The 109,270-nt window shown below is 41.2% G+C and overlaps 2 protein-coding genes and 1 long non-coding RNA gene across 5 annotated transcripts; all 3 read left to right on the top strand.

The window, feature by feature from the left end:
• The first annotated feature begins 3,897 nt into the window (after positions 1 to 3,897).
• LOC147106326 (uncharacterized) lies at positions 3,898 to 14,499 on the top strand. Its single transcript, XR_015081429.1, has 4 exons — positions 3,898 to 3,922; positions 11,660 to 11,759; positions 11,861 to 11,944; positions 14,093 to 14,499. It is a non-coding gene; the product is annotated as an uncharacterized LOC147106326 (long non-coding RNA).
• Positions 14,500 to 21,772: 7,273 nt separating this feature from the next.
• On the top strand, positions 21,773 to 35,985 carry rab21 (RAB21, member RAS oncogene family). The gene is made up of 7 exons (XM_086009325.1): positions 21,773 to 22,097; positions 24,823 to 24,882; positions 26,687 to 26,794; positions 27,714 to 27,777; positions 32,347 to 32,401; positions 32,529 to 32,617; positions 34,270 to 35,985. Exons 1-7 carry the CDS (start codon positions 21,963 to 21,965, stop codon positions 34,398 to 34,400), a joined length of 642 nt encoding a protein of 213 aa, XP_085865451.1. The 5' UTR covers positions 21,773 to 21,962; the 3' UTR covers positions 34,401 to 35,985.
• Positions 35,986 to 41,563: 5,578 nt separating this feature from the next.
• On the top strand, positions 41,564 to 107,323 carry tbc1d15 (TBC1 domain family, member 15). Of its 3 annotated transcripts, XM_086009323.1 has the most exons (18): positions 41,564 to 41,671; positions 53,568 to 53,663; positions 61,663 to 61,816; positions 61,925 to 61,999; positions 63,628 to 63,769; positions 65,871 to 66,084; positions 85,338 to 85,440; positions 89,938 to 90,129; positions 90,300 to 90,428; positions 93,782 to 93,885; positions 94,296 to 94,390; positions 96,944 to 97,060; positions 97,406 to 97,506; positions 98,810 to 98,909; positions 100,435 to 100,532; positions 102,276 to 102,392; positions 102,576 to 102,662; positions 103,655 to 107,323. In XM_086009323.1, the coding sequence occupies exons 5-18, from the start codon at positions 63,688 to 63,690 to the stop codon at positions 103,871 to 103,873; spliced, it is 1,758 nt and encodes a 585-aa protein (XP_085865449.1). In that variant the 5' UTR covers positions 41,564 to 41,671; positions 53,568 to 53,663; positions 61,663 to 61,816; positions 61,925 to 61,999; positions 63,628 to 63,687; the 3' UTR covers positions 103,874 to 107,323. The 3 variants fall into 3 exon arrangements, with proteins under 3 accessions (XP_085865449.1, XP_085865447.1, XP_085865450.1); XM_086009321.1 differs by lacking the exon at positions 61,663 to 61,816; XM_086009324.1 differs by lacking the exons at positions 41,564 to 41,671; positions 61,663 to 61,816 and adding an exon at positions 46,618 to 46,677.
• Positions 107,324 to 109,270: the final 1,947 nt, after the last annotated feature.

The following is a 109,270-nucleotide window of genomic DNA, read 5'->3' as shown; positions in this document are numbered from 1 at the left end:
TCCTCAATCAATCACTCAAACTGTTGAATGCTAATTAAAAGATACCTTGGAATGTAACCTAGGTAATAAAGTTCTTACGGGCAGTTGAAATGCTGGACATCCTGTCTCCATTTAATTGTTTATATCTCTCCAAAGGTCAGCTATCTTTGACCGCATCTTTATGGATGTGGTCTTTCATGGTAGTCCCTGTCTTCCTTACACTATTCAGTGCAACTGCCAGCGATGTCAGTTTAACTCTTTCCCCACTGCAATATTCAATGGGAGCGCCCCAAGAGGGAGGGGGAGTGCTTCTAGTGGTGCCCTGCCTCCTGCTTGGGACGCTACCATTCAATTTTGGGCCGGGAGGGCGCTAACTTTTTCGGGGCGCTAAAAGTAGCAGCCTGGTGAAGTTAGCGCCCCAAAGGGGGCGCAAGCTAATTTTTCCCCCTTCATGTTTTAATCTTTTGTGTAAAAAAAATTTGATTAACTTTATTTTTCTAGTGATAATCCTGAGTCTATGTGCCCCTGGTACTAATTTGCCAACCATTGGGAACAGTCTTGCACTATTACCCCCTCGAAACCTGTCAACTTTGAAATCGTCTGTTCAATTCCCCACATAAGCTTTGGTGCTTCAGTGAAAAAAGTTCCAATATTTCAAGTCAATTTTAAAGTCTTCATAACATTATCATCTTATTCCTAGTTTTAAATTCTTGCTGTACCCTTTCTACAGATCTAATATATTTCCTACAATGGAATACCCAGAACTGCACACAATACTCCAACTATGACCTAACCAATTTCTTTCATAAATGCAACATGACTTCCTTGCTTTTATATTCAATGCCCCATGTGTAAAACCCAGAATCCCAATTCTCTTTTCAGTGGCCCTTTCTACCTCACTTCCTCCACCTTTTTGAAGGTTTATGTATCTGCAACTACTCGATCTCTTTTGGCACACTGTTCAGAATCTTATCATTTAGGGAAATACTTTTTACTGATCTTTTTCCCAAAATGCACTACATATTGAACTGCATTTGCCACTAATCTACCCATTCCACTAACAGGTCTGTCTTTTTACAGTCTCCTGCATGCTTCCAGTTTACCATATCCCTGATTTGGAATCCTCAAAAAACTTCAACAACAGCTTCCATTTATATAATGCCTTTAATGGAGTAAAATGGCCCAAGATGCTGCACGGGAGCATAATCAGACAAAAACTGACACTGAGCCAAAGAAGGAAATATTAGGATAGTTGACTAAAAGCTTGGTCTTAAGGAGCGTCTTAAAGGAGGGGAGAGGTTTAGGGAGGGACTTCCAGAGCTTGGGGTGTGGACCGTGTAGAGCGAAGGAAGTGGGGTGTGCACAAAAAGTCAGAGTTGGAGGAATGTAGAGTTCTTTGAGAGTTGTAGGGCTGAAAGAAGTTTCGGACATGGGGAGGGGTGAGGCCATGGAGGGATTTGAACGCAAGAATGGGAATTTTAAAATTGAGCCTGGTTGGTGGACTGGGGCCAATTTAGGTCAGCGAGCACAGGGTTGATGGGTGAACGGGATTTGGTTAGGATAAGGGCAGCAGAGTTTTGTATGTGCTCAAGTTTATGGACAGTTAAAGATAGGCCGGTCAAGAGATTATTGGAATAGTTGAGTCTGGAAGTAACAAAAGCATGGATGAGGGTTTCAGCAGCAGTTGGGCTGAGGCAAGGGTTTGTGTCTATGTCTAAATTATTTATATATAAATTTAAACAAAAGAGGTTGCAGCATAGCTCCCTGGTGCATACTACTACCAGCATCTATTAACCCTTGCTGTTTCCTTTCTATCCCACAGCCTACTCTCTTATCTATTCAGTTACATCCCCTTCAATACCATTTTTTACAACAAATCTCTTACATAGAAGAATAGGAGTAGGCCATTTGGCCCCTTGAGCCTTTTCCGCCATTTAATGAGATCATGGCTGATCATCCAAATTCAATACCCTGTCCCTGCTTTCTCCCCAGATCCCTTTAGCCTTAAATATATCTAACTCCTTGAATATATTTAATGAATTGCCCTCAACTGCCTTCTGTGGTAGAGAATTCCACAGGTTCACCACTCTCTGGGCGAAGAAATTCCTCCTCATCTCAGTCCTAAATGGCTTACCCCTTATCCTTAGACTGTGACCTTTGGTTCTGCACTCCCCCGCCATCGGGAACATCCTTCCTGCATCTAGTCTGTCTACTATTAGAATTTTATAAGTTTCACTGAGGTCCCCGCTCATTCTTCTAAACTCTAGCGAATATAATCGACCCAATCTCTCCTCATACGTCATTCCTGCCATCCCAGGTATCAGTCTGGTGAATCTTTGCTGCACTCCCTCCATGGCAAGAACATTCTTCCTCAGATAAGGCGACCAAAACTGCACACAATACTCAAGGTGCGGTCTCACCAAGGCCCTGTACAACTGCAGCAAGGCATCCTTGCTCCTGTACTCGAAACCACTCGCTATGAAGGCCAACATACCATTTGCCGCCTTAACCGCCTGCTGCACCTGCATGCTTACCTTCAGCGACTGGTGTACAAGGACACCCAGGTCTCGTTGCACTTCCCCTTTTCCCAATCTATTGCCGTTCAGATAATAATCTGTCTTCCTGTTTTTGCCACCAAAGTGCATAACCTCGCATTTATCCACATTACAATGCATCTGCCCAATCACCCAACCTGTCCAAATCATACTGGAGTTTCTCTGCATCCTCCTCACAGCACACATGCCCACGCAGCTTTGTGTCATCTGCAAACTTGGAGATATCTAGTTCCCTCGTCTAGATCATTTATATATATTGTGAATAGCTGGGGTCCTAGCACCGATCCCTGTGGTACCCCACTAGTCACTGCCTGCCACTTGGGGAAAAAGACCCATTTATTCCAACTCTTTGCTTCCTGTCTGCCAACCAGTTCTCTATCCAAGTCAGTACCTTACCCCCAATCCCATGTGCTTTAACTTTGCACGCTAATCTCTTATTTGGGACCTTATCGAAAGCCTTCTGAAAGTCCAAATGCACCACATCCACTGGTTCTCCATTATCTATTCTACCAGTTACATCCTCAAAAAATTCCAGTAGATTAGTCAAGCATGATTTACCTTTTGTAAATCCATGTTGACTTTGTCTGATCCTGTCACTGTTTTCCAAGTGCCCTGCTATTACATCTTTTATAATGGACTCTAGCATTTTCCCCACTACCGAAGTCAGGCTTACTGCTCTTGTTGGCTATCTTTTGTTGCCTGTGCAATGAGATCACAACTGACAGATCTTTCAATTACTAAAGATTGACTCACCAAATAAAGTAATTTAATACCTGAGACCAGGCCCATATCTGATGCTCCCTCATGTGAATGCATTGGAGGGTCCTTAAGGAAGTATGTTTATTGCCACTGGAGAGATAGTGACATCTGCATTCACTCCTTGCAGTTCAGTGCTGCTACTAGTCAGTGTCATCAGAGAATGAATAGTCCTAACGAGGGCCTGGAAGTCTTTTGCAAGTGTGGAGTTCAGGTTGATCCTCAAGGCATCTATTGAAGCATTAGTAACTACCACCCTAGAAGCCACCAATGTTTTTAGAAGCTCTTCTCAGTGTCTTGATGCTGCAGACATTTCTTGGGCTGTCACTGTCTCCGGGATGTTCTGTAGGTCATGAGAAATTTCCTGCAATATATTGCAGATGTGGGTTGTGCCGTATCATGGCACATGCATGGAAACCATTTCCAGTGGCTCAACGGGAGATTGATGCTCCTAAATCATTGTTTGTTTCAAGCTTGATACACGTTTCCCTAGGCTCAGAAATTATAATATTTAAGTGAGGCTGCATGCCTCATTTTAGCAGCCATGTGGATTTAACGGTTGCACGGCGGGTTTCCCAGGCCTCGGGGAAATCCAGATACTGAATGGAGACGGGAATTGGCGGATCCAGCAGGTAAGTGCTTTTCCAGCACTGCTTGTGGGCCAGGAGCAAGAGTGTTTCCCCCTGGCCTCCCAAGCTTACATTCTGTAATCTACCTCCCTGCGATCGTCCGACCACGCCCCCCTGCAATCCAATCTTCAGCCCCCGCAATCTGTTCTTCAGCCGCTCCACCATCCGCATTTCAGCTGCCACCTCCCCCCCCCCCCCCCCAGTTAAATTCAGCAGGCCCTCCGCATTTCCAGGCTTCCCAGCCATTAAAAGTCCCCCCTGCTCCTGCTCCCTCCCCGTAAATATCAGGGCCAATGACCTGATCCAACATCATTTTATCTAGGGCAGGCCTAAACCCCAGTATATTTGAATTCTTTTGTAATGTAACCAATGTGGTCTATAATAGTAGTGCAGATTATTTAACACAATCAGTGTATGATAGTATTGTTGGACAAATTGGTTTTGGTACGGTAGCTTAGTAGTTGTGTTACTGGACTAGTAATCCAGAGGCCTGGACTAATGAGTTGGAGACCTGAGATCAAATCCCACCAGCGGGGGAATTTAAATTCAATTAAATAAATCTGGAATAAAAAGCCAGTATCAGTAATGGTGACCATGAAACTGCCGGATTATCGTAAAAACCCATCTGGTTCATTAATGTTCTTTAGAGAAGGAAATCTGCCATCCTTACCCGGTCTGGCCTATATGTGACTGCAGACCCACAGAAATGTGGTTGACTCTTAACTGCCCTCTGAAATGGTCTAGCAAGCCACTCAGTTGTATTCAAGTAGGTGGCTCACCACTACCTTCTCGAGGGCAATTAGGGATGGGCAATAAATGCTGGCCTTGCTGGTGATGTCACATCCCATGAATGAATTTTTAAAAATTGACTGTGATGCAGGTTTATGTCTAGGACTGTGCTTGGGGTCCCAATTCGGCTCTGAAATCATCTTACGTGAACCAACTCATTTATAAAGACACAGCCACAGCATAAGCAAGGTCCAGCACTGGCAAGGATACCAAACACTTAGCTCACCTCAAAAATAGTGAGGACTGGATGGGGCAAAGTTCAATGTACTATTAACACCTTAATTTTACTACTTCAAACAAGGTTAATACAATTGTCAACACAATTACCTTGGTTTCTGAATTACCATAGCATCAACTTAGTTGCATTCAATAATCAACCATAACAACTCAATATAGCATATTAGTAAAATTGAATTTGCATGATTAGAGTACATGCTTGGCAAAGTTAGCTTTAGCAGTCCATGTAGTAATGTAACGCTTATATGTTTCCTGCATTAATTCTATAATTTGGATGATATAATTAAGCTTTTTGTGTCATCTTACAGCAGTTGGGAACACTCTTGGCTCTGAATTAGAAGTCCTACTATGGATCTTAGCACATAATCTAGGCTGGCATGTCAGTGCAGTACTGAAAGAGTGCTGCATAATCATAGGTGCTGTCTTTTGGAGGAGATTTTTTTATTTGTTCCTGGGATGTGGGCATCATGGGCAAGGCCAGCATTTATTGCCCATCCCTAATTGCCCTTGAGAAGGTGATGGTGAGCCACCTTCTTGAACTGCTGCAGTCTGTGTGGTGAAGGTACTCCCACAGTGGTGTTAGGGAGGGAGTTCCAGGATTTTGACCCAGCGACGATGGTGCGTAACTTGGAGGGGAACTTGGAGTTGATGGTGTTCCCATGCGCCTGCTGCCCTTGTACTTCTAGGTGGTAGAGGGTGCGGGTTTGGGAGGTGCTGCCGAAGAAGCTTGCTGTGTGCAAATTGGCTGCCATGTTTCCTACATTACAACAGTGACTACGCTCCAAAAAGTACTTCATTGGCTGTAAAGCACTTTGGGACATCCGGTGGTCGTGCAAAGCGCTATATAAATGCAAGTCTTTCTTGAAGTGCCCTAACCTGCAAGGCTAGGGACCAAGAGCTGGAAAGTGGGATTAGGCTGGTTAGCTCGGCAGACACGATGGGCCGAATTATTCTGCGACCTTTCGTCAGAACTGATGTCCAAATTATTCTAAAATAACAGAAAAATGCTGGAAAAACTCAGCAGGCCAGGCAACATCCGTGGAGAGAAATTAGAGTCAACGTTTTGGGTCAAACCCTAAATTATTCGTTTTGTTTTGAATACCTCTTAATGTCTCTTCACTTCTTTTGTTCTGTCCCAGCCCTGCCTTTCGATCTATTTCATTTCCTTTCCAGTTTTGAAAAAGGGTTAGACCCGAAACGTCGACTCTAATTTCTCTCCACGGATGTTGCTGAGTTTTTCCAGCATTTTCTGTTGTTATTTCCTAAATTATTCTAGTAGTTGTGCCTCTTTGAACATAAGATGGGGAGGGGACACTTGTAGAAAAAATGTCCCACCCCCTGATGACACGGGGGGGGGGGGGGGGTGGCAAGTCAGCATCAGTCTTTCTGTTGATCAAACAAAACGGGGGAGGCCTGTGCACTGCGCTTTGAGCTGGGAGTTACCTGGCGGCTGCAGCGGTCGCTATGGAATCGGTTGGCCGGAGGTGGGGGGAGATTTTTTTGCCGCGCGCGGCGCCAACCGTTCGGATTCTTGTGATGATTTGAACGGCCCACGGCGGCGGCGGCCAATGGGGTGCGGCAGAGCCGATGACGCGAGGAGCGTGACGCGAAGGGGCATAAAATTGGCGGCTGCGAGAAGCGCCCGAAGTAAACCGTGACTGAGTGGCGCCGTTGTGGTACAGAGAGAAGCGGTGAGATGGTTTCCTTTATGTAAAACTCTGTGAGACGCGGAAAAACTCCATAAATAGATGCAAATCGTTTAAATAAATCGAAGTTCGATTTAAATAAAATGTTGATGTTTTTTGGCGAGTTATTACCGGCTTGTAAGGGGTTTATTTGTTAACTACTGGCAAGGACACCGAGTTTTACGAGGAAATAAAATTTGATCTCCAGGAGCATTGGTTTAATTTGTATGAAGATGATGCTCTCTATTTGCTCGAAGTTACTGATGGAGAGGCTCCTTAATGCATAATCTATTATTCGCTTGCACATAATACTTAAAATCATTTTTTTTTACTGTTATACTGCATGTTTTATGTATTTTTAATAGTTGTTTTCGCAATAGTTAAGCATGTTAACTTTTAAAATGTATAAATGAGACATTTTGGGGGCTTTGATGACTAAATGGCTTGTGCTGTATTTTTGAAGTTTGTCACCTCAGTCACTTTATTTGTTTTGGTGGTGACTACTGGGAGGGGGGAAGTGGTGGAGTTTGTCTTTCTGCTTAAATTGTTCTCCTTGAGCTAACCCTTTAAACCCTGGTATCATTCTGGTGAATCTGTGCTGTATCTCATCCAAGGCCAATATAATCCTGGGGTGCCTGAAATTCAATGCATTCCTGCAGATGGGGTCTGACCAAAACTTTCTACAACTGAAGCATCAGGTCCTCCCCTTTTTGTATTTCAAACCCCCTGGTGAAACATTCCATTAGCCTTTGAGTTATTTTTGTATGTGTACACTAGCTTTAGTGATTTGTGTACATGCAAAGGGATTTGAGAGGTCGAGAGCAGGGGTTCTCAACCTTTTTGCTTCTGAGGCCCCCCCCCCCTCCCGTGTTATAAAAATTCTGTGGACTCCTGTAACACAAGTATTTTTCTGTATAAGAACTTGTTATACAATTAGCCATATAATCTTGCTTACTTAATGTGAAACTTGTTGCTGGTAAGCACTAAAAATTGTGTTAATGCTTTCAGCTACTTTATTAACTCAGACTGAAGACATTGAACATAAGAAATAAGAGCAGGAGTAGGCCATATGGCCCCTTGAGCCTGCTCCGCCATTCAATAAGATTATGGCTGATCATCGACCTCCACTCCACTTTCTATCTATCTATCTCAGCCTTGAATATACTCAAAGACTCAGCATTCACAGTCCTCTGGGGCAGAGAATTCCAAAGATTCACAACCCTCTGAAATTCCTCCTCATTTCAGTCTTAAATGGCCTACCCCTTCTCCTGAGACTATGCCCCCTAGTTCTAGACACACTCTAGCCAGGGGAAACAAGTTCTCGAGAGTCACACTGTATCCTGATTATTACGGCCTTGCCCCAGGCCCAGAGATGGGGCAGTTTCTCTCCCCCACCACCCCCCCCCCAACTTCCAAGGCCACGTGGCACGTGCACTCTCCCCATTGCCTGCGACCCCCCCCCCTTTCCTGTCTCAAACACTGGGGGGGTAAAGAAAAGAAGGTCTCGTATCAAACCCACGAGCGGCTTCCAACTAACACAGGGTGGCTCCGGACAAGGGGAAAAGAAAAGGTTTGAAAAGAAGGTGCGTGCTACATCGGCCCACGCAATGCTGGACTAACTTGTGGATTTTCCTGCCCTAACTCTGGTTTTAATCCCCTGTAAGAGAAATTATAACTCGCACTATTTTTTTATTTAACAGTTAAAAGTGGTGAGTGGTTTATGAACGTAGACGTGAAAAGGGCTGGATCAAAAAAGACTTGCTGAGATAAATACTGATGTAAAAGCCAGTGACGTGCGAAGGGACTCGTCTAACCTAACAAATTGTGTCCAACAGTAAGAAGCTGAATTGCCTACACATGCACAGTCTTTGTATTGCTGAGACTGCTCCACTCATCTCAATATATAGGGGAGAGTACTGATTACATTAACATTAGTAGTCTCCCCTGTATATTGATGATGGGACAAACCCACTAGCGGACCCCCTGAAATCTTCGCGCATACATACCCCTGGTTGAGAACCCATAGTCTAGAACATGGATCTAGGACAGAACAGGAAACCTTTTTTAATGGCGGGCTGTGGAACGCACTGCCAGAGTTAGTGATTGAAACAGAGAGCATGTCATCATTTAAGAATAAATTGGATAGGTAGTTGAAAGGAAAGAAGAAGATTTGGAAACTGAGCAGCCACAAGGGATTATGACGACTGATTGCATGAAGGATAAACACCAACACAGACTGGTTGGGCTGAACAATTTTTTTCATTTGGGAGATTTCCAAGGATCTCCCAGGGTTTTATTGCCCCTTTCGTGTCTTTTTTTTAATGAGTTTGTATGGTTGCCTGCCCTTTTGCCACTATTGTTGCTGCTGGTCTCAATTTTCAGAAGATACTTCAGAGAGCAGCAGTGACTGTGGGCAGGAAACCTTGCAAATTGAACAATGCTTTTTTTGCATGGAGTGAATGTTTCAAACATGTGCCTCAGTGAGCAGCTGCTAGAATTGTTGAGGTTGGCTATTGCCTAACTGATTTTTGGGTATAAGGGAGATCACTTCTCTCCTATGCTGAAGGCACTGACTCTTGTATTAGAGTAAAGTTTAGGGGAGCTGCTGGACCTCCTTGCCCAAGTGCCTATTCTTGAGTCTAGGTTGTGGGAAGATGATGCTACTCCAGGAGAGTAGATCTTGCAGATTGACACGAATCTTGTCATTCATGTGAAAATGACTTGTGTAATAATACTGGGTGGCCTGCTGGTGGCGCTGTCCAGGGAGAGTATAAATACTCGTGCACGGGCCCAGCTTGTGCAGGACATTCTTTAACGGGAACTAGTGAAGGACACAACTAGACCTCCATGTTGTGAAACAGTTGATTAAAACCTTGTTTAATACTCAGACCAAGTGCCTAGTAGTTTTCTTGCGTCACAGATCTTATCTATGCATGAACATCAGTCAAGGATAGGTATCTGGAGTGGGGAACCTTGGCTTTCCCCCTAGCTTGGGACACTTGAGGCCAAATGTGCTGTTCAACTGATCAGTTAACTCCGTATAGGCTGAAGAACCTTCCAAGGTCTGTACAGCTGCATTTCCCGACAGTCCTTGGGAATGCAATGCTTGTGTCTTTTGCAAAGTTTACAGATTTCAGAGTGTCCCTGCAGGTAATATAAAAGATGTGATTTGCTGTAGTACTGTAATATTTTAGGTTGATGAAGATCATTGGTTTGTCTAGCCTATCTTTCCAAACCATCCATCAGTTTCCTTGGTATGATTGTGGAACTTCAAGCTATGCATCCCCTTTCTTAATAAGAATTCATCCAATCCTTTTTCAAAACCTGTCATGGCTCTCTGTTCCAGCCTCCCTCCCCTGCTGGCAATTTGTTCCAACGTTCTGGTACCTTAAGGCCTAAAGTTCCTATTTTCTTTTTGTATCCTTTTAACTTTAAACTGTGAATGAATGCTACTCCTTGAATTCTGTGCCTGACATAACTATCCTGAATCCAAATTCTCCATATATCAAAATCTGAAGATTGCTATCAAATATCCTACCTGGCATCCTTTTTTTTTTGAGCCCCAAGGGTAGTTGGTCTTTTCCCCTCTGCTTGTCTCTTGAGCTTAGGATCAGCCTCTGAGCCCTCCTGGCTATTACAAAACCACAGTGCTCCTAGATGCAGCCTTGCCAAGGCCAGATACAAAGTTCACTGATTACAAACACTGAATAGTTTTAACAACTTTATCTTTCCTAATCTGTTGCCTCAAGCACATTGCTATGTAATATGTAATCTACATTTGTGGTTCTTCTACCGAATCATATGACCAGAGTTTGAAGACTGCCTGCTTGTTTTACATTGATTAGATGAATCAGAAATTAAACTTTTAAAAACTAAAACTGCCTAGATTTTCATTAAAACCTCTGAGGACCCATTACATTTTTGTGCAAGGGACAGGTCCTGACAGCTTAAGTTGGGAAGCAGTGTTGGACTGCAGGAACACCAGGCCATCATGAGCACTATACCAAGTATGGTACAACTGTGTTAACTGTTCCTCAACCTCTTTGAGAACTTTGCAATAACTTGATCTAATACAGCTTTGGAAACTTGATGCTTCGAAAGATTGTGACTTGGGTGCAGCAAGTTGTCTCTCAAACTGTAATTAAATACACTTTCACATCCCAGTATATGTAGCTTTTATTTACATACAAAATGTGAAATTCTGAAATGCCACTATCCAAATGATGTATCAAAACTGATGTGTTCACTGTCTATTCAAGTTTCTGTTCTAGCTTTAACATGAGGGGTTTTACTCACATGTTTAGAATTCGCCACCTTCATTCTTGTCACTAGCCTAGACTGCTGCTGAGTGACCTGTGATTGCTAAGACTGTCACATGCTATACAATCCATAAACTAGGTCATCTTTGGCATGCACCATGTCAAATATAGGACCATTGTGTATTCAACTTTGTGGAATGTGTTCAGCCCTTTATTTTGCGACCTTTTGGATTCCTAGACCAAAATTATTGCGGTGATCGCTTGGCCTTGCAGCACTTGTGATCCACTGACAATAGTGCAAACAGTACTTTGTTGAATTGATAAAGCAGGCTGAAGGGCCAAGATTGCCATACAGGGCACCACCAAGATTGAGTACAAAGATTGGGTAAATCAGGAAACATTCATTGGGTAATGCCAAGCTTGGCTTATAAAAGCCTGGAAATTGTAGCAGGACAGAAAAACTGAAGGAGGTAAGGAGTTGCTCAGTATTGAGCCTTGTTAAACTTTTGGTTGCTTCTCTCTTCCCCTCTACCAGTTTTTTTTAGATGGTTCAGGTGAAGATGTTTCAAGTTTCAGCATTTACTGGTGACTGCAAAGCCACTCCATAGGTGCTGTTTCCTTTATATATTTTTACTCTCTTTTCCCCCCCACCCTTGTCAATGGAATATGGCATTGTAGCTCCCAATACTTTTTGTATTCTCTATAGATGCATATATTGAATAGTATCAACCCGTAACCTCTTCTTGCTTTCTCTTCTCCACTCCCACTAGATTTTGAAATGAATACAAGCAAAGCTTTGACTAGGCACAGTGACCCAAACCAGCAGCCCCCAACTCCAAGTCTAACAAAAAGAAAACAGGCACAGGAAAAGTAAGTTGTTTTATTTTGGCTTTTTAAAAAAAAAAAAAAAAAATTAAATCTGAATAACTGCTTGTTAGTTTCAATGTACTAACACTATTTTTCATGTCTAGGAAACTTTTCAGAAGTCCGACAGACAGCATGCTATCTCCATGCTCACAAAGGCTGATGAAACCGAAGCATGTGAACCCGACCGAGTAAGTTCTCCATGTAATGTGCAGTTTTTAGCATTAATCAGACACTCCATTTGTGGAAAGACACTCCTATATTTGGCTTGTATGGCATGTTAAGTTTTCAATAACTGCACTGTTTTCTTAAATAAACTAGTTTCCATTGGGCCCTGTAAAATGGCTCCATGAATGCAAAGACTGAATCCAGATACCTGAAGTACCCAGTTGGGATGGCTTTTTTGAACGAAAAAATTCCTTTAATTATTAATTATATTCCAAAAGCCATGTCATCATAGTACATAAAGTAGAATATATTTAAGGCAGAGATACAGATTTTTGAATGATAAGGGAGTCGAGGGTTATGGGGAGCGGGTAGGGAAGTGGAGTTGAGGCCAAGATCAGATCAGCCATGATCTCATTGAATGGCGGAGCAGGCTCGAGGGGCCAAATGACCTACTCCTGCTCCTATGTCTTATGTGCAGTTCTAGATAATTGCATGACCTCTGATCACAGTGCTCCTAATATTTGATGTACACCACTAGGGAGAGGTGACTTAGTGTTGGATCTTGGAAGTTAATTACATGGGCATGGCAGCTTTTGCAGACAAGATGGAAGACTTTTCAATGTATTTGTACTCTGGGCCACCCTAGAATTTAATGTCGGCTCCAGAGGCCACTGTGCTGAAGATTGAGCTGTTGCTTGTGATCTCCCAAAGGTCTCTTTTGTGATCCATGGGGAAATTTATTCTGCCTGTACCCAAGGAATGTGGAGGGAGGAGAATGATTCTGACAAGGGGCTACAAGTAGAAAAGGCTCACTGGATCCACTGCAGCCTTGCTGCACACTCCATTGGCTGCTGATCCAGCAGTTGTTTTCAGTGTTAATTTGATGTAATAAAGTCTCTGCTCTGGAAATGAATTGTTTCATCTGATCTTGAGCCCAGCTGGAGGAGCAACCCTTATGCAAGGTGCACATTTATCAGTATTGTGTACCATTAGATGCTCCGGGCTTAGTTTTCTCAGAAGATGTCCAGCTTCAGAAATTGATCTCTGAACAATTCTTGCCCTTGGTTGAGAACTTTCCCCAGACAGTTTGTTATTCAATGCCCTTGATTTTAAATGTGTTTGATTTCCCAAGGAATCTTCTAACCAGTTTGTAAGTCCCTGTTGGGGCTCTCTTGGGTATTTAATATCTTTTTTCAATCTTCAGTAATCTGGCAGGAAAGTTGAGGAGCTGTTGAGAGGACAAGTGGGATCAGTCAAACTTCTCAGATGATTTCTGATTTTGGTTCAGGTCTCAGTGCAGACCAGCCATCCCATCTACAGGCCTAGACAGTAGCCTTTTCATGACATTGCCTGGAATTCAAGACTGGGCACCAAAATGGGCCTGTTTGCTCTCCCCCCCCCCCCCCCCCCCCCCCCCCAAAGGTAGTGATGGTGAACTTTAATTTGAAGTTGACTTTTTTTCATCGAGACTATATATGCTATAGGAATGGCTGCTTTAACATTGTGACTTTCCTTGGCTTGGCTTTTAGTTTTAACACAAAAAAAACTTTGAACTATTGAATTACAGGAAACTTTCTGGTATCCGGCACTGACGGGACCGAGCTGGTGCCGTTAGATCAAAACTGCCGTAGAAACCAGCGCTAATGTTACAACATACGGAGCTCTGTGTGAAGCAACAAACCCTGTTGCTTAGCAACAGCTTCACAACAGTCGGCGCAGCTTGCAAGCGTCTAGCTGAAGCTGTTGCTTAGCTACAGAGACGCTTGCAGAGCCAGGACTGGAGAAAAGAAGCAACGAAAAGAAAAAAAATGATCTGAACCGACTCCTGAATTTTGCTGGTAGATAGAGCTTTCATTTAACCTCCAGATAAACGAAAGTTTCCTGTAACTATTAAACTGCCAGCTGACTGATCCATTTTTGGAGCAATTGAAGCAGCATTGGTGCGGAAATTAATACACTTTGAGTCATATATTCCCACTGTTGATACTAATGCTAGATTTGCCGTATTCGCACACATTCGAATGTGCTGTGTCATAAGAATAACATCCCAAATACTTGAATAATGGGTAGACATTTTAATGTCTAATTAGAATATCAAATGAGAAATGATTGCTCGAGAATGTAAATCTAGGCACATCTGTGATTACCTGTTTGCTTAAATGTGTCCTCAGGCTTCAAAGCGGCAAGATTACTGCCCAACAAGTTCATGAATTGACTCTTGGAGACAAAGAGAACGACTTTACTAATTTGGAACAAAGACTTTCTTTTGGCAGAACTACCAGTTAACTTAATGATTCTTGGATTTTCCTTTTTGGGAGAAGGGGGAGGGGGTAACTTGTACACTACTCTTGGTGTTATGTATAGAGAAACATGCATAGTTTTCTCTATTTCCTTCATAAATATATATATCTTCAGGACTATTTATACTTTAAACTCGATGCTTTTACTCGGTAAAATCCTCAAGACTTCAATGGGATAGTTGCACTTTTCCAATATTTATGCTGTCACTTTATTTTGCCAATTAATTGTACAGTTATATTTTGATCACTCAAAAATAAAAATGTAGATTCTAATCTGATGGTTGTCTCATCTTATCTAATGGTGTGATTGTCTTCAACACAGGTGCCAACAGCCTGAATCAAATCTTTCAGCTTTGTGCATTGGCAGCCAAACCTTCAGTATTGCTAACGCATCATTGTTCAATAAATTCAATTAACATAGAAGCTCTTAGAAAATATGCAGCAGTACTTGGAAACGTAATTCTTTCTGATAGTTTTCTACAACAACAAATTGCATTTATATAGCTCATTTAACCTCTTCAACCATCCCAAGGTGCTTCAGAAGCAAAATCAGACAAAAATTGACAGAGCCAAAAAAGGAGTCATTAGGACAAGTGACTTAAAATCCACCCTTTTGACAAAACTTTGAGGTTTAGGGAGGGAATTCCAGGGGTTGGGGCCTGGACAGCTGAAGGCACAGCTGCCAAGGATATGCAAGAGCCTTGAATTGGAGGAATGCAGAGAACTCTGAGGATTGTAGGGCTGGATGAGGTTACTGAGATGGGGAGGGGCGAGACCATGAAAGGATTGGTACATGAGGCTGAGCATTTTAAATTTGAAGTGTTGGTTGACTGTGTAGGTCAGCGAGTAGAGAGTTGATGGGTGAACGGGAGTTTGAGATAGGAGACGGGCAGCAGAGTTTTGGATGAGCAAGTTTATGGAAGGTAGGAAGGTGGCCAGGAGAGCATTGGAACGGTCAAGTCTGGACGGCCAGGAGAGCATTGAAAGGTCAAGTCTGGACGTAACTAAAGACATGGATGAGAGTTTCAACACCAGATGAGATGAGGCAGGCGCGGAGGCGGGAAATATTGCAGAGGTTGTCTTGGTGGCAAGTATATGGGGTCAGAAGCTGCGCTCGGGTCCAATAGCACGCCAAGGTTGCGAACAGCCCGGTTCAGCCTCGATGGCCTGGGAGGGGGATGGATTCGGTGGCCAAGGAACGGAGTTTGTGGCAGGAACTGAAGACAATGGCTTCGGTCTTCAATATTTAATTGGAGGAAATTTCTGCTCATCCAATACTGAATGTCATACAAGCAGCATGACAAATCAGACAGTGGAGGGGGCAAGAGAGGTAATGAGCTAGAGCTGGCTGTCATCAGCATACATGTGGAATATGTTGTGTTTGTATGATGCTGCCAAGGGACAGCATGTAGATGAGAAATAAAAGGGGGCCAAGGATGGCGCTTTCAAAATTATCCCCACAGAATCTACAAGTAGTAATGCACTGGTAGATTTATATAAAACTTTAAAACCACAGTTGATGTTTTGTGCTCCACACTATAGGAAGGATGTTGAGGTAGTAGAGAGGATAAAGCACAGATTCACTAGGATGCTGCCTGGCATGAGGAAAGACTCTCAAAGACTGGGGCTAATTTTGCTAGAGCAGAGGAGATTGGGGGGTAATTGCTAGTGATGTTTAATATTATGATTGGATGGGACAGAATAGATAGAAACAGATGGTTACCAGTGATTGAGGAATCTAGAACAAGGTGATGTAAAGATAAGATTGAGAGATTTAGGGCAAAGCGGGAGAAAGTTTTTTACACAGGGCTGTGGCATGCACAACCAGTTACCATAGGCATGCAAGAACAGGAGTAAGCCATTCAACACCGGAGTTTTGCCATTTAGTCAGATCATGGCTGATCTGTACCTAGATTCCATTTACCTGCCTTTTTTTAGTATCCCTTGCCTAACAAATCTAGCAATCTCGGTCTTGAAAATTTCAATTGTCTCTGCAACGCCGCCTTTTGGAGGAGAGTTTCATATTTCCATTATCATTTGTGGAAAAAGTGCTGCTTTTATTTCATTCCCAAATGAATTTTATTATGCCCCCTTGTAATGGATTCCCCCACCAGAGGAAATAATTACTCTGTATCTACCCTAACTAATTCCTTATTATTTTAAAACCCTCCATTAGATTACCCCAAGCTTTCTAAACTCCAGGGAATGCAAGCGATTTAAGCAAGACCACGTCAACTTTAAGAACAGGTTAGGTGGTTGAAGGAAAGGGGAATAAAGGGATATGGACATGTAGAATTAAGACCATCTTGCGTGGGGGTAAACGCCAATATAGATTGGGTGAGACAGCCTGTTGTAATTCTATGCATGGGCTACACTATTTCTGGGTGTTTTATGCATGTAGTCCTAGCGCTACCACTTATTTTGCCACTGACTTGAGATTCTTGTCAGCAGCAAAGCAAATGAGGCCTAAATTTATACATATAATGTCTTCAACTGCCCAAGTTCAACTGCCACTGACCTAGTGTACATACTCCTAATATGGGTTCAGTTGTTACTCGGCTTGTTAATTTGAACTTCATGACTTTAAATAAAAGATCCCAAGTTAGTGAATTTGACCTGGAATTACTGATCCCTATTATTTTATTGGGAGTTAATTTTAGGGTTTGTGTGAATTAGGATGTGTTGTGCTATGATTCTCAGCTGACTGGACTTGATCAGTATGACAGTTATGGTGGTTTGGTCATGTCATCAAGCTACCCGGAGCAGAAGCACAAGGTACGTCTTAGAGTGGATTCCACCTATCGCAGGATGATCAAAAAGGATGCCACCATCATGGAGACAATTAAAATGGAGTCAAACATCTTGCTATAGATAGCATTGCAAGAAATGGATTGTCTCGTATGCCAGCAGGCACCAGTGAATTGAAACTAACTAAATTGTTTTGTTGGAGATTCCAAATAATTTCCTAGTGGGAAAGAAACAATGGAGGTTGAATTTCTTGGGGCTGGTGTTCAGCACAAGTTGGTAGCAGCATTAGTAGAGGCCGTGAGCCTGGTCATTTGCATGCTTGCTGTCTTATTAACAATTTCATCACATTTCAAAATTGAAGGGAAATCAATTTGGTCTTTGTTAATTTTGTTCCGGTAATAGTGAAGAGCCGAAGCATAGCTTGTTTAAAGTTCAATAGCCCATGAATAAATTTTATAAGGACTACAACTAACTGCTGATTGTTTTGTCCCTTTTTCTTCCCCTGCCCCACCAATCCTCATTCTTCCCTTATTTTGAGGGAAGAAAATCAACAATAAATTATGGCCAGCAAGCTACTAAACTGCACTTGCCCCAGGTACAGTAGAAATTGTGTAGTAGAGTACACATGATAACATAAAGCATAGAACACAAAAAAGCCATTTGCTGTCAAATTGGCTTCTTCTGATGTACAGATTTTGGCTTATAAATTTGGCCACATAGCAGCTGTTTTTTGGGCGCCAACCGGCCTACTAAGCCCCCAATTTCGTGGGTAGGAAACGTGCGCACATTTCCCGCTGGAAATGTGCTGCCTGCCATGTTGGAAAAGGAAACTAAAACCAGGTGCTGCAAATACTCAACAAGTTGGTCAAAATGGCAAAGATAACAGACCTGCTCTGATGAAGGGTCTACACCTGAAACATGAACTTGTCTGTTCTCTGTAGATGCTGACTGACCTGCTGAGTGTTTCCAGCATTTTATGCATTTGTTCCTAATGGGGAAAAAGTGATACTTTCTCTTGTATTTCCCCCTTCCTAATCCTATGTGCCCTCAGATGACAGTAACATGGAAGGAGGGGAAGAGACAAAGCACACTTTATTTTTCTGTCTTCCACCCCCATAACTATCCTGGCCAGATGATTGTGGCTCCGTGTTGACCTTCATTATTGCATGGAATGATCCAGCACAGAAGGGGGCCATCGTGCCTGTGCCGGCTCTTTGGAAGAGCTATATAATTCTCCCACAATGCTGCTCTTTCCCTATATTTCCCCCTCAAGTATTTATCCAATTCCCTTTTGAAAGTTGCTATTAAATCTACTTCCACCACCATTTCAGGCAGTTCATTCCAGATCACAACAACTTGTGTAAACAAATGTTTCCTCATGTCGTCTTTTGTTAATTACTTTAAATCTGAACAACCCCAGCTTCTCCAGTCTCTCCACATAGCTGAAGTCCCTCATCCCTGGTACCATTCTAGTAAGTCTATTCTGTACCTTCTCTAAGGCTTTGATATCTTTCCTAAAGTGTGGTGCCCAGAATTGGACACAATAATCCAGCTGGGGCTTAACTAGTGTTTTATAAAGGTTTTATTTGGCACCACCTGTTTTGTGTACAAACTATTATGTCCTTGCTCGTCTCTAAGGCTGCAGTTATATTGCACTGGTAGCTGCACAGTGCAAAGGGTAGCCATCAACATCCAAATTGTACTGGGAGATATGAAATGCATGATCGCTGACAGCAAAGAGCTCTGCATCTTTGTTTGCATATATGTAATTCTACTCCCTGGCTTCTTTTGATTTGAATGTGATTAGCATCACCATACTAAATCTGTAAGAGTGTCAAAGTAGTCCTCAATACTTTTCGGGGTGAGATTCACAGTTTCCTGCAGTTATACGCCACACAATGATAAACCAAGCAATGAGATGACTTTCTTGTGGAAGCCTTGCACTGCATTTTAGTGTATTCCAGAATTTGATCAAGATCTGACTGGTATACTGGCAAATTTGTGTTGATGTGCACCCAAAATTGCTTTATATTAGAAAATGTGGTAGTATAACTGCACCCTTAACATCTTTATTGTGGTGTCTATCTAACACATCTCTTATAAATATCGTCTCTCTTCAATTCTCTACGCCAGAGGGCTGTGGATGCTCAGTCATTGAGTATATTCAAGACTGAGATCGATAGATTTTTGAATTTATGAGAATCAAGGAATATGGGGATAGTGTAGGAAGATGGAGTTAAGGTAGAAGATCAGCCATGATCTTATTGAATGGCAGATTAGGCTCGAAGGGCCATATGGTCTACTGCTCCTATTTCTTATGTAACTTCCCTTCTTGCTATCTTTGTCCCCCCAAATAGCAAGCTGTACCCTGCTCGGCCTCTGCACACTTGGATTCTAGGGTAGGAGAGGGGTTAGATATATTTCTTAAGGCTAAAGGGATAGGGGGAGAAGGCAGGGACAGGGTACTGAATTTGGATGATCAGCCATGATTTCATTGAATGGCGGAGCAGGCTCGAGGGGCCGAATGGCCTACTCCTGCTCCTATCTTCTATGTTTCTATGAATCATGAATATATACTAAGGGGACAATTCAGGCTGTTACAGAATTATTCTGTGTATATAGAAACCTAATTTTCAGATGAGATGAATGGGATTAGATAGGGTTCTTGTACTTAATTTCAAAACAGTTTTGCAGTGAACAGTTTCAAGAGGGTCCCAAAAACAGAGTGTAAAATTCTGAATCCATGCACTAAAGGAGGATAATTTCTATTTTTAGAAGTGAACAAAAATGCCATATGTAATAAAACAACTTTATAAGCACAAGGGGAGTTTTTTTTTAATGTTTTCCCAAAAAATGGAAAGAATTATGGAATTTGCTCAACAAAACATTGACAAAAATCTAGGGAAGCTGTGTCATAAAAATGGAATTTGACTTAATTGGTCAACATAATGAATGGAAATGCAGATAACCCAAAACATTGATAAAAATCCTGGAATCCTATGTTGAAAAAAATGTTGATTCAATCATCCTGAACCAATAACATCAACTTGCATTTATATAGCGCCTTTAACATAATAAAATATCCCAAGGCACTTACCAGGAGTGTTATCAAACAAAATTTGACACCGTCCCATATAAGGAGACATTAGGACAGAGGACCAAATGCTTGGTCAAAGAGGTAGGTTTTAAGGAGTGCCTTAAAGGAGAGAGGTTTAGGGAGGAAATTCCAGCGCTTAGGGTCTAGGCAGCTGAAGATGGGACCACCAATGGTGGAGCGATTAAAATCAGGGAAGTGCAAGAGGCCAGAATTTGAAGAGCACAAAGATCTCGGAATGACTTGGATGAAGGGACCGAGTAATGTAGCCAAATTTGCTGATGATACAAAGATAGGTGGGAAAGCAAGTTGTGAAGAGGACACAATCTATCTATATCCCATTGCAGATTCTTTAAGTGAGTGGGCAAAAAATTGGCAGATGGAGTATAATGTGGGAAAATGTGAGGTTATCCACTTTAGTAGGAAAAATAAAAAAGCAAATTATTATTTTAAATGGAGGGATCCTGGGGGTCCTTGTACATGAAACACAAAGTTAACATACAGGTACAGCAAGTAATTAGGGCAAATGGAATGTTGGCCTTTATTGCAAGGGGGATGGAGTATAAAAGTAGGGAAGTCTTGCTACAACTGTACAGGGTGTTGGTGAGGCCACACCTGGAGTACTGTGTACAGTTTTGGTCTCCTTCTTTAAGGAGGGATATACTTGCATTGGAGGCAGTTCAGAGAAGGTTCACTAGGTTAATTCCTGAGATGAAGGGGTTGTCTTATGAAGAAAGGTTGAGCAGGTTGGGCCTATATTCATTGGAGTTTAGAAGAATGAGAGGTGATCTTACTGAAACATGTAAGATTCTGAGGGGGCTTGACAGGGTAGATGCAGAGAGGATGTTTCCCCTCCTGGGGGAATCTAGAACTAGGGGGCATAGTTTCAGGATAAGAACATGAGACATAAGAGCAGGAGTAGGTCATTTGGCCCCTCGAGCCTTCTCCGCCATTCATTAAAATCGTGGCTGATCTGATCTTGGCCTCAACTCCACTTCCCTGCCCGCTCCCCATAAACCTTAACTCCCTTATCGTTCAAAAATCTGTCTATCAGGGGCCGCCCATTTAAAATGGAGAAGAGGAGGAATTTCTTCTCTGAGGGTCATGAATCTTTGGAATTCTCTCCCCCAGAGAGCTGTGGAGGCTGGGTCATCGAATGTATTTAAGGTGGAGATAGACAGATTTTTGAACGATAAGGGAATTGAGGGTTATGGGGAGAGGGCAGGAAAGTGGAGTTGAGGCCAAGACTCGATCAGCCATGATCTTATCAAATGGCGGAGCAGGCTTGAGGGGCCAAATGGCCTGCTCCTGTTCTTATGGAAGGTTGTAGGGCTGGAGGAGGTTACAGAGATAGGGAGGGGCGAGGCCATGGAAGGATTTGAACACAAGGATGAGAATTTTAAAAAGTGAGGCGTGGCGGGACCGGGAGCCAATGTAGGTCAGCGAGCACAGGGGTTATGGGTGAATGGGACTCGGTGCGAGTTAGGACACGGGCAGCGGAGTTTGGTTGGGTATTTGCCAACTTGGGGCATATCATTTACCTTTTTTTTAGGTTGGAAATGAAAGCTCACATGTGAAATCGTTGTTTTGCTCGGTGCTTAAACATAACTGCATTCTTGGGTGGAATATCTTATGACCAATGTGCACTGCGACTGCACATTTTCCCTTGTTTCTGCACTTGCGCTGGCTTGCGCCCCTCCCCGGCCTGTCAATCATCCGGTGTTCCCTGGAGGGGTGACGCAGGAGGAAGGAGACGCCATTAGACAAGAGGGCAGCTTGTTTACTGTTCGCGGTGCCCGCTCGCTTTCCACTCCGCCGGCCCTTGTCCCCCCCCACCCCACCCCCTCGGTCTCATGTGATTCCGTCTGAAATTTGCTGAGGTTGAATTTCTCGGTGGCAATGGCGAGCGCTGGAGGCGGTAAAACCTACTCGTTTAAAGTTGTCCTGCTGGGGGAAGGCTGTGTGGGAAAGACATCGCTGGTGCTGAGATACTGTGAGAACAAATTCAACGACAAGCACATCACCACGCTTCAGGTTCGTCATCTCGCATTTTCTTCATATTTAGTTTCCATTTTCCCCTCCCTCTTGGCTTGGGTCTTTGCCTCGCTAAAGGGGAACCGACTCTTCCTGGTCAGGGAAGGCCTGCTGCCAAATGTCGACCTGAGAAAATTAGCTTTAGTTTCCTATTGCAACACACACACACACATATATTGTAATGCTGACGAATTGTACATTCGTTGTGTGCCCGCCCGTGCTCCATTAAAGACTTAGAAATATTTGTCTTTGCTTTACCAGAATATCTTTGTAAGAGAACAGTGACTTGGGGTGGGAGGGAGAAATATTTAGTTCCTCATTGTAAGAATGGGGTCCTTATCATTTCCACAAGCACACACGCATCTCAAATAATCTGTTAGCACACTCGAATTTGGGGCACGGGTATTAATTTTGGTCATTGAGGGATGCCGAGTTTTGCTTCAGAGCTGTTCGCTCAATATCAAAATATCGCAAATAATATACAAATGATGCGTTTTATTGTATATTTGAATGTATAGATCGGTGTAACTTTTTGCGTACACGACCATCTTTCATATATAAAATTCAGCATCAGTAAATCATTCAAACCGGGACTTCCACATCTAATGCTCTTTTTGAAGGAGGGGGGAAGAAAGAGTTTGATCTTAATTTCACTAAAAAATATTTATTTATACAACTTGGTATCGTCGTAGTAATCTGTTAGAAGAAGTTACGCGTCCGTCCTTGCATCATTTTTGGTAATGTGATCAAGTATATTTCACATGACAGTTGGGTTTGGTATGGGGATTTCGTAATCATCCAGTTTTTCTTTAACTGCTCATGTTCTATGGAGTATGCATTACAGTTATAACTTGAAATGACTTAAAATCTTTGAGTAATATTCAAGGATGAAAGTGAAAATAAGACTGGGCTGTACAACTAAACACACGATTGTATTTTTGGAATACTGATTATTTTCAATAAATATATCAACATCTGTTCACACCATTATCACACAACAAATTTGATTCTGCAAATGGTTGTTTCAGAACTAATGCAGTCTGGAAAGACAGCTAGTGCATACAGAATGGCAGGCAGAAGTTGGTAAATAATTTCTCTTGTAGTTTTGAATCTATTAGCATAAATCTAGTTTATTTTAGGCACTTTCTTTGAATGTTGCTGTTATCTTAGCTATAATGTAAATTGGAAGATGCAACCTGTTCTAGCAATCTGTTTTCTGTTCAGTCAAATTTGATGCTAAAAATAAAACTTCCTGTTTTCTGTTGGTAATGACTTGTACAATGATCTACTTTAGCCAATGCCTTTGTCAGTTGTGCAGTTTAGGATTAAAACTCTTTTTTAAATTAATGTTTTAATAGTCTTGTGCAGAAGAAATAAATGTACAGAAATTCCTGCTCTTACTGGTTGACTTAATCACACTGATTAATTGATTAGAAATTTGTTGCACTTTTAGTGCAACTGTGCTAATTGTTGCCAATTTATATTTTCTTGTGTTTAGAGAAATTGGAGTTAATTTATTTGCCGTTATACCACTTTCACAAGGATGCAGAAGAGTTTTGAATATGCATTGACAGTAGTCTAAAGTCATATCAACAACCTTACCAAGTGTTCTGAAGCCAAGAAGTTTAAAGTCACCTCCAGGCCGCATGTGCATAACTCTGTTTTCATGAACCAGAGTACAATCAACAACAACAACCTGCGTTAATATAGCACCTTTTATTAACATAAAGCATCCCAAGATGCTTCACCGGAGCGTTATCGGACAACCTTTGATACTGAGCCGCATGGGCAATAAATGCTGGCCTTGCCAGCGATGCCCACATCCCACGAACAAATTGTGACCAAAAGCTTAGTCAAAGAGGTAGGTTTAGTATTTTAAAGGAGACTAGAGCAGTGGAGAGGTTTAGGGAAGGAATTCCAGAGCTTGGGGCCTAGCCAGGTGAAGGCACGGCTGCCAATGGTGGAGCGATGAAAATCGGGGATGTACAAGCGGTCAGAATGGGAGAAGTGCAGCGCTGTTGGAGGGTTGTAGGGCTGGACGATGTTACAGAGATAGGGAGGAGCGAGGCCATGGAGGGCTTTGAAAACCAGGATGAGAATTTTAAAATCGAGGCTTTGCCGGACTGAACCAGTGTAGGTCAGCAAGCACAGCTAATAATATAACTGATCTGTCTATTGCAAATCATAAATTCTGGTCTCTGACTTAGTGTATTTTATGGGATCCCAATATTAGAAATAAACAGATTGTAGTACCTATTGGCCTAGACTAGAAGATGCTAAATCCTGTTCTGCACTCCACATATAACAGTAAATAACCTTTTTGGGTGCGGCAGCTGCTCCATTCTGTACTTGAGGACAAAATGGTTCTGCCAGTGGAGATCTAACTTGCATTTTATGAGTGAAGTTCATGGTTGATTCTTGGAGACATCCTTCAACACCTCAAGTGGGCCCACTCTAAAGCCAGTTTTCTTTCTCTGCAGTGATTTATTTTTCTCTGGGCTGAGCTGTTTTGCTGTCTGTGAATTGGGGGAAGTTTTCAATTCCGTTCAGTTCATTTTTCAAGACTGCACATCCTGGAACATCAAATGTGCCCCACTTTGTTTTAGTTAAACATTGTTCTGTTGTTTTGTTTCAGTTTTGTTTTCCTTGGCTCCCTTTGTGTAATGGTTTGTGCAGCAAAAAGCTTTAATTTGTAATTTCACAAGCTGTCTTTGTCCATTTTTAGGCATCATTCTTGACCAAAAAACTGAATATTGGAGGCAAAAGAGTAAATATTGCAATTTGGGTAAGTGCTCAAATTTGTTAAAAAAAAATGTTTGTGACCAAGTTAATTTAAGGTACATTGACACCACAAGTTTAGTGTTGGTGCGAAATAATTTCTGCTTTGCACCAACGCTAAACTTGTATAATGTAAATCAGGTGTTAAACATGAACTAATCCCAGTGAAGAGGAGTGAGATGCCCTCCTAGTTCAAAATTCAGACTGAATCTATACTATAACTACAGCATCAGCGCAAAGCAGAACTGCTTCTCAGTAATGCTGGCATAAATGAACCCATAGAAATATTGCATTATTTATTTAAGTACATTTATAATTTTCGAAGAGTTGAACGTAATGTGTAAGTTAATTTCTTCTACCTTCATCTAAAACTTTTTTTATGTCAGAATGTAATGGTTTTGGTTGTGATTGCATACCCACTTTTTTGCTGCAAGCTATTTGAGAAGGAATTAATTAATATTTATTTCAGGAATATAGATTAAATTGAGCCCTTGTATAGTTCCATTCCCACCTCTCTGAACACAACCAGTGCATCTCCAGCAATGGCTTCTCTTTCTTTCCCCAAACATTCACCTCCAGGGTTCCCCAAGGATGTGTCCTTGGCCTCCTCTTCCTTATCTGTAGGCTGTCCCTTAGCAATATTATCTGTAGTCCCAGCAGCTTTAACATGCAAGCTGATGCTGCCCAGCTGTACTTCTCCACCGCTTCTCTTGACCCTGTGGCTGCCACTGCACTATTGGACTGTTTTCCAAAATCAAGGCCTGGTGTGTCTCTGCTTCTGCCAACTCAACATCATGAAGACCAAAGCCATCATCTTTGGCTTTCCTTTTCCATTAACTCCACCCCTCCTCCCCCAGGCTACTCTCTCTGGTTGAACTAGACAGTTCAGAATCTTGGTTATCATGTTCAACCTGAGTTGAGCTTTAAACTTCACCAAGATGGCATTCTTTTTTCAGAACATTGTGTGTCTTTCCTCTACCTCAGCTCAAACCCTTACACATGCCTTTGTCATCTCCAACCTTGGTGCCTATAATGTTTTCCGTGCTGACCTCCCATCCTCCACCATCCATAAACTCCAACCAGTCTAAAATTCTGCTGTATCTGTCCTTTCTCATACTGACCTACACTGGCTCCCCATACTCCCAACATACTCAAAATTCCACCCACTCTGCTGCCATTAGCCTACCGTTGGTGGCAGTGCCTTCAGTTGCCTTTGTCATACTAATTGGAACTCTGCCTCTGCATCTCTCCACTTTTTTTATAAGCCTCCTCAAAACCCATTACAGGAAACTTTTGTTTATCCGGAGGTTAAATGTCCAGAAAGCTCTATCCACCGGCAAAATTCAGGAGTCGGTTCAGAAGTTTTTTTTTTCTTTTCGTTGCTTTTTTTCTGCAGTCGTGGCTCTGCAAGGTCTAGCTGAAGCTGTTGCTTAGCTACAGAGACGCTTGCAAGCTATGCCGACTGTTTTGAAGCTGTTGCTAAGCAACAGGGTTTGTTGCTTCACACGGAGCTCAGCAGCTCCGTATGTTTTAACATTAGCGCTGGTTTCTACGGCAGTTTTGATGGGACGGCACCAGCTCGGTCCCGTCAGTGCTGGATACCAGAAAGTTTCCTGTACTTTGATCTAGCCTTCCGTTACTGCTCCTAACCTCTTGACTTCCTGGCTCAGCATCCATTTTTATTATGCCCATCTGTGAAGCACCTTGGGATTTTTTATATTAAAGGCACCACATAAATACACATTGTTGTAAGTTGTACTAGTTTGGAATTAATACTGATTCTGAAAACAAACCTTTGTGTTCTAAACAAGGATACAGCCGGTCAGGAGAGGTTCCATGCTTTGGGTCCGATTTATTACAGAGATTCCAACGGAGCCATATTAGTGTATGACATCACAGATGAAGACTCATTTCAGAAGGTGAGATCTTGAAGCATTCATGCACAAAGATACAGTTCAGACTTTGCATGGTTCCACAATTTTCCATATTTATACAAATATAATTATCACCAAATCGCGATTATTGTGAAATGCAATGATTTCCTTTTAGTTTTTAAGTTTTGAAAATCTGTAGGCCTTGTCGGCTCTAACTTGTGAAGTATGCAAATCGGCTAATGTGGTCTTGGCAGACCCAGAGTGCAAAGAAAGCGAGGACAGGCCCCAAGCATTCAGTACATATAACACATTTCTTGCACAATTAAAATAGCTTCTTTGGGTCCTTTCACAGCTTGCTACCAAAGGATGGCTGACGTGTCTCTACTCGTTGATTTATATAGTGTCTGTTAAGTGGCCACAACAGTGTCCCTAGAAGCTATTGTATGAACAGCATGTAGCATAACTGAACTGCCAATAAAAAAGAACAAAGAGCTGGGTAAATAATATTGCAAAAACTATGTTTGATTTTTAAAAGTTAGTGAATCTGCTCATTTTTGATCTCTGAAGGTTGAAACAGTTTTCTTCTTCTCCCTTTGTCCCATGGTTGTAGCCAACCTAGAAGTAGGCAAAAAAATCCAGAGATTGAATTTTTCTATATTGCATTTTAAAGATTCAGATTCTTAAGTTCTCTTCCCCATCCCCCTTTCAAGGATCTGTATAGACTTTTGTGAGAGACCTGATGGGATGATTGCTTTGCATACAAATTAAAAGCTCCGCAAAGGGAACTGCAAACTTCAAAACAGAAAGTCTCTACCTCACACCAAGATTGTCCTGAAACAGCCTATAATTTCCTTTAAGAAAGCCTGGATGCAAGTGTATTTTTAAAAAGAAAAATCCTTGCTGAAATATGGAATGGATGCTAAAACTATACTGATATTTACAAAATCTGATGCTTTGTTCTTAGGTGAAAAGTTGGGTGAAAGAATTACGGAAAATGTTAGGAAATGATATTTCTTTATGTATAGTAGGTAAGTGTCCATTTTCTCTCAGAAAATAAATGATTGACATTTATTGTTTCTAGATAATATGCTTTTGTTCTTGGGTTGAATAATATTGACGCAGAGTTTGATGCCACTCTGAAATAATGGCCTGGATTTTAGCTCGGAGGCACGTTCCGTGCAGGGGACGTGCTGGTTTGAGGTCGGGAAACCCGGAAGTACAGGTTTCCCAAACGACTGCAGGACGTGTTTACATTTTTTTCCTGTAGGTTTCCTGCCCACAGCCAGCCTGATTGACAGGATGGAGGCCTGTCGGGTGGGAACTCCTACAGCACACAAGGCCGCAGCTGAGCTGGCCTGAGAGCAGATGGGTCTAGTGGGGGTGGGAGAGATCGCGGGGGGATTCCGATTGCCGGGGGTGGGGGAAGCGGTTTAATGGTTAGCTTGTTGGGTCTGGAGGAAACACTCCTGTTCCTCCTGGCCCACAAGCAGTGCTGTAAAGGCACTTACCTCGTGGATTCAACCATTCTCGCCTCCTTTCATCTGCCAGGTTTCTCGAGATCTGAGAAGCCTGGCTGCCTGTGGTTAAAAATACAATGACTGCTGAAATGAAGGCACGGAGCCACATTAAAATATTTAAATAACCAACCTGCCTCCTGCGAGCGGATTGGTGGTCGCCCGCCCCTCCATTAAAATCGGAAGTGGGTGGGTTCGAGGCGGGTTGGGTTCCTGTTTCAGATTTTTTGGATTTTAACCTCTGACCCGATCAAATCCACCCGTTTTTAGGAGTTAAGATTCAGCCCAATGTGTTTGAATTAGGCTCTTCGATCAACAAATACATTGAAATGCTGTGGGCTCCCCACAGCTTCTAGCAGATGATTTTAAAGTTTAACTTGACACTGCATGGACCTTTTTACATGGTTCATAATAGAAATTTCAGCAGACTTCTCAGATTAAGGTAACATGAGCTGCACCCTCACAGGATTAAGCTTTTTGATTTTAAACCATTCTTCCCTCCAAATCACCCCACCCCCAGAGAAAAAGTACTTCTAATTGCACGAATGATCATACCCAAATGTTCGTGTATATTTTTCACTTTTGAATGTTTCACTTCATTTTTTTTTTTAAAGACGCTTACTGGTCATGCTGTTAATGGAGTAATCAGGTTGCTAGATGCCCTAAAATGATGCATCTCGTTGTCCAAACTTGGAAATGATGTGAAGCTGCAAGCTCTGATCAGAAGGCTGGCCATAGAGTTATATGCTTTGTCTTTTAGGAATACATGAGGATGAGAGTATCCTGGTGTATTTAAGCTAAGAAAAAGATAAAAGATTCTATCAGTTTTATTTTAAAGAAATATCTTTGTGAACTTTTTAAATGCATCTTTTATTTTAGCCACTGACTCCATCCCTCTCCCTAACATCTGTGAGCTGAACCACACTGTTTGCGACCTTGGTGTCATATTTGACCCTGAAATGAGCTTCCGCCCACATCCGTGGCATAACTAAGACCGTAACATTGCCCGTCTCCGCCCTTGCCTCCGCTCATATGCTGCTGAAACCCTCATCCATGCCTTTGTTACCTCCGAGACTTGACTATTCCAACGCACTCCTGACTGGCCTCCCACGTTCTACCCTACGTAAACTTGAGGTCATCCAAAACTCAGCCGTCCATGCCCTAACTCGCACCAAGTCCCGTTCACCCAGCACCCCGTGCTCACTGACCTACATTGGCTCCTGGTTAAGCAACGCCTAGACTTCAAAATTCTCATCCTTGTTTTCAAATCCCTCTCCCTATCTCTATAATCTCTTCCAGCCCCCTCAAGATATCTGCGCTCCTCTAATTCTGCCCTCTTGAGCATCCCTGATTATAATCGCTCAACCCTTGGTGGCCGTGCCTTCTGTTGCCTAGGCCCTAAGCTCTGGAATTCCCTCCCTAAATCTCTCCGCCTCTCCTTCCTCCTTTTAAGAATCTCCTTAAAACCTACTTCTTTGACCAAGCATTTGGTCATCTGCCCTAATTTCTCCTTATGAAGCTCGGTGTCAAATTCTTTCTTATAATACTCCTGTGAAGTGCCTTAAAGGTGCTATATAAATACAAGTTCATGTTAAAACACAGGAGACAATTTCTTCTGTGTGCTAATTTGTAGTGAAATTGAAAATACATTTTTATATATGCATTTATGATGTTGCTCCAGATACTGTACAGAAGAAATCTTTCCTCTCTGTCAAATGCCTTTTTCACTTTATTAACATACCAAAAGGGTGAGAAAGACATATCGAGTACACTGTCCAGACAACAGTGCAACCTTCTATACCATTCCCCCACCCTGTTATAAGTCTTAAGTTGCTTATAATGTTAGTCACAAGGTAGAGAGTTTTTTTAAATGATCTTCATTAGTTTAATCTGCTTTTCAAAAAAAAATCCCACAAAGGAGTCAGAAAAATGAGCTGACTTTGAGATTCATGCTACATAAAATTGAAAATCGTTATGGTTACCACTCGAACATCTCCAGCACTGCTAGTATTTCACACACAATACTTTCAAGTGGAAGAAAAAGCTTTGTTTTCCCAATTTAGTTTAATTTCCAACTGAAAATTATTATCCAGGCAAGTTTTATAGATATGCCTGAAACTTGGTTGGATAATGGTGATGGATCTGAAGTGGCGTTGAAAGGAATTTAATATCATCATGGTTGGGTCATCTTTCTGTGACTCCTTTTGGGTATTTTTTTTTAAAGACCATTAAACTAATGAAGCTGTTCTCTTAACCGTCTTAATCCTTGGGATTAACATTTTAAGTAACTTATTGAGAGTTGCAATCTTCTAACTGCAATGCATGATTGCAAAAATAAGTCAAATTTGAAAAATGGCACGATCAGGAGCTAGTTTTTTTACTTTGGATTGGAGATGTGGTTACTTGTTAATGCTATAGTAATTCACTGTTCTATTTATCCAAGAGAAGAGACCGTTCTGGCCTTATTTTTCCAGTAATTTGTCGCAGTTAATATAATTTAGCATTGTAAAACAATGGTATAACCGTCATGAGTTCCAAATTATCAATGCATGTGACTAATGTCCAAGTGTTGGAATTCTAACATGATCATGGGATTTGGATTTTGAAAACTATAGAAACAAAGTTCAGTTTATGAACTTCATCTAAATCACAAGATGGCGATCAGCCCTCCAAAAATATCTCCTCAGTGTGTCTGTTTTGTACAACCAAATTCAGCTAAAACTTGTTTGAAACTGTAGCATTCTGTGGAGTGATTTAAGGTGACTATCGGGCACATTAGCACAATAAGGTAATATTCTGTGCCTTACGAAGGAGAGCTGTAAATGGACTACAGTGGTTTCCAGTTGTGCTCTTTGTAGCGTTCACTCATACCTGAGCTCAAATGCCAAATAATTTTACTATTTAAATTCCTGTTGACTTATAAATTACTCTGTCAAAATGTCCAGTTTGGAAAATGATACCGTGGGATAACTGCCATCGTCCAAATGCATTGAGCATTCCTACGCAATTTTTAAATGAAAGTAGCAGGCTTGTGCGGTGGCACAACTTGTTGGGTGTGCCATGGTGCAGTAAGATGCAATTTAATATCTAGACACGCTGCCGATGTAAACCAAAAGCTTATTGCTTTCCCCGTAAGGGACAGTACACTGGACTGGAAGTTTCCCCTACTGCTTTCGTGTATTTTACCTTGGCGAGATTAACAATACTAATTGGATGTTGCTAAGAGAAGATTTAATAGATATTTTAAAAGTGATGAAGGGTTTTGATGGGATCAATAGGGAAAGATTATTTCCTCTGGTCGGGGAGGTGTCGAGGAGTCATCTGTTTAAAATTGTCACTGAATGAGTGAGGAGAGATGTTTTCAGAAATCTCTTCATAGAGGATTGTTGGAACCTGAAATGCCTTGCACAGGTAACATTTGAGGTGGAGACCATTGCATCTTTTAATGGAAAAGTGGATAAATATTTGAAGCAGTAGAAAATATTGAGCTCTGGGGAGAGAGCAAGGCAGTGGGATTAGTTTTAAATTGTTCCTGCAAATAGCTGGCACAGACACGATGGCCCGAATGTAAACATCTATTGTCTCATCTGGGAAATGCTGTATTGGTACAAATAACCTAGTCTGCCATATTGCATCTGTTAATCACTGTTTTCAATGATGAAAGTTTGAATTCTCATGCAGCTGATTTAAGAATGAACCAAGATTGTTGGAAGCTTCAAAAAGCTTCATGGTTGTTAAACTTCCTAAACATCTGTAGTGTCCATTTCATTTCCAGAACTTACTTATGCAAGTATCTGGGCTTTTAATTATATAAATATACATGGGTGCTATACTCTAGATATTGGATTAATAAGTAAGGCCACTGGTTTTTGGTTTCCACTGAGAAACCAATGGGATCATGGAATGGTAGAAATCCCAGAATACTATGTATTAAACCGAATTAGATCCTTGATTAAAAATCATTGGCCATGATTATAGAGAATAGTGGGCCCTTTGTGTATTATAACCACTTAGAAAGCATTGCATCTGTGATACTGATATGCTTTTGTGATTTTTTTTTTTTTTTTTTTTTTTAAACAACAGGTAATAAATTAGACCTTGAAAAGGATCGGCATGTATCGGTTGAAGAGGCAGAGGTGTAAGTGCACAATAAATTCTATTCCCTTAATTCCACTGATCGTATTACATAATCTCCCTTTTTTGGGGACTTTCATTAAAGAAAATATTGTAAATATTTTGCCCTCAACTGACTTGTATTTGTACAGGTACGCGGAGTCAGTTGGAGCAAAACACTTTCATACATCAGCCAAGCTGAACAAGGGAATTGAAGAACTATTTCTTGATCTTTGTAAAAGTGGGTGAAATTTTGCTACTTCCTTACTTGACATGATGTAGTGGATGTCAAAAGTTTGGTTAAAAATGTAAAAAATTCGATTAACTGTTGAGTAATAAAGGACTCTTTAACATTCCAAATGAACTATTTTCCATTTATCATCTCCAAGAATTCAAATATGAAGTGGAAACACTTCTTGATATAAATTTAATTGGATTGTTAATTTTGGTGCAGAAATGTTACTAGAGTCCTTTAATTTTAGATGATTTTTAAAACGTGATTTTATTAGCCATATAGAAATTTTGAATGGTTGCAGCCCCTTTCAAACATGGTAGCAAATTTCTGACACCTCCTCTTAGACATTTTGACAGCTTGTTTCCATTAAATGTTTTCAGCCTGTGAACTTAACTGTTCAGTCCACTTAGCCCCATTCCCCTGCTGCCATTTTAGATTTTTCTTTTTCATGTATTCATCAACTTTCCTCTTAGAAGCTAATATGGATTCTGCTTCCGCCACTATTTCTAGTAGGACATTCCATATCATCATTGTGCATAAAAAATTTAAATATTCTCCTAACCCCTCTTTGTTTTTTTGGTGGTGGTAAATCTATGCCCCCTAGTTATAGAAACATTGGCCCGGATTTTGCGGTGGGTAATGATGGTGAACTGTCAGCGTTCGCCGTCATTACCCCTCTGAAACTGACCACAACTTCAGGATTTAGCACATGCGCATCTAAACGTGGAAATCCTGAAGTTGCGGTCAGTCATTCACTCCTCCAACACAGGCTACACTGTGGACCGACCCCCACCCCCTCGGTGGAAATGACAAACCTGGGCTTTTCCGTGCTAATATTGCTGTCAACTACCCCATTAAATGTTGGAATAGGTGTAACTGGGGTTTTAACAACGTATTGACTGCTAAACAACTGTTCTGGCCCTGCAAAACTCTCTTTATAATTGTGGTGTCACATTGCTCCGTTATGATCATTATAATTTTAAAAACTTATAAAAATATATATATATTTTTTTTTTTTTTTTTAAGTTTGTTCATGATATTTCAGCTTCTACCTTATCCCCATGTGAAATTCCCAATCTTTATTTTGTGCTCTCTAACATTTTTTAAAAGTATTGATAAAAGCTGCTTTTCATTTCCTGGTTTGCTGTCTGAGAATTCTTCAATGTGATTGGCTGCTTAGAAGGCTTGTTGACGTCACTGCAGCTCTTCACTGGGGATTCTCATTACACTAAGCTACAATCCGTTGCATGTATTGAAAGGCAAACTTCTCACCACAGAGATGGCGAGATCCTTGTGGGCAGCTTTCTTTGAGTTCTGCGGCGAGTTCCTTAGCTTCACTGCTGACCGCACATTATGGACCATTGTTTTTCCTAATTTATCTGATCAAAACCTCTCATCATTTTGAACACCCTGTATCTGATATCCTTTTAACTTGTACTAATGAAAGAGCCCCATTTTCTCTAGTTTCTCCTCATAACTAAGGTCTTTATATGCTTGATATCATCTTAGTGAATCTCTTCTGCACCTTCTCCATGGCTTTCACACATTTTCTAAAGCAAGGTGCCAAAACTGTATACCATATTCTAACCAGTGATTTTTATAGGTTTAATATTGCCTCTTCACTTTTGTACTGAGTTTTATTTCTGTCCCATATTTAGGAATGATAGAAACAGCTCAAGCAGAAGAAAGGGCAAAAGGCAATGGCAACGGCCAATCTACAAGCACACGGCGGGGTGTACAGATAGTTGACGATGAACCCCAACAACACAGTAGTGGAGGATGCTGTTAACTGACCAAAACTGTTGAGCTTTGTTTTTGAATTGAAGACTGCCATGTACCACATCACATTTCTTATATCAGCAGAATGTTAAGTGTTTTAAAATAAAACTCATCTTTAAAGGACTAAAAGTGCTAAACAAAGTGGAATATGTGACCAGAAGGTTTTGTTTTTCCTCTTTTACACTTGCCTGGACAGAAATGATCAATGGCCTTTGTCATGAACCTTATTTAGAATTGTCTTTTTTAATTGAAAAGCTGTATAATTTGCATGTAGCATCTTGGTATGTAGAAGCTCCAGTTGCATTGTCCTTTTAAAATCAGATCTCTATTATTTAATAACTTATGTACATGTGTTGAATCGTACGCATTTGACTATTTTTGAACATAACTACTAAATGTGCAAATTCAGTCAGATTATGTTATAGTTTGAGCAGGGTTTTGCACAAGGCTCTCCCTATTAAGCATTTATTCCATTCTGTTCCTTAATACTGTATGGTGAAAATATGCATAGCAAATTTCATATTAAATATTTTATCCACTTTACAAATCTTGTACATGTTATAAATGTTTTTCAAAGAGCCTGTGAATGGGGATTGAAAGCATTTAAATAATGGCCCAGATTTTGCTGTAGCAGGGATCTAACGGCGAGGGAATCGGCATCTGGGACCTGAGTGAACAGGGCAAGCAACTGTGAATCCTTCAATCTGATTGGTTAAGGAGATAGAGAAATAAATAGCGGAACAACTGAGAAGGAAGTGTAAAATAGAGTGGGTGAGGTCAAATCAGGAACAGAAAGAGAAATGAAGAAGGAAAGGATTGAGAGAGAGAAAAAGACAAAGGAAAAATACATAAATTTAAACTTTTAAAATCTTCAAATAGCTGAAGGAATGTGACTCTGCACTTTTTTAATACTTAATTACTGCCAATCAACCTCTCTGGCATTGAATATTAACAGTTATCACAGTGTTAAAACAGTAACTGCGTTTGTAATGACGAGAATTAACTTTCTGTGATGAGTGTAGTTTGTATCGACCGTGCAAATAGAGCAACTTCATGTCATTCATTGCATTTCAATGATGAGGCAGACAGCAAAATGCTGTTCCCACAAAGCTTAACGGCAGAGCACCACAACTTGGACAGCAACTTTTGGGTATTGGCATTAACCGCGCATCTGCTTCGCGCCTGAAGTTGCTGTACCATTTATACTTGGATAACTATGAGCGCCATTAGTCTGTTACTTTGACAGCAAAATCTGGGCCATTGTTTCTGTCCAAGTACACTTATCATCTCAACTAAATTTGAACTAAAGGGGGTGAAATTGGTCTTTGGCGGTGCACAAAACGCGATAACAAATCGTCAAGCCTATTTTCCATACCACCCGAAGACCAATTTCACCCCCAAACATTTTTGGAGGTGAAGTTATGCTTTGCAGATGGACCACAAAGGTCTGAAGAAATGTACAATTTGTTAAGTGTTTTGTATGTGCAGTGTCCGTGGGGAGAAACTTAATGTTTTATTTGATTATAGTTTAAAAGTGCAAATGCAACATTTCTTATTTGTAAATCTAAATCAATGTAATAAATGCACTAAGGAGTCATCTGTGTTCTAAACACTGCTGGGTGTTTCCTTAACTGGGTTTCCTTGCATAGTTTATCATGTCAAGGGAATTGTGATGTATCTTGACCCATTTTGGGAAAATAGATGTTGAATGTAACATGATACTTGCAATGGTTATAAGGTAGGTATTGATTGGTCTGAACTGATCTACTACCAAATGATCTCCAGTGAACATGCATGTTTTTATTGTAGTGCAATACATTTTTGGGCAGATATGTCCAAGAACTGTGAAACCATCTATTTGTCTCAAGCTGACCATAGAATGATCAAGTTTAACAAGAACTGGGACTCCTATAAACCTAAGATAATGAGCAAGGTTTATAACTTTAAAGGACTAAATTCAAAGAGATGAGGGAAGATTTAAAACAAATGGATTGGAGAAGATAGACTTCCATTTTAGCAACACTTAAGTGGAAAACCAGTGGAACATGCAAGACCAGTGCATACTGAAGATCAGCATGCTCAGACTAAACCAGCACAATTCTGAATGGATTAGCAAACAAAAGGGAAATAAATAAGGAAAATGACCTCTACAAACTAGCAAGGAGAAGGGGGTTCACTGAAATTAATACAAGGTCATGCAAAAACAAGTTAAAAGGGTGATCAGGGCCAAGGGAGACCTAGGAGAAAAAGCATATCTGTATTGACAAATCATAACAGTAAACAATTATATTTTAATAGAGTGGCAGAGAATAGGTGAAGACATTAAATGATGCACTAGACTTGAAACTCGATAGTAAATACAATTGCATCATCGATGGGAAGATATAAGCAATATTTCTCCAGGAAAAAAAAATATCAAGACAAAATTCAGCACTTCGATATAAATGTGACCGAAGACCTAGACGAGCTGAAAGGTGTTAAAACAAATAAATCCCATGGGATAGGTGGTATTTCTCGCTGAGTGAGACTTGCAAGGCAATGCCAATTGATTGGAAAATGGCTAATGTATGGGTACCCATATTCAAAAAGGGTGACAAACAGACAGTCAACTACAGATCCATTGGTCTTATTTCAATTCAGTGTAACAATGATGCTGATTATCAGGACTCAACTTGAGAATTACCAGTACAATAATAACCTAGTAAACCGCATGCAACACGGCTTTAGACAACCCAAGTTGACTGTTGTAACCCCTATGCCGTCGTGTACTTAGACTTAGTAAAGCCATTTGATAAAGTTCCACCTGTAAAGCTACGAATTATAGCTTAATAAGTTGTAGGAATTCAGGGCTAAAATTTGTTATGGATAAGAAATTTTCTGAAGAGTAAAAAACACACTGGTGTGAGATAATATCAAGGTTGGTGGGAAGTACACGAGTAGGGTGCCTCAAGGCTCAGTATTGAAACCACCCTTCTGTTTCTAATTTACATTATGACTTGGATACTGAAACTTGATGCAAAGTGGTCAAGTTTGCAGATGAAACGAAACACGAAGGGTCAGTCCAGAAATTACATAATGAGCTAAACAAAATATATGAGTAGGCAGAACAAAGGCAGATGAAATTTAATGCAGACAAGTGTAAAATATTGCACAAAGGAAACAAAAATGTGTATTCCATGAATGGTGTTGAAATAGCTAAGGATGAGTTTGAAAAAGACCTAGGAGTCCAATGCTGAGCAGCAACCAACAAAGCCACATTGTCAGAGGAAGTTGTGTACAGTGCTTTGGTCAGACCACATCTTGATTCTGGAGGCCAAAAAAACAAGGGAGACATTCAAACATTGGAGGCTGATCCCTAGGGGCTGCATTTTCCGCCTAGGGGTGGGATGGTGGCGGATCCACTGTTCGGCAGGTTCCAGACCCACACCCGCTTCCCGCTGCCCTGCAGTTGAAAATTTCCGTTGATTGGCCTCGTTAAGGCCAACGTGCAGGTTCTCCAAGGCAATTGCTGGGTGCGGGTCAGTTGTGTCTGATGAAGCAATGTTGGACTGATTATTTAAAGGGACCACGTCCCCTCTGCAGATTCATTTCAGTTTTGTTCCCTGAAGTGCTGGCTGCTGCAGGTATGGCAGCGCAAAAACCTAAGGCTGCTCCCCGCTTCGACGAGGACTCCCTCCATGCTCTTGTGGAGGGAGTAAGTGGACGTAAGGAGGTCCTCTTCCCTAGAGATGGAAGGATGAGGCCTCCTCAGCATACCAAGGCAGCTTGGCTGCAAATTGCTGAGGAGGTCAGTTCGAGGTCGGTCTGCACACGCACCTGGGTGCAGTGTCGCAAGAGGTTTAATGATCTGTTGCGATCAGCAAAAGTGAGTATAACATTACACTTGCCTTCAATCTGCCTCCCATCTCTTCTCATCCCCATCACTGCATTGGCAACCTTCCCCTGCACATCGCAATTCACTCTAACATCCCTTGCACCCTGACCCATCCTTCTCTTTGTACAGAATCATGTCACCATCTTACTATGCACCACTCACACTCTTATGCAATGCTAACAACTAACAATGCACAGGGAGGGAACTTGATTTGTACACCTCACTCCTTCATAGTCTCCCTCTAAACATCTATGTCATCCATTCTTTACACTCCATCAATCTCTCTCAAACTCACTTGTGTCCCTCATTACAGAAGAGAGCCCACAATAAAAGGGAGAGGGGGAGGACAGGAGGAGGCCCACCATCCCTGGTGCACCTAACGAGCGCTGAGGAGGCAGCCCTGGAGATCATCGGAGGTGCAGAGGAGCTGGAAGTGGGGGATGGAGAGACGGGCATAGAAGAGCAAGCTGGTGACAGAATTGATTTCCAACCCTCTGATTTAGCATTCATGAGTGACTAATATGGGAGATGATGTTCATAGAGATTGAGTGCTAAGCATCTGCATAATGGGATGTGTCTGCCTTTACTCCCCCACAGGACAATCGAGAGCCCCGCTCCCCACTGTCGAGGAGGAAGAGCAGGAGCACTCTTCAGAGGAAGCACCAGCCTCTGAGGGAGCAGCGTCACCAGCATTCAATGCACCCAGCACCAGCGCAGAGATGCACAACTCGGTGGGTTTTTTGCGAGATAGAGTAGTGTTGTCACTTGGTGTATCACAGCTCACAAGTGAGCAGGAGCAGATGTTGGAGACAGGTACAGCAGTGGAGAGTCCTCATCGGAGGATGCAGGGCTCTCCCAGCTCTGCTCAGCTGCATATAAACGCTGACCCTCTGGGGCCATCCAGAAAGAGAGCGGTGCTGGAGCTTCAGGAACAACTGCAGGAGGCTCTGAGTGGGTTTGCTTCCACGGTAACTGCGACTGTGCAGAGAATGGAGGAGTCCATCTTAAACATTAGCAATGCCGTGATGAGCGCTATGGGCAATCTAGGTGCCACCATGGAATGGATGGCAACCTCCATGGAGGACCTAACTCGCCAGACTAACACCTGCTAACGTCCTGAGACTGTGATGATTGGCCTCCAAAAACTATGACCAGCTTCCTTTGTCTGAGGTATGATTCCAACCACTGAAGGATTTTCTCTTGACCCCCAATGACTTTAGTTTAGTTTTGCTAGGGCTCCTTGGTGACATAATTGGTCTATTGTTGCCTTGACGTCAACAGTTACTCTCACGTCTCTGGCATTCAATTCTTGTTTGCATGCTTGGGTCAAGCCTGTGATGGGGTCTGGAGCAGAGTAGGCTTTGATTATTGACGAGGACCTACTTGCAATGGAAGTCAGGGTGTTCAAGTTTGATGGAAAACTTTTGTACTATGGACTGTCTTGCCAAGATGCTGGTCATGTGATGAAGGGTTACTGCCAATTTGGAGTGACTGATCATTTCAGTGGTGTGAGTGATCAGGCCAAGGTGCTCTGCCACAAGAAGGTATAACTGGGGGATATGGGGGTGGTGTCTCCAAATCCAGCATTATGTTTTACATGGCTCAAAAGGGGATCTTGAAGGTATTAGCCCTGAATTTGCGGTTGTCATTCCGCCTTTAGCGCATTACGAACTTGCGATCTGTCAAATTCCAAATAGTAAGATGATCCACTGCAACTGTCAAATCCTCATTGCTGGCAAAAATGTGGGCTAATTGCCCACCAACTGCCCATCGATTACGCTGGAAAATGTTACGGCTGGTGCAAACAGGCGCAGGAGCCCGTTTGCACAGTGTAAGGGGAGGGGGAATGAGAAAATTGCAATTTCATAATATAATTTGTGTTATTTATATATATATTAAATAATGTTATCAAGTTTATGGTGTCAAAATAGATTTCAACTGTTTGTCAGGTCATTTACAGAAAAATGGAAATATATTGATATAAGCTTGCAAGAAAACATGTGTTGAAAGAAAAATAAATCTGAGAGTGAAGGCCAGCCAGTATTTATAGTGAGGCTGTCAGGTTGCTATGCTTAACTCTCAAATGGGGCTTTCTATGTTTCCTGGTTGGCTAGTGAAAGGAGCACTGCCCCACGTGATCCCAGGTACGCTTACACACAACGGTGCACCCCGGGATCTGTGGGCCACTACGCTGTGCACAACTCTGCAGCATTTAAAGCAAATTTTTGTTTGGGGCTTCGCACCAGGTAAGTGCGGATTTTGTTCAGAGGTCGGCGGCGTACTCCTTAGTTACGCCGCCAGCCACAATTTCAGGACCATAGATTGGAGGATACAAGTGGCATTTGTTTCAATTGTTGGTTCATGTTAGTACCTGGTGTCCTGGTAGCTGTCAATCTCAGCCTGGATAGTAGAGGTTACTGCACGTTAGTTTTTCTTCACGGATAGCAAATGAAGTACCTTTTGAAGTGTAGTCACTGTTGTAATGTAGGAAACGCGGCAGCCATGGGATCTTTTAAAGATAAGGGGTAAGCCATTTAGGACTGAGATGAGGAGGAATTTCTTCACCCAGAGAGTGGTGAACCTGTGGAGTTCTCTACCACAGAAGGCAGCTGAGGCCAATTCATTAAATATATTCAAGAAGGAGTTAGATATACTTCTTAAGGCTAAAGGGATCAAGGGATATGGGGAGAAGGCAGGGACAGGGTACTGAGTTTGGATGATCAGCCATGATCGCATTGAATGGCAGAGCAAGCTCAAGGGGCCGAATAGCCTACTCCTGCTCCTATCTTCTATGTTCCACATCCACCTGAGAGAGCAGACGGGATCTCAGCTAAATGTCTCATCTGAAAGACGGCACCTCCAACAGTGCAGTACTCCCTCGGCACTGAACTGGAGTGTCAGCCAAGCTTTTTTGTGTTCAAGTCTCTGGAGTGTGACTTGAACCCACAACCTTCTGACTCAGAGGCGAAGGTGCTACCCACTGAGCCACAGCTGACACAAATAGCTTGGTTGAGAGACTCTTAAATGTGACTATGGGTTTAAAAAAATAAAATAAAAGGGCAGAAGAGAAATAACAACAGAAAATGCTGGAAAAACTCAGCAGGAGAGGGCAGAAGAGGTTGGGTAGAAGAGCGGAAACGCCAAGTGCCACTCCTCTGCTTCTTATTGCAGATTCCACGGTCACACTTGGACTGTCATTGCTGGTCATGGCCGTGGAGGAAGTGTCGCTGTGGCCGCGGCACAATCGCTCCGCGGCAGGGCGGGGCTCCCATCTTGTCTCTTTCCTGTGGTGAGACTGTTGTCGGCAAACCGGAGGAATGCGGTGCGCGCGCAGCTCAACTGTTTTCCTTCCTGAAACACGTGAATGGGCCTACGTCATCACCAGCAGCATCATGGCGACGGTGAAGGTAGAGTGTTTGTGTTTCCATGTCGCGTCCCAGCCTTTCCAGCAAACCTGCTTCCTCGCGTTGTAACCGACGGTTTTCCGTTCCCATCGTTTTGCTTTTTTTTTAAATGTTGCGGAAGTATCTGCGCTGCCTCGTTCAGTGAGTGAGGAGGGAGGCTTTTATTATTATTTGTTTTTAAAAAAAACTTTAAAAAGACCCCGAAGAGAGAATGAGATATAATAGAAAGCTGGGCTGTCTTGATAACTTGTCAGTGGGCTCTGCCACGAGTGCAGCACTTGCTGGCTAACACTGGCACTCAATTGTGCCAGTCATTCACTTCACTCGTTCTCTGTGCTTCCCCTGCAACCACAGATTTGCCACATTGATGGACGAATGGAGCTTGGAGGGTTTCCTCCCAGTGAGCTAGTCCCTTCAGTGTAATTTGCAAACTATAACCACTCTCTTGACCGTGATCATTCATTTGGTCCAAAAAATTGTAGCTATGCTTCATTGTAAACTCTGATCGTGCAGTATTGAGGATGCAATCTTCACATTATTAGATAAGTACATGAGGGAGAAAGGAATAGAAGGATATGTTGATAAGGTGAGATGAAGTAGAGTGGGAGGAAGCTGGTGTGGGGCATGAACGCCAGCATAGACCAGTTGGGCCGAATGGCCTGTTTCTGTGCTGTAATTTCTATGTAATACATTATTATTAATAGTTTATATATTTAGAATTCAAACACTTTTCATGAAATTATAAGTCTGCATGGATTGGTAAAAAATTAATGTTAGAGCTTCATTTTTTGCCATGTTCACTGTGTGTGGCCTCAATTTTAAAATTCTCATCCTTGTCTTCAAATCCCTCCATGGCCTTACCCCTCTCTCTTTCTGTAACCTCCTCCAGCCCTACAACTCTTTGCACTCCTCCAATTCTGGTATCTTGTGCATCCCTGATTTTAATCACGCCACAATTGGCGGGTGTGCCCTTAGTTGTCTAGGCTGAAAGCTCTGAAATTCCCTCCCTAATCCAAAGATGTGCGGGTTAGGTTGATTGGCTATGATAAATTGACCCTTAGTGTTAGGGGGGTTACAGGGATAGGGTGGGATATGTGTTGGTGTAGGGGTTACGGTGATCGGGTGGGATATGTGTCGGTGCAGGCTCGATGGGCTGAAATGGCCTCTATCTGCACTGTGGGGATTCTGTGTGATTCTGTGATAAACCTTTCTACCTCAATTCTTTTAAGATGCTCCTTAAAACCTACCTCTTTGACCAAGCTATTGGCCATCTCTGAACCCACGATCGGGAGTTCCGAAGACTGTGTTGCCTGCCTGGTACCAGGGTTAAGGATATCTCCTCGTGGCTGGAGAAGAACTTGGAGTGGGAGGGGAAGGATCCAGTTGTTGTGGTCCTTGTAGGAACCAATGACGTAGGTAGAACTAGGAATGAAGTTTTGCTGAGAGAGTTTGAGGAGCTAGGGTTGAAATTAAAACAGAACCTCATAGGTAATAATCTCTGGATTGTTACTTGAGCCACGTGCAAATTGGCATGGGGACAAGCAGATTAGAAGTTTAAATGCATGGCTCAAAGAGTGGTGTGGGAGGCAGGGGTTTTGCTTCATGAGGCACTGGCACCAGTACTGGGGAAAGAGGGAGCTATTCTGTTGGGATGGGCTCCACTTAAACCAGGCTGGGATCAGTGTCCTGGCAAATCGAATAACTAGGGCAGTAGGTAGGGCTTTAAACTAATGAAGGGGGTTGGGAGGATTCAGAAAAGTGTAAATTCAAAAGAGAAATGTCAAGGCTGTAGAGCAGAGTAGTGATTTGGGTAAAAATAAGCAGTGTGTGTCAGGAAGGGACAGGGCGTTTCACAGAAGTAATAGTCCACTAGTGACTAAGGTGACATCAGGGAAAAATAGAAAAAAGTTAAAGCTAAAACTATGTTGGAATGTGTGATGCATTCGCAACAAAATAGATAGATTAATAGCACAGATAGAAATAAATCGGTTTGATCTAAATGCCATAACGTAGACGTGATTGCACAATGACCAAGGTTGGGAACTATATATTCCAGGATACTTGACTTTTAGAAGAGATAGGTGAAATGGAAAATGGGGGGTTGGAGCCCTGATAAAGGATGGGATACGGACAGCAGAGAGGACGGATTTTAGCTCGGAAAATCAAGATGTAGAATTACTTTGGGTGGAGCTAAGAAACAACAAGGGGCAGAAAAACACTGGTGGGAGTAGTTTTGTGTCGGACACATTATAAATTAGGAAATTAGAGGTGCAGATAACAAGGATAATACAGTAATCATGGGGGACTTTAATTTTCATATAGATTGCGCGGACCAAATTTGCAGTAATAGTGCGGAGGACGAGTACATGGCATGCACTCAAGATAGTTTTCTAGATCAGTATGTTGAGGAACCAATTAGGGAACAGGCTACTTTAGATCTAATATTATGCAGAGAGACAGGGTTAATTAATAACCTTGTAGTAAAGGAGCCTCTGGGGAAGAATTATCGTAACATGATAGAATTTTATATTGAGTTTGAGAGTGATTTAGTTAAGTCTGAAACTTGGGTCTTAAATCTGTACAAAGCAAACTACGAGGGGTGGGTTGGCTAAGGTAGATTGGGTAACTGGATTAAAAGATATGACGGTACATAAGCAACAGCAAACATTTAAAGAAACAATTCATAATTTGCAACCAATATATTTCTCTTAAGGAATAAAAACTCCACTGGAAAATTGGTCCAACCGTGGCTAAAGGGAGAAGTTAAAGATAGTATTAAATTAAAGGAAGAGGCTTATAATGTTGCTAAAAAGACTGTCTTTGTGCTTTATAAATGTCAAACTCTCTGAGACGAACTATGGAACATGAGATTGTTCACTGCAAAACACTGAGCTGAAATAAATCATGGTGTTTTATTACTATATCATTCTTCTAAACTCCAGCGAATATAAGTCTAATCGACCCAATCTCTCCTCATACGTCATTCCTCTCGTTATGAAGGCCAACATACCATTTGCCTTCTTGACCGCCTGCTGCACCTGCATGCTTACCTTCAGCGACTGGTACACAAGGACACCCAGGTCTCGTTGCACTTCCCCCTTTCCTAATCTATTGCCGTTCAGATAATCTGTCTTTCTGTTTTTGCCACCAAAGTGGATAACCTCGCAACTATCCACATTATACTGCACCTGCCATGCATCTGCCCAATCACCCAACCTATCCAAATCATACTGGAGTTTCTCTGCATCCTCCACAAAGGTGGATGGGCGTGTGTGCTGCGAAGAGGATGCCGATAAACTCCAGGATGATTTGGACAGGTTGGGTGATTGGGCAATAGCATAGCAGATGCAATATAACGTGGATAAATGCGAGGTTATCCACTTTGGTGGCAAAAGCAGGAAGGCAGATTATTATCTGAATGGCAATAGATTGGGAGAAGGGGAAGTGCAATGAGACCTGGGTGTCCTTGTGCACCAGTCGCTGAAGGTAAACATGCAGGTGCAGCAGGCAGTTAAGAAGGCAAATGGCACGTTGGCCTTCGTAGCGAGAGGGTTTGAGTACAGGAACAAGGATGTCTTGCTGCAGTTGTACAGGGCCTTGGTGAGACCACATCTTGAGTATTGTGTGCAGTTTTGGTCGCCTTATCTGAGGAAGGATGTTCTTGCCATGGAAGGAGTTCAGCGAAGATTCACCAGGCTGATACCTGGGATGGCAGGAATGACGTATGAGGAGAGATTGGGTTGATTGGGCTTGTACTCGCTGAAGTTTAGAAGAATGAGAGGGGATCTCATTGAAACTTATAAAATTCTGACAGGACTGGACAGACTAGATGCAGGAAGGATGTTCCCGATGGTCGGGGAGTCCAGAACCAGGGGTCACAGTCTAAGGATAAGGGGTAGGCCATTTAGGACAGAAATGAGGAGGAATTTCTTCACCCAGAGAGTGGTGAACCTGTGGAATTCTCTACCACAGAAGACAGTAGAGGCCAATACATTAAATATATTCAAGAAGGAGTTGGATATATTTCTTAAGGCTAAAGGGATCAAGGGGTATGGGGAGAAAGCAGGGACCGGGTACTGCATTTGGATGATCAGCCATGATCGCATTGAATGGCGGAGCAGGCTCGAGGGGCCGAATGGCCTACTCCTGCTCCTATCTTCTATGTTTCTATGTTTCCTCACAGCACACACACCCACCCAACTTTGTGTCGTCTGCAAACTTGGAGATATTACATCTAGTTCCCTCGTCTGGATCATTAATATATATTGTGAATAGCTGGGGTCCTAGCACCGATCCCTGTGGTACCCCACTAGTCACTGCCTGCCACTCGGGGGGAAAAAAACCAGTTTATTCCAACTCTTTGCTTCCTGTCTGCCAACCAGTTCTCTATCCAAGTCAGTACCTTACCCCCAATCCCATGTGCTTTAACTTTGCACTCCAATCTCTTATGCAGGACCTTATCGAAAGCCTTCTGAAAGTCCAAATACACCACATCCACTGGTTCTCCCTTATCTATTCTACCAGTTACATCCTCAAAAAATTCCAGTAGATTAGTCAAGCATGATTTACCTTTTGTAAATCCATGTTGACTTTGTCCGATCCTGTCACTGTTTTCCAAGTGCTCTGCTATTATATCTTTTATAATGGACTCTAGCATTTTCCCCACTACCGATGTCAGGCTTACCGGTCCCTGTTTTCTCTCTACCACCTTTTTTAAATAGTGGGGTTACATTAGTTACCCTCCAATCCATGGGAACTATTCCAGAGTCTATAGAATTTTGGAAGATGACCAGCAATGCATCATCTATTTCTAGGGCCACTTCCTTAAGTACCCTAGGATGTAGATTATCAGGCCCTGGGGATTTATCGGCCTTCAATCCCATCAATTTCCCTAACACCATTTCCCTACAAATACTGATTTCATTCAATTCCTCTCTCTCATTAGACCCTATGTTCCCCGACATCTCTGGAAGGTTATTTGTGTCCTCCTTTGTGAAGACGGAACCAAAGTATGTATTTAATTGGTCTGCCATTTCTTTGTTCCCCATTATAAATTCCCCTGTTTCTGACTGCAAGGGACCTATGCTTGACTTCACCAATCTTTTTCTCTTCGCATATCTATAAAAGCTTTTACAGTCAGTTTTTATGTTCCCTGCAAGCTTACTCTTATTATATTTCCCCCCTCTTAATTAATCCCTTTGTCCTCCTCTGCTGAATCCTAAACTGCTCCCAGTCCTCAGGTTTTCTGATTTTTCTGGCCAATTTATATGTCCTCTCCTTGGATCTTATGCTATCCCTAATTTCCCTTGTTAGCCACGGTTGAGTCACCTTTTTTGTTTTTTTATGCCAAACAGGGATGAACAAATTCTGTAGTTCATCCATGCGATCTTTAAATGTTTGCCATTGCCTATCCCCCGTCAACCGTTTAAGTAACGTTCCCCAATCCATCCTAGCCAACTCGCGCCTTTATTCCTTTATTTAAATTCAGGACCCTAGCCTCTGAGTCAACTACTTCACTCTCCATCTTAATGAAGAATTCTATCATATTATGATCACTCCTCCTCAAGGGGCCTCGTACAACAACATTGCTAATTAATCTGATTGGATAAAGCAAATATGGGAATGACTTGAACATTGTGAAATTGGAAACACTTTTTTTTTCAATGAAGTGAACTGCAGTCATGGAACTATGGTGCAGTTGTACCAGTCTATTTTTAACTATCTAAATTCTACAGTTAGATCTGGAGGATCCAAACTGTGACTCGTAGGCCACAAGCAACCCTGAGCTCTGAAAATCTGGTCCATGAAGACCACTTTAATTTACGCTTACTGAGCTAGTTTTTTCTGCCCATTGACTGTGGATGGGTAGAAAATTTTGCATATATTTTGTGTGAGCTGGTTTTTGACCTGTCTACATTTTGTGGGCCTGGAAGTTTGTAAATGACTGCTTTTGCACTGTTGCCTAATTGGTGGATAAATCCTAAATGCGAACGCCAAGATCTGTTAAATTAGCAACTTGAGATATATGCATATTATTGAGATCTGTCTGTGCGTTGCCTGAGGTTCCATGGTATGCACCTATGCAAGCTGCAAAGACAATAAGCTTGAACACCCCTGAATGACACCAATCTTTTTGTGTGTTTAGTGGAGAAGGGCATACTTCGGTGGCTTTTGATGGTCGAAATTGGAGATCTCTGTATCACTGGTAGTTCAAATTGGGATGAAGAGGAACATTTATTGCTGGGTTTCCTCCAATTTGGAAAAAGTAGTGATCTGGTTGAGTTTGTACAAAGAAGGACCAAGCACTTGGGGACTGCAGAACTGTCGCTAGACATGCAGGATGTCAGTGAAAAATATAATGCCAATTTCAGCTTTGCTTACAGGAATTATGAGTGTTGGAGGTGTAACGTAATTGCAAGTAATATTTTGAAATGTTGTGAAATTGGTTGGTGTGTTTTTTTGTTTTGCTGATGAACTGAATAGCAGTGTGCCTAATGTACATGGAATTAACTTTTCTTAGTTGAGGTTTAGTTACTGATCGTGCTGCGTTGGAAAGGTTCAGTATTTTGCTATTTTAATCCAGCTGTTTAATCATGTTACATTAGTCAAACAATACATTGGCCCGGAATTTGTGGTCAGCGGCGAAGCTAAGGTGCTCGCCGCTGGCCCCGAAGAAAGCTGCCCACAAAGATCTCGCGACCTCTGTGGCGAGAAGTTTGCCTTTTTCAATGCACAAGTTAGATCAGTGTAGAACAGTGGGGAATTCCTAGTGTGAGCTGCTGTGAGGTCAACAAGCTGTCTAAGCAGCCAATCCCAATGCAGAATTCTCACAGACAGGGAACCAGGAAGTGAAGAAGTTGCTTTTAATCAGACTTTAAGAAAATATCATAGAGAGCAAAACAAAGATTGGGGCTTTCACATTGGGAAAAGATAAACCTGAAATAAATATGAACAAACTTTTAAAAAATATAACATTTTTTAAAGTTTCTTAAAAATTGTAATTTTCATCGTTATGGAGAAATTTGCCATGCCACAAAGTTAAAATTAGTTTTTCAGGGACATAACATTTGTTTAGCAGTTAATACGCTGTTAAAACTCCAGTTACATCTAATCCAACAAGGCCTAACATTGAATGGGGTATTTAACAGTGATATTACTGCGGAAAAGCCCAAGTTTTTGTCAGTTTCACTAATTTCCCTGATTACGATGATTGCTTGGGGTGGGGTGCACAACGCTGCCAGTGATGGAACAGTGAATGACTGACCACAACTTCAGGATTTCCGTGTTAGGCTGCGCATGTGCTACGTCCTGAAGTTGTGGTCAGTTTCAAAGGAGTAACAACAGCGAACGCTGTTCGTTCGCTGTTATTACCCACCGCGAATTCCGGGCCATTGTGACTGTTGTGGTTACGGTTTGTGTATTGGGGTAAAACATGCTAGTCATTTGTAATGTGGAGCTATCAGCATGTGTAGTAAGTTTCACATGAACCAAATAAGTCAGCATTCACAATAACAAAACGCTGGAAAAACTCAGCAGGCCAGGCAACATCCGTGGAGAGAGAGAAATAGAGTCAACGTTTCAGGTCGAAACCCTTCGTCAAGTCAGCATTCACAGCTTGCGTATATGCAATGTCTGACCTGTCCTTGGGATGTCCCAAAGTGCTTCAAAGCCAATTAATTACTTTGAAGTGTTGTCACTGTTGTTATGTAGGCAAACTCAACAGACAATTTGCATATAGCAAGGTCCCACAAACCGCACTGAGATCAATAACCAGTTAATCTGTTTTGCTGGTGTTGGTTAGCTCGTTTCAGGAGGTGGTCACCCCGCAGCTAAGGAGTGTGCAGGCAGAGGGGGAATGGGTGACTGCCAGACAGAAGAGGAGGACCAGGCAGGTAGTGCAGGAGTCCTCTGAGTGCATCTCACTCGCCAACTAGTATTCTGTTCTGAGTACTGGTGAGGGTGAAGGTTCCTCTGGGGAGTACAGCCAGAGCCAAGTCCATGGCAGCACGGGTAGCTCAGCTGTACGGGGGGGGCGGGGGGGGGGGGGTGGGGGAGGAAGATAGGGAAAGCAATAGTGGTGGGGGATTCAATAGTTAGGGTAGCAGACAGGTGTTTCTGCGGCTGCAGACGTGACTCCAGGATGGTATGTTGCCTCCCTGGTTCCAGGGTTAAGGATGTCTCCGAACGGCTGCCAAACATTCTGAGGGGGGAGGGTGAACAGCCAGAGGTTGTGGTCCATATCGGTACCAACAACATTGGTAGAAAGAGGGATGAGGTCCTGCAGGCAGATTTCAGGGAGCTAGGAAAGAGATTAAAAAGCAGGACCTAAAAGGTAGTAATCTCTGGATTACTCCCGGTGCCACACGTGAGTGAGTATAGCAATAGGAGGATAGAACAGATAAATGTGTGGCTGGAGAGATGGTGCAGGAGGGAGGGTTTCAGATTCCTGGGGCATTGGGGCCAGTTCTGGGGGAGGTGCGACCTGTACAGGCCGGATGGGTTGCACCTCAACAGAGGCGGTACCAATATCCTCTCGGGGTGGTTTGCTAGTGCTGTTGGGTAGGGTTTAAACTAAGTTGGCAGAGGAATGGGCACCAGGATGTAGCATTAGAAAGGGGAAACAAAGGGCACAAAGGATTGGGAGAGACAGATAGCACTAAAGTAAGAAATAGTAAGGTATTATGTGGGGTCAGACTAAGAGAGAACACAGGATGGTCTAAGATAGGTTTACAGTGTATGTATGTATGTGAACGCACAAAGCATAGTAAACAAGGTTAGTGAGCTGCAGGCGCAAATAGCCACATGGGAATATGATGTCATGGCGATAACGGCGACCTGGCTCAAAAAAGGGCAGGATTGGGTATTAAATATTCCTGGATGTAAGGTGTTCAGGAAAGATAGGGAAGGAAAGATAGAAGGTGGTGTGGCGGTATTGGTTAAGGAGAATGTTACAGTGCTGGAGAGGGAGGATGTCCTGGAGGGGTCAAGGACAGAATCTATATGGCTAGAGTTAAGAAATAATAGAGGTGCCATTACACTATTAGGTGTATTCTATAGGCCACCAACTAGTGGGAAAAATATGGAGGAGCAAATTTGCAGAGAAATTACAGAGAGATGCAAGAACTATAGAGTAATGATAATGGGGGACTTCAACTATCCTAATATAGACTGGGATAGTAATAGTGTAATGGGCAGAGGGGGTAAGAATTTCTGAAGTGTGTTCAGGAGAACTTTCTTGCTCAGTATGTTTCCGGCCCAACGAGGGAGGAGGCATTGCTGGATCTGGTTCTGGGGAATGAGGTGGGTCAAGCGGAGCAAGTGTCAGGTGAACGTTTAGGGAACAGTGATCATAGTATCATAAGGTTTAGATTAGCTATGGAAAAGGACAGGGAGCAATCTAAAGTAAAAAAATACTTAATTGGAGGAAGGCCAATTTCAGTGGGATGAGAACAGATCTGGCCTGGGTAAATTGGAATCAAAGATTGGTGGGTGAAACTGTAATGGAACGATGGGCTGCCTTTAAAGAGGAAATAGTTCGGGTACATCTGAGGTACATTCCCACTAGGGGGAATGGTAGGGCAACTAAAGTCAGAGCTCCCTGGATGACGAAAGAGATAGAAAGTAAGATGAAGCAGAAAAAGAGCGTGTATGACAGATGTCAGGTCAAGAATACATCTGAGAATCAGGCTAAATATAGAAAGTTCTGAGGAGAAGTGAAAAAGAAAATCAGAGGGGCAAAGAGAGGGTATGAGAATAGAATGGCAGCTAACATAAAAGGTAATCCAAAAGTCTTCTATAGGCATATAAATAGTAAACAGGTAGTAAGAGGAGGGGTGGGGCTGATTAGGGACCAAAAAGGAGACCTACGCATGGAGGCAGAGGGTATGGCTGAGGTGCTAAGTGAGTACTTTGCATCTGTCTTCACCAAGGATGAAGATGCTGTCATAGACATAGTAAAGGAGGAGGTAGAGGAGATACTGGATGGGATAAAAATTGATAAAGAGGAGGTACTAGAAAGGCTGGCTGTACTTAAAGTAGATAAGTCACCAGGACCGGATGGGATGCGTCCTAGGACGCTGAGGGAAGTGAAGGAAGAAATCGCGGAGGTACTGTCCATAATCTTCCAAACCTCCTTAGAAACGGGGCTGGTGCCAGAGGACAGGAGAATTGCAAATGTTACACCCTTGTCCAAAAAAGGGTATAAAGATAAACCCAGCAACTGCAGGCCGGTCAGTTTAACCTCGGTAGTGGGGAAGCTTTTAGAAACAATAATCAGGGACAAAATTAACAGTCACTTGGACAAGTGTGGATTAATTAAGGAAAGCCAGCACAGATTTGTTAAAGGCAAATCATGTTTAACCAACTTGATTGAGTTTTTTGATGAGGTAACAAGAGTGTACATGGATTTCCAAAAGGCGTTTGACAAAGTGCCACATAATAGGCTTGCCAGCAAAGTTGAAGCCCATGGAATAAAGGGAACAGTGGCAGCACGGATACAAAATTGGCTAAGTGACAGGAAACAGAGAGTAGTGGTGAACAGTTGTTTTTCAGACTGGAGGAAGGTATACAGTGGTGTTCCCCAGGGGTCGGTACTAGGACCACTGTTTTTCTTGATATACATTAATGACTTGGATGTGGGTGCGCAGGGCACAATTTCAAAATTTGCAGATGACACAAAACTTAGAAGTATAGTGAAGAGTGAGGAGGAGAGTGATAGACTTCAAGAGGACATAGACAGGCTGGTGGAAAGGATGGACACGTGGCAGATGAAATTTAACGCAGAAAAGTGCGAAGTGATACATTTTGGTAGAAAGAATGAAGAGAGGAAATATAAACTAAAGGGTACAATCCTAAAGGGGGTGCATGAACAGAGAGACCCAGAGATATATGTGCACAAATCGTTGAAGGTGACAGGGCAGGTTGGGAAAGCAGTTAAAAAACTTACGGGATCTTGGGCTTCATGAATAGAGGTACAGAGTACAAAAGCATGGAAATTACGATGAACCTGTATAAAACACTGGTTCGGCCTCAACTGGAGTATTGTGTCCAATTCTGGGCACCGCACTTTAGGAATGATGTGAAGGCCTTCGAGAGGGTACAGAAAAGATTTGAATGATTCCATGGATAAGGGACTTTAGTTACGTGGATAGACTGGAGAAGCTGGGGTTGTTCTCCTTAGAGCAGAGAAGGTTGAGAGGAGATTTGATAGAGGTGTTCAAAATCATGAGGGGTCTGGACAGAGTAGATAGAGAGAAAATGTTCCCATTGGCAGAGGGGTCGAGAACCAGAGGAGACAGAGATTCAAGGTGATTGGCAGAAGAACCAAAGGTGACATGAGGAAAAAAAATGTTTACTCAGCGAGTGGTTAGAATCTGGAATGCAATGCCTGAAAAGGTGGTGGAGGCAGACTCAATCACGGCTTTCAAAAGGGAGTTGGATAAGTACCTGAAGGAAAACAAATTGCAGGGCTACGGGGAAAGGGCAGGGGAGTGGGACTAGCTGAAGTGCTCTTGCAGCAAGCTGGCACAGGCTAGACAGGCCGAATGGCCTCCTGTGCTATAACCATTCTATGGTTGAGGGATAAATGTTGGCCAGTATGCTGGGAGAATTGTCGTGCTCTTCTTCGAATAGTACCATGGAATCTGAACAGGCAGACAGAACATTGGTTTAATGTCTCATCTGAGATGCCAATGATCCCATCAAACTCAGTTGTGAGTGCTACCACTGAGCCAAGCAGCCACTCAATATGGTTTAACTCCATTTTGCTATAGTTGAAAATTTGGCTTAATTCTGGACATTTGTAAAGCTGCTGAGTTGAAGGACAGCCTTTTATTTATATGCTGTGCTTTCAACCAAATACATTTTTCCTTAAAGTTCTCTTCCACCTTTATTTTTCCAGGTTGTATATGAACAAGATGGAGTGTTCGTTCATTCATGCTCTGAAAGAATTGGTGAACAAGATACACTTCCGGGAATACTGAGGTTAATTGATAAGGTACTTTTCTAGTTACACCTTTACAACAAAAACAATTATACTAATTGGTCTAGATTGTGCTACTTTATAAAGTGCTGTCTAAATGTGATTAGTAAAGGGCAAAGGCATCCAAATTTTAGATTGTATGTAATTCTGGGAAAAAGCGCAGGAGTTTTTGATTTGTGTTTTCGAGTCGCTAACCTGTTGATGTTTTTTCTCGATCTGGTACACTATTTCCTTGGAACATTCTGTGAAATAAAAATTGATATTGTGCAGTATGACTCACAAAGATGGTGTCACATTTAAAGGCCATAGTTGCTTAGGATGAAAACATGAAGCTTCTTTGTGACTTTCAGTGATGACAAATCCAATAGTGCTGGTCATAGCAATTTAGAGATTTTGCATTCCAACTTTTTTTTCCAATTTTAACTTTGTGATTGAAGGTTGCATGAAAACTGAGTCATCAAGAACCAGGTCTGCATTTTCACTGTACAAGTTGCACACTGTAAAGAAAACTGTTGAAATCTGAGCTCATATTAGGTGTCATTGTATTTCAGAGCATTTTGTTGCCACCCCTGCCCATAGACTGTCACTGACTGTTACCCTCTGTTAAGCATCAATACCCTTGGAAGTGATTGTGGTTCCTGTGTGTCCAGATTGATTGACATAACAATTCCTCCATTTGGCCAGTGTTGCTTATTCCAACTGCACATGATTCCTGGCCAAGTCAGTCTGGGTAGACAGCTGATGCAGAAAATTCACCCAATGCTCCTAGTAAGAAGGTCACATGCATTTGAAGCATGCTCTGCAAATAAAACATATTTCCCATGCATTCAGTTGCTTAATTCATTCTCTGGAAGGGAATGGAGCTTTTGTTTGAACATGTTTTGTCTACTATGAAAGCTTATAATGCTAAATGAACACATTAATCTGTGTTCACTTTTAATCAAATGGAGGCAACATGCTCTCCAAGATTTAATGCATCTTTGTGATGTTATCCAAACAATTCAAGGACAATATTCAGTGACGGTTGAGTATCAAACTCAATTTGTTTCCTTTCCCCATCCTTGTCAAAAGAACAGCTGTTAATTCTACTTAAGTGGCAGGCAGACTTGAAACCTGGGCAATGTATTTTTCTTGAAATGAAGCTGAGAAACTCCCTTGGTTTGTGGTCGGACTGGTTATTACTGCCTTGAGCCTTAGTGCTGTGGAAATCGGCATACCCGGAACTGAACATAGGAACAGGAGTCTCCAATTTAGCCCCTCGAGCCTGTTCCGCCATTTAGTGAGATCATGGCTGATCTGTGATCTAACTCCATGTGACCGCCTTTGCCTCATATCCCTTAATGTCCTTTGGTTAACAGAAATCTATCACAAGCTTTCTCTAGCACCTTGTTGGCATTACACTGAAGTTTGAAATTTTCGGGGTTGTTTCTCACCTTCCGCCTTCACATTCTATTTTGTATTTAAAAACAGGATGTTCTGTACCAATGTATATTACAGCCTCCAATTCAATGCCACCTGTCATTGTTTGCTAGTCTGCATAATATATCTAGATTCCTTTAAATGTTGCCAGTGTTCTTTTGAATAGCTTGAAGTAATCTGAAAACCAGATGCTGGATTTTATCAGGGGTGGGCCTTCAGTGGGGTAGAAGGCACGGGTGCATGATATGGGGGATGGAAGTGGATGGGAGTGGTCTGAGGGGACACAGTAGCTGTGTCAGAGGGAGTGGTAGTGGGGAAATTTCATACAAGAATATCCTGAGGATTGACTTTGGGAACCTGTGTTGTTAAAAAGATAGCAAAATACTGCAGATGCTGGAAATCCAAAATAACAACAGAGAATGCTGGAAAAACTCAGCAGGTCAGGCAACATCCGTGGAGAGAAATTTGAGTTGACATTTCGGGTTGAAACCCTTCTTCAAAACTGGAAAGAAAATAAAAAGATCGAAGGCAAAGCTGCGATCGATTTAAGTATGATATAAGTTTCCCCAGGTCACTGCTGGGGAAACCCCTTTAAGTAAAGTCAGGTCAGGGTTGCTGTGGGTGGGAGATAGCAGCAATAGGGAGGATGCAGGCAGCAGTGAGGAAAGTGTTGCAGAAAGTAAGTGGTGTACATGCAGACATTTAATATTTACAATTCCTATAATACTTTATATTTCAACATTTAAAATGGAAACTTCCTATGTAGTCATTATAATGGAATTTTGAATGTAATCAATTATATAAACCTTTTTGTAATGGAAAACCATTCACTGTCACAATTTGTAAATGACCATTTGAACCACTCAAAAGGAATTTTGTCTGCCAATTTTCACGGTGACTTAAATTTCTAATATTTAAGCTTTTAAACAAAATAAAATATATATTTCACAATTTACATAATTAATTTATCCATTGAATTTGTTGTACCGTTTAAAACTTTTGTTAAAACCTTCACTTGAAAGCTTTAGCCTTTCCCAAAAGCCTGGACTTGGACTTGATATTTTTACCCAGAGCAGTGGCTCTGTTAGCTGAAAGCACATACTGCAGTCTGAGCATGTGCAGAGTGCTCAATTTCCCAAGGTGCATCAGTAGCATTTACGCTAGCCAAATGGTAGAATGCCTGTCTCTAACAAAATCTACTCGGTTGATTTTATAAAATTAGAGGACAAATTTCAAAAGCTTTATTCAAGTAAAATTTATAATTAATTTTTAAAATGTAGAGGTTGTAAGAAAAACATACTGTACTGTACTGATTACATACCTGTTTTAGCTTTAGTTAGTGTTTGAGTTATAAATATTCTATAACCTTCCGAAAGCATATTGATTTTAGAGAGAGACTGAAGTGTCATTCCTCATCTTAATTTGGAAAGCAAAGTCTCCAATTGTCACCTGCTGTGGTGTTTTAGCTCGAAAATGTAAACATCTTGAATCGTGATCGCACACATACACCTGCTAACATATGCCAGTTGCTAGTAGCCCACCAGTGAACCAAGCCACACATTTCACCCCCCACCCCCATCCCCAGTTCTACCAAACTCAAGGTACAAAGGATTTCTCAACATGCTGCCGAACACTAGCAACCTTGCAATAGTTCTGGCAAGTCCAAGACCCCATCACAATGCTGCCAAGCCCAAGACTGTCTCCCAACAACAACTTGCATTTATATAGCATCTCTAACATAGTAAAACATCCTAAGGCGCTTCACAGGAGTGTTCTGAAACAAAATTAAAAAGTAATATAAGGGTTAAGTCATGGCAGTAGAGCTCGGACCTGTGTCATGCTCCTCCTGTAACATGTGGGAAATCAGGGACGCTTCCTGTGTCCCTGACGACTATGTGTGCGGGAAGTGTGTCCAGCTGCAGCTCATGTGGGACCGCATGACGGCCCTTGAGCTGCAGATGGACTCACTTTGGAGCATCCACGATTCTGAGAGGGGTGTGGATAGCACATTTAGTGAGTTGGTCACACCGCAGGTTAAGGCCAGCGTAGACAGTACATGGGTGACCAAAAGGCAGAGCAAGGGCAGGAAGGTAGTGCAGAAATCCCCTGGGGTTGTCTCCCTTAGCAACAGGTTCACCGTCTTAGGTACTGTTGTCGGGGGGGGTGACGCATCGGGGGAAGGCACCAGCAGCCAGGCTCATGGCACCATGACTGGCTCTGTTGCAAAGAAGGGAGGGAAAAAGAGTGGCAGGGCTATAGTAATAGGGGATTCGATTGTAAGGGGAATAGATAGGGGTTTCTGTGGTCGCGACCGAGACTCCAGGATGGTATGTTGCCTCCCTGGTGCAAGGGTCAAGGATGTCTCGGCGCGGGTGCAGAACATTCTGGAGGGGGAGGGGGAACAGCCAGTTGTCGTGATACATGTTGGTACCAACGACGTAGCTAAAAAAAGGGAAGAGGTCCTACAAGTAGAATTTAGGGAGTTAGGAGCCAAGCTAAAAAGTAGGACCTCGAAGGTAGTAATCTCTGGATTACTACCAGTGCCACGTGCTAGTAAGAGTACAGAGAACAGGATAGTTAGGCTAAATACGTGGCTTGAGCAGTGGTGTAAGAGGGAGGGTTTTAAATTTTTGAGGCATTGGAACCAGTTTTGTGGTAGGTGTGACCTATACAAAAGGGACGGTCTACACCTGTGCAGAGATGGAACTGATGTTCTCGGGGTAATTTTTGATAAAGCAGTTCGGGAGCATTTAAACTAGTATGGCAGGGGGCTAGAAACCTATGTAGTGAAATAGAGGAAAGTGAAAGGCAGACAGAAATAAATGGTAAAAGGGTGAGGAACAAAAAACAAAGGGCCAAACTAATTCATAAAAAATGTGAGCATAAAAAAAGCCTGAGGGTTTTATACCTTAATGCGAGAAGCATCAGGAACAAGGTAGATGAATTAGCTGTGGAAATAGAGGTTAATAATTATGATCTAATTGGGATTACGGAAACATGGTTGCAGGGTGAGCAGGGCTGGGAGCTTAACATACAGGGGTATTCAGTATTTAGGAAGGATCGACAAAAAAGAAAGGGAGGAGGGGTAGCATTGCTAGTAAAAGAGGGGATAAATGCAATTGAAAAGAAGGATATTAACTCAGTTAATACAGAATCTATATGGGTGGAGCTAAGAAATAGCGAGGGGCGAAAAACATTAATAGGAGTGGTATATAGGCCTCCAAATAGTAAAATAGAGGTTAGGGAGGGCATCACGAGGGAAATTAGAGAAGCGTGCAATAAGAGCACAGCTGTCATCATAGGTGACTTTAACTTACATATAGATTGGACTAGCCTAATCAGTAAAAATAATGAGGAGGAGGAATTCCTTGAGTGTTTAAGGGATGGTTATCTGGATCAATATGTCGAGGAACCAACTCGGGAACAGGCTATATTGGACTGGGTACTGTGCAATGAGAAGGGACTAATCAGTAATCTTGTTGTACGGGGACCCTTGGGTCAGAGCGATCATAACATGATCGATTTCTCACTCGAAATGGAGAGCGAAGAAATTGACTCAGAGACTAAGGTCCTGAATTTAAACAAGGGGAATTATGATGCCATGAGACGGGAACTGAGTAGGTCTGATTGGACAACGTTCCTGGGAGGACTGGAGGTAGATAAACAATGGCAAACATTTAAAGATAGAATGACAAAATTGCAAAAATTGTTTATACCAATCTGGCATAAAAGGAAATCTAAAAAGGTGACTCAACCGTGGATAACAGGGGAAATTAGAGACAGCATAAAATCCAAAGATAGGGCGTATAAAATAGCCAAAAAAAGCGCCAGAGCGGAAGATTGGGAACAGTTTAAGATAGAGCAAAGGAGGGCAAAGGGCATGATCAAGAGGGGCAAAATAGCTTACGAAAACAAGCTGGCGGAAAATATAAAAACTAACTCCAAAAGCTTTTATAAATATATCAAAAGGAAAAGACTGGTGAAAACCAAAGTTGGTCCATTGCAGTCAGATACGGGGGAATATATAATGGGAAATAAGGAAATGGCAGATCAACTAAATGCATACTTTGGGTCAGTCTTTACGAAGGAAGACACAAAAAACCTCCCTGGGATATCGGGAAAAATAGGGACATTGGCAAAGGAGGAACTGACGCAAATCAATATCTCTAAGGATATGGTGTTAAGGAAGCTAAAGGGATTGAAGGTGGACAAATCCCCAGGGCCTGATAACATGCATCCTAGGGTACTGAAGGAGGTGGCCCTAGAGATAGCGGATGCACTAAGGATGATTTTTCAGAATTCATTAGACTCGGGAACAGTGCCGATGGATTGGAGGGTAGCTAACGTTACCCCACTATTCAAAAAGGGGGGTAGGGAAAAAGCAGGTAATTACAGACCTGTAAGCCTTACATCAGTTGTGGGCAAAATGCTGGAGTCCATCATTAAGGATGAAATAGCGGAGCACTTAGCAAATGGGGACAGGATAGGACAGAGTCAACATGGATTTACAAAGGGTAAATCGTGCTTGACTAATCTATTGGAATTTTTTGAGGGAGTAACTGGTAGAATAGATGGGGGAGAGCCAGTAGATGTGGTGTACCTGGACTTCCAAAAGGCCTTCGATAAGGTCCCACATAAAAGATTAGCATGGAAAATTGAGGCTCATGGGATAAAGGGGAAAGTTTTGGCGTGGATAGGGAACTGGCTGTCAGATAGAAAACAGAGAGTTGGAATAAACGGCTCATTTTCTGAATGGCAGGCAGTAACAAGTGGGGTACCACAGGGATCTGTCCTGGGCCCCCAGCTGTTCACAATTTACATTAATGACCTGGATCAGGGAGTCGGATGCAGCATTTCCAAATTTGCAGACGACACTAAACTAGGAGGGGGGGTGGGCTCAGAGGAAGAGACCAGGAAGCTCCAGAGCGATTTGGACAGACTGGGCGATTGGGCGGATAAATGGCAGATGCACTATAATGTGGACAAGTGCGAAGTTATCCACCTTGGGTGCAGGAACGGGAGGGCAAATTATTATTTAAATGGCAATAGATTGGGAGAGGGGGAAGTACAGAGAGACCTGGGTGTTCTTGTACACCAGTCACTGAAGGCGAGCATGCAGGTGCAACAGGCGGTCAAGAAGGCAAACGGTATGCTGGCCTTCATAGCAAAAGGGTTAGAATACAGGAACAGGGATACCTTGCTGCAGCTGTACAGGGCACTGGTGAGACCACACCTCGAGTACTGTGTACAGTTTTGGTCGCCTCATCTGAGGAAGGATGTTCTTGCCATGGAGGGGGTGCAGCGGCGATTCACCAGGCTGATACCAGGAATGGCGGGAATGACCTATGAGGAGAGACTATGTAGTTTAGGGATGTACACACTGGAGTTTAGAAGATTGAGAGGGGACCTCATAGAAGTGTATAAAATTCTGACAGGTCTAGACAGACTGGATGCAGAAGGAATGTTTCCCTTGGCGGGTGAGAACAGAACTAGAGGACATAATTTAAGGATAAGGGCTAAACCATTTAGGACAGAGATGAGGGGGAATTTCTTCACTCAGAGAGTGGTGAACCTGTGGAACTCATTGCCACAGAGGGCAGTGTACGCCAGCTCATTAAATATATTTAAGAGGGAATTAGATATATTTCTACGGGCAAAAGGGGTTAAGGGTTACGGAGAGAAGGCGGGGACGGGATACTGAATTAAAGGATCAGCCATGATCTCATCGAATGGCGGAGCAGGCACGAAGGGCCGAATGGCCTACTCCTGCTCCTATCTTCTATGTATCTATGTATCTATGTAAAATAAGGAGCTTTTAGCACAGGTGACCAAAATCTTGGTCAAAGAGGTAGGTTTTAAGGAGCGTCTTAAAGGAGGAGAGAGGTGAAGAGGTTTAGGGAGAGAATGCCAGAGCTTAGGGCCAAGACAGCTGAAGGCATGGCCGCCAGTGGTGGAGCGATGAAAATTGGGGATGCGCAAGAGGTCATAATTGGAGGAGCACAGAGATCTGAGAGTTGTGGGGCTGGCGGAAGTTACAGAGATAGGGAGAGGTAAGGCCATGGAGGGATTTGCAAACAAGGATGAGAATGTTAAAATCGAGGCATTGCCAGACCAGGAGCTAAGCTAATGTAGATCAGCGAGCACGGGTGATGGGCGAATGGGACTTCGAGAGCTAAACCTGCTCTCCCTACCCAGCACTGACAGATACCAGATATTTAACTTTAACTTGTACATCTTGCTTACCATCTTGCTGTATACTCTCAGCTTTAAAACTGGTAAGATATACATTTTATTTATCATAATATATGCCACTCATTTACAGTTGTCACAAAGAAATGAATTGTGGAATTCAATCCCCAAAACACCAGTTTAAAAAAAAATCCCAGGATACTATTTAATAAAAATGGAATTTGATATATTCAATCTCTGTAAATCAGTGTCCCTGATGTTGTTCCCTACGTGGCATAAATACTCCTATTGTTATAATATAGTGCGTCCTCTGATTCCCTGTGAACAATGTGACGCGCGATCTGCTTGTGCAAGTTATAGAAACTACTTGTAATATTTCTTACAACTTGATTTCTTTATTTAATAGGCATTTAAATTGCAGAAGATTTCCTGCACGATTGAGTTGCTTTACTGTGGTATAAACTGCAAGCATGTGCCAGAGTGAATCCACAATATAAACAACTACTGAATGAATTACCAATCATTTCAGACTCAACACATCCATAACACTTTGTGCATAGGTGTTCTACCTTGCTTCATTATTCAAATTTAAATTGCAGTTTTGTTGCCTGAAACATTTGCATCAGTTAGTTGATGGTGTCTGTTGCCTTGTATTCTTGTTCTTCCAGGGTTCAGGAGCTGTCGTGGACTGGTCACCAGTAGATGACTCTCTGGATTCTTCAAATATTTTTTGTGCAGGAAAGGTAATTTATAACATAACCAAATTAAATAGTTAGATTTCAGTTCTGTTTCTGGTGAAGTGAGCAGTTTTGACAAAAGCTGTAACTGCATAGTGTTACTCCGATATGTCTAATGTCCAGTTACAGTATATTTTGTGTAGTATACATTTGTGCCATATGATTAATTCAGCTAATGCTCATCTGTGTACCTGCATGAATTCAAATGTTTGACTGCAGTGGTTAAAAAAAATGATTAGTGTCTTAATTACAAGAAACTCTCTTTTTTAACCGGCACCTAAATATCCGGAAATCTCTCTTAACCGGCAAAATTCGGGAGTAGGTTCAGGTAAGTTTTACTTTTTATTAGTGGCTGTGTAACCGGGGTCCCTGGATCTGTGGCTGTGTAACCGGGGTTCCTGCACCTGTGGCCGTGCAACAGGGACGCTTGCACCTGTGGCCGTGTAACCGGGGCTCCTGGATCTGTGGCCGTGTAATCGGGGACTCCTGGATCTGTGGCCGGGTAACCGGGGCTCCTGCACCTGTGGCTGTGTAACCGGGGTTCCTGCACCTGTGGCTGTGCAACAGGGACTCCTGGATCTGTGGCCGGGTAACCGGGGTTCCTGCACCTGTGGCTGTGCAACAGGGACTCCTGGATCTGTGGCCGGGTAGCCGGGGCTCCTGCACCTGTGGCTGTGCAACAGGGACTCCTGGATCTGTGGCCGTGTAACCGGGACTCCTGCACAAGTGCCGTGTAACCGGGCCTCCTGTACCTGTGGCCGTGTACGGGGCTCTCGTACCTTGGTAAGTATACCTCTCTGTAATCAGGACTTTTTGATCAACCGGCACCACGCCGGTCCCGTCGGTGCCGGATAAAAAAGAGTTTCCTGTATGGGATCTTTCTCCAACGAAGGCGAGGATGAGGGTTTCAGCGTGTAACTGCTGAAATAATCCTGAGAAAATGTGTTGTATAATTCCCATTATCTCTGTAAATATGTTTGCATTGATGATCCAAAACATTGCGAGCGTAGTTTATTGAAGTACTGTTTGGCTGGCTCCTGTGTCGCAAATTAAAAGTCTGCTAGTTTCCTGTTGTTTAATGCTAAAAGTGAGTTCCAAATTGAAAATACATAACCTTTTATTTTTTCAAAAATCCTTTAAAAGCAGACTACTAGGTACTCCCTCCCCTAATATCACTGCTTTCTGCCTTTTTATGGAAAAAAGAAACAAATATGGAAAGTATTTTTCTTATACAGGAAACTTTTGTTTAACCGGAGGTTAAATGTCTGGAAAGCTCGATCTACCGGCAAAATTCAGGAGCCGTTTCCTATAAGTTTTTTTACTTCTCGTTGATTTTTTTTTCCAGTCAGGCTCTGCAAGGTCTAGCTGAAGCTGTTGCTTAGCTACAGAGACGCTTTTAAGCTGCGGCCGACTGTTTTGAAGCTGTTAGGGTTTGTTGATTCACACGGAGCTCAAAAGCTCCGTATGTTTTAACATTAGCGCTGGTTTCTACGGCAGTTTTGATGGTACGGCACCAGCTCGGTCCCGTCAGTGCCGGATACCAGAAAGTTTCCTGTATATAGCTTTCAATGTGAAACAATTAAAAGGAAGAAAAATTGATGTTGTTCATTTTTATTAAAATTCTTTTCTCTTAGGATTCCAGTTCAGTGGTTGAATGGACTCAATCTCCGAAAGAAAAATCTTCCAGAAGTACAATGCAGCAAAACAGTTGTGAAGCTGAATGGGACATGGTTAATACAGTTTCCTTCAAAAAGAAACCCTTTCTGAATGGTGATGGTATGTAAAATACTGTTGGATGGTATGTAAAATACTGCTGAATGATCTGTTTATACTGTAATAGTGCATTCAAGGATACACGTTTTGAGATTAGTAATTTCATTGGTGCAAGTAAGTCATTAGGAGCATCTTGCAGCACTAAAACACAAATTCAAAGGGCAAAATCTGACATGGGCTTTACAAAACTACTGCATCATAAATTTAAAATATAGCTGAAGTTTTCTTACAGTACTTGATTAGTATCTTCAACACTATTAAAAAGGAAAATGAATATTCTTTAAGTCTATGTTGGATGATGCTACTTTGATTCAATTGGAATAAGTTCCTTTTAAGGTTATATCATAAGCCACAGCACTAGCCAAATGCAACATACTAAGTGAAATTTTAAAAAGCCCGTCTGGTGATGCAGCATTTTAGTACTTAAGTACCATGGAGATTTAAGATTTATTAAGTAAGGTCATGCGTTGAAAGGCCCATTTTGAGTGGAGGCCAGGCACTTCTGCAATAATGAAGGCAAAATCACTCCTTCCACTTTTTGGCAGGAAGTCCAGTCGTGGCTTTGGCAGGGGCATGGGGACTCGGTCAGTTGGGAAATGGCACTTGGTGCAGTGAGATTTTTTTTTACATGTGGAAGGCATGAAGAGAAAAAGTAGGTGATTGCTAGAAGAAGTGAAGTAATGACGCTATGGAAATGCTGGCTGGAAAGGATTAGTGAGCTAATTGAGGCCTTTTAATGTGGTTTCAATGACCATTATCCAATCATACCAGGCCTAAGTTAGGAACATAATTACAAAGCATTTAAATTTTAGCATAACTGAGTAGCTGAAATGCTTTTGGAAAAAGATACAACTTTAAATGGGCTCCTATGAAATATTAGGATAAATGGTAAATAAATGAACAAGAGCTTGTTTGGAATAACACCAGCAAATGCTGGAAACACTCAGCAGGACAGGCAGCATCGAGGAGAGAGAAACAGAGTTAATGTTTCGGGTCGAGGACCTCGACCCGAAGCGTTAACTCTGTTTCTCTCTCCACAGATGCTGCCTGACCGGTTGAGTGTTTCCAGCATTTTCTGTTATTTCAGATTTCCAGCATCCGCAGTATTTTGCTATTGCAAGAGCTGGTTTGGGTTTTTGAAGCCTTACAATAGGATTACAATACAGGAAACTTTCGATTTACCGGCACCTAAATAACCGGAAATCTCGGTTAACCGGCAAAATTCAGGAGTAGGTTCAGCTAAGTTTTACTTCATATTGTACTTGCCTTCCTCGATCTGTTGCTGTGCAAGGGTGTGGCTGCAGCTGTTGCTAAGCTACAGAGACGCTTGGAACTTGTGGCCATTGTTCTGCACCTGTTGCTAAGCAACAGGGTTTGTTGCTTTACACGGAGCTCTCAGCTCTCCGTATCTTTTACTATAGCTTTCGGTTATCCGGAATTTTTGATGAACCGGCACCACGTCAGTCCCATTGGTGCCAGATAAAAAAAAGTTTCCTGTATAATGGAAAGTTAGGCTCACTGGATTAGATTTTTCTCTTTGGGTTGGACATGAAATGTGTTGCTTTGCTTGTTGTCATTTCTGACAACCGTGCTAAAATTAAGAGCTCCATTTCCAAGTGAAGTCTTGATTTGAATGTCTAGAAGCTTAAATGTACCCCATCACTACTTTGTAGAGTATGTTTTTTCTGAACTGGCTCTGTGCCAAAATGATGGGAGAAAATAATTTTAGAGATACTGATCAAAGTTTTGGTGACCTTTGTAGAGGATAAGCATCTTTCATTTTATAGTTTCCTTCGCTGTAGACAAATAAACACCAAGCTGTTGATAACACAAAGCAATGTAACAATATTTTGGAGCTAACTCCCCAGGCTTTCAAAGTTGGATAAAGTCAGATTTATATATAAATACAAAAATCCAGCAATACCATCTGGACTTGGAATAAAATAGCTCGAGAGAATTAATGCTGGCCGTCATATTGGTCTTTCTGTACATTGTTTTTCAAGCAGAAATGAAATCAGTTTTTCCAGGTTTGAGCACAAAACCTGTGACTCCGATCTATTTTAAATTAGGATTTACAATTATATGTTCTGTTTAACTTTTTCAGATGATTCAGCATATAATATGAGTAAGAGAAGTAAATGGGCATTCTCCTTCAGCCTGACTGACCTGAAATCCATCAAAAGAAATACAGAAGGCATGGGCTGGTCATACATGGTGTTTTGTCTTTGGGATGATACCTTTCTGCCAGCTCTTCATTTCCATCATGGCGGCAGCACCATTCTACTCCAGTGCCTTAAGAGATATGTTCTTCTTAGTGAGTGAGTAATTCAAAAAGGCTTAAACTAAAATAACAAAACTTAAGGTACATGTGTGTTATCCAAATTTTTGAATTTAATATATGTGGCAGCACTTTTTAATTAATTTTTTGTAACATTTTTAATTTTTCCCCATGTCGGCAACTGAATTATTTCTTACTCTTCCCCGCTGAAATAAAACGCCCTACATTTTTCAAGAGAGGGAGGGGATTGTTTTGAAATTTTCTAACTTTAGTAATATTTTTCATGCTAATCATCCAGCAAACATTCCTTCATTACCCACTGCATGTTATACAATGCTTGTGCTACAGGCAATCAGTTTTCTGTAGTTTATTGTTATTCTATATCAATAAGTGGCAGCTTTACTGAACACCTCTGTTCTGTCTGTAAGTGCGACCCCCCCCCCCCCCCTCAAGCTCACTCGTCGCTTGCCACTTCAGTTCTCCGTCCTCACCTTTCTGACTTTGACCTTTTACGCTGTTCCAATAAAGCTTGATGCTAACTTGTGCAACAGCACCACATCTTTCTGCTAGGCACTTTGCAGCCCTCTAGCCTTAATATTGACTTTAATAACTTCAGACCGTAATTATACCTCTCATTTTCTCTCTGGCAGGAAGTGCTGGCAACGTAAGATTGGTGCGTCTGTGCTCCAGGGGGTGGGGGGCACGGGAAAGGTGCGGGTTGGTGCTTGGGGTGGGCCTCACCTAGTTGGTACACCGTGCTGGTGAGGTGGTCTGCACCTTTGGTGTCATCCTGCTTTTTTTCTTCCACCAGGCTTCTGGACCATGAGGGCCTGCCCTGATTTGCCAGTTTTCCATGCTTCCCTTTCAACCTGCCGAGCCCCTCTACCCCTTTAGCTAGTCACACAATCTCTATGTCAAGTATATGTCTTTAATTTCTCTCATCTATTCCCATATGCTAACATCACTTCTCCTGTTTCCCACATAAACACTTTACAGGTCATTCTATTTATTGCCCTGTGTATCTGTTGGTGTATATTTTTTCCCTTTCCCTTGTTTCTGTTCCTTTTTAAATGCTGCTCATCTCTAATATGAAGTTCTGATGAAGAGACCGTATGTGAAACATTAACTTGTATGTTCTCCAAGGATGCAGCCTGACCAGTTAAGTGTTTCCCGCATTTTCTGTTTTTGCTTCCATCACTTAATGGGGTTATCTTTGTACTTTTTTGAGTGAAACAATTGAAGGCATTTTGGGAATTAAATTTTTTTTTGCATAAAGGGGCTACGCTTCCAAAAATGTGCACTATAAGATTGCATTGTATATAGACTAGGTAACTACAGTGGAATCTTGGTTATGTGTAAAAATGGAGGAGACCTTCCTGACGGGTAATGGAAGTTGGTGAATAATGAAGAGTCCCACTAAATTAAACTGCAGTGACATAAAGTAGCACACACATGAATTCTGCAACCTGAGCAGCAATACTGTGCACCTCCAATGCTTAAAACAATCTTCCTGCTGTCGTTGATGTTCTATACTAAGATTAAGTACACTGGCACTGAACTTCTATTCCTGTGTGTACCCTTGGTGTGTGGTGTAATTTTTGAATTATTACGTGCGCCACATTGTTCGTGAAGAATATTTTCATCAGCAACTGAATTGTGTAGTTTGGAATTTATTCAGTAAAGTGAGAGATTTCGCATCCTTGAGCTATATTGGAAATCATTTTTTTTAGTTGGCTTCTCAAGATGGTGCATATGAAGCCATTGTATATTTGAGTAGATCACTTATACTATTAAGTGTACGTTTACATATATATTTATTGACATCATTGTGCACTTTAATTGCACCGTGCTTGTCGGAGGAGTGCATTGATGCACCCTGATTTTTACATTTTTAGTGAGTAGCCCGATGGTGGTGTGAGCCTACTTTTTAGTTAGAGAATCTTTTATCAACAAAATTGGCAGACCGCCTTTCTTTAAGAGGCATATTATGTCTACTTTTCGCTCCCACCAGGCCCCGATCGATGCAGCAGCTTTTAAGGATAATTAGGTTTATGACTAATGGGATGCTAGATTGAGGTTATACAATGAAATTACCCTGATCATGGACAGCAGTTCCATTTATATGGGTAAAGTGCAGTACGAAGATATGGGGCGATATTTATCTCCCTGCGCCAGGTGAAATCGGGATGGTAAATCGGCTTGCTGCTCTGTTCCCATTCCATTGCCGTTTTAACTTGTGCCTTCATCTGGGTACCCATCTAGATCAGGTGGGAGCCTCATTCATCTCTGCAAATTGGGGTCCTGCGTAGTACATAGGACCCCGGTGCAAGTTTGAGGGCCTACTGGGGGGAGCATGCGCCGCAGATGCACCACTCAGTAAAACCTAGTGGACAACAGGAAGAGGTCCCAAAAAGGTAAGTTTAAAATGATTTTTGTAGGGCCAGGAGGAGCAGGAGTTCTTAGCCCTTCCCTTTGAGGTGCTGCTTCATCCATTGAACAGCTCAGATTAGGAATTTACTTTGTGGGATTTTGCAGCTCATTTTGATAGAAATTTTGAGGCTGTAACTTCACACGATATCTTTAGTTGATGTATCTTCCTCATGAGGGCAAATTTTTGCTAAAGTAGTTTAGTTTTGTCCTCATTTTTGCTGTTTTGTGATGAATGAGCAAACGGTTCCTAACAATTAAGTCAGTTAATTGCAGTTGACTTCTGCTAGGGCGGGAACGGGATTACAAAGGAAAAGCCCGAGAGAGGCGGGAGCAGGTCGAGGGCAGGAACGGCAGAACCTGAACCATTTGGAAGCAGAAATAACAACAGAAAAAGCTGGAAAAACTCAGCAGGCCAGGCAATATCCATGGAGAGAGAAACAGAGTCAACGTTTCAGGTCGAAACCCTTCTTCAGAACTGAGAAAAAAGCAGGCAATGAAACCGATTAAAAGGCCAGTTTGGGGACTGGGAAATGGGGGAGGGGGCAGAGTTCAGGGCTGAGCAGGTTGCCATTCACTCAGTTACACCGAACGTTCTACTCAGGAACTCGATGGCCCGGAATTTGCGGTCAGTGGCGAAGGAACGGCGCTTGCCGTTCATTACATTTACACTTGCACACAGGCTTTCTGTGGGCTTTTGCACTGGAACTGGCGGTGATTAGAAATCCAAAACAGCGCAGCGCCCTCTATAGGGGAACTGGGACTTGTTTGAACAGAGCAAGCAACTGTGTATCTCCTTAATCAATCAAATTGAAGAATCCTTACTGAGACACGCAGTCTGAACCAGGAAGTGTTAGAATAGCTAATTCAATGTCAAATCATGTACAGAAAGCAAATTAAAGAGAAAGAAAGATGGGATTAAGAGAGTGATAACAGGCAAAGAAAAAGTAAAAACTTTATTTAAATGTGTTAATTTTTAAAAATCTCCAACAATAATTAAAATCTGAAGGAATGAGACTCCACACTTGTAAAAAAAAAAAATTTAAGTGCCAGAAATGTTGTTTGGCAGTGATTGAGACTTCTCACGCCGTTAAAAATTAACTTACACTTGAATGGACAAGCCCTGACTCTTTCTGGTGTGTTTAGTGGGTATCTATCATGTAAGTACCCCAACCTCATGCCCTTCCATGTGTCTCAATGCAGAGTCTCTCGACGGGATAGTGGTATAACAACGCTTCGGGAGGCACAGGGCAACTCGGACAGCAGCTTCCTGATTTCCACATTTAATTGTGCATGTGCAGTTGCCGGAAGTTGCTGTCCGATTTACCCTTTAATAACGGTGAGTGCTTTTAGCCTCATTGTTATTTTTACCGCAAAATTCCGCCCATAACTTTTAGCAAAATCGGAGATTGACTTGAAAGGTAATTTACCATTATGTTGCCTTTAGTTTTCAGTTAAAAGATTTTTGAGTATCTCTGACTGTCTCTGTATTATGCTGTTAGTTCTAACATGTGTAACCACCGGTACTATAAGCTCCTTGCACTAGTTCATCCATCTTATAATCAACATTTATCCCGCCAGACTAATCTCCCACTGCTAACAGTAAAGACAAGGCTGGCTTAGTGGCACGCAGATCAAAACAGACACCAATATAACCAACAGAAAATGCTGGAAACACTCAGCAGGCCAGGCAGCTTCCGTGGAGAGAGAAACAGAGTTAACGTTTCAGGTCGGAGACTCTGTTTCTCTCTCCACGGATGCTGCCTGGCCTGCTGAGTGTTTCCAGCATTTTCTGTTGTTATTTCAGATTTCCAACATCTGCAGTATTTTGCTATTGTACCAATATAACCAATATGGTAGCCAGAAATTATAAATGTTAGGGTGGGACTGAGCAATGTCAGCCACAGTGGTATCAATTAAATATGCGATTAAAACCAAGAATAATTGAGATTAACATTTTTAGTCGCAAGATTAATTGATATACCAAACACAAAACAAACATGATTTTTCTCCCAATCTATACAGTTTCTACTTTTATAGTTTTTAGGTAGCACATGACCATTCTGAAAATTCTGCATCTGGGTATTTAAGTTCTAGATCCAAGATATTTGTTCGTGGCCTAAAACCCACCATGACTGAAGGAGGTGTGAGAATCATTAGAGTGTCCCTATAACCTATTGTTAGTCCTGATACACTCCAGTCGGAAGCTCAATGTAATTGTTTTTTAAAGTATTTATTTTATTACAGTACAAATAAAAAGAAAAAAATAACCCGCAAATGCTGGAAATCAAATGAAATAGAAAATACTGAAAATACACAGGTCAGTTGGCAGTTGTGCATGTGTTGCCACTAGATGGCATTCCATTATGAGTTCATCTTTGAATATGAGCCAAAAACTGATCTCATCATGCTTTTTAGTACCACAAATTGTTATATCAGAAGTTCAGTTTTATTCCTTCCTAAGCAATGAGAACAAAGTTGATAAAATTCTATATTATAATATTTTGTTTTAAATGGCTACTACAAATTACTACTTGTTTGACAAAACGACTTGAGTCCTGTTATTTTTCACACTTGTAAGTTCTTTTCCTCCAGTAACTATTTTGATTTTCTATATGAAATAACTCAGTGTGTTACGATTCAGTGCATTCAGATGTTCATATGATTGATAAACCACTTGAGCCTCACTCACATCAGTCATGAACTAAGTTACTATTTTGTATCACAAACAGTGATGATTCTACAAACAAAAACACTATATAGGGCCTCGGTGAGACCACACCTGGAGTACTGTGTACAGTTTTGGTCTCTTTACCTAAGGAAGGATATACTTGCCTAAAAGGTTCACCAGACTGATTCCTGCCTGGGATGGGTGGGATTGTCCTTTGAGGAGACTAGGCCGATATTCCCTATAATTTAGAAGAATGAGAGGTGATTTCATTGAAACATATAAAATTATTACAGGGCTTGACAGGAAAGATGCTGGGAGGATGTTTCCCCTGGCTGGGGAGTCTAGAACTAGGGGTCAGAGTCTCAGAATAAGGGGTCGGCCATTTAGGACTGAGATGAGGAGAAATTTCTTCACTCAGAGTTGTGAATATTTGGAGTTCTCTACCCCAGAGGGCTGTGGAGGCTCAGTCGTTGAGTATATTCAAGAACGAGATCGATAGATTTTTGGCTATTAAGGGCTATGGGGATAGTGCGGGAAGGTGGAGATGAGGTAGAAGATCAGCCATGATCTTACTGAATGGCGGAGCAGGCTCAAAGGACCGAATGGCCTACTCCTGCTCCTTTTTCTTATGTTCTTATGAAATAATTACAATTGTACTATTACTACACTAATTGTAAAATGTTATCACATGGTGTTTGGTATGTTATGTTGTAGATTATATTTGAGCCATAGATGAATCCTAAAAGTATATTGTTCACTTCAAACTGTCAAGCTAATAAATTTGCATTGTATTACAAAATAAATGAAAATCATAGATTGAGCAGGTGAGAATCTGAAAAGATAGATTCAAATGAATAGAATCTCTATATAAAAACAGATTTTTATAATTTCCTGCAGGATAGTAGATACTTAAGTGATCCTAAGGCAGCAATGCTATTTGCTGGGGGGGCGGGTCGGAGGATGAAATAAACTGCAAGACCAATTTTATTGGCAGTTGTGACTGTCATGGTAATTGCCAGTGACCAGTGCAAGCTATGAAGTTGATGCATGGTGATATCCACACAGAAGGATTCATGATTGCAATGTGGAAGAAAAACTGCAGTCAAGCAAGAGGCAGTTAAAATTTTTTGGCGGGGGGTGGGGGGAGGTGGTTAAAGCTCCTATCAAAGCATGAGCTAGATAGGCCAGATGGCCTCTTCATGTGTACTTTGATGTAATGATTACCAGTTTCACAAGTGAGAAATCATGTTTCATTATTTACTTCAGACCAATTACAAAATAATTATCTTTTTATTCATTCACGGGACATGAATGTCACTGGCAAGGCCAGTATTTATTGCCCATCCCTAATTGCCCTTGAAGTTGGCGGTGAGCCGCCGCCTTGGACCACTGCAGTTCATGTGGTGAAGCTACTCCCACAGTGCTGTTCGGGAGGGTGTTCCAGGATTTTGACCCAGTGGCGATGAAGGAACGGCGATATATTTCCAAGTCAGGATGGTGTGTGACTTGGAGGTGGTGGTGTTCCAATGAGCCTGCTGCCCTTGTCCTTCTAGGTGGTAGAGGTCGCGGGTTTGGGAGGTGGTGTTGAAGAAGCCTTGGCGAGTTGCTGCAGTGCATCTTGTAGATGGTACACACTACAGCCACGGTACGTCGGTGGTGGAGAGAGTGAATGTTTAAGGTGGTGGATGGAGTGCCAATCAAGCGTACCTGGGAATGCTAGCAAATAGATGATTAATATTTGAAGGAAGATATAGAAGTAGCACTAACAAAATCCCTCCTCTTCCCCCATCATTCCATCCAGTTATTAGATAAAGTCGAGTAAATCACTCAGCAAGCAGTTAAAATGACAAAAGAAAGCATAAGAGATTAGTGTGCAAAGTTAAAGCACATGGGATTGGGGGTAAGGTACTGACTTGGATAGAGAACTGGTTGGCAGACAGGAAGCAAAGAGTTGGAATAAATGGTTTTTTTTCCGAGTGGCAGGCAGTGACTAGTGGGGTACCGCAGGGATCGGTGCTAGGACCCCAGCTATTCACAATATATATTAATGATCTGGATGAGGGAACTAGATGTAATATCTCCAAGTTTGCAGACAACACAAAGCTGGGTGTGTGTGTGTGTGCTGTGAGGAGGATGCAGAGAAACTCCAGTATGATTTGGACAGGTTGGGTGATTGGGCAGATGCATGGCAGATGCAGTATAATGTGGATTAATGCAAGGTTATCCACTTCGGTGGCAAAAACAGGAAGGCAGATTATTATCTGAACGGTAATTGGGAAAAGGGGAAGTGCAACGAGACCTGGGTGTCCTTGTGCACCAGTCGCTGAAGGTAAGCATGCAGGTGCAGCAGGCGGTTAAGAAGGCAAATGGTATGTTGGCCTTCGTAGCGAGAGGATTCGAGTACAGGAGCAAGGATGTCTTGCTGCAGTTGTATAGGGCCTTGGTGAGACCACACCTTGAGTATTGTGTGCAGTTTTGTTCGCCTTATCTGAGGAAGGATGTTCTTGCCTTGGAGGGAGTGCAGCGAAGATTCACATGACTGATACCTGGGATGGCAGGAATGACTTATGAGGAGAGATTGGGTCGATTGGGCTTATATTCGTTGGAGTTCAGAAGAATGAGAGGGGGTCTCATTGAAACTTATAAAATTCTAACAGGACTAGACAGACTAGATGCAGGAAGGATGTTCCTGATGGCGGGGGAGTCCAGAACCAGGGGTCACAGTCTAAGGATAAGGGGTAAGCCATTTAGGACAGAGATGAGGAGGAATTTCTTCACTCAGAGTGGTGAACCTGTGGAATTCTCTACCACAGAAGGCAGTGGAGGCCAATTCATTAAATATATTCAAGAAGGTGTAAGATATTTCTTAAGGCTAAAGGGATCAAGGGATATGGAGAGAAAGCAGGGACAGGGTACTGAGTTTGGATGATCAGCCATGATCTCATCAAATGGTGGAACAGGCTCGAGGGGCCGATCTTCTATGTTTCTATGTTTACACATAAAAATTTAAACCCTATCATTAAGTAAAAGAGACCAAGTTTCAAAAATCCTACTTTGTACCTTAGTTTAATTGTGGTTATTTTGTTCACACTGGTGGTGACATATAAATGCTGTAAGAATTGCAGACAGTTTTAAGAAATGTTACACTTTTTTTTAAATGGAGCATGGTGCCCAATTAGAGTCGCGGATTTCCGAAATCTCTTTAAAATTTTGAAAAATGTGTTTCAATTTGACAGGAGACCTACCTACCTTTCAGGCGTGGAACTTGGCATATGAACTTTGTTTCCCACTTTAAAAAAAAAATGTGTTTAATGAAAGAAAGACATTTAGGGAAATTGAATAGTGTTCATAGATCTAATGTGCAGTCATTCACCTTGTACACTTCCATATTAGTGAAATTACAACTTTACAACAGCGATCAGGTCACTGGCATTGTATGTGGTGTGGGCTACTGTGTGCCATCATTGATACAGAGAAATAACGGTTTGCCTAAGCACTGTAGCCAGGTTCAATGGGGAGGGATGCATGATTCTGCCGCGGAATGGTTAGAAGCAGGAGACTTGCTCACGGCTGAGTTGTATTCAGTGTTGATGTCTACACATCTGAGCTATCTGTGTAATTGTAGGTCTAAGCTCAAAGGTGGGAGCTAAGCTGGACCTCATGGACTGGTAATGTGCCCGTTATTAGGGATTTTGTGCATTTTGTGAAAAGTAACCCTCAAAAGAAGGTCATAAGTAGAAGTATCCAAATTTATTGCCAGAACGGGGTTTCTGCTCGAATCTTGCCAAATATGGTGTAGCAGTATCTGGACCACTAGCCAGCTAATAGTTATGTCATCTGTGGATTGTAACTGCCCTGTGAACTGTTTGCTTCCATTCTCAGGTTTGAGATTCCTGTTTGCAGCCGTTGGGAAGATGTAGGTCGTATTTAGTGCTCTGGATGTTTAAATGGTTTTCAGTGTTATTCATAATTTTCTTAGCAAACTTGCAGCATCTCTGCTGATGGTTGTACGGAGCATTTGGTGCACACAGTGATTCTATTAAGCCTTGTTACCTTCTAGGAGTTTCTCTTTTTTTCTTATTTTGCTGCCCCCTGACACTCCTAGGCCCAGTAAGTCCGCTAGTTATTGTGTGTCTACTTGAGCACTGGGTTATTTTAGTTATCTGGATGAGGGTTGTTTGTACTGAAGATTTTCATTTTGGAAAGTCAAAATCGTCATTGAGCATGGTCAGTGATATAATGTGGACTTTACATCTAATGCTAGCTGAGAAACTCTTGTTCAATACAGAAGTTGCCTTGGTCACTGACTCAGAATATGCATTTTGTATATCCTTCTGGGAAAGCTTTTAATTTTTTTTAAGGAATACAGAATTGGACATGTCGGTTTCCATAGTAAACACCCCAGATGAGATATAAGAATTTTGGATAGTATTTTACATTAATTCTATCTATCTTTTCCCCTCCTTGACTGAAGACCCTCATGGAATCAATTCATCCTTGAAAGGAAAAAAATATGTTCTTCCATCAGTTACCCCATCCCTCAATTTAATGTTGAAAGTAACGTTTTCATATAAATTGTAATTACAAAATCTTACTCTGAAATCTGCTAGCTGTTGAGCGGTGGTGGAAATCGAACAGATCCTTTTTTGCCCTAGCCCTAAACTCACATCTTTCTCCAGTTTCTCTCTGATCTCCCCTCTTGATCTCTCTATGCTCACCTTGTCCATGAGATCCACTTCCTGCTCTCTCGACCCTTTTCCACTAAACTGCTGACCACCCAACTTCCTTTTCTGGCACCCATGTTAGCTGACATTGTTAACGGTTCGCTCTCCTCAGGTACTGTCCCCCTCTCCTTCAAATCTGCCGTCATCACCCCTCTCCTCAAAAAACCAATCCTTGATCCCATTGTCCTTGCAAACTACCGCCCCATCTCTAACCTCCCTTTCTTCTCCAAAGTTCTTGAATGTGTTGTCGCCTTCCAAATCTGTGCCCATCTTTCCCAGAACTCCATGTTTTAATCTCTCCAATCTGGTTTCCACCCCTGCCACAGTACCGAAACAGCTCTCAACAATGTCACAAATGACATCCTTTGTGACTGTGACAAAGGTTAAACTGTCCCTCTTCGTCCTCGACCTGCCTGCAGCCTTTGACACGATTGACCACTCCATCCTCCTCCAGCGCCTCTCCACCATCGTCCAGCTGGGTGGGACTGCAATCACCTGGTTCCATTCTTATCTATCTAATCGTAGCCAGAAAATCACCTGCAATGGCTTCTCTTCCCACTCCCGCATCGTTACCTCTGGAGTCCCCCAAGGATCTATCCTTGGCCTCCTCCTATTTCTCATCTACATGTTGCCCCTTGGCGACATCATCCGAAAACACAGCGTTAGTTTCCACATGTAAACATAGAAACATAGAAGATAGGAGCAGGAGTAGGCCATTCGGCCCCTCGAGCCTGCTCCGCCATTCAATGCGATCATGGCTGATCATCCAAATTCAGTACCCGGTCCCTGCTTTCTCCCCATACCCCTTGATCCCTTTAGCCTTAAGAAATATATCCAACTCCTTCTTGAATATATTTAATGAATTGGCCTCTACTGCCTTCTGTGGTAGAGAATTCCACAGGTTCACCACTCTCTGGGTGAAGAAATTCCTCCTCATTTCTGCCGTAATTAGCTTACCCCTTATCCTTAGACTGTGACCCCTGGTTCTGGACTCCCCGACCATCGGGAACATCCTGCATCTAGTCTGTCCAGTCCTGTCAGAATTTTATAAGTTTCAATGAGATTCCCTCTCATTCTTCTAAACTCCAGCGAGTATAAGCCCAATCGACCCAATCTCTCCTCATACGTCATTCCTGCCATCCCAGGTATCAGCCTGGTGAATCTTCGCTGAACTCCTTTCATGGCAAGAACATCCTTCCTCAGATAAGGCGACCAAAACTGCACACAATACTCAAGATGCGGTCTCACCAAGGCCCTGTACAACTGCAGCAAGACATCCTTGTTCCTGTACTCGAACCCTCTCGCTACGAAGGCCAACATACCATTTGCCTTCTTAACTGCCTGCTGCACCTGCATGTTTACCTTCAGCGACTGGTGCACAAGGACACCCAGGTCTCGTTGCACTTCCCCTTCTCCCAATCTATTGCCATTCAGATAATAATCTGCCTTCCTGTTTTTGCCACCAAAGTGGATAACCTCACATTTATCCACATTATACTGCATCTGCCATGCTTCTGCCCAATCACCCAACCTGTCCAAATCACCCTGGAGTTTCTCGGCATCCTCCTCACAGCACACACGCCCACCCAGCTTTGTGTCGTCTGCAAATTTGGAGATATTACATCTAGCTCCCTTGTCTAGATCATTAATATATATTGTGAATAGCTGGGGTCCAAGGACCGATCCCTGCGGTACCCCACTAGTCACTGCCTGCCACTCGGAAAAAGACCCGTTTATTCCAACTCTTTGCTTTCTGTCTGCCAACCAGTTCTCTATCCAAGCCAATACCTTGCCCCCAATCCCATGTGCCTTAACTTTACATGCTAATCTCTTATGCGGGACCTTATCGAAAGCCTTCTGAAAGTCCAAATACACCACATCCACTGGTTCTCCCTTATCTATTTTACCAGTTACATCCTCAAAAAATTCCAGTAGATTAGTCAAGCACGATTTACCTTTTGTAAATCCATGTTGACTTTGTCCGATCCTGTCATTGTTTTCCAAGTGCTCTGCTATTACATCTTTTATAATGGACTCTAGCATTTTCCCCACTACCGATGTCTGGCTTACCGGTCTATAATTCCCCATTTTCTCTCTGCCACCTTTTTTGAATAGTGGGGTAACATTAGCTACCCTCCAATCTATGGGTACTGTTCCAGATTCCATCGAATGTTGGAAGATGATCAGCAATGCATCTACTATTTCTAGGGCCACTTCCTTAAGTACCCTAGGATGTAGATTATCAGGCCCTGGGGATTTATCGGCCTTCAATCCCATCAATTTCCTTAACACCATTTCCTGTATGCTGATGACACCCAGCTCTACCTCACCACCACTTCTCTCGACCCCTCCACGGTCTCTAAATTGTCAGACTGCTTCTCCGACATCCAGTTCTGGATGAGCAGAAATTTTCTCCAATTAAATATTGGGAAGACTGAAGCCATTGTTTTCGGTCCCCATCACAAACTCCGTTCCCTAGCCACTGACTCCATCCCTCTCCCTAGCACCTGTCTGAGGCTGAACCAGACTGTTCACAACCTTGGGTGTCATATTTGACCCTAAAATTAGCTTCCGACCACACATCTGCGGCATAACTAAGACCGCCTATTTCCACCTCCATAACATTGCCCATCTCAGCCCCTGCCTCTGCTCATCTGCTGCTGAAACCCTCATCCATGCCTTTGTTACCTCTAGACTTGACTATTCCAACGCACTCCTGGCTGGCCTCCCACATTCTACCCTACGTAAATTTGAGGTCATCCAAAACCCGGCTGCCCGTGTCCTAACTCGCACCAAGTCCCGTTCACCCATCACCCCTGTGCTCGCTGACCTGGCTTCTGGTTAAGCAACGCCTCGATTTCAAAATTCTCATCCTTGTTTTCAAATCCCTCCATGGCCTCGCCCCTCCCTATCTCTAATCTCCTTCAGCCCCACAACCCCCTGAGATATCTGCGCTCCTCTAATTCTGCCCTCTTGAGCACCCCTGATTATAATTGCTCAACCTTTGGTGGCCGTGCCTTCAGCTGCCTAGGCCCTAAGCTCTGGAACTCCCTCCCTAAACCTCTCTGCATCTCTACCTCTTTCCTCCTTTAAGATGTTCCTTAAAACCTACCTCTTTGACCAAGCTTTTGGTCACCTGCCCTAATTTCTTCTTATGTGGCTCGGTGTCAAATTTTTTGTCTTATAATACTCCTGTGCAGCGCCTTGGGACGTTTTACTACGTTAAATGCGCTATATAAATACAAGTTGTTGTTGTTAACGCTAGCATAAATGATCTCTGACAGCAATTTGTGTTGTGCCTCCATGGGTGCAGTTATATTGTCATGTTTGTATCGATTATAATTTTGGAGTCACGTTCGGATTTGACTCCAGAGTGCAGGGTTGTGACACCCTCTCGTGGAAGCATTCTCATACTGCTTGAGCTTGACACCACATGGAGTATAACTTAAGCATGGTGTCAAGTCTGCACATACATGGTCAAATGCCTGCACAGAGTTCGATCTGGCTGGTGGGAATGCAGATTTGCAACTTTATAATTCTGGTGTCTCCACTCTTGGAAACTACCAATTTTAGCCCGGTAGTGCAGTATAACTGCAGCCTAGGACACATTTCTTGGGCACACTGAATTTTACTGCCATTATCCAGTATTTAAAATTGCCCTGAGCATCTCCAGTGAGGAATTGCTGGTGTTAATTTTTAAGTGTTCACAAATCCCCAGGCTACAACTTGCAGTTGGGAGTTGGATTTCTGATTTTAAAAATTCAATTACAATTTGTATGAAAATTTTAATTTAAATAAGTGAAAATTAAGTTTCCCTATGGACAGGAAGAATGATTCTCTTCCATAGAATGAATTATAAGACAAAATATGTAGCGACTGATATTTCAGATGAAATGTTATAATTTACTTATATTGTACAAATTTTAATAAGTGCTTGCAGATGCGGCTTTGGCATGTATTTCATTGATGCCTATCTCTCTGGCATCAGTCATACTTAATACATTTTGGTCTGAAAGGCACTTTTTCATAAAATAGAATCAAAAAATGTGATCAGCAATCTAACTAGCAGTCACAGAAATGTCTTCCAGCTTAAAATTGATATTAAAATTGATATTGCACATGCTTGTTTTCCTGTTGCTGATGCCATGGTTGGCGGGGGAGGGAGATGAGGGAATATGTCTCTCTCTGCTCCATATTCTGGAAGGCCCTCTGTTCTCCTACCATCCTCCCTCTTCAGATCCTTGTATGTGATTGCACCTCTACATGCCGCATATGGGTTTTTGCCTTTTTTTGAGAGTTTTAAACGAATTCCTAACCTGATGTACCTTTTTTAAAATTTAATCTCTGTTTTAATTTGCAAACTGTTCATATGTTAAGAATACTAATTCTGTCCCTTCAACCTTTGTGCCAAAATGTTGATAGCATTTCATATAAATTGTTTGACAATGTTTATATGAGAGATGTGGATGAGAGGCAGGCAGTGATGATATATTGAGACAAACTTAAATTTGATAAAATTGAAAGCCTACAGTGAGAGTTTTAGACAGTAATTATATTAGAAGATCCATCACTTGTTAAAATATTTGGCATTAGTAATTAACTTAAGTTTACAAATATACCAGTTGATCTTCCATGTCAACTGTTGAAGGATAAAAAGATCAATAAAATTTGTGTCTTCATGACATTATTTTTGCTTGTCTCCCACTCTTTAATTCTTTTCTCTTTTTTTGTGTTTTTTTGCACTTTCTTAGAGATATTTTATCTGCAGATCTCTTTCTGAGATTTTCTCACACTTCTTGTAAGTCTGTCCTTTCCTTTGCATCCTATTGTCTGTATGTCTGCCATTCTGTAAGCCTGCCATGAAGTTTGTATCTTTCTCTGTATCTGTCTCTATATGTCTTTTCCTCTGTCTCTTTCTTTGTCTCTGTCTAACTGTCAATCAGTTGCGTACTTTCATCATTCTTGCCTCTTTTTTTAATTGTTTGAATTTATTTTTCTTTCTTTACCTTGTGTTTTGTATTTTCTTTAAATCCACTGCTAATTTCCCTTTCAAAGTCATTCTTTATGCTTCATTTCCGAGCCTAGTTCCATGACTATACTAGGACAGATTTGGTTTGGGTATGAATGAGCAACAGGCTGTGCAGGCCAAGGCTTCAAATTGTGGTACCTCTAGAAAAGGAGGGGAAATTCATGTTGGGCAGAGGATGGGGCCTGAATGAATGAGGAACTTGGCGTGGGGCTGTGCTTTGATATGGGAGTGATCTAGGAATAAAAAGTGAAGTAAATAATCAAGGAAGTTATGACCTAGAGTTTAAAATAAAAAGAGTGCCTTTTTTTTGTGGAATTGATTATATAAAACAATCTTAATAAATCTTTCTATACCTTGATTTGTTTTTTGGGAGGAACTACTTAAAATTTGCATAAAAAGCTTTTTAATGTGATTTAAAAAAAAACTAGTTTTGATCACGCATGAAATTGTCTGGATGCCTGACCTCATAACGGAGCTTGGTAGTCGTTTGTTTGAATATTGTAATCGTCTGAATCTCGAGGTTGAGACAGCTGCAACATGCTAATGTGGATAATCTGGGGATGTATCTATGGTAATATATTAAAAATCTTGCTTCTGTGTGCCCTTCCTGGTGAGAGAACTTTATTTTCTGTTGTCACGCTCTTGTCACACTTTTCTGTGTCCACATATATAATGGAACCCAGCTATGTAAACTTGTCACTAGTGGTGACACGGTAGCGCCTGTTTTATGTCTCAAATTCTCAGCCTATATTTCAGAGAAGCTGCTATACTCCAACCAGCTTTAGTCGCCGCTTTACACATTGCATAAATTTTGCTATTCAACTACAAATAATATAAAATCAAAGTATGTAAAAAACAAGGATGGAATACATGACCTTAAAATAGGGACTGAATTACCTCCGCACGCCCTGGTTCAACTAACGCCTGCCTTCCGACCGTGACCTGAAGACTGTACTTGGTCTTGACTCCCATGTGCAACACCATGGGAGATTGATTAATTCCCTCAGAAAAATGATATGCATTTTAGCTTGAAGCAGTGATTAATCAATCTTTCTGACTGTTTCTTTTTGTTCGCTCCCTCCATCCCAAAAAATGTAGCTAATTGTTCATATAAATAGTTGTGTGCGTGCTTTGGGATGGGGAGGGAAGATGTTAATATCTTGGGATTATAAAGATAGCCAAAGTTTCTAAATGTTTGAGCTTGAAATAACATTGGCTTTGTTGATTCTGTAACTGTTCTTCAGTTTTTAACACATGAATTACAGCCACTTATGGAGCTTATTACTGGCCCGTATTTTCCGATCGTAGGCCTCCCGCGGGCGGAGGCCTGCGATCTGGAAAAATCTGCGCCCTGACCTGAGGGCTCCTGGGACGCACACGCTTCCGCTCCTGGGCCTCACCAAAGTTGAAGTGCAGGGCCCACGTATCCCAGAGGCGCAGGTAGTTCGCAGCGTCCCTGGGATCACGTGGGCCATGGGGAGCCAATCACAGAAGGGAATCTCCCTTCATACATTTGACAGGAAGACTTGTCGAATATATGAATGGAGATCAGTGAAAAATCATAGTAAAACTTTAAATAAATTTTTTTTTAAATCACATTTTTAAAATGACTTGAAATTACAATAAATTAAGAATTTTAAACAAAAATTAAATTTTTTTGGAAAAAATAATTAAAGTTTTTTACGGGGCTAAAAATAAACTTAGCTTTTTTTAAAAAGTATTTTTAAATGATAAATCAGGGAATTTTTTTTAAAACTTTTTTCAACTCTTATCCTGGTAAAAGCAGGCTTTACGCCTGCTTTTACCAGGCGTAAGAATTGTAAGGGTTTTCTGCAGGCGGAGGGTCTCCAAAAAGCAGAACTATCCACCCGCAGAGGCCCTTCTCTCGGGCAGCCGGAGCATCTGTCAAGAGGATTCTTGACAGATCAGAAATGCCGGTTTTCAGCGCATGCGCAGTGCATGCCTGAAACCGGCATTTCCAATGTCCCTACGGGTGGGTGCACAGTGCGTACCCACCCGTCGGGATCGGAATATCTGGGCCAACATGTTTACTATAGTTTTTAAGCTTTCTTGTGGATTGTGAGCTCCTATTCAACATAATGATTCACAAAGCTTACTCATTTTTCCAGTTTTGTGTTGAATCTGTCTGGTTAGTTCTTTATGATCCCAGCTGCCCGCAGTAAAATGAGTTGGTGATTGTTTAACTGCTGCCACCTCAACTGTATGCCGTATCAGCTTGCCTCTTAGATGGAAATACCATGTCAGATTTCTCATTTCAAATAAGCGCATCCTGTTATCCCAAGTTTGCCAACAGTTTTCAGTTATTAAAGTTCTTATCGTTCAACTTCAATAATAGAAATGGATGGAGTAAGTCTAGCTGAGATGAGATAATCTAATGTATAACTGTTCAGCTACACGCAATAAGAAATTAAATTGCTGCAGCATTTGGATTAGCATCATTACCCTGAAAGACAGAAATAGCAAAAAGCAAATTGATCAGTTTGGAGTCTTCCGGATAAATTTAATTATGAAAAATCTGCTGCAAAAATAAGCTTTTTCTAAAGCTTGTGTAATATTCAAATAAGGGCATAACTAAAGCCCGTCAATGCCTGATCTTTATATTCAAAGCAGATTTTGCTCAAAGGAGTACTCTAGGGTGAAGAACTACAATGATCTTGTCCTTGAATATTCTTTTTAAAATATACCCTGGATAGTGCAGCGCGTTAGATACTGGCCTTTTACCCCTGGGACTTCAGTTCCGTTTAAGCCCAAACTGCTGGGATAAAACTCTCCCCTGCTGCAAGGGTGGTATGCGAAATGAGCTTGGCCAATCTTAATCCAGTGCGCATATGCATAAAACTGCCCCAAATTGGCAATCTCAGTCAGGGAGACTGGATGGGGGTTGTGGGAAATAGAAGAAAATGCCACACTGGTGCAGTGGAAAGGGGTTTTCTGAGAGTTGGGGAAGATCTTGCTGTCTAGATGTGCGGTACCTGATCTTGGGAGTGCTTGGTGCTGTTACTGGGAAAGTATACCATTCAACAGCACTAACTACCCTCACTTTGACCATCAAAAATTTAACAAAGGAAATTGGTGGTATTAACTGGATCTCCCAAAGCTACAAATACATAGTGAAACCTGTTTGTTTTGTATATAATTGTGTTATTTCTGCGGTGGGGTTTTTGCATAAATATATACAATTTTGTATTTTGGTCTTTAGAACAATCCTCATTTGTAAAACCACATAATAAACCCTTTTTACAAATAATTCCCTTCAGATGTGATGGATATCTTCAGCATTTATGAGGCTAGGCATGGAAACACGGGCCTGGATATTAAGAGGGGTGGGTTACGTAGATGGGGGCGGAGTTCCGGGTTTCCCCGCATGCTGTGGCATTTTAACGCCACAGCGTGCGACTTTTGGCCCTGGCAGGTTCCCCACCCGGAAGTCAGCCTGATTGACGGGCTTAGCTTCCAGTTGGGCGGGGAGCAGGGCCAGGTAGGTCCAATCCATGACCCGGTTTGGGGGGGGTGGGTGGGGTCCGACCCCAGGGGCCTTTGTATAGGGGGATGTCTGATGTGGGGGAGCTTGAGGAGCCGGGGGGAAGCACTCCTGCTCCTCCTGGCCCACAAGTAGTGGTGCGAAGGCACTTACCTTCTCCCCAAGGCTGTCCTCGTCTCACTTCAGCTGCCAGGTTTCCAGAGGCCTGGGAAACCCGGCCGCCCACTATAAAACCAACAAAGTGGGTTAAATCAGAGGCTTTCAGTCTCATTAAAATATTTAAATTGCCAAACCCCCACCCCCTCTCCTGGGAGCAGGTTGGCTGCCCCCCCCTTGACCCACCTCCGTAAAACCTGGGAGTGGGTGGGTTGGAGTTGGGGTTCAGATTTTAAAAATGTTAACAACTGACCCCCAAACTCAACCCACCCATTTTTAGTGTGCTAAAATTCCCCCCATGATGCTTCTTCATTTAGCCTTGGCTTCCAGCACCATTATCTTTCAAGGGTTGGAGAATAATACCATTGTAAAATCTTATCCTGGCACAGCAGATACCATTGTGAAGGTGCAGCTAAGTGCACAAGGAGTGTGTCAATACTGAAGACTTAATTTCAATCTGAGGATGTTGAAACAGTTCATCATCTGTATACTAAAGTTAAATAGCTCATGCATGAATACCATTGTAAAGCTCTTTCTTTTCTGACTCTTCTCAATAACGGGTCTTATAATCCCGAGTGTTCTAAATTGTATTTCTTCCGATCGTGCATAATGTAATTTTTTTTGTCATCTTAGTTATAATTTTGATTTGAAAACTGAAAATGAATTGTATTTGTGCAGCTAGATTTGGCAGCATGTGTCGTTGAACCAAATGAACACAGCCATCCCAACTAAACGTAAAAGAAATCTGAGTGATGTGAACTAACTTTTTGTTGTTTTCCTATAGATCATCACACGATGACAGAGTACTCCTCGTTGCGTACAACAGTAAGGCACTTTCTCAGTCTTTTGAGAACCTGTTTGAGGAAAACGCAGTTGGCTTAGTGCATGTAAGTGCATGACATATTTTAAGATGTATAACTTTAAATTGTTACTTTTTCTGAGAGTTTTGGGTGTAAGAGTGTGCCCATACTGCCCAATATTTAATTGTACAATAGCGTACTCCAGGGGTGCAACAACAGGGACCCCCTTGTGATCTGAACTAGATATCATGCCTTTCTTGTGTCCTCATGTGCACTTGTCCAATCTTTCCAAAGGGAGACACTGATACAATGCCAAATATTAATTGTTAAGCTGCAAAGTTTACAAACAAGTAACCATTAAAGCAAATTCCACTTACTTCACTCAATCTTGCTTCTCTCGTTAAAAAATGGGGGGCGGGGTGGAAACAGGTGCCCTATCCCTATCATGGGCTGACTTACTATTTGCAATATCTTTTTTTTCTTTTTAGGCAACTTCTAACTGTAAAAACTGACCTCCTGCAGTTTAGCTTCCAACTCCTGGGCCCCAGGCCGACACCTCGCAGTCTCTTATTCAAAAACCTTACTGACTCCCGAACACCACCTGCTTTGTCCACATGAATAGAATCATCCTTACTATAATGGATGTGAATATTTGTTGGCCATCGCAGATGAAATAATGAAATGCTCTTCAGTGGGCTAGCACTGAACAAGTGAAAGCTTCTGGACTGTTGAAAAATCCAGTAGGCGCATTACTGTTGTTCAGTGAAGGGAACCCCTAGCCAGTCCAGGTAGGGGTTCCTTTAAATGATTGACTCTGACTCTGAGTGGCCTAGGAAGCAACAGTTGTAAAAGCCATTTCTTGGGGCAATTAGGGATGGACAATAAATGCAGCCTTGCCCAAAATTCCAGGGGGAAATGATTTCTTCTGTATCCTTAGCTTTTTTTTGTTAAATTGAAATATCATTAACTACATATTTAAACACACATTTAATAATCAGGACCACTGATTTATACTTTCCATGTAATTGTAGAATTCAAGCTCAAAATATCACTAGCACTCCTACATTACTCTATAGTCCAAAACAGTTTGTCTTATTCAGTTGCTGTAAATCAATAGCCCTGATATCATATTGTATGTTGCATAGCATATCCTCCAATTCAATATAAGCAGTGCCACTGCAGATCTGCTAGTAATACATTAAAAACCATACACCAGTGCATGTCAGATGTTACCACTTTGTTACAAGATGCAAATCATTTGGGGAAAAAAGAAAGGGGAGCGAGTTGAAAAGCCACTAGCTTAATGCTGGGTACTCCTGACATGTAACTGAAACAATTACATTCTGAATGACTTGAGCTTCTGTTTGCTTAACTAAAATTGCCTTAAAGGGACATCACCCCTTTAGCAGCATATTTTGTGCAATGCATGGAATAAAACTCTTTACAAGATTTACCATGAGCAATTCCAGAAGAGATCCACTTGTAAATAATAAATAACACTCAAACATTGTAGTTACATAAATAAAAATTCTGCATCGTATTTGCTTCTACTATTTGTATATATAGAAATAGAATAGCTGTGCATGAGAAACAGATAGTGTGACTACAGGAAACTCTTTTTTTTATCCGGCACTGACGGGACCGGCGTGGTGCCGGTTGATCAAAAAGTCCGGATTACAGAGAGGTATACTTACCGAGGTACGAGAGCCCCGTACACGGCCACAGGTGCAGGAGCCCCGGTTACACGGCACTTGTGCAGGAGTTCCGGTTACGCGGCCACAGATCCAGGAGTCCCTGCTGCACGGCCACAGGTGCAGGAACTCCGGTTACACGCCCACTAATATATAGTAAAACTTACCTGAACCTACTCCTGAATTTTGCCGGTTAAGAGAGATTTCCGGATATTTAGGTGCTGGTTAAAAGAGAGGTTCCTGTACATATACAGGAAACTCTTTGGTATCCGGGACCGGGATGGTGCCGGTTGATTAAAAATTCCGGATGACGCAGAGGGTTATCTACCGAGGCTATTTTTAACAAACAAAGAGTCAGACTTCTGTTATTGAGGTGTTCGGACCTCCGACAGCGCCAAGAAGCCGAGTAGTGGCAGTTTGGAGAACTACCCCCACTGACTAACTCGGCCACCGCGGGAGACTCGGACTCGGCAACATTGCCGGTTATTGAGATGTTTTTTTCGGAGTATGAATTTTGCCGGTTAATAGAGAATTCCGGATATTTAGGTGCCGTTTAAACAAGAGTTTCCTGTATATAGATAAATATTAAGAATATACATAATTGTATATTCAACTGTCAACAACTTCTATTTATATAGTTACATAATTGTCAAGTTTCATCAACCTTTTTGTACGTATAATTTTGCAAAACCAGTACTTTAAAAAAAAAAGTTATGCAAGCCAATATTCTTTTCAATTGTCTTGTGTCTCAAAATTGTGCTGCAGTTACCAATTTATTATGAAATATTTTACTCAGACCATCACTTTAGCTAACACTGGAAAGTGCGCATTGCTGTGCTATGTTAGAACACGACAAAGTGAGAACATTTAAGCCCAAAAGGAGGAGCCAAGCTTCACTAAGGCAGCGTTCTTCAGTATCTGATCTCCCACAGGCATGCAGACATTGCAACACATGGATGCGCATCATCAAATTGATCACCCTGGATTCTTTTAATTATCCTCTGTCCTTGGATGGGGCACAGCCAGATTACATTTTAAATATCTAACGAAAAATGCTGGGTAGAAGTATGGTGAAATTTAACAGCAGGTCTGTAGAAAACTGCCAAAGAGCTCCCTGCCACCACTGTTCTCTGGTGGCAGAAGGGAAGGAGCAAGGTTGGAACATGGGGGGCCGGCTTCAGTTGGAGGGAGCAGAACTGAGGCACTTAGAGCGAGCCTAGCATGGAGTGAGTGCCGCAGATTTGGAGTACTCGAGGGAGGAGGAGCTTGGCATGTTACCAGTGACACGATAGACTGGGTAAACTACTTGGAATGGAGGAGGAAATGGGGAACTATCACAGCGACTGAAATGAGTTGAAAATTATTTTCCAGTAATCTCATTCGGGTTCTGTTGGGATGGATGAGTGCTGGCATCTGATTGATACAGGTTGATATTGCATAGAATTACATAGTGTTTTACAGCACAGAAACAGGCCATTCAGCCCAACAGGTCTATACCAGTGTTTATGCTCCACACAAAACCTCTGCCGGTCTTCCTTCACCTCATCCTATCAACGTATCCTTCTATTCCTTTCTTCCTCATGTATTTATCTAGCTTCTCCTTAAATGCATCTATGCTATTTGCCTCGACCACTCCATGTGGTAGTGAGTTCCACATTCTCGCCACTCTCTGAGTAAAGAAGTTTCTCCTGAATTCTTTATAGAATTTATTAGTGACTATCTTCTATTTATGGCCCCCCAGTTTTGGACTCCTCCACAAGTGGAAACATCTTCTCTGTCTACCCTATGCAACCCCTTCAGAATTTTAAAGACCTCGATCAGGCCACCTCTCAGTCTTCTCTTTTCTCGAGAAAAGAGCCCCAGCCTGTTCAGATATGAAGCAATCAGCAACAGTGTAGGCTCTCTACAATCTTAACATTGTATATAGTATTATGCATACACAAAACGCACCTATTAATAATTAATTTTTAGAGAATATTTGTATTGTTCCCAATTGTTTTATAAGTACTTTTTCATATTTCTGCACAGTTAAAGTATCACCATGTTACTGTTGCCCAGGATTCAGCAGAAATGGAATGGTATTGGGCCAACATTGGCGATCGGAGGCTTCCCGCGGGTGGACGCCTCCAACCTGAACAATGTGCATGAATTTACCTGTTGGCCTGGGAAGAATGGCGACTTGCGCTCCTGGGTCTCTCCAGGTCCGCACGGGCAGAGCCCCACGTATCCCAGGAGCGCAAGCAGTTCGTCGACACTCCTGGAATCACGTGGGCCGGCCCAACCAATGGAAGAAGGGAATTCCCCATTCATACTTTTGACAGTTCTGGATGTACAGAACTGTCAAAAGTATGAATGGGGATCACCTAAAAAATACACTTAACACATGAAATAATTTTTTTTAATTACATATTTAAAATTAATTAGAATGCCATTTAATTAAATATTTTAAACAAAAATAAAAATTTTTGAACGGGGCTAAAATAAACTTACCTTTTTGAAGAGTATTTTTAAATGAGTTATCAAATTTCATTTAACTTTTTTTTAACTTTTAAGCTGGTAAAAGCAGGCCTTACGCCTGTCTTTATCAGGCGCAAGAATTTGACGGTCATTTAGCAGGCGGAAGTTGTGCAAAAAGCGCAACACTCCCCCCGCAGAGACACTTTTCTTGAACATGCGGATGATCTGTCTTGACAGATCGCAAGTGCCGGGTTTCAGAGTATGCGCTCCGCATTCCTGAAATTGGCACTTGCGCGGCCCCTACGGGCACATATGCACCCATGGGGGTCGCAAAATCCGGCCCATTATGTTTTAGTGATTGTTAAATGATGCATCTTTTCGGGCATGTTTATGCATCACTATAGTGTAATTTATTACAATGGGGTTCATTTTACAGAAGTTCAAGAAGGATCCATATACAACAACATTAGGAGGCTTTTCCAAAGTTACAAACTACATTCTGGATGCTTTTCGTGGTTATGAGACCACACCCCAGCAAAGACCTGCATCTGAAATGGATCTCAGTGAATCTATTTCGGGTCTGGAAATTAATCATCAGGAGGAGCCAGGTTTTGAAGTCATCACACGAGTAAGTTCTCTTGGTGTCAAACCTGCACTACTTGCGCTTCTTCAGCACAATGGTTTTTAAATATCTTAATTTTCAGTTTTTAATGTGCGTTTTAGCTATTCTATTGCTTGTAAAGAAAATCTGGAGTAGGATTAACTGAAAAGCCTACATTTTAATATCATCTGTTTCAGATTGACCTTGGAACAAGGCCTGAAATTCAAAGAGGAGAACCCGTTTCTGCTGAGAGCTGGTCGCAGAATATGGACGCAGAAGGAAAAGTCCTCGACCCAGACAACCTGAAAAAAATCATATTCAAGGGGGTAACTGGAACCTTTAACACTGTTGCAATTAGTACAGCAAGCTTGTTGGCCAGTATTTTTATTTTTGCCATGTAACACAAACTAAACCAGCATAGTAGATAATGGAAAAAACAATTGCTCAATTACTGCAATATTTGTATTTCCTAGCCATTCTCAAACTCTGAACAAGGGTATATAATTATTTCATCATTTGTGCTGATAGCTCATGGCCGTTAAATATCATATCTGTCATGGCCAGCCTGCATATTTGAGTGTTAGCTAATGAATTATTCTGCACGGGGAGGGATAATTTCATTTAGAAAACTCACATTTATAAATTGCCTCTTTATTTTTGGTCAAACGTGAAGTGAAATCAGCGGTGATGAACACTGTTGACTGATAACATGCCATTTTAATCTGTAGCCAGTGGTATGGTATTGGAAGCAAAGTAGTCTTCCCACATTAATGCTCAATTGAGTCATCGCACACAAAGGGACACTACATGAATGATGAGATAATCCTTTCACTGCTGCAGGATTGCTATAGTGGCCAGATTAGTTCCTTTCATGGATCTAAGAATCTTTTTTTGGTAAACTGTTGCATGTCAAGGGTGAAATGCCACTCACATTTGTAAATTAGTTTAATAAATCACAAGTGAGTTGGTATTCTGTGAAATCTACTTTTCACAAGTAGGATTGTGCACACATGTAGCTTAACATTTTGAACGCATTACAATATACGCTAAATAAACAATCCCTTGAATACAAAAACCTATATTTTTGTCAAGTTACAGCAGCAAAAGTTAGAGATCATGCTTCACTTTTTGATGTTTTATACCAAAAAAGGTATTTTGTACTGTTTGTTGGTGGTTTTCTTCAGTAATTTCTCATCTATACAGAGAAGTGCAGGAAAAGGCCCGAGTTACAAACAGCAAGCCCTGACAGGCTGTGTGAATAGCAAATTTTCTGTCGATTGTGAAAAATGTCTGGGACCTGTAGACACTGATACATACTGGGAATTGTAGCCTGCTACCTTGTTGAGGCTCTTCAAATACTAGCGGTGGCTCAAGAAGCCCATGAAGCAATATTTAGTTCTAGTGAGTTTAATCACACATGATTAAAGTGAAGAGGTTTTTTGGATGAATAAAATATGGTATCCATAGAGGTGGGAGGGAATGGTGATTTAGCTAGTCAGATATAGTGGCGCTGCTCATGTTAGGTCGGAGGATGTGCTATTTTATAAGGACAGAAGAAGCATTATACCATTTAACACGTACTTCTGCTAAAATGCAGGTGTGTGTCCCTATAAGGCCAAGATATCTAATTGTTCTATATTCTTGAAATCAATTAAATGTTGATTGCTCTTAGCAGATCCTCAGATGAATTGGAAGTCAGACTAGTTTTTTATACTTTGCGATGCAGAAATATGCATGTGACATCAAGAGCATCTTGGACACAGGCACACAAAAATGCAACTTCATATAAAAATGTTGTGTTAATATGCACCTAACTGTCACACTTCAGGCTTGCACTTGATATGCAAAGCTTGCAGCTGACTAGCTCAAATTTCATGTGACTTGTTGCAGTTTTCTGACCAACTGAACAGATAGGGAATAAAATGAGTGAAAGCAGTTTTTCCAATTAAAAAGTAGTAATGACATTTGAAAAACAACCAACAATGAGTAATGATCAAAACCTACTAATAAAAAAAGTAGACAAACAATTGAAGTCCCTCCAGATATTTTTTGAAATTTTTTTTGCCCACCATCTTGGACTCTCTCTAACCTGAGCATCTTAATACTATAAATAGGGTTTGTAACACTTTTACAAGAAAATAATTAAACTTACCGATACAATAATATTTTTTGTGTTTAATATAGGTCTAACAATGGCCCTGAATTTGCGGTCGGAGGCTTCCCGTGGGCAGATGCCTCCGACCAGCAAAAAATCTATGAACTTACCTGATGGTCCTGGAGGTTCGAGCACTCTCGCTCCTGGGCCTCTATGCGTAGGCCTGTGTAGCGGGCCACATATCCCAGGGTGCAGGCGGTGTGCAAGTGCCCCGTGGATCACATGGGCCGGTCCAACCAATGAAAGAAAGGGCTCCCCATTCATACTTATTAGGATTCCGTATGCATGGAATCCTCATAAATATGAAAGGAAATACCTCCAAAAATACATGTACTTTTCAAATAATTTTTTTTTTAAATTACATTTAAAATTAATCAAAATGTTGTTTAATTAAATATTTAAAACAAAAATGTAATTTTTTGAAAATAAATTTACATAATTTAAAGGGGCTAAAAATAAACTTAACTAATTTCACAGGTTTTTTAATGTATAAATTATTGGGGAAAAATTTTTTTTCAAAATTCTTACGCTGGTAAAAGCAGGCCTTATGCAAATAGCCCAACTCCCTGCCCACGGATGCCCTTTTCCCGGGGATGCGGAGAATCTGTCAAGATTCTTGACAGATCGCAAGTTCTGGGTTTTAGCGCATACCTAAACCTGGAACTTGCGCGGCCCCTACGGGCGCGTGCGCACACCTTGTACACACCCATAGGGACCGCAAGTTACGGCCCACTGTTTTTCATTATAGCCTGTACACCTCTGAGAAGCCTAGGGATTGAGTTCATGGGCTTCCTGAGCCATTGCTAGTATTTGAAGAACCTGAGCAGGGTAGCAGGCTACAATTCCCAGTATGTATCAGAGTCTACAGCTCCCAGACATTTTTCACGATTGACGGAAAATTTTGCCGTTCACCCAGCCTGTTTGTAACTCGGGCCCTTTCCTGTACTTCTCTGTATAGATGAGAAATTACTGAAGAAGAAAACCGCCAGGAAACAGTACAAAATACTTTTTTTTGGTATAAAACATCAAAAAGTGAAGCACGATTTCTAACTTTTGCTGATGTAACATGGCAGAAATATAGGTTTCTGTATTCAAGGGCTTGTTTATTTAGCGCATATTGTAATGCATTCAAAATGGTACAAACAGTGGCATTTCTTTTATTTTTGTTTCTCAAAAATAACCAAGAAAACAAAATAACTAAATAGTGGAAATTTTGGCAAGTTTGGAGGGAAGTTCTGAATAAAAATCCTAAATTTAAACAATTTTCCCCAACCTTTTAACAAATTAAGAAATATATGGTAAAGAAGGAAAGAGGCAAATTACTTTTATCTGTAAGCTATTTTGATTGCTTGTCCCTCACTGCAGAAAAATTGCAATATGTTACATATATTTTTAATATAGCCTTGATGGATTGCTACTGGACTGAGACTAACAGAAAAGGATACCAATGTTAGATCACTAAAAGGATTGGTTCCTTTACAAATATGTGAATTTGTTCCTGTATTTAATGTATTTCTCTCACAGGGCCTTTGCCATGCAGTAAGAAAAGTGACATGGAAATTTCTTCTAGATTATTTCCCATGGGATAGTACAAAAGAAGACAGACGACTATTAACCAAAAGGAAAACGTGAGTTCTTTTCATTCTTCTACACGTAACTTAGTTTTGAAAAAAATGAGTGCTACTGTGCGATACTTCTGGACCCCTGCTGGCCTGTTCTAGGGTCTGTGCAGGGAGATTGCAGATTCTGTTTACAGCCAGCATGTATTTTTGTTTTGTTGTGAGTGGAGGAAGGGAACCAGGTTCCAGGCCACAATACCCAGAGTTTGGCATTAGGTAGGAATTAGAAAGGACTTGCATAAATTCTAGTGTTACTTCTGCTTTAGTGGACTTGATCATATATTTAAAACTACATTTTTAATAAAACATTTAATAACCATGGTATTAGTATTGATCTTTTGCAATGCTAAATAAACAGCAAGTCTGGTTGGCGCAACAATCGGCACATTTTAGGTTTTGCTTCTATTTCACATGTATAGAGACGAGTACTTCAGGATGAAGCTACAGTGGAAGTCAGTCAGCGAAGAGCAAGAGAAAAGAAATACAAGATTGAAAGATTACAAGAGTCTTATAGGTAAACTGACCTTTTCTTTAATTTGAGGGGAAAAAACAAGTCTTCAAATTGAAGTTGTAATAGTTCTGTGACTGAGAATGCTCATGCTGACCAAGATGAGAGTTATGGAGTGTTTTATTACTTTTGGTACCCATTGCCTGCATCAGTCATGCTCCGAATAAATATAGACCAGATGCAAAATAAAATTTTCCACACTGTACTCCAGCAGCACATCTTGACTTCAACCTTCGAAAAACACCCTTCTCCCCATGGCACTAATATATATATATTTTTTCATTTCCCACACCGGTCATCCTTTTGGCCTCTGGTTATGATTTCTGAGCAGTTTTGTTCTGATTAGCTGTGTCCACTAGGAACTGAGTTAAGACCTCCAAAATTATTTCATTTCAGAACTCTCCAACCAGCAGAAAGGGAAAATGTTCATCCCGTCTGTTTGGGCTGAATTTTAACCCAGGCCAAAGGCCAGTTCACTAACAATCTCCTCAACTGTCCACTACCATAGTTGCATAAACTGCATGGCATCATCAATTTCTCATTCCTTACTTGTATTCCATATATCACGGATTCCTAATTCAGAGGAAACAGTTATGCAGTGCTCTTTATGAGGCTTTTGTTCTCTGAGCTGCGCTTTAAGCTTCACAACCAGCCTATCGCCAATCCTAGCTCCTTACACCTGTATAACAGGATCTACCTCTTTCCCTACCGCACCTTCACTGCTGGACTGATCTTCCATGCCTTTCTCACAATACTTGGATGCTTGTCTTATCACAGCTTCTGTGCTTGGTCCCACTCTTTCTTCATCTTTGCTCTTTGCTGATGACACGTCGCATCACAAAGTGTTTAATTTCCTTATCTGAAAGACAAGTGATGACTAAATTACTGAAGTGAGATATAAACAGATGGGGAACAAATCATTAGTTATAATCAGTGCTGAGAATAACAAGGCAGTAATTTAGTTGAGCGATTGATTATCATGCTGTCTAACTTCCTCTTTAATTAAAAAAAAAATCAGTCTTCAGTTACAAATATTCAGCTTCTTGGCTTGGTAATTGTACCTGATTTACACTGGATCAAACAATTGCAGATGGCCAGAGAGGCTATTGATGGTATGGAAGTCCAGGCTGTGCAAAGTCTCTGACTTGCCTGCTGTTTTCCTAGTGCAGTTCTTCCAAATCTTTCTGCTTCCAGCAATAACAGATGCCAAATTCATGAGACATATGTTCTTATTTTCTTAACTGCCACTGGAGACATTCTGTTATACAAAAAAATGTTGTATCTGCAGCCTTGTGAGGAAAAACATTTCTTCACCCAAAAGTATTGATTGGCTTTGCTATTTTGGCCATTCTTGACACTCTTTTCCATCTGAGACATTTTTTTTACAAGGCTGTCCACGCTGCTGCTTATTGTTTTGTTGGAGTGAAATATTATTTTTAAGTGTGGTTTAATGATAGAAAGCAGTAATGCAACCAATGACTGTCAGATTCTGCATTTGCCAAGCTCATATTCATTCCCTTATTGTCATTTAACAATCCTGGCTTTTTCATGTAAAACTGAAGAATAGTTAAATTTGCTTTAACAGTTTGAGAAATGTTATCACCTTTTAAATGTAAACTGTAGGGTTCTCAAAGGCTGCCAGCTTGCTGCAGATTCTGATCTCAGGCCAGTATCTGCAGAGTGTATGTGCAGCAGCCCTACCTTGGGTCATTTTGCCAGCTTAAGGTTATGCTGACCGCAGGAACAAAGGAGCTCTGCACATGTATTCTTCGTTACGAGCGCAGGATTCCATTCCCATGCCAGCTAGCTTAACTTTTCGAGAGCGTGGGAGGATCTTCTCTCATATATAATTAATAAAGCTTAAAGGAAGTTCCTCTCAGGAGGTTCAGTGAACTACCTGGATAGTTTTAAAATGTGGCCTTACAATGGGCTGAGGTTATGCTACCCCTTGGTGAGAGACGTGGTCTCGCAACTCTTGCTGTGGTATACCTGGAAGCTAGACTGCTGATATGACTCCCAAATTGCACTGCCACTTCCACCTTGAAGTTTTCACACTAACATGGTGAGTTGTAGTATAGCAGCAGCCAATGTTTAACTTGTTTAACACAAATCAATCTTTCTTTTAACAAGGCAGTCTTTTAACTGTTAAGATGACTGTGTTTTAGAGTTTGTTTCTTAAACTGTAGAGGTTTTGGAATTACTTAACACTTATTATTTTTGCTCCTTGATGCTGCTTTATTTGGATCCCCACTGAAATGTCAGTGCATAAATTCCTGATTCTGATAAGAGCTTTTGGCGCAGCGCTTTGATGGTTTAAACAGCATGTGGTATTTCATTGTTGATTTAATGTATTTCATCTTGGGAGGGGAAAAAAGGTAATCCATTAAAAACCAGGAGCAGTAAAAGAAAATGATATCTGAAGATCTTGTTTAAAACTTGTCTCAAGTACGAAAATATATTATTTGAAAAGACCAAAAGTTTTCATTGTACTTTAATGTCAGAAGGTAGTTTAGAAAATTTAATTTTGTTTTCTTTTTTGGAAATAAAAAATTCGTTTAGAGAAAGATGTCAACAGAACAGATCGAACAAATCCTTTTTATGAAGGGCAAGAAAATCCTGGATTGATTCTGTTGCATGACATATTAATGACCTACTGCATGTATGATTTTGACCTTGGTAAGTATTATGATCTATGAAAACTATGTTCAGTTTTGTTTACATAAATATTTACATGTGTTTTTAAAAAATCTCCATCTTTACCTTTACAGGTAAAATATGTACTATAACATTTTCTACCAAAATATTTAATGTTTGTAATATTTAAGTTGAGTATTAATGAAAATGTTGCAAAGATAAGACTATACAGATACAGTGACTGCATCGTTACTTGAAATATCAAACTATGTAGCTAAGAAACACATGCTATTAAGTTACTGATTTCAAGTTAGTTCAGTAGCTGTTGGAATCTTGTCAAATAAGGTGACTTTAATGTTGCTAAATTATAAACTTTAACATTTTTAGGATATGTCCAAGGAATGAGCGATTTGCTTTCCCCTATTTTGTATGTTATGGAAAATGAAGTGGATGCCTTTTGGTGCTTTGTTGCCTTTATAGAACAAATGGTAAGAATCAAAATTAGTTCGTAGTGAATTCTAATTTTTGCAAGCATCTTAGAGATGTGATTTCCAATCCTATTAAATGGAAGTTACTCACCAAGTGAGTATTGAGTACACAATTTAGCTCACAAGAACTGAGCAACTCAAAAGCAAGAGTAAAATGTATAAGTTCCTCTGACATGTAGAATAGATACTATGTTTATGCCACCTAATTGGCATATTCTGTCTCTTTATATTACACGTATAATAAAACACAATTTCAGAATTTTTAAAATAGTGTTGTATGCAATTTTAAAGGCCATCATTTTAAGGTGAGGTGTGGCCTTAGGACAAAGTGTTAGTGAGGAGTGCGTTCAAAATGTCAAATGGCCGACTGAGTTAGGAATGTGTTACTGTTGCCAGTAAGGCAGAAGCTACTATTTTAGTACCCTTTATATCTTCAATTAGTTATAGAGCTAGAAATGTAAACTAACTAGCTTTGAAAAACTAATGTATGTTTCATGTCATAAATTCACAATTTACAGCAGCTGAGAGAATCTCTATTGGGAATGCCGTCCTCATACTTGGGTTGTGTAGCCACACATTACAATGCTAGTAGCAATTCACTTCAAGTAATACTAGAGTAGAAATATAACTATAGTTAAATAATCTAACTGATTCCAAACTTTACAAATTGACATAAAATTGCATGTTTCCTGACTGTGTATATTTTTGAGGTTAGAATAGAAAAATTACATTGTTATCTGATGTAACCAAGAATATTTCTCCAGAGCATAAAATATTCATTCTTTGTCGGGCAGTTCCAATTCTGATTTCGATCTTTCAAATCCATCTATCCATCAACCCACCAGTCCTTTTTTGTTTGCATCTGATATCTCGATTATTTCCATTTATGCATTCATTGCATCCTTTTACTTGTCATCGCTCTTCCATATTTATGTTTTTCCTTTCCTGTTACTTTATTTTATTCCTTCATTTGTTTTATATATTTTCCTTCTCTCTTGTCTTTCCTGTTCTATTTCTCACCTTGCATTTAATCTTTTTATTTTGCCTTTTTCTTATTTCCTTGCTTATCTCCCACAACTCTGAAGAGACGAGAGGCGAAAATGGGAATTCAGAACTTTTAAATTGTCTAAAATTGTTCATTACAAGGCAAAGATAGGCAATATTGGTTGGTGTATGTGGTTGGTTAATTTGAGAGTAAGGTACAATTTTTCATTCACAATCAGGTGAAAATGATCAGGTTTTTTTTACTGTTCATAAATTTGTAATATAATGGAAGTGTGAGTAATATCTTTTTTTATTGTAGCATTGTAACTTTGAAGAGCAAATGCAAGGCATGAAAACAGAACTATCCCAGCTGAGTACGTTACTTAAATTATTAGACCTTGGGTTCTGGAATTACCTTGGTAAGTGTGTTTTTTTAAGTATCTATATAAAGGAGCTAGGTTTAGCCCTACATTCATTTAAAAAAAAAACAATGTTCAGCTCCCTCCTTCTTCTTAGGCAGTCCCTCGGAACCGAGGATGACTTGCTTCCACATTAAAAATGAGTTCTCAGGTGACTGGTGAGTCCAATGCGGGACCTACAGTCTCTGTCACAGGTGGGGCAGACGGCAGTTGAAGGGGCGGGTGGGTGGGGTGCTTGGGCTGACTTGCGCTGTTTGCGTTTGGCTTCCGCTTGCTCCCGGCGAAGAGACTGGAGGTGTTCGGCGCCTTCCCGGATGCTTCTCCTCTACTTCGTGCGGTCTTGGGCCAGGGATTCCCAGGTGTCAGTGGGGATGTTGCACTTTTTCAAGGAGGCTTTGAGGGTGTCCTTGAAGCGTTTCCTCTGCCCACCTGGGGCTCTCTTGCCGTGTCAGAGCTCCGAGTAGAGCGCTTGTTTTGGGAGTCTCGTATCGGGCATGCGAACAATGTGACCCGTCCATTGGAGCTGATTGAGCGTGGTCAATGCTGGGGATGTTGGTCTGAGCGAGAACACTGACGTTGGTGCGCCTATCCTGCCACAGCTCCCTATGAGGTAACTGGCTTTATGTTTGGGACCACTGTTAATAATTGTTGCCTGTAGATTGAAAACGTCAGCACAGAGACTCTAGAAACCAAGGTGCAATAGCGGGATCTGTGTTTTCACATTCCACAAACTCCCCAAAAGACAGTGGTTGTGGGAGGCCAGCCCCCTTGTAGGTTTTGGGAAAAAAACATTATTTTGAGTAGAGAGCTGCATTAAAAAAAACACGAATGCAATCACAGTAGGACCTTATCCCAAAGTGCAGTCTGCTCCTGTTAATTCAGTCATTTCTTGTATTATTTAAAAAAATTGAATGTACAGATAATTTTATTTGCTTTTAATTTGAAAGGATACAGGGTGCTCATGTGCAACCTTTCTGATAGAGTTTAACCTAGTTGGCCCCCATTTGAAATTTTTTTTAAAGTTTGGTTTCTAATTGTTCACTTAAAGCTTTTCCCTTATCTGTCTTTCGATTGGGACGTTAAACTGAAGCCTCAACTACCTTCTCAGGTGGATGTAAAAGGTCCCATGGCACTGATTCGTAGAAAAGCAGGGGGGTTTTCCAGGTGTCCTCGCCAAAATTTCTTCCTCAACCAACGCCACCCAAACAGATTAACTGATCATTTATCTCATTGCTGTTTGTGGGACTTTGCAGTGTGCACATTGGCTGCCCCATTTCCTTACATAACAGTACTGACTACATTGCAAAAATACTTTATTGGCTGTAAAGCACTTTGGGCATCCTGAGGATGTGAAAGGCGCTATATAAATGCAAGGTTGTTTTTGTTTTTGCTGCGATCAGATTGTTTAAGCTTTGGTATTTGAATAAAAATATGGACAAAATAACACTGCTACAGAGTGAAGTATTATAGATAGCCCTATTCAACTGGATAAGAGGATTTTTAACAAGCTAAGTTGTTTTCCTAGAATCTCAAGAATCTGGATATCTCTACTTCTGCTTCAGGTGGCTTCTGATTCGGTTCAAAAGGGAGTTCAGCTTTCAAGATACTCTTAGACTTTGGGAGGTTAGAATCATTTCATGCATATTGTACATATATGAGTGTGCTTTTGATTTGCAATTGATCTTTGAAGAAAAGTTGAAGAGTTACTTTGTAGTAATTCCACTTTTATCTGAAGGAACAAAATGACTTGTGGTCTGTTGATTTCTCAGTTTCTGCATATTGCAGTCTAGTAAAAAGTATAGGGTGCTACAGCATGAAACTCGGGCAGCTCATTCTAAGGCATATTTTGTGCTGGATTTTCCAGATCAGAAAGCATGTCATTAACCTTAGACCAGTAATGTTGTTTTAAAATCTGAGCATAAATGGTCTATCGTATGTGGATATTTGCTTCTTTATTTATTAGTGCAAATATATTTTGTTTCAATTTAATCAAGCTACTACTTTAACACATATTTGGTTGCTCTTGAAATTGACTGTTCCAAAAACTGAATACACACACAAAATATGAAATTTAATTGGGAACTTGAGAGAATATTATTTTTTCTGTCCCTAACTGAGGTCACCTTATCTGAGGAAGGATGTTCTTGCCATGGAGGGAGTTCAGCGAAGATTCACCAGGCTGATACCTGGGATGACAGGAATGACGTATGAGGAGAGATTGGGTCGATTGGGCTTATACTCGCTGGAGTTTAGAAGAATGAGAGGGGATCTCATTGAAACTTATAAAATTCTGACAGGACTGGACAGACTAGATGCAGGAAGGATGTTCCCGATGGTCGGGGAGTCCAGAACCAGGGGTCACAGTCTAAGGATAAGGGGTAAGCCATTTAGGACAGAAATGAGGAGGAATTTCTTCACCCAGAGATTGGTGAACCTGTGGAATTCCCTACCACAGAAGGCAGTAGAGGCCAATTCATTAAATATATTCAAGAAGGAGTTGGATATATTTCTTAAGGCTAAAGGGATATGGGGGGAAAGCAGGGACAGGGTACTGAATTTGGATGATCAGCCATGATCGCATTGAATGGTGGAGCAGGCTCGAGGGGCCGAATGGCCTACCCTTGCTCCTATCTTCTATGTTTCTAACTAAAACGTTTTCCATTTTTTTCATTTGTTGAGGCAGTTTTGAACCCAGCTAGCTAATTTGCTATTAACTCATTGATCTTTAATCTATAAGCTCCATATGTAGAATTTTATACCAAGTCTTCTGAAAATCCACATATATTTATTGCATTAGTCTGGGCTGCATTAGAACCTTTCTCCCATAGGCAAAAGGGCAGTGTGCTAACACTAATTTACTCTTAACACAGTCCCTGGGAAAGTACTTATTCTCGTTTTGTGGTCCCCAAAAGGACAGATAGTTCTACCTCGTGTTTGCTAGGTAGAAATTTTGATTTAGGTATGCATTATTTGGTTCTCTCCCAACTAGTTTTTTTTGTTACATTGAGTTCAATCACTTAGAGAGAATATATTTCGAGTTTGAGTTTCCTCTGAGAATGTTGAGTGAATATTGTTTCCTGTTTTTAAAAAAATGTACCTTCTGCCAGATGTTGAGCTAAATTTACTACTGTAAAGAATGGATAAAACAATTATTAACATCAACCAGGTGAAAAAACAAAAACCATAATATTGAACAGATATTTGCAGATTATTTCTTGAAAGAGCTGACACCAGAACTGTATCAAGAATATTCATATCTCCCTTATGCGCTTCTGGAACAGAGTCACAATAGTAATAAAAAAATCACAAGAAGGACGGAAATTGAATTCTGAGTAACAGTGGGGAAAAAATCTCTTCATTTTGTAGGTTATGTGGACTGGATTGCCTTGTCAGAATTTTCATCTTCTGATATGCTGTGCGATACTAGATACTGAAAAACAGAAGATAATGGAAAACCATTACGGCTTTAATGAAATTCTAAAGGTACTGAACTGCTTGTTCACTAAAAGCTCAGATGCAGAGCTGTGTGTTTTGCATGTATTTCAGATCAGTATATAAAAAGCACTCATAGCCCTATGGCTCAATCTTTTAAAGTTTGTAGAGTGCAGAATTGGAATTTTTTTCTTAGAATCCATACTGAGGACTTTTTATTTGTGTATTCTTTAGCACATCAATGAACTTTCCTTGAAATTGGATGTAGAAGAAATGCTTTGTAAAGCAGAGGCAATTTACTGCCAAATGATGAAGTGTAAGGTGAGTGGTATTCTTTGAAGTATTTAACTACACTGTTGCAATGAATTGTGCTTGAGAAAATGACAAAGCTCTTGGATTACTCCTGAGTACAGTTAGCTACTGGCTGTTTATCAAAGTATAGAACAATACTTTCAACTGCAGAGTTTCAGAGTATGATGAAGTTTGAAAATAAATGTAATAATATCCTGCAAGTTATTCATTAATGTGCTCATAATTTTGACCATTGAAATTTTGTTTTAGTGTGAAAGTAAGGGTATTGCTGTAATATAAAATAAAAACAGAAAATGCTGGAAATACTCAGCAGGTCAGGCAGCATCTGTGGAGAGGGAAACAGAGTTAACGTTTCAGGTCGATCAGTTCTGACGACGCGTCATCGACCTGAAACGTTAACTCTGTTTCTCTCTCCACAGATGCTGTCTGATCTGCTGAGTATTTCCAGCATTTTCTCTCTTTATTTCAGCAGTATTTTGCTTTTGTATTGCTATAATATACTGTACTAAATTATTCAAAAATAGTTTAATTTGTGTAAAATTAGCCACATGAATAACCTTAATTACACACTGTTTTCATTTGTATTTAAGAACAACATAATTAACAGCCCTTGGTTTAATATTACTACTTTTGCTACATTGTACCTACACAGGCTATTTGAATTTGAATGTACACAGATTCACTCGTGAAAGCTTGTTAGCTCAGTTTCAAATACTCAAAAATCAATTACACACACATACTATCAAACTCTTGGCTATCTCTGCTGTCACATGAATTTATCAGTTAATATAGGAAAACTGCAGAGGATTCAGTGACAAAAGGTTTACCATAGCAACCTTAGACTACCATATTTCAATTTCCTGTATGCTATTCTTGTTGCCAAGGTCACACTAATATTTTGAATCATTAATAGCATGTGTGTTTTTAATGTAGAACCGAAATAACTTCAAATTAAAATTTCCTTACGGTTTGTTTATTAAACCATTCTTTATATTATGTAGGATTTGCCACAGGCTGTTGGTGAGATTCTGGGCCTAAAGGATAGCACTATTGTAACCCCTGATTTGGAAATCAGTGCATCTGAAACAGGTGTTATCAAAAGTCCCTGGAGGGCAAACCATTCGGATGTGGCAGCATCCTCCTTTACACAGGCGAATGAAGACTTAGCAGGACGCGGAGACACTCCTCAAAATGGGCACAAGATGACAGCTGTAGAATGAAACTAAAAGCTGCAAGTTTGGACCCCCAGAAAAGAGAGATGCCACAATTTGCTTACTTTTTGCTGAAGTCCTCACAGATGACCCATCAGTATTTGGAATGATCAATGGGTTTAGACATGTTGTGTAAGACACGCGAGAGAGAGAGAAGGATAGGACAGGAAATGCACCTGTTGCAATTCCGAATGTTTAAAAAAAATGAATGCAGAGGAAATATACATTTTTCTAATTACTTAAACCATAATGGCCTTCATTTGGAAATGCATTTTTCAGACTTCATGTCGAGCATTTGCATGGATGTTGGATAGCAATGAGGTTTTGTTTTGTATTAATATAAAAACAAATATTTTGTTAATTCATGAAAGCTTGTCCAATTAGTATATATGATTTTATTTTAAAAAGTTTTTTCTCTCAGAAATGCCTGCTGAAATCAAAGACACAATGTTTTTTGTAGTTTTTAAATTTAAAATGTACAAGATTGAATTCGATCTTATGACTAGCTTGTCCAATCCACACAGATGATTAATACCTATCTAAAATAGGGCATCCTGGGTGATACCTTATACTTGACCAGTTTTTGTGGGAGATCAAGATTTTGGAAAAGAATATAGTGGGTGGATGGGTTTAGATAACGTCCAGCTATTGATTCATTCTTTAAAAAGCTCTACACTGTAATTGTTCTAAGAAAAGAACTAGTATTTTGAGATTTTGGATTAGCCATACTGATGGTTCCAACTAATTTGATCACAACCATTTATAAAATGGCCTGTGAATACTGCAAATGGGACTTTAGCAATTTAATTAATATTGTAAACTACAGTGTTCTAGAAGAAGAAAGTCCTTACAGGTTTTGCTGCGGTGATGCATTGTTATATACAGTGTTAATTAAAGAGTGTTCATATTATTGTGTCAAGTAATGAGGCTGGAAGATCATTTGGTTTACCATTGAGGTTATTTTACTAGACTGAAGTTAGTAGACAGCATTACCCAGAGTTCTCCTCAGGGTCCTGATAAGGTTTCTTATGTGCTAGAGAGTGTCAGAGCTGCCAACAGCGCTACTTAAATTGTGATTAATAGAGTGCTTAGTAAACTAATACCCCATTTCAAAATGCAAAAAAAAAGATTTTGTATGATCTTTATCAGCTGAGAACATTTGTTGAAAAGCTTAATTTTTAAGCTGTTGCATTGCCGGTCCATACTTTAATGTATGGTATAATAAAGCATGTTGAATAAATGTATAACTTGATTTACCTTGATTTTTACTATATTTTAAGAAATGTACAGTGGCAAAATTTCTAACAGTTGTATAAAGCCTGAAATTTTGTATTCTGATTACGTGTACAAAAGTAAATGTAATATATAACTCTCCTCTCTCAAATATCTACTTTGTGTTCACAAGGAAACTTTTTTCGAACAAATATGGTTTGAGGGAAACAAATCCCTATTTGTGCTGCTTGCTTTTTATTATGGAAAACTCAAGATCATTTTATTTTATAAAGGCACTAAAATCCATATACATGGAAAGAAGACATAGAATTACATTGAAGTTTATATGATGTTGCCCATTAATAGAATTGTAACAAAGAAACTTCAAAATATAACTACACATTTCTGGAACTATTCGCTTTAGCTAATGACCTTCGTGTAGTTAGGCCTTCAGTTCTTAGCTCAGCCTGATTTAGTTCACTCAATTCCTGGAGGATGTTAATGAATCCTCACAAGAATTCAAGAAACTCCGACTGAGCAAACCATTAACCACAGTGCCATTGACCGAACAAACAATGCCTTGGTGCTTCAGCCCTGATAGCAGCTCTGTATTTCGAGCCATTCAGGTTACCAGTTGCTTCCTGGTGTGGATTTATATAAGGGTTTTACAATTTTTGGTATTTTTCCCCACATTTTATTTCAAGAAACTATACATTACAAACATTTCAAGTTAAAACTTGGAACACTGGCAAACATCTAAGGTCCTCATATAAACAATTCTTTAAGATTAAAATGTTCAAAAACTTTCCTTTTTCAAAAAAGAAAAATTATATTATTGGTGTATATTCTCAATATGCCATTGGCTTAATTGTTGTGTACAATAATTTAGCACTTCAGGTCCAAGGCAGACATGGGATGGGGCAGTACAGGAAGACAGGTTCAAGAAGCCTATCTCACCTTCTCTGGGAATGTTCTTCATTTGAGGAACTTTGCCTATACATTTGAGGAGCAGTGGTGGTGTGTTATTTGCATTAGCCTACCACTTCTTCAGGGGCATATTGTGGTGTTGTGCAAGGGGACCTGTTGTACATGCTGCCAAAATGCGTACACACTACACAATATTTTCTAGGTGAAGGCCATACATTATACACTCTGACTGGTACATATCTCACAGGCACCTGTAGAAACAGTTCTCAATGATTTCACAGCAGTTCTTGTAAGCAGACCATGCCCCCTACAATCTTGAAGCTATATTTTTCTATAATCTCCCTATACAGAATTGCATGATTTGTAGGATGAACATTTACCCTATTGCAGTAACCTGCATGCTGAATCAAATGTTGTCAAACACTGTTAGACAAAATATTAAACCTGGCCAGAGTTTGTACTGGCTAAAGCAACTAATGTATATTTCTTGAGAAAAGCGTGGAAATATGAAGCACAAAAAGGAATAGATAACTGTTGAAAACTAATGAAAAATTGAAAGGCTATATGGGGAAGGTGAATGGCACTAAACTCCGATTGCTGGCATAGGCTGAATGGCTTCTTTCTGTACTTCAACATTTGTGTCTTATTATTGATCTGAAAATCTTCAATTAGCTTATTAAAATTATACTTTTTCATGATGGATTTCCTTAACAACCAGAAGTATTGAAATTACATATACAATGTCATTACATTGAGAGTTAGCAGAGCTGTTTCCATGGACAGATGCACAGTTTAAAGCCTATTTTTGTAATGATAATCTGCCATAAATTTAAGGGAAAGCATTTACAAAATTGAAGGAACTTTTTTTTAGTTTACACAGACAATTATAGGGAGGCGAAGAAGAGCACTAGTGTCCTCTAAGGTTTTAATTTCCTGTTGCCCAGGAAATTAGCACAAATCGACATAATCTTTCTTTCAGTTTATGCCTCACATTTGTTCTGTTTGTGAAATTTGCCCTTTCTCCAAATTTCTTATTAGTTTAAAAAGATTTATTGTGCAGTGTTTTGGTAGCTATGACATATATTCTCTGCCATTTATAAGGAAATTAGTTTTATTAAAAATTGTGCCATAAGAACCTTGATGTGGAACATTTGTCTCCGTAGGTTGCTGGATTTGGACACATCTATTATTTCTGCGATATGTACATAAAGTTACATTGATCTCATCAAATTATTGTTTCAGACATTGTAAAACTTGGACCCATAATATTGTAGACTAAAATAAACGATCAATTAAATTTATATATGCCATTGTACAAAACATTTCAGAGTTTTCATTATAACCTCATACTGTTATGTGGACAAATCTAACTTTTACTTTGGAAGTAATTAAGGTACAGTATCAGTGAATTAATGTTTTTACTTTTGATTTTATGATTGCATATGTGGTAATGCCGAGGAGGCACCTACTCATTCCATGACTTAGAACAGCCATTGTTACAATGAAAGGGCAACCACTCCTAATGGCCCTGAAATTAGGATCGGGAGCTTGTCGCGCGTGCAAGCCCCCGATGTGCACTCACCCTGCGCGCCGACATCCGAAGCCCGGGCCTGCTTGCATTTCCTGTCACTGGTCCGGTTCAGATGTCGGCGCGATGTGCTTACCTGATCCAGCGGCGTAGTTAGTGCGATGTGCCGGCTGGGATCAGGTGAGCACTGTGCAGCTAATCAGGGGAGGGGAAACTTCATTCATGAGTTTGAGAGTAAGAACTGTCAAACTCATGAAAAGTATGGGCTGCCAAAACACCACTAAAACTTTAAATAAAATTTAAAAAAAATCCCACTGATTATATTAACTATAAATAAGTTTAAAAAAATATTTTAAACAATTAATCAAATTTTTGAAATAAATACATTTTTTAAAAATAGGGTCTAAAACTAAACTTACCCTACTGTAAATTCTTTAAAAATAATAAACCTGTGGAAAAATGTTTTCTAAATTGTACTAAAAGACCACTTACCTGTAAAACTAAATACTTACGTCTGGTTTTTCCACGCGTAAAAACCGGAGGCCTTTGCACTCTGGCAACTCTGGGGAGAAAAAAAAAGGAATTTCAGCGCGCACGCGCTGCATCACAAGTCGCAAATGTTCTGCCTCTTAACCCCTTGGGTCAGAGGACAGGAAATGCCGGTTTTCAGCGCATGTGCTGTGCATGCTGAAAACCGGCAATTCCTCCGGGCACACGCGTGAGTACCCCGTCCGTACTCACGCGTTGTGACAGGAATTACTGGGCCAATATTTAATCTTCAGTACTTAGTTTTCTTTTGTGAGTGAAAGAGACGTATGCTTTCAAGAGCATCTATCTTTTTATTTGTGGGATGAGAATTATTTAACTGTTTACAAGTTTGACTCCATCCTTAGTTCCACATCTAGTTCATGTCTAATTCTGGGCACAACATCTGTGTCATTTCTTTGTTTGGTTATTACTACTGGAAACTGACTGCGAGCTTTGTCACTGCTGAATGTTAAGTGGAAAAAAGATCTAGAATGGCTAAAACTGTTTCTTGCATTGTAGCAAAGCACAAAATGCATGACAAATTTCCCCACAACTACTTTTCCATAGACAAAATAAACTGGGAAATGTTACAAAGTTAGGGTATGATCAGGTTTAATGCACTGGCAAAAATACATTTTCCTCTGGGTCGAAGATGACATTGGTACTGAAAATGACATTGGGGAGCTTGAGAAAACTTTACAGAACCTTTCCTCATGAGATTAAATGTGCTGTGTGTAGCATACCTGATAGATTTGTCTGTGAAGGAATGGGCTTGATGGACAATGATTTTTTCCCCCCTCAGTTCATGTTTTCTTCTAAGCTTGAGATTCTAATCATTTCATTGAAAGGGGGTGTTTACTCTCAGGGGAATGACTGCACTTTTTTTGCTAGAGCGAGCAGAAATCTGTTACAAGGCCCATATATTTTATGAAACTGGCCCTGATGCTGCCCTCATTGGACTTGCTGCTTTTCCTTGCCACTGCTCCCAGGGTCGCAGGTTGCAGCAGCAGAGACAATGTTACACAGGGAAAGGTGTTACTCCTTAACAAATTCTACTACAACTACTGGAATGATTTCAAAGGAAACTGCATAGCCCCAAACATAGCTTTGGTGGAACACCATATGATAGTAATTTGTTTGAAAGGGCACAGTGCCAGAACCTGTTGAAGGAGATTGCAAATGTTCCAACGTTATTCTTTGGAATTGGTTAC

The sequence above is a fragment of the Somniosus microcephalus genome, chromosome 16 (genome assembly GCF_052327205.1).
Source record: "Somniosus microcephalus isolate GS21.2 chromosome 16, FLI_Smic_1.0, whole genome shotgun sequence".
Taxonomy (NCBI): domain Eukaryota; kingdom Metazoa; phylum Chordata; class Chondrichthyes; order Squaliformes; family Somniosidae; genus Somniosus; species Somniosus microcephalus.
The sequence above is the reverse complement of the archived record's forward strand: the minus strand, read 5'-3'. Positions and strand labels throughout refer to the sequence as shown.

Excerpts from the sequence above, each read along its gene's own strand:
- rab21 (XM_086009325.1), top strand. The coding sequence starts at position 21,963 with ATGGCGAGCGCTGGAGGCGGTAAAACCTACTCGTTTAAAGTTGTCCTG. Across the intron at positions 24,883-26,686 it reads GAGTAAATATTGCAATTTGG|GATACAGCCGGTCAGGAGAG; the intron begins GTAAGTGCTCAA and ends GTTCTAAACAAG. Across the intron at positions 26,795-27,713 it reads ATGAAGACTCATTTCAGAAG|GTGAAAAGTTGGGTGAAAGA; the intron begins GTGAGATCTTGA and ends CTTTGTTCTTAG.
- tbc1d15 (XM_086009321.1), top strand. The coding sequence starts at position 41,582 with ATGCGGTGCGCGCGCAGCTCAACTGTTTTCCTTCCTGAAACACGTGAA. Across the intron at positions 85,441-89,937 it reads ACGCAGTTGGCTTAGTGCAT|AAGTTCAAGAAGGATCCATA; the intron begins GTAAGTGCATGA and ends TTCATTTTACAG. Across the intron at positions 94,391-96,943 it reads AGATTACAAGAGTCTTATAG|AGAAAGATGTCAACAGAACA; the intron begins GTAAACTGACCT and ends AAATTCGTTTAG.